Source organism: Muntiacus reevesi, chromosome 2, assembly GCF_963930625.1.
Source record: "Muntiacus reevesi chromosome 2, mMunRee1.1, whole genome shotgun sequence".
Classification (NCBI taxonomy): domain Eukaryota; kingdom Metazoa; phylum Chordata; class Mammalia; order Artiodactyla; family Cervidae; genus Muntiacus; species Muntiacus reevesi.
In genome coordinates, this window is record NC_089250.1 from 71758373 (window position 1) to 71886865 (window position 128493).

Here is a 128493-nt window from a genome sequence, read left to right on the forward strand (position 1 = left end):
GATTGATAGATGAAGCAAAAAGCAACCTCTGAGTTGCAAGGTCTGACCTGGCACCACAGTGGGGCTTCTGTTCTCTTGCTCAACATAAACATTACACAGAACTGAAAGATCAGACAAGTTCCTACTGTGTCTGTGAAAGGTCAAAACAAAAATAGGACATTTGGTAATTATGTCTGAACAGACACAAGAAGTTGCATTATACAAACCACCGAAATGGCCACATATCCCCCTATCTTGAGTGACTGCTACTTCCTGATCAATTACAGCTCTAACCTCTATCTAGTCTTCCCTTCTTAGAGTTAAGATTAAGATACCAATTCAGAGAACTACCCCACTTCGTAACACCAATCATCCTGAAACCCTCCCCCAAATCATTTAACACAACCCACATCCTAGATGTTCTTCCTAACATTCTCTTAATGAGACATCATACTGTTTTCCAAGGTGATTTCTTCCCCTTACTGAGGGGTGGAGGGTGAATCCATTATAAATGGCTAAAGATTTAATGAATCATGATTTGTGATGAAGCCTCCACAGGGCAAGAAACCTCAACAGGGCAAGTCATTCACGTTCTTCTAAAGAACTGCGATCTACCCAAGGACCAGAACAAGTACACACTCCATCAAGGCTCCCTGGACCACTGCCGCAGCCTGCCCAGGGGCCTCTGTCTCTGCTCTTCGCCCCCTAGAGGACACTTTCCACTCGGCAGCCTCAGGGATCCTCTTAAAACTTGAGTTTTATCAAAATGCTCGCATGATGAATCCCTCAGTGACTCCTCAGCTGTCTCAGAGTCTGCCTTTCCGCATCCTTTCTCAAACTCTTGGGCACTCTAGTGGCCCACATCACATGGGGTGAAACCAGTAACCAGGCCCAGGATAAGTCCCAACTCACGGCTCCTCTACAGACTGGAGAGGAAGGAGGTGAGTCTGTGGAATAGGCTGGGAAAAAGGGGTGTGTTGGACTCTTCTAGACCTCTCTGGATTTCTTTTGGAAAGTGAGCAATAGAACTCCAGGGACATTTCTTGACTCTCAAAAAAACTATGTGCTCAGATTTATTTTTTAAAAAAGATCCTACCTCACTTTACAGAATCAGGGACTTCATCTCTAAACTCTCTAATCCTGGTCTTGATTTTGTCCCTAAACCCCACTTTAGTATAACAAAAATATCCATATTTGATCCATGTCCTGGTTCATGCCCCAGGTCTTCTGAAACTCTTGGAATTTAATATCTTTCAATAAGTCATGAGATAAGTGAAGAATGAGATCTTAGATAGTGTCTATGTGGACCTGGACCCCAGAACATGCCATCGGATGATTAGAGGGTTAGAATGATCAGTTCCCAGTCCCTCTGGGGAGAGGAGATTGTACTGATACTTAGTTCCATTAGCAATGGCCAAAGATTCCATCAAATTGCCTCCATCCAACTCTCAATTAAAATACATGAATACTGGTTCAGAGAGCTTCAGCTGAGGTGATAACATTAAGGGATTGTGAAGAGGGTAGGGTCCTGAGAGGGCTTAGAGGTTCAGTATTTCCTACTCCCTCTTTGTCTTATGCTTCTCCTTCCTGTCCCTGAGTTTTGCTATCCCTGAGTTTTATTCTTTATAATAACTGGGGACAGTAAGTAAAGGGCTTTCCTGAGTTCAGTGAGTGGTTCAGATAACCTATTCAACATGGGAGATGGGCTCAGGGATCTCTGAATTTATAGCCAGTTGTTCACAAGTGTAAGTGACCCCAGGGCTCATGATCAACACTTGAAGTGTGAGCCATTCTCAGGGATGCAGTCCTCACCTTGTGGGGTCTGAGTCACCTCTGTGGATTTAGTGTCACAAGTGAATTTACTCCGGGATGTCCAGTGGATGTGGGGTAATTTGCTGCTATTGGCAGAGACCCCACATGTATGGAGTCAGGGACAAATCTCAGACTCACTCTTTCCTGCCATTTGTGTCTGGTGTGAGGCTCAAGGACAGGGGACCATATTATGTCGAGCAGAGCACTCAGAACCCCTCTCCACTTCTCAACACTTTCAGAATTCCTGGCAGAATCAGGTACTTGATTAAATGGATTGTCACAGACTGTGTCTTGTCCTCATCCTACTACCTACATGCTGTGTGTCATTTGGAAAGTTCCATCTGCAGTTTTTTTTTTGGTGAGAGCAGGGGAGCCATATTACTTGAGTTTTTTGAAAGGATTACCAGTCACGAGTACAAAGAATTTACACGTTTGTGACCAATATTGTCCATTTTTCACCAAAAGCTTTTAGTCTGAAAGACTTGATGACCTACCTGCATTTCTTCATGATACATCAAAAAAAAAAAAAAATACATATGTGTCAAATAATGATCATTTCTCTGTGATGAAATTAATGAGAGAGTTGAGTGGCAGCTGAGCATCTTTCCTCCAGAGGCCGCTGCAGGCAGATCAAGAAATGTAGTACTTTCTTGAGTTTGCTTGTGGGCCCAAGACTGCTTTTTCCAGGCTGGTATGATATTAGTCAAGACTCAATGTCCTTCCTCTTGCTCCCCTTTCAGACTATATTTTAATTTCCTATAATGATATAGATGAAAGTTACACTCATAATTATATAGACAGGCCTCATCATCATGGAGACTAATAAGAATTTTACTCTATCCAGTCTCTTCAATGATGGTGTACTTGGCATGAGTATGAAATAGGAGAGTCATTTACTGGAGAAATATTTATCAAAATTTATCCTTTTGGTTCAGAAAACAAACATGGTTCTTGGAGTTGGTAAACAGCTGGAAACAAAATATAGTAAAACAGTACCCTTATAGGAGAAAGACACAGAATAAAGACGGGAAAATCCTATGCCAGGTGGTGATTAGTGTCATGAAGAAAGAGAGTGATGGGGATAAAGGAGACTGTCCAGGGTCTGGTAAACCCTCTGTGATAATGAGGTGTTGAGCAGAGCCTGCCAAAGTCATGCCTGTTGTGTTTGAGCAGCAGACAGGAGCAGGATGGCTGGACCTGATGAGTTGAGGGGGCTGGAGTGGAAGGGGATGAGGCAGAGAGGCCATGGGGGCAGGTTTTAAAGAGCCTTGTAAAACTTTAAGAATCAGAATCTGACTCTCAGAAGCTGGGGAGTCAGAGAGGCACTGGACAAGGGAGCCATGGGATAGAATTCACTGTGAACCAGGATCCTTGTGGCTGCAGTGTGGAGAGTGACCTCTAGGGGGCGAAGGGCAGAGACTGAGGCCCCTGGGCGGGCGGCTGCGTTAGTCCAGGCGGCCCTGGAATGTGTATGCATATTGTTGGCCTGGATGGATCACAGTTCATTAGAATTACATGAAAACCTTGCTCTGTTGAGGTTTCTGTAGAGGCTTAATAAAAAATCATGATTCATTAAATCTTTAGCCATTTGTGATGGATTTACTTTCAAACTTTCTCCTTTCCTTGAGGTGTGGTGGCAGGGAAAAGCAGAGAGTGGAAATTAAAACTCCACCCCTTAATCAAGAGTTGGTTACCCAGGCAAGCAACCTCCATTCTAAGGTTAAATTTAGCCTTTACTAGTCACTTCCCTCACATGATAAAAGACTCCTGAGGTGCTCTTATCTCTTAGGAAATCCAGGGGTTTTAGGAGCTCTGTTTCAGGAATTGGAAGAAGACCAAATTAATTATTCTCATGTAAGTCATAGTATCAATATTTCCTCAATATTTCAATTGTTCGAGTGCCCATGATGTAACCAGAGTAAGCATATTAGTGGGCTTTCTTCCATGCCTTTGGCTTCACACTTTCTTTTTTTTTTTTTGGAGAGGCTTTCAACCACACACATGTACAGAAAATAGTATAAAGTCATGGGCCATTGTTCAGCTCCAATCATGATCAACATATGGAGAATATTCTTAATATATATCCTTTATTCTTGTTCTATTTACAGTTAATCAATGTATCATGCCAATTCATCTATAAATATTCAGTAACAACATGTAATTTTTTACAATATTACCCTGTCATTGTGAAACCTAAAATGCCCTAAAAGGTAGGATATCTAAGGCCTTTTCACATTCACACCTCTGCACTCCTTCCACTCTCTATTGCAAACATACTGACGAGTTCTGTTTTTTACCTTTTAGACCCAGCTGTGCTGACCATCATACTATTTCACAGAGATCCTCACATCCCTACAGCCCTGCAGCCTGACATCTGCCTGGAGCCTCCATACATGGGTCTCTGCAAGGCAAAAATAATCAGACACTTCTACAATGCCAAGTCCGGGTTCTGGGAGACCTTTGTATATGATAGCTAAAATGTTAAGAACAAAGACGGGTGGGTCTTTGTGGGTGAGTGGGACTGTGTTAAGACCCTTGATGGTGCTATCCTATCCTGGGTAAGACAGGGGGCAGGGCATGGATGGAAGGGCTGGGGTAAGAGGTGGAATTCAGGAGAGCACATACTCCTCAAAACCGCCCACAGTGACATTTGTTTCCTTGATGCCTCCCAGGGGAAGTGCCTGCAGGGTCCTTGAAATGATGGACTGAGCATGTTCTCCATGGACCAGCTTGGCAAAAGTCCAGCTATAGAAGCACCAGCTTGATAACCAGAGCTTACTACCATGTTCTCCTTTCTCAGAGTGGATCACTAAGTCAGCCACTCTACAGAGCAGGTCCGCAGTACTCCTCAGTGCTCCACTTGGCTTGGAAAATTCACTTCCTTTGAGTATTTTGGTGGTCATCGTGGTCCTGAGAGGACTGTGGTTGCTCATTTCTAGGATGGTCTAGGACCTGTCCAGGTATACGTTGTCCAGCTCTGGGACTTCAGCGATGTCAATCAACAAGTTCCTCTCCTTTTGCAGAGGCCATGAGCACTGGGCTCTGAGATGCTGAAGTCCAAGGAGCAGCCAGTCAGGGCTGAGCTCTGGCTGCCTGTGATAGTATTCAGCCTTTCCCTCTTGCTTCTCAACCCTACTTTCCTCAGCAGAAATCTGCTTCTTTCCTTCCCTCCATGGGTCTACTTGCTTTACTTCCGTCTCATCCAGTCAGCTCTAAGCACCCTGAGAGCAAGTCTTCTCTTTATCTTTGGAACTTTGCACATCTCCTGGCGCTAAGGATACAGTCCAAGAACATTGGAGGGAGGGAGGAAAGAATGCAAGAGAAAAGCTCCTTATGATTGGAGTGACTGTAGAGCCTGGGATTGAATCCAGGATCTTGTCCTAATCTTTTTCTTCACTATATTTTCATCCTCTACCACACCATCTCTTCGAGAGCCTTTGGAACCTGGACTGTGTGGATGTGGCGAGAATTGCTAGGATACAACTCTGATTCTTGTAAATATGATTTGACACTCATGAAGTCATGTCCAAAATCTTCAATGCATCATGTATGTTAATATCAAATAAATTTGCCTGGATGGTGTTTGTGTGCTTGTGAATTAGTGACACTGAAATAACTGAGGACACTTAACCAACAGGCACGTGTCTTCCTTCTGATTTCAGCTGTTTCTCTTCCAGCAAGTCACTTTTCCGTAGCTGAAGTTCAATATCTTCATTGCTGAAAAGCGAATAATAATACGTAACTGATGAATTGTTATAGAAGAGCAAGCTACCTTTTTTGAACACTTACTCTGAGCCCACCCTACAGGTCACAATTTTAAATGCCATCTTACCAGGTAAGTAATCCCTAAGGTTGGAAGTATGTGGGGGTAGGGATGGAGGCATGGGAACAATAAGGAATGATGGGGATTGTGGAAACTGGAGAGAATGCTCCCCTCCTGAGGAGAGAGCTGCACTCCGTAGCTTAGTTCACAGTTTTTGAAATGTGGTCCCTTGAGCTGCACCATCAGTGCCTCAGGAAACTTGTTGATGCAGACACTCAGATCCCACCTTTGCTACTGAATCAAAAACTCTGGACTGAAGTTCTCAAATCTGTGTTTGACCAAATGGCTAAGGGTTTCTGATGCTCATTCAAGTGTGAGTCTCGCTGCCCTTGTTGAATTGCAGGACTGTGATGCTAGTTTGCTTTCCTTTTCCAGCGTGGATAGAAATTTTTATATGAAATCTCCCACTGTGAAATCTTGTAAATGCTTTAAAATTGTAAAATGAGCTCTGTGGGCTAACAATACATATATTCTAGACAGGTTTGCAGCCTCTGGTTTATTCTCTTCCTTTTAATCCTGAAAATAATCTTTAAAATCGTACAATGTGGTCCAAAAATTGAGGTGCTGTTTTATTATGTAGCAAGAAAGTGGTCATCCTTTACTGGGATGTGAATGTACTTCTCAGAAGCTCCAATACTTTGGCTTCCTGATGCTTGGAGCCGACTCATTGGAAAAGACCCTGATGCTGGGAAAGGCTGAGGGCAAGAGGAGAAGTGGGCGATAGAGGATGAGATGGTTGGATGGCATTGCTCACTCAATGGACATGAGTTGAGCAAACTCCAGGAACTGGTGAAGGACAGGGAAGCCTGGCATGCTGCAATTCCTGGGGTCACAAAGAATCGGACACGACTGAGTGACTGAACAACAACTCAGGGGCATAGCATCTCAAACATCTAAACATCTGTCTGCCCTGGGTGCATTCCATCCATTTCAGGATACAGCCTTAGATAGCATGGAATCCAAGATCTCACTTTTCAGATGGGAAAGAATGTAGGATAGAAACAAAGATATGAACTGTGGTCCCAGGTTGTCATGGTTATTGGTCCTTATCCAGAATATGAACAATATGAGGTTCCTGCCCTGTAATTTCTCTGAAAAGGCCTGCAAGGGCCTGCAAGATTCCTAATTAGAGCCTGGACACAGTCAAGAGTAGGCATCGGGGAGGTGAGGGGAGGACTGTATTATGAGGGGGCCTCTCCTCTGGGGGCATCTAATCAGGATCAGAGTGAGGAGAACCAGGAAAGGAGGACATGAGGGAGAAAGACAGACAGATGAGAGAGGAGGGGGAGAAAAGAGGAGTCCCTGTTGTTAGGAGGAGGCTCTGCTGCTCCTGGTCTCAGATGGACAAACCGAGGCAGGAAGAGGTGCAGGGCCAGTGGGTTCCTCAACTGAAATCCTGGTTGTGCCGTCTATTACCTGTGGGTCCTGAGCAAGTGGTTTTACCTCTCTGAACCTGTACTTTCTCCTTGACACAATGGGATGAGAACCCAGATGCTGTAGGATGGATATGAAGCTAAATGAAATCATGCATGTGGGATGTCTCAGGAGAGAGCAGACCTTCCTGTCACAGTGGCTTGGGTTTGGTGAGTCACGGGCTCCCGAAGCCCTTCTGTCCTGGGGCAGCTCGGTATTGAGAGCTCCTGCCCTTCTCCAGGGAAATGGAGTCTGTGCAGGAAGGCAGCCCCCGTGTCCTCTCAGCTCATCACCCAGCTCTGTGCATGCTTGACGTTTGGCTGGACTTGCTCCTGGGGCTTCTGGGCACTGAGCCCGGCTCCTTCCTCCTTGACCCTGGAGTGGAGCACAGGGTGTGTGTGTGTGTGGTTGGGAAATGCTTGTCAATGTGTGAATGAGTGAATGGGTGGGAGTCTTGCACTACATGATTGTAGCTGAGAGTGGATAAATGGGTGTGAGTGAGGGGGTTGTGGGTGTATCACCCTCATGTGTGCACCATAGTTTACAGCCAACAATGCAAACAGTATGTGTGCACAGACTCAAACCAGATTCCTAGGGTCAAATCCTCTTTCTCCACTCTATGACTTTAGGAAAATTACTTTATTGCTTTTTACCTCTATTTCCTTCTTTGTAGCATGAGGAAATATCAATAATCCTTCATACCCTCTTTTAGGACTTTTGCGAATTAAATGAGTTAATAAATGTCAAGGCCATAACACATATAACACATAGAAGAGTCTATATATTATCATCTATAAATACTCAGTATTATTATTAATACTACAAAGGACTTTGACTTCTCAGGGAGAAGGAATATATTTTTGCTGAGTCCATTGCTTCCACAGCAACCCCGTGAGGTGGGCAGCATGGATCTCATCTGACACTCGAAGACACGGAGCTCTGGGAGGTTTACATCCTCAGGAAGAAAGTTAGGAAAAGGTAGAGCTGGTACCCAAACCAAGGTCCTGTGGCCCCATCACCACTGAGGGAGAGCAGGAGGAAGGGGCAGCTGCAGCCAGTCTTCAAGGCCCCCTGAGGTCCAGTCAAGGAAGGCACACTTCTGTTGGTGAAGCCAGGTGAGGGATGGCAGGTGGCCAGGTTGTAGATACGTGTATCAACTCCCCGCTTCCCCTCTGCCCGCTCCCCTTACCCCCTTTTCTACCCAGAAAACAGGCTTGCTCCTCCAGCAGGACATCACTTTCCTCATCACCATAGGTCCTGCCTGGACCAGTGGCAGTTGCCAGCAAGCGTCCATCCAGTGGAGAAGTGGTGACAATAGTTGCAGGAAATCATCCTGTGCCACACGTGTCTTCTGAGCTAGGTGAGGCGGGAAGGACATTGCTATCAGGATGCGATGATACCATGGGAGGCTGAAAAGGAGAACCTGAGCTAAACTCGGCTCTGCACTTCTCTGCCCATTGATTTGCTCTCATCTACTCACTCCGTGTCCATCACTTGTCATGCACTGCTCCAAGTGCTGGGATGCTCCGTGAGCATCAAACAAAAATTGCACCTGTGGAATCACAGACTATGTTTTCACACGATCCACAGGCAAAGTAAAGCTGGAGAAGCAGTGTTACCAGGCATCTGGCTCCAGCAGGCAAAAGCAGAAAGTCTGGCTCTGTGAGAGATTTCACACTGGACAAGCCTGACCCCCACTCCTCCCATTCCTTACTCCCCTCTTTGTCGCCTGTCCCACCATACAGCTGGGGTGTGAGAAGCTCAGTCACCCTCAGCTTTCCTCGGGAGCCCTCCTGCAAGGCCCTCTGCCTCTCTGCAGCCCTTCTCGTCCTCCTGGGCACTGTGATGGCCGGCATCCTGGTGGGTGAAATCAGCAACCAGGCCCAGGGTAAGTTTCAGCTCACCTCTCCTCTACAGGATGAGGTAGGATGAAGAGAGTCTATGGAAGGCGCTGGGGAGCAGGGGTGGGGTGGAGGCTGCCAAGTTTCTCTTGATTTCTTCTGGGATATTGGGCAGTTTTCACTGCAGGGACATTTCTTTATCTTTTTAAAATTTATTTTAATTGGAAGCTAATTACTATACAATATTGTGGTGGTTTTTGCTGTACATTCACATGAATCAGGCATGGGTGTACATGTGTTCCCCATCCTGACCCTTCATCCTACCTCCCTCCCCATCCCGTCCCTCAGGGTCATCCCAGTGCACCAGCCCCGAGCACCCTGTCTCATGCATCGAACCTGGACTGGCGATCTGTTTCACATATGATAATGTACATGTTTCAATGCTATTCTCTCAAATCATCCCACCCTTGCCTTCTCCCACAGAGTCCAAAAGTCTGTTCTTTACATCTGTGTCTCTTTTGCTGTCTTGAATATAGGGTCACTGTTACCATCTTTCTAAATTCCATATATATGTGTTAATATACTATATTGGTGTTTTTCTTTCTGACTTACTTCGCTCTGTATAATAGGCTCCAATTTCATCCACCTCATTAGAACCGATTCAAATGTATTATTTTTAATGGCTGAGTAATATTCCATTGTGTATATGTATCACAGCTTTCTTATCCATTCTTCTGCCAATGGACATCTAGTTTGCTTCCTTGATTCTCAAAAGGTAACACTATGTGTTTTTGGTCTCAGTCCCTCAGTTGCGTCCGACTCTTGGTGATCTCATGGACTGTAGCCCACCAGGCACCTCTGTCCATGAGGATTCTCCAGGCAAGAATACTGGCATTCTCCATGGCAAGAAGGGTTGCCATGCCCTTCTCCAGGGGATCTTCCCAACCCAGGGACCAAACCCAGGTCTCCTGCGTTGCAGGCAGATTCTTTGCCATCTGAGCCACTGAGGAAGTCCCCAATTATGTATTCACATTGTTTTTTTTTTTAAAGTATCCCAACTCACTCTACCAGAATAGGGACCCCATTACTGAGATCTCTCTTCCTGGTCACTGCTGCTGGTGCTGCTAAGTCACTTCAGTTGTGTTTGACTCTGTGCAACCCCATAGTCAGCAGCCCACCAGGCTCCTCTGTCCCCGGGATTCTCGAGGAAAGAATACTGGAGTGGGTTGCCATTTCCTTCTCCATTCCTGGTCACTATCTTGTCCCTAAAACTCAATGTAGTATAATAACAAAATCCTTATTTTGTTTGTTTGTTCCTTGTTCCCATTCCTGCCCAGGCTTCCTGAAACTTGGAATTTAGCGTCTTTCTGTAAGTCATGAGATGAGTGAAGGATGGGACCTGAGATAGCGTCTGGATGGAACTGGACTTCAGAACATTCCATCACGTGATTAGAGGGTTAGGAACTATCAACCCTAGTCCCTCTGGGGACAAGAGGGTACTGATACTGAGTTTAGTCACCAATAGCCGAAGATTCAATCAAATCGCCTACCTCCAACCCTCAATTAAAACCCATGCAGATTGGGTTCAGAGAGCTTCAGAGGAAGTGATAGCATCAAGGGTTTGTAAAGGGGAGAGTTTGTAAACCTGAGAGGTTTGTAAACCTGAGAGGGTTTGGAGGCTTGGCAGCCTTACCTCCCCATTTCCCCTATGCTTCTCCTCCATTTCGCTGTCCCTGAGTTTCATGCTTTATACTAACCGAAGACAGGAAGTAAAGGGCTTTCGTTAGTTCTGTGAGTGGTTCAAATAAGTTACTGAACTTGGAGGTGGGTCATGGAACCTCTAATTTTGTAGCCAGCAGGTCACACGTGTTAAGTGACCACAGGACTTGTGATCGACACTTGAAGTATGGACAGTCTTCAGGGGCCAAGCCCTCACCCTGTGGGGTTTGCCACCTCTGTGGATTTAGTGTGTCAGAAGTGAATTGACTCCTGGATGCCTGTGGGTGTTGGGGAACTGATTGCTGTTGGTAGAGAACCTGCATGTTCAGACTGGGACAACACCCGGACTCACTCTTCCCTATCATTTGTGTCTGGTATGAGGTTCAGGTCCCTGGAACTATGTTATCCAGGGAGACCACTCAGAACTCCTTCCCAGTTCTCTGCATTTTCAGAATTCCTGGCAGAATCACATACTTGACTAAATGGATTGTGACTTTTCCTGATCTTAAGACTCACAGGCTTTCTGTTCTGGGGCAAGTCATCTGCAGTTTCCTCTCCTGAATAGGGGTACCATGTTACATGGGTTTTTTGAAAGGATTACCAGTCATGAATATAAAGAATTTGCACATTCGTGGTCCATGATGGTTCACTTTCCACCAAAATATTTTACTCCAAAAGACTTGTCTACCTACATTTCCTCACCATCCCTCTAAAAATATTTCATCTGTCAAATCATGATCATTCTTCTGTTATGAAGTTAATCAAGATGTTGAGTGACAGCTGGGCTTCTTACCTTTGGAGACAACTGCAGGAAGAGATGGAAATGCAGTACTTCTGAGAGTTTGCTCAAAGTGAAAAGACTGTTATTTCCAGGCTGGTACAATGTAAGTCAAATCTCAATGCATCTCAGTTTGTTGTCCTGTCAGACTATTATGTCATTTTCATATCAGCATATACAATGTCACAGAGACACATTATTATACAGACAAGTGAAAGAAAGTGAAAGTGTTAATTGCTCAGTTGGATATGACTCTTTGTGACCCCACGAACTGTAGCCCCTCCAGGCTCTTCTATCCGTGGAATTTCCCAGACAAGAATACTGGAGTGGGTAGCCCTTCCCTTCTCTGGGGATCGTCCTATCCCAGCGATTCAAATTCAGGTCTCCTGCATTGAAGGCATTCTTTACCATTGAGACATGAGGGAAGCCATATCTATCTATCTATCTATCTATCTATCTATCTATCTATCTATCTATCTATCTATCTATCAATCAACATACACAGCCCTCATTATCAAATAGACTAACATGAACTTTAATGTATCCAGACTCTTCAATAACTGTACACTTGGCATGAGTGTGACATGGAGATTCATTTACTTGACAAATATTTATCAAATATTTATCCTTTTTGTCCCAGAAGGCATATTTCTTGGTGTAGAAAAACAGCTGTAAACAAAATATAGTAAAATAATATGCTATCTAAGAGGCCGACAGACAATGAAGATGGGGAAAAACTTATGCCAGGTCATGATGAATGTTGTGAGGAAAGAGAGTGATGGGGATTCAAGAGGCTGAAGAGGGTGAGGGAAACACTCTGGAATAAGGAGGCCTTGAGCAGAGGCCGCCAAAAATGAGCCTGGCGTGTTTGAGCAGCAGCCAGGACCAGGGTGGCTGGAGCTGAGCGGGTGAGGGGAGGGGAGAGGGAGGGGATGAGGCAGAGAGGCCGTGGGGGCAGGACGTGAGGAGCCTTGTAGGACTTTGTAAGAATCAGAATCTGGCTGTGAGAGAGCTGGGGAGTCACTGAGGGACTGGTCCTGGAAGCCATGCGATAGGACTCAAGTTGAAACAGGAACCCTGAGGGTGCAGAGTGGAGAGTGGTCTCTAGGAAACGAGGGCAGAGACCGAGGCCCCTGGGCAGGCTGCTGCAGTGGTCCAGGGGGCCATGGTGGAGTGTGTACCCGTGTTGTTCCTTGGGTAGATCTAAGTGCTTTAGAAGAACATGAATGAGTTGCTCTGTTGAGGTTTCTCTGGGGGCTTCCTCACATATCACGAATCCTTCAACCTTAAAACATTTGTGATGGGTTCACCCTCCACCCCTCTCCCCTCCCTGAGGTGTGGGGGCAGGAAAAGAAGAAAGATGGAAATGAAAATTCCCACTCCCCCAATCAAGTGTTGGTTACCCTGACAACACACTCCATCCTTGGTTTAGGCTGAGTGTTTTTTTTAATTAAAAAATTAATTAATTTATTTTAATTGGAGGCTAGTTACTTTACAATATGGTAGTGGTTTTTTAGGCTGAGTGTTTACTAGTCACCTCCCTCACATGATAAAAGACTCCTTGTTGCTGTCATCTCTCAGGAAACTTCAGCAGTGTTAGGAGCTCTCTGTCAGGAATAGGAAGAAGACCAAATTAATATTTCTTTAGAGTCATAGTATAAATATTCCCTCCATATTCCATGATTCCAGTGCTCGTGCTGTGACCAGAGTGAACACACTGGGTTACAGCCCAGGAGGACGTCAGCTTCCCCAGCCAAATTCCTGCCTGGACCAGTGTCTGGTAAAGAGCATGCATCCACCCAGTGGAGAGGCTGTGACAGTGGTTGCAGGAAGGTGACCTGTGTCACACCTGTCATCTGAGGTAGGTGAGGGGGATCAGGGCACTGAGGTCCAGGTGAGATGATACGTGCAGGAGGCTGAAAGGAGGATGTGCGCTAACACACTGCTGATCGCTTATCTGCCCGTTGACTGACTCGCATCCACTCAAGACCATTCATTACAGGCCATGTACTGCTCTAGGTGCTGGGACATTCCCTGAGTGACATATTGGAATCATGATCTGTGTTTACAGAGACCCAAAGGCATAGTCAAGTCTAAAAATTGCTATTAATAGAATTTAGGCCCCTGTAGAGAAAAGCAGGAGGCATGGTTAGGTAAGAAGATTGGGTAATAAAAAGGACTTACACAACTCCTCCCCTTCCCCACTCCCTTCCTCATCACCTGAGGTTACCCCCTAGCCAGGACGTTAAAAACTCGGTCCATCCCCAGCATCCTCAGGAGCCCTCCTGCAAGGCCACGAAGATGAGCTAGCTCTGCCTCTCTGCAGCCCTTCTGGTCCTCCTGGTCAGTCTGGTGGACAGCACCCCAGTGCTTAGAAACAATATTCAGGACCAAGGTATGTCTGGACTCACCTCTCCTCTACAGGCTCCAGGGAATGATGGGGGGAGGGGGGAAGGTGAGAGGTCATGCTGCCAGCCCTCTCTGATTTCTCCTGGCGTGTGGGGCAGGATTTTTGTTATTTTGGTGCTGGCTGCACTGGTCTTCCTCAGTAGATGAGGATGTTCTCTAGTTCCGGGCCCTGCTTTCTGGTTGTGGCGTGTGAGCTTCTCATTGGGGTGACTTCTCTAGTTGCAAAGCAGGGGCTCTAGGCATCTGGGCTCACTAGTTGCAGTTCACCTGCCTAGTTGTGCCGAGGCACGTGGATCTTCCCAAATCAGGGTTCAAACTCATGAACGCTGCAATTGCAGACAGATTCTTAACTGTTGCACCCCAAGGAAGTCTGAAGTTGCAAGGATTGAGCTCCACTGATATTATAAATGTTAAAAAGAATTCATTTGAATCAGTTCTAATGAGATGGATGAAACTGGAGCCCATTATACAGAGTGAAGTAAGCCAGAAAGATAAAGAACATTACAGCATACTAACACATATATATGGAATTTAGAAAGATGGTAACGATAACCCTATATGCAAAACAGAAAAAGAGACACAGAAGTACAGAACAGACTTTTGAACTCTGTGGGAGAAGGTGAGGGTGGGATGTTTCGAAAGAACAGCATGTATATTATCTATGGTGAAACAGATCACCAGCCCAGGTGAGATGCATGAGACAAGTGCTTGGGCCTGGTGGGCTGGGAGGACCCAGAGGAGTCGGGTGGAGAGGGAGGTAGGAGGGGGGATCGGGATGGGGAATACATATAACTCTATGGCTGATTCATGTCAATGTATGACAAAACCCACTGAAATGTTGTGAAGTAATTAGCCTCCAACAAATAAAAAAAAAATAAAAAAAAAAAGACAAGAACAATAAAATAAGTAAAAATAAATAAATAAATTACCAGTTCTTCTGTCACCCAGAGATAATCAGTCTTAAAAAAAAAATGTCTTGAGTAAATATATTACATATGTAGGGCTTCCCTGGTGGCTCAGCTGGTAAAGAACCTGCCTGCAATGCGGGAGACCTGAGTTTGATTCCTAGATTGAGAAGATCCCCTGGTGAAGGGAAAGGCTACCCACTCCGGTATTCTGGCCTGGAGAATTTCATGGACTGTATAGTCCATGGGCTCACAAAGAGTCAGACTTGACTGAATGACATTCACTTGTACTGTTGACTACTATTTTACGGTCCTGTATTTGATTGTTGTCTTGGCTCAGACCTCCTGAAACTCTTGGATTTGCTGTCTTTATAGGACTTGAGACAAGCCAGAGAAGGGGACCTGAGAAGCAGTCGGAACCCAATGTGTTTCCAGATATCATTAACGATGTGATTTTAGGTTTGAACTTTCTGCATCTCTGGGAAAGGAGAGGGCACTGAGACTGAGAACAGTCACCAGAGGGCAATGATTCAGCCAGTATGCCTGTTTAGGGAAATGATAATAAAAATCCAGAAATACGGGCATTCCAAGAGCTTTTGGGGTGCTAACACACGGCCGTGATGTGAGGGTCCTGTGTCCTCTAGGGGCTTGGGACTCCCCACACACCCACTTCCACTTTGCCCTGCACATCTCGCTCATTTCACTGTCTCTAGATTTACCCTTTATAATAACGTGAGGTCTGTATGTGAGTGGTCTTCCTGAGTTTGGTCATCAGATGTACTGAGTTATTGAACATGGAGTTGGGGTAATGGGACTTCCAAGTTTTAGCCACTTGGTCGAATCATACGCGACCGGAACACATGGCTGGCTTATGAACTGAGGAGAGTTTTGAGCCCTCAACATGCAGAATCTGTACTAACTCCCTTGATTTCTTATCAGAATTAAGTTGACTTGTCGAACACTTAATGGATGTTTGCGGAATTGGATGTTGTTGCTAGAGACACCACATATTTGGTGTCAGGGAAACCCAACACACTCTTCCTGTGCTTTGGGAGCTCAGGTGAGTCCTGGGGACACGGGAGTAGTGATAGTAGGAGACGGCACCCAGAAGCTCTCAGCAGTTATCAGTATTTTCAGAGTTCCTGGCAGAATCAGGTAGTGTATCAAATGGGTATCTTGTCCAGACCCTGCCACCCCACATGCTGTATGTCCAGGAACAAGTCATCTACACTCACCTCCTCTGAACAGTGGATACATGCTACATGGGTTCTTTGAACATAATACCGGTCATTAATATAGAGAGTTTATTCACATTTCATTGCAAATTTGGGACATTTTCCACCACAACAGGTTCATTTCAAATGGTTTCTCTACCTGCTTACTTGGGGCCAGAAGTATATTTTTGTGTCAAATATGATTATCCTTCTCTGATAAAAATTAACGAGAAAGACCTGTGATCACTGAGCAGAGCAACTGCCAGGAAAGCATGAAACACAGTCCTTGTGTGGTTGACTGGTAGGACCAGGGCTGATAGAAAATTAACAAAGTCTCCAGGTCTATTTCCTTGTTATGTTTGGCTATCATATAGTTATTTATATTTGAACTTTGTCCTGATTCATGGTTGGAGACCCCTGATAATTTGGAGTTTTTGTCTTTTATGGGTAGTTGGGTAATTGAATTAGGATCCAATATAATAAAAAGTGTGGCTGAAGTATTTGAACGTGGATATAAAGGTTTGAACTTTCTGCACCTATGGGGAAAGAGGAGGGCACTGAGATTGAGATCAGTCACCAGTGGCCAATGATTCAATCAATATGCCTATTTAGTGAAACCTCAATAAGAATTCATTAATACTGGCATTCAGAGAGCTTCTGGGATGGTGAGAAATGGAGGTTATGTGAGGGTGTTGTGCTAACCAGCGTGGGGAGACTTCACACACCTCCACTCTCTCTTAGTCCTACATGTCTCCTCCATTGCACTGTTTCTAACTTTCATCCTGTACATTAATCTGAGAACAATGAGTAAGAGTTTTCCTGAGTTCATTTGCCTGTGTGACTGAGTTATTGGGCATTGATGTGGGGTCATGGAAAATTCGACTTTTATTAGTCACTTGGTCAGAAGTATGAATGACGAGATCACATGGCTGGATTTGAAGTCAGGACAGTCTGGATCCCTCAGCCTATGTCATTGGCACTAACTCCACAGATTTGGTATGAGACGTCAATTGATAGTGGTTTGCCCACTGGGTGTTGGGGATTGGATGGTGTTTGGAATTGGATGGTGTTGGTGGAGAAGCCATGTGTTTCTTATCAGCAAAAAACCGAGACTCCCCCTCCCCTGTGATTTGGAGGCTCGGGTGAGGTTTGGGGAGAGGTGAATAGGATAGTAGGACCCTGGACCCAGGAACTCTGTATTTTCAAGTTCCTAGCAAATCAACAGTGTATCAAATGGGTTGTGACATGACAATATCTTGTCCTGACCATGCCATCCACATGCTTGTGTGCTGGGGCAAGTCATTTGCAGTTTCCTCATCAGATTAAGGGAAACATGTTACATGAGTTCTTTGTATAGACGACAAGCCAGAAATATAAACAATCTTATTCACATGTCACAGTCAGATTTGTCCATTTTCTACCACAATATATGAATCTGAAAAAAAATTTCTCTACTGGCTTGCTTTACCAAGTGAAAATATTTCTTTATCAAATAATGATTATTCATCTGTTATTAAAACTAATCAAAAGATGTGGAACCATGGAGAAGAGCAATTGCAGAGAGAGCGAGAAACACAGCCCTCTTGTGGTAGGCTGTGGGACGAAGATTGAGACAATGTTATGAAAGTCTCCAAGCCCTTTCCCTTGTCTTTTTTTGACAGTTATTTTCTTATCCATGTTTGATCCTTTTCCTGTTTCATGGACCAGACCTCCTGAAACTCTTGTAATTTACTCCCTTTCACAGATGAGAAGATGATTTTGGGAAGACAACATGAGAAACACATTGTACAGGAGTTCCTAACAGTAATACTCAAGCAGGCAGATAAAGGTTTGTGATTATTGCACCTCTGAGGAGAAGGAATGGCACTGAGATTGATATCAATCACCTATGGCCAGTGATTCAATCAATAAGCCTATTTCTTGAAACCTCAGATAAGTGCATGAGCATTTTGGCTCAGAGGGTTTTCCGGGTGAGGAACACAAGTACGTGATGTGAGGGTGCTGTGCTCACTAGTGCGTGGATGCTCCACACACCTCCACTCCCCTTTGTCCTACACATCTCCTCCATTGCACTCTCTGTCAGCTTCCTATGTGTGTTCATCTGAGAAGTGTAAGTATGGGCTTTCCTAAGTTTGGGTGTCAATTCCTTTCTGTTATTGAATGTAGAGGGGTGATCATGGAAGCTCCACATTTTGGCCACTTGGCCACAAGCATAAGTAACTCAGGATCAGGTGGCTGGCACTGAAGTGAGGGCACTTTTAGGCCCTCAGTGTGTAGGATCCGCACTAAATGCACTGGCTTCATATCAGATATCAACTGACCCCAGTAAGTCGTTGGGGAATTGATTGATGTTGGCAGAGACATCACATATTTGGTGTGACATCACTCACTCTGCTCTGTGATTCGGGGGCTCAGGTGAGGCTTGAGGCCAGGAAGTAATGAAAGTAGACACTGTATACAGAAACTGTTACAAATAAACTGTATTTTCAGAATTCCTGCTAGAACCATTTATTGTATTAGATAGGTTGTAGGCATCACCGACTTGATGGGCATGAGTTTGAGTAGACTCCGGGGGTTTGTGATGGACAGGGAGGCCTGGCATGCTGCAGTTCATGGGGTCGCAAAGAGTCGAACATGACTGGGCGACTGAACTGAACTGAATATCATAGAAACTAGTCTTGACACTACCACCACAACTTTTGTCCTGGGTCAAGTCATCTACAATTTCCTCATCTGAACAGGGGACACATGTTGCAAGCATTCTTTGAACAGATTACCAATCATGAGTGTAAATAATTTGTTCATATTTAATGGCTAATTTTTTCATTTTCCACCAACATGTTAATCTGAAGAAGTTTATCTTTTTACCTCCTTTGGGGAAGAAAACATATTGAGGTGTCAAATAATGATTATTCCTCTACTATTAAAATAAGCAGAAAGAACTGGGATCACTGAGCAGCAACCGCAGGAGCACAAGAAACACAGCCCTCGTGTGGTTTGGCACGTGGGATCAAGGCTGAGACAATATGAGTAGAGCCTCCTGACCTTCTCCCATGAATTAGAATTTTAAAATTTCACCACTTTCTTGCCAGCCCCTCTGGGAAGCGGGGCAGGGCCTGAGATTCAGATCAGTCAGCAAAGGCCGCTAACTCAGTAAATATGACTATTTATTGAAAATCTCCATAAAAATCCATAAATATTTGGGTTTGGAGAGGTTTCAGGGCTAATGATCACCTGTAAAGACTGTTTAAATACCCTGTCAGCAGACTGAACATTAGAGGGAGATTGACCATTATGTCGATGTGCCCCATCTTCAAGGTGATTGTGTACTACAAGGAAATCAATTATACCCTTTGTATTTAAGGACCTTACACTTGCTGAGAGAATGAAAATGGGAATTATTAAGCCTCTACAAAGCACGGTGCTTGGGGGTGGAGAAACACGGCACAATAACTTGCCTTCCAGAAGGGAGACATAAAATAGCAAAGGGGGAAATATTATGGTGGGTTATCAGCTTCTGGAAGGTAGAGAGTGAGGCAGAGAAAGGAGCTGTGCTTTTTGTCTAAAGGGTCAGGGAAACCCTTTGTGATAGGGAGGTGTTGAGCAGAGCCTGCAGAAGTCACATGCTTGCCGTGCTCTGAGCAGCAGCAGGGACCAGTGTTGCTGGAGATGAGTATATGTAGGTGAGGGGAAATGAGTGGAAGGGGATGAGGCATAGAGGCCTCTTTGAACAGACTGTCAATCATGAATATAATGATTTGTCAAGGGAGCAGGTCATGAGGAGCCTTGTAGGGCTTTATAAGAATCAGAATTTGACTGCCAGAGAAAAGGGAACTCACTGAAGAATTGGTCTCCCGGGAGCCATGGGATAAGACTGAATTAAGAGAATCCCCGAGGCTGCAGGGCAAAGTGGCCTCTAGGGAGTAAAGAGCAGAGACAGAGCCCCAGTGATTAGGCTAATGCAGTGGTTCACGTGGAGTGTGTATTTATACTGTTCCCTGGGTGGATCCCATGTCTTCTGAATAACATGAATGTCTTGCTCTGTTGAAGTTTCTAGGGAGGCTTCATTACCTAGTCATGATGCATTAAATCATTAGTCATTGGAGATTGCTCAATAGATGGTTCCATTACCCTCCCTGAGGTTGAGGCTTCCCTGTCCATCACCAACTCCTGGAGTTTACTCAAACTCATGTCCATTGAATCGGTTATGCCACCCAACCATCTCATCCTCTGTCGTCCCCTTCTTCTCCAGCCCTCAATCTTGCCCAACAAGAGGGTCTTTTCCAATGAATCAGCTCTCCACATCAGGCGGCCAAAATATTGGTGTTTCTGCTTCAGCATCAGTCCTTCCAATGAATATTCAGGACTGATTTTCTTTACGATGGACTGCTTTGATCTCTTTGCAGTCCAAGGGACTCTTAAGAGTCTTCTCCAACACCACGGTTCAAAAGCATCAATTCTTTCGCGTTCAGCTTTCTTTATAGTCCAACTCTCACATCCATACATGACCACTGGAAAAACCATAGATTTGACTAGACAGACGTTTGTTGGCACACCTGCTTTTTAATATGCTGTCTAGGTTGGTCATTGCTTTTCTCCCAAGGAGCAAGCATCTTGTAATTTCATGGCTGCAGTGACCATCTGCAGTGATTTTGGACGTCAAGAAAATAAAGTCACTGTTTCCATTGTTTCTGCATCTATTTGCCATGAAGTGATCAGACTGGATGCCATGATCTTAGTTTTCTGAATGCTGAGTTTTAAGCCAACTTTTTCACTCTCCTCTTTCACTTTGATCAAAAGGCTCTTTAGTTCCTCTGCTTTCTGCCATAAGGGTGGTGTCATCTGCCTATCTTAGGTTACTGATATTTCTTCTGGCAATTTTGATTCCAGCTTGTGCTTCCTCCAGGCTGGCATTTCGCATGATGTAGTTGGCATATAAGTTTATTAGCAGGGTGACAATATACAGCCCTGACGTACTCCTTTCCCCATTTGGAACCAGTCTGCTTTTCCATGTCCAGTTCTAACTGTTGCTTCTTGACCTGTGTACAGATTTTTCAGGAGGCATGTCAGGTGGTCTGGTATTCACATTTCTTGAAGAATTTTCCACAGTTTGTTGTGATCCACACAGTCAAAGGCTTTGTTGTAGTCAATAAAGCAGAAGTAGATGTTTCTCTGTAACTCTTTTACTTTTTTGATGACCCATTGGATGTTGGCAATTTGATCTCTGGTTCCTCTGCCTTTACTAAATCCAGCTTGCACAGCTGGAAGTTCTCTGTTCTTGTACTGTTGAAGCCTGTCTTAGATTTTGAGCTCTTAGATTTTTTGCTCTTGTGTGAGATGAATGCAATTGTGTGGTAGCTTGAACATTCTTTGGCATTGCCTTTCTTTAGGATTGGAATGAAAACTGACCTTTTGCAGTCCTGTGGCCAATGCTGAGTTTTCTCAATTTACTGGCATATTGAGTGCAGCACTTTCACAGCATCATATTTTAGGATTTGAAATACCTCAACTGGAATTCCATCACCTCCACTAGCTTTGTTCGTAGTGATGTTTCCTAAGGTCCACTTGTCTTTGCATTCCAGGATATCTGGCTCTAGTCCAGTGATCACTCAATCATTTTTATCTGGGCCTTGAAGATCTTTTTTGTGTAGTTCTTCTGTGTATTCTTTTTACCTCTTCTTAATATTTTTTGCTTCTGTTAGGTGCATACCATTTCTATTCTTTATTGTGCCTATCTTTGCATGAAATATTACCTCGATATCTCTAATTTTCTCAAAGAGATCTCTAGTTTTTCCCATTCTGTTGTTTTCCTCTATCTTTGTCTTGAACACAGGAAGGCTTTCTTATCCCTCCTTGCTATTCTTTGGAACTCTGCATTCATATGGTTATATCTTTCCTTTTCTTCTTTGCCTTTCAGTTCTCTTCTATTTTCAGCTGTTTGTAAGGCCTCCTCAAACAACCATTTTGCCTTTTTGTATTTCTTTTTCTTGTGGATGGTCTTGATCACTGCCTCCTGTACAATGTCACAAACCTCCATCCATAGTTCTTCAGGCACTCTATCAGATCTAATTCCTTGAATCTGTCACTTTCACTGTATAATCGTTAAGGATTTGAGTTATATCATACCTGAATGGTCTTGTGGTTTTCCCTACTTTCTTCTATTCAAGTCTTAATTTTGCAATAAGGAGTTCGTGATCTTAGCCCCAATCAGCTCTCAGTCTTGTTTTTGCTGACTGGATAGAGCTTCTCCACCTTCGGTTGCAAAGAATATAATCAATGTGATTTTGGTTTTGACAATCTGGTGATGTCCATGTGTACAGTCTTCTATTGTGTTGTTGGAAGAGGGTGTCTGGTATGAGAACATTACCTAGTCATGATGTATTAAATCATTAGCCACTGGAGATTGTTCAATAGATGGTTCCATTACCCTCCCTGAGGTTGAGGGAATGTGCGGGTTGGTGAATAAAACACCTTGGAAGAGGGTAGAAATGAAATTTCCCACCCTCCTATAGGCAGTCCTTTCCTGCGCAATCAGAGCCCATATGGCTTATGAGGGTATTAACAAACTCACTGACTTCACATACCAACAGACACTTTTATTGTTTTTATCACATGAGAAATACCAAGATTTTTAGGAATGGTGTCATGGAAAAGATGAAAAGACAATTATATGTATTTCCTCTTATAATCACAATATCAGTAGTATCATTACTCAGTTTATAGAATCCCATGAGGTAAACAAAGTAAACAGTGGTATGCTTTTTTTTAATGCCCTTTTCCGTTATAGCATGATTTCTTCACAATTTTTATGAGTAGTGAAATGTTTTCACCATACAGATCAGTGCAGAGAACATTAATAGTCTTATAAAACTCAGGTATCTATACCCAATAATTATTGACATATAAGGAATATTTTTTACCTGTGACCTCTTTTTGCTGTTATAGAGCTGTGGGGTTTTTTTTTTTTTTTTTTTTTTTTTTTAGCATTTACGCATTGATTTGGGTGAACTGGTGATTAGCTGTGGGTCTGAGGCTCAGTAATTATGGCCTGCTGACTCAGTGCCTACAGCATTTGGGAGTTTAGTTCCCTGACAAGGATTTGAACCCAGAATTCGTTTTTTGGAAGGAGAATTCTTAACTACTGGACCACCAGGGAATCCTATAGAAGTTTTAAGGCTAATCAAAGGCATTACATGAATTTTGCTTAAAATAACTCATGGGGAGATATACATTTGTACATGATACATTTGTATATCACATCATGCCACACAACATTCATAATTCTGTCTGAAAAAGGAGGTTTCAAATGGGCTTTTCAATTTGACCATCCTCCACAACCCTAATATTCTCTATTGCAAACAAACTGGTGGTTCTAGTTGTTATCCTTGTACGGAGCTGTGATGACCACCCTCATAACTGAGCCACTGCCCCTCTCCTTCCAGAAGCTTCTAAGCCTGCTTTCTGCATGGAGCCGCAATTAAAGGGTGACTGAAAGGCCACAATAATGAGATACTTCTACAATGCCAAAACGGCTTCTGTGAGCAGTTTAGGTATAGCAGGTGTGGAGGAAACAGAAACAACTTCCTAACAAAAGACGAATGTGTGAAGACCTGCTCTCCAGTGCCAGGTTCCCTGTGGTAAGACAGCGGACGGGGCACCGGAGGAGAGAAAGGGCTGGGGAAAGAGGTGGAGCTCAGGGGACCACACACCATTCACCCTGCAGTGTCCTCCCCCTCGCTGCTGCCAGGAGGAGAGTCTAGTTGACTGGTGTGCACCTGTTGGACTACAAAGATGTCGCTCAACAAGTTCCTTTCGTTTTGCAGAGGACGTGAGAGGAGTGGTCCCCGAAACTCTGAAGTCCGAGGAGGACCCCTGCAGGGCTCTGCTGCCTCTGCTTCTAAAGCAGTTCAATCTCCTTCCAGTTTTTTCTCCCCCTACATGCCTCAGCTGTACTTGCTGATTTCCTTTCCTCCTTTGTCTTCATGTCTTAACTCTGCCTCATCCAGTTGGCTCTCAACACCATGAGACCCCTAAGCTCAATTCTTGGCATGAAGGAGAGAGTTCATAATTATTTGAGGAAGGGAAGAAGGAATGTAGGAGCACATTCCTCATGACCAAAGTAACTATAGCCCTTTGGTTTGATGCCAGGATTTTTCTTTTAACCCCCCATCCTCATGGCATCCTGTCATCCCCCTCCCCACCATCACTGCTCTTCTCATGCGTGGCCAAGGTGTAATTTCCGGGATCCAGTTCTCAGCATCCATAATGAGAGAAGAGTTTGGGATAAAGAAGACCCTTGACCCTACAGTGATGTTCCAAGTTTCCTTTCTGTAGCTTCACACACTGTGGCTTATGTGTCTATAAATGCATTTTCAAAACTAAACTGCCTAGAGTAGAGTCTGTTATTTGCAACTACAAACCTTAACCACTAGGGTCCATGGAAATGGTGGTTCTTCTCTCTGTTCTGCAAACTGTGGGCTCCTCCCCTTGCCCTGGCCAGAGACTGTGCCCTACCAGGTATAGGAAGCAAGTTCATTGTAGCATCGCTGACCTTTTAATAGTTACACAACCCACACAAAACCATGGGAGACAGACTCTTCCACATGACAGCTTTTATTCCTTTCTTCTCAGTTCAGTCAAGTTTTGGGGTAGTTTGTCCTCATGGACTCTTAGAAGGAGAATGGGCATGAGGCTCTTTGTCCAGTTTTCTAAGGTATCTGATTCCCTGAAGTCACCTGTGGGGAGGGGCTGCTTAGTTCAGTTAAAGAAGGGCGATTATCTTTTAGTGCCCTGGCCTCTGTTTTAGCATTTTGCTTGCATTATTGTATTAACCATCCTGAGGCCTTCAAGAGAGGAAATGGAGGCATGGAGATGACACTTACTGGTCATTTCCTAACATGGCATTCCTGCTCTCCCCAGCAGAGGGCCTTTGATGATCTCCTGCTTCTGCCTCTGGGAAGATGTAGGATGGAGGCACCTTGGGAAAACAGACAGTATCCATTTCATGACAGATGAGTAAAGTAGGCATGGGGACCACAGAAAACACAGAACTGTAATAAACAAGAACACAGATGGTGCTGGTGCTGTTACTCACTTCCTTGGAGTCTTGGGCAAATTTCTCAACATCCCCAAGCTTTCTTTTCTTTAGTATAGAATAAGGATGATGATCTTTCTTCTTAGTATTTCTAGCTAGAGACCAGTAGAAATATCCCCGCTCCTAGTTGAATTTGTTGGGTTTATTACTCACTGCAGCAAGGAACAGGAATTATCCTGGAAAACAACATGCTGTCTTATAAAGACAATGTTTGAAAGAACTTATAGGACATAGGCTGGATTGGATAGGACTTGGTGGAGGGTTTCAGGAAGCTGTCTTTGCTCTGGATGAAGGCTCTGAAGAAGTGAGGTAATTCTCACTTGATAATGGTATCTTATCAAGTAATCTTATCAAGGTAATTTGATTTGGCATCTTAATGTTAACTCTAAGAAGTGAAGTGAAGTGAAAGTTGCTCAGTTGTGTGTGACTCTGAAATCCCCTGGACTATACAGTCCGTGGAATTCTCCAGGCCAAAATACTGGAGTGGGTACCCCTTCTCATCTGCAGGGGATCTTCCCAACCCAGGGGTCATACCCAGGCCTGTCACATTGCAGGTAAATTCTTTCCCAGCTGAGCCACAAGGGAAGACCTAACTCTAAGAAGGGGAGACTAGATAGAGGCTAGAGCTGTACTTGGTTAAGAACTGGGACATATGACTAACACTTTGGTAAGTGTCCTTTTCCTATTTTCAGGTGTTTTTCTTTCAGCAAGAGACTTTTCCTTAGGTGAACTTTGTTTCTTTATCTCTAAAATATCAATATGTGTGGGTGTGCTCAATGTGCCTGACTCTTGCCACCTCATGAACCGTAACCCACCAGGCTCCTCTTTCCTTGTGATTTTTCAGGCTGGAATACTTGAGTGGGTTTCCATTTCCTGCTCCAGGGGATCTTTTGGACAAAAGGATTGAAACTGAGTCTCACATGTCTCCTGCATTGTTTTACCCACTGAGCGACCTGGGACAGCTCAAAATAGTAATAATAATAATTAACTCATAAGACAGTTAAATAAAAACAAGCTACCTTTTCCTAAGGGCTGCCCTCTTGGTTAAGGGGTGAAGAATCCACCTGCCAATGCAGGACATATGGTACTGATTCCTGGGTGGAGAAGATCCCCTGGAGAAGAAATGCAGTCCACTCGAGTATTCAAGCCTGGAAAATCCCACAGGCAGATAAGCCTGGTGAACTACAGCCCATGGGGTCTCAAAAGAGTCAGACAGGACTTAGGGACTGAACAAGGACAGCAATGGGATAATGAGTTGTTATTAATGAAAAGATATTGGCTTAAGTAACTCACTATGCTGCTGTGCAGTCTTGGGCAAGTCACTTCATCTCCCCGAAACACAGAGTCTTTCTTTCTAAAAGAGAATAATAGTGTCTGCATAAAGAAATCCCCTGATTTGGTTACTTTTGAGAACCATGTTGATTATGCAGCTAATGTGCTTAGAACAGCACAGAACAAGGCAAACTGTTGAGAAGCACATAGACTTTTAGTTTCCTTGGCTCCTGATCGCTCTTTAACTGTGGTGTCAACTGTAGTAAAGAAAGGGAGAAATAGGACTGGATGTTGTAGTTTCACCTTATGATATAGAAATTCACCAGCAGAGCAAGTTCCCTCAGTGCCAGAGTGGAGTCACAGTCTCTCTTCCAAATAGGTATCCTTCTTCCTCAGAGGTAGTGGAAAACCCTCTTGCTTCAGTGATTGATGTCACCCAGGTCCAGGCCTTTTCCTACCTCGTGCTATTGGGTGTGTTCTAAAGTCGCTTCAGTCCTGTCCCACTATTTGTGACCCTCCAGGCTGTAGCCCACGAAGTTCCTCTATCCATGGGATTTCCCAGGCAAGAATACTGGAGTGGGTTGCCATTTCCTCCTCTAAGGGATCTCCCCAAATGGGAAGGAACCAAGGTCTCTTAACTCTCCTAAATCCGCAGGTGGTTTCTTTCCCACTAGCACCACTGGGGAAACCCTTTCCCACCTCACTTTGTCAGTATTTAAACCTCTAGTCAAAGGAGCTAAGTGTTACAGTAATAATTACTCAATAATATTATCATTTCAAAGGACTTTGAGTTTGCAGGAAGTAGGAATATATGTCTCTGGTCTCCACTGCTTCTGCAGCACCCTCAGGATGTGGGCAGTGCTGATCTCTTGTGACACCTGAAGCCAAGGGGCCCTGGGATAATTCTGGTCACAAAGTTAGAAAAGGCAGAATTGGGACTCAAACTGAGGTCCTCTGATCCCAAAATGTACACTGGGGAGACCAGTGTTAGGGGTCAGGAAGTGCAGGTGTACTTCTGAGAGTTGACCCCTGAGATCTACTCTAGCCCCTGAGGTCCACTCAGCAGACAGCTCTCCTGTTGATGAAACCAGGTGATGAGGCTAATTACTTTACAATATTGTAGTGTTTTTTGTGGTTTTCTTTCTGATTTACTTCACTCTGTGTATAGGCTCCAGTTTCATCCACATCATCAAAACTGATTCAAGTGCATTCTTTTTAGTAGCTGAGAATATGTACCACAGCTTTCTTATCCACTCGTCTGCCGATGGACATCTAGGTTGCCTCCAGGTCCTAGTTATTGTAAACAGTGCTGTGATGAACACTGGGGTACATGTGTCTCTTTCAATTCTGGTTTCCTCAGTGTGTATGTACAGCAGTGGGATCGCTGAGTTGTATGGCAGTTCTATTTCCAGTTTTTAAAAGAATCTCTGCACTGTTCTCCATAGTGGCTGTACTAGTTTGCATTCCCATTAACAGTGTAAGAGGGTTCCCTTTCCTCTGCACCCTCTTTAGCATTTCTTCCATTCTGACCAGCGTGAGATGGTACCTCATTGTGGTTTTGATTGGCATTTCTCTGATAATGAGTGATGTGGGGCATCTTTTCATGTGTTTGATAGCCATCTGTATGTCTTCTTTGGAGAAATGTCTGTTTAGTTCTTTGGCCCATTTTTTGATTGGGTTTATTTTTCTCGTATTGACCTGCATCAGCTTCTTGTTTAATATTTTTGAGATTAATTCTTTGTTTGTTGCTTCGTTTGCTATTATTTTCTCCTATTCTGAAGGCTGTCTTTTCACTTTGCTTATAGTTTCCTTCATTGTTCAAAAGCTTGTACGTTTAATTAGGTCCCATTTGTTTATTTTTGCTTTTATTTCCATTGTTCTGGAAGGTGGGTCATAGAGGATCCTGCTGTGATTTATGTCAGAGAGTGTTTTGCCTATGTTTTCCTTTAGGAATTTTATAGCTTATGGTCTTACATTTAGATCTTTAATCCATTTTGAGCTTATTTTTGTGTATGGTGTTAGAAAGTGTTCTAGTTTCAGTCTTTTACAGGTGATTGACCAATTTTCCAAGCACCACTTTTTAAAGAGATTGTCTTTTCTCCATTGAATATTCTTGCCTCCTTTGTCAAAGATAAGTTGTCCATAGCTGCGTGGATTAACCTCTGGGCTTTCTAATTTGTTCCATGGATCTCTATTTCTATCTTTGTGCCAGTACCATACTGTCTTGATGACTGTAGCTTTGTAGTATAGTCTGAAGTCAGGCAGGTTGATTCCTCCAGTTCCATTCTTCTTTCTCAAGATTGCTTTGGCTATTCGAGGTTTTTTTATATCCATACAAACTGTGAAATTATTTGTTCTAGTTCTGTGAAAAATACCATTGATAGCTTGATAGGGATTGCATTGACTGTATAGATTGCTTTGGGTAGGAAACACATTTTCACTATATTGATTCTTCTGACCCATGAACATGATATATTTCTCCATCTATTTGTATTATCTTTGATTTCTTTCATCAGTGTTTTATAGTTTTCTCTCTATAGGTCTTTTGTTTCTTTACGTAGATTTATTTCTAAGTATTTTATTCTTTTTGTCACATTGGTAAACAGAATTCCTTCCTTAACTTCTCTTTCTGTTTTCTCACTGTTAGTGTATAGTAATGCAAGGGATTTCTGTGTATTAATTTTGTATCCTGCAACTTTACTATATTCATTCATTAGCTCTAGTAATTTTCTGGTGGTGTCTTTAAGGTTTTCTATGTAGAGGATCATGTCGTCTGCAAACAGTGAGAATTTTACTTCTTCTTTTTCTATCTAGGTTTCTTTTATTTCTTTTCTCTTCTCTGATCGCTGTGGCTAAAACTTCCAAAGCTATGTCGAAAAGTAGTGGTGAGAGTGGGCATCCTTGTCTTATTCTTGACTTTAGGGGAAATGCTTTCAATTTTTCACCATTGAGGGTAATGTTTGCTGTGGGTTTATCATATATGGCTTTTGTTATGTTGAGGTATGTTCCTTCTATGCCTGCTTTCTGGAGGATTTTTATTATAAATGGATGTTGAATTTTGTCAAAAGCTTTCTCTGCATCTATTCAGATAATCATATGATTTTTATCTTTCAATTTGTTAATGCAGTGTATCATATTGACTGATTTGCAAATATTGAAGAATGATTGCATCCCTGGGATAAAGCCACTTCGTCATGATGTATGATCTTTTTAGTATGTTGTTGGATTCTGTTTGCTAGAATTTTGTTGAGGATTTTTGCATTTATGTTCATCAGTGATATTGGCCTATAGTTTTCTTTTCTTGTGGAATCTTTGTCTGGTTTGGGTACTAGGGTGATGGTGGCCTTATAGAATGAGTTTGGGACTTTACCTTACTCTGCAATTTTCTGGAAGAGTTTGAGTAGGATAGGTGTTAGCTCTTCTCTAAATTTTTCGTAGAATTCACTTGTGAAGTCATCTGGTCCTGGGTTTTTGTTTGTTGGAAGATCTTTGATTACAGTTTCAATTTCCATGCTTGCCATATATTTGTTAAGACTTTCTATTTCTTCCTGGTTCAATTTTGAAAGGTTATACTTTTCTAAGAATTCATCCATTTCTTCCAAGTTGTCCATTTTATTGTCATATAGTTCCTGATAGTAGTCTTTTATGATCCTTTGTATGTCTGTATTGTCTGTTGTGATTTCTCCATTTTAACTTCTAGTTTTGTTGATTTGATTCTTCTCCCGTTTTTTTTCTCAATGAGTCTGGCTAATGGTTTGTCTACTTTATTCATCTTCTCAAAGAACCAGCTTTTCAATTCAGTTCAGTTCAGTCACTCAGTCTTGTCCGACTCTTTGCAACCCCATGAACTGCAGCACACCAGGCCTCCCTGTCCATCACCAACTCCCAGAGTCTACCCAAACTCATGTCCATTGAGTCGGTGATGCCATCCAACCATCTCATCCTCTGTCATCTCCTTCTCCTCCTGCCCTCAATCTTTCCCAGCATCAGGGTCTTTTCACATGAATCAGCTCTTCACATCAGGTGGCCAAAGTATTGGTGTTTCAGCTTCAACATCAGTCCTACCAATGAACACCCAGGACTGATCTCCTTTAGGATGGACTGGTTGGATCTCCTTGCAGTCCAAGGGACTCTCAGGAATCTTCTCCAACACCACAGTTCAAAAGCATCAAATCTTCGGTGCTCAGCTTTCTTTATAGTCCAACTCTCACATCCATACATGACCACTGGAAAAACCATAGCCTTGACTAGATGGACATTTGTTGACAAAGTAATGTCTCTGCTTTTTAATATACTGTCTAGGTTGGTCATAACTTTCCTTCCAAGGAGTAAGCGTCTGTTAATTTCATGGCTGCAATCACCAACTGCAGTGATTTTGGAGCCCCCCAAAATAAAGTCTGACACTGTTTCCACTGTTTATCCACCTATTTGTCATGAAGTGATGGGACCAGATGCCATGATCTTAGTTTTCTGAATGTTGAACTTTAAATCAACATTTTCACTCTCCTCTTTCACTTTCATCAAGAGGCTCTTTAGTTCTTCACTTTCTGCCATAAGGGTAGTGTCATCTGCATATCTGAGGTTATTGACAGTTCTCCTGGCAATCTTGATTCCAGCTTGTGCTTCCTCCAGCCCAGCATTTCTCATGATGTACGCTACATATAAGCTAAATAAGCAAGGTGACAATATAGAACCTTGACATACTCCTTTTCCTATTTGGAACCAGTCTGTTGTTCCATGTCCAGTTCTAACTGTTGCTTCCTGCCCTGCAGAGTTTTGTTCATTTTTGCAATAGTCTCCTTTATTTCTTTTTCATTTATTTCTGACCTAGTTTTTATGATTTCTTTCCTTCTACTAACCCTGAGGTTCTTCATTTCTTCTTTTTCTAGTTTCTTTAGGCATAAAGTTAGGTTATTTATTTGATTTTTCTCTTGTTTCTTGAAGTAAGCTTGTATTGCTATGAACCGTCCCCTTAGCACTGCTTTTACTGAATCCCATAGGTTTTGGATTGTCGTGTTTTCATTTTCATTTGTTCCTATGCATATTTTGATTTCTTCTGTGATTTGTTGGTTATTTGGAAGCATGTTGTTTAGCCTCCATATGTGTGTATTTTAATAGTTTTTAGATGTAGTTGACATCTAATCTTACCGTATCATGATCAGAAAAGATACTTGAAATGATTTCAAATTTTTTGAATTTACCAAAGCTAGATTTATGGCCCAGGATGTGATCTATCCTGGAGAGTGTCCCATGTGCACTTGAGAAAAAGGTGAAATTCATTGTTTTAGTGTGAAATGTCCTATACATATCAATTAGGTCTAACTGGTCCACTATATAATTTAAAGTTTGTGTTTTCTGGCTACTTTTCTGTTTGACTGATCTATCCATAGGTGTGAATGGGGTATTAAAGTCTCCCATTATTATTGGATTACTGTTAATTTCCCCTTTCATATTTGTTAGCGTTTGCCTGACATAATGTGGTGCTCCTATGTTGGGGTCATGTATATTTATAATTTTTACATCTTCCTCTTGGATTGATCCTTTGATCATTATGTAGTGTCCTTCTTTGTCTCTTTTCATGGCCTTTATTTCAAAGTCTATTTTATCTGATATGAGTATTGCTACTCCTGCTTTCTTTTGATCTCCATTTGCATGAAATATCTTTTTCCAGCCCTTTACTTTCAGTCTATATTTCCCTTGTTTTGAAGTGGGTCTCTTGTAGACAGCATATATAGGGGTCTTGTTTTGTATCCATTAAGCTAGTCTTTGTCTTTTGGTTGGGGCATTCAACCCATTTACATTTAAGGTAATTATTGATAAGTATGATCCTGTTGCCATTTACTTGGTTGTTTTGCATTAGAATTTATAAACCTTTTCTGTTTCCTGTCTAAAGAAGCTCCTTTAGCATTTGTTTAAGAGCTGTTTTGGTGGTGCTGAATTCTCTCAACTTTTGCTTATCTGTAAAGCTTTTGATTTCTCCTTCATATTTGAATGAGATCCTTGCTAGGTGTAGTAATCTGGGTTGTAGATTTTTCTCTTTCATCACTTTAAGTATGTCCTGCCATTCCCTTCTGACCTGAAGAGTTTCTATTGAAAGATCAGCTGTTATCCTTATGGGGATCCCCTTGTATGTTATTTGCTGCTTTTCCCTTGTTGCTTTTAATATTTGCTCTTTGTGTTTAATCTTTGTTAATTTGATTAATATGTGTCTTGGGGTGTTTTGCCTTAGGTTTGCCCTGTTTGGGACTCTCTGGGTTTCTTGGACTTGGGTAGCTATTTCCTTCCCCATTTTAGGGAAATTTTGAACTATTATCTCCTCATGTATTTTTTCATGGGCTTTCTTTTTGTCTTCTTTATCTGGGACTCCTATAATTCAAATGTTGGAGTGTTTCACATTGTCCCAGAGGTCTCTGAGTTTGTCCTCATTTCTTTTAACACTTTTTTCTTTTTTCCTCTCTGCTTCAGTTATTTCCACCATTCTATCTTCTACCTCACTTGTCCTATCTTCTGCCTCAGTTATTCTACTGTTGGTTCTCTCCAGAGTGCTTTTGATCTCAGTTATTGAATTATTCATTATTGATGGACTCTTTTTTATTTCTTCTAGGTCCTTATTAAACATTTCTTTCATCTTCTCAATCCTTGTCTCTTGTCTACTTATCTGTAACTCTATTTTGTTTTCATGATTTAGTATCATCTTTACTTTCATTACTCTGAATACTTTTTCAGGTAGACTCCCTATCTCCTATTTTGTTTGGTTTTGTGGGCATTTATCATGTTCCTTTACTTGCTGAATATTTCTCTGCTTTTTCATTTTGTTTAGATTGCTGTGTTTCAGGTGACCTTTCTGTAGGCTGGAAGTTTGTGGTTCCTCTTTATTGTGGAGCTTGCTCCCTGTGGGTAGGGTTGGATGAGTGGCTTGTCAAGGTTTCCTGGTTAGGGGAGTTTGTGTCCATGTTCTGGTGGGTGGAGCTGGATCTCTTCTCTCTGGAGTGCAATGATGTGTTCTGTAGTGAGTTTTGGGGTGTCTATGGGTTTGGCATGGCTTTGGACAGCCTGTATTTTAATGCTCAGGGCTGTGTTCCTGCATTGCTGGAGAATTAGCATGGTATGTTTTTCTCTGTAACTTGTTGGCTCTTGGGTTGAGCTTGGTTTCAGTGAAGGTATGGAGGCTTTTGGATGATCTCTTGTCTATTAATGTTCCCTGGAATCAGGAGTTCTCTGGTGTTCTCAAGTTTTGGATTTAAGCCTCCTGCCTCTGGCTTTCAGTTTTATTCTTAGAGTAGCTTCAAAAATTCTCCATCCATGCAGCACAGATGATAAAACATCTAGGTTAATGGTGAAAAAATTCTTCACCATGAGGGACACCCAGAGAGGTTCACAGAGTTACATGGAGAAGAGAAGAGGAAGGAGGGAGATAGAGGTGACCAGGGGGAGAAGAGAGGGAGTAAAAAAGGGAGCAAGCAATCTAGCCAGTAATCAATTCCCTGTGTGTTCTCCACAGTCTGGAACACCCAGAGAGGTTCACGGAGTTACATAGAGAAGAGAAGAGGGAGGGAGGAGTTAGAGGTGACTTGGGGGAGAAAAGGGAGAGTCAAAAGGGGAGAGAGCAATGAAACTAGTAATTACACCTCTAAGTGAAAATGGATACTGAAGATTAGGTTCTTAAAGGTACAAAATTGATAACAAATGCCAAAAGTCAAGGATTAAAAATCTAGAGTAGAGGTTAGACTATCAAAAATACAGTATTAAAAATACAAAACAAAAATCAATCAAAAAATTATAATATATATATGTATATGAAATTTGCTTTAAAAATAGGATTTTTTTTGACAAGGTACTAGAACATTATAAAAGTGAGAAAGGAGTAATAAAGAACTTAAAAAATAAAAAAAAATTTTAAATGAGAATAGTAAAAATATATCTAGGAATTTTTCTGGGGATGTTGTGGGCAGTGTAGGGTCAGTTCAGTTTCAGATAGTTCTTTGTTTCAGGACAAAAGCTGACTCCAGATTCCTGTAAAGTGGACTGTATGACACTGGAAAGGCAACAGGGATATATTGAAGAACAGCAAAATGTCCTTGCCCTCAGGGTGCTTATGTTCTGCAAAAGTTCTGTGAAGAATTACCTGCAGGCATGATGAGATGGATACAAGATTGTGGAGTAGAAGGACGTGTGCTCATCTTCTCCTGAGAGAACTCCAAATTACAACTCGCTGCTGAACAACCATCGACAGAAAAATGTTGGATCCCACCAAAAAGATACACCACGTCCAAGGGCAAAGGAGAAGCCCCAGCAAGATGGTAGGAAGGGTGAAATTGCTTTTAGAATCAATTCCCATACCTGTCAGAGATGCTCGCAGGGCACAAAAAAACCTTGTGTGCACCAGGACCCAGGGACCCCACGGAAACTGAGCCAGAGCTATGTTTGAGTGTCTCCTGCAGAGGTACAAGTCAGCAGTGGCCCGCTGCAGGGCCAGGGGCTCTGGGTGCAGCAGACCTGTTTTTGGCATAAGGTCATCATTAACCTCACCATAGAGCCACCAGAACTTACACAGGGCTGGGGAAACAGACTCTTGGAGGGCACAAACAAAACCTTGTGCACACCAGGATCCAGGAGAAAGGAGCAGTGACCTCAGAAGAGACTGATTCAGACTTGCCTGTGGGTGTCCAGGAGTCTCCTGCAGAGGCATGGGTCAGCAGTGGCCTGCTGCAGGATCAGGGGCACTGAGTGCAGCAGTGGGTGCCCTGGACGTTTTGAAGGAGGTCGCCATTATCTTCATTACCTCCACCATAGTTTGCCCTTAGATCAAACAATGGGGAGGGAACACATCACTGCCCATCAACAGAAAATTGGATTAAAGATTTACTGAGCGTGGTCCCACCCATCAGAACGAGACCCAGCTTCCCCCTCAGTCGGTCTCTCCCATCAGGAAGCTTCCATAGCCTCTTGTCCTTATCCATCACAGGGCAGACAGAATGAAAGCCACAATCACAGAAAACTAAACAAACTGATCACATGGACCACAGCCTTGTCTAACCCAATGAAACAATGAGCCATGCCGTGTAGGACCACCCAAGTTGGATGGGTCATGGTGGAGAGTTCTGACAAAACATAGTCCACAGGAGAAGGGAATGGCAAGCAACTTCAGCATTCTTGCCTTGAGAATCCCATGAACAGTATGAAAAGGCAGAAAGACAGGACACTGAAAGATGAACTCCCCAGGTTTGTAGGTACCTAATATGCTGCTAGAGACCAGTGGAGAAATAACTCCAGAAAGAATGAAGAGATGGAGACAAAGCAAAAATAACACCCAGTTGTGGATAGGATTGGTGATGGAAGTAAAGTCTGATGCTGCAAACAGCAGTATTGCATAAGAATCTGGAATGTTAGGTCCATGAATCAAGGCAAATTCAGTTCAGTTCAGTTGCTCAGTTGTGTCCGACTCTTTGTGACCCCATGAATCACAGCACGCCAGACCTCCCTGTCCATCACCAACTACCAGAGTCCACTCAAACTCATGTCCATCGAGTCAGTGATGTCATCCAGCCATCTCATCCTCTGTCGTTCCCTACTCCTCCTGCCCCCAATCCCTCCCAGCATCAGAGTCTTTTCCAATGAGTCAACTCTTCGCATGAGGTGGCCAAAGTACTGGCGATTCAGCTTTAGCATCAATCCTTCCAGTGAACACCCAGGACTGATCTCCTCTAGGGTGGACTGGTAAGATCTCCTTGCAGTCCAAGGGACACTCAAGAGTCTTCTCCAACACCACTGTTCAAAAGCATCCATTTTTTTTTGCACTCAGCTTTTTTCACAGTCCAACTCTCACATCCATACATGACCACTGGAAAATCATAGCCTTGACTAGACAGACCTTTGTTGGCAAAGTAATGTCTCTGCTTTTTAATATACTATCTAGGTTGGTCATAACTTTCTTTCCAAGGAGTAAGCGTCTTTTACTTTCATGGTTGCAATCACCAACTGCAGTGATTTTGGAGACCCCCAAAATAAAGTCTGACACTGTTTCCACTGTTTCCCCATCTATTTGCCATGAAGTGATGGGACCAGATGCCATGATCTTAGTTTTCTGAATGTTGAGCTTTAAGCCAACTTTTTCATTCTCCTCTTCCACTTTAATCAAGAGGCTTTTTAGTTCCTCTTCACTTTCTTCCATAAGAGTGGTTTCATCTGCATATTTGAGGTTATTGATATTTCTCCTGGCAGTCTTGATTCCAGCTTGTGCTTCTTCCAGCCCATCGTTTCTCGTGATGTACTCTGCATATAAGTTAAATAAGCAGGGTGGCAATACAGAGCCTTGACATACTCCTTTTCCTATTTGGAACCAGTCTCTTGTTCCATGTCCGGTTCTAACTGTTGCTTCCTGACCTGCATACAGGTTTCTCAAGAGGCAGGTCAGGTGGTCTGGTATTCCCATCTCTTTCAGAATTTTCCACAATTTATTGTGATCTCCACAGTCAAAGGCTTCGACTCAGTCAATAAAGCAGAAATAGATGTTTTCGGGAACCCTTTTGCTTTTTCAATGATCCAGCGGATGTTGGCAATTTGATCTCTGGTTCCTCTGCCTTTTCTAAAACCAGCTTGAACATCTGGAAGTTCATGGTTCACGTATCGCTGAACCTGGCTTGGAGAATTTTGAGCAGTACTTTACTAGTGTGTGAGATGAGTGCAATTGTGTAGTAGTTTGAACATTCTTTGGGATTGCCTTTCTTTGGGATTGGAATGAATGACCTTTTGCAGTCCTGTGGCCACTGCTGAGTTTTCCCAATTTGCTGGCATACTGAATGCAGCACTTTCACAGCATCATCTTTCAGGATTTGAGATAACTCAACGGGAATTCCATCACCTCCACTAGCTTTGTTTGTAGTGATGCTTCCTAAGACCCACTTGAATTCACATTCCAGGATGTCTGACTCTAGCTGAGTGATCACACCATCGTGATTATCTGGGTCGTGAAAATCTTTTATGTACAGTTCTTCTGTGTATTCTTGCCACCTCTTCTTAATATCTTCTGCTTCTGTTAAGTCCATACCATTTCTGTCCTTTATTTGTCCATCTTTGCATGAAATGTTGCCTTGGTATCTTTAATTTTCTTGAAGAGATCTGTAGTCTTTCTCATTCTGTTGTTTTCCTCTATTTCTTTGCATTGATCACTGAGTAAGGCTTTCTTATCTCTCCTTGCTATTCTTTGGAACTCTGCATTCTAATGGGAATATATTTCCTTTTCTCCTTTGGTTTTCAAAGCTTCTCTTCTTTTCACAGCTATTTGTAAGGCCTCCTCAGACAACCATTTTGCCTTTTTGCATTTCTTTTCCGTGGGGATGGTCTTGATTCCTGTCTCCTGTACAATGTCACAAACCTCCGTTTATAGATCATCAGGCACTCTGTCTATCAGATCTAGTCCCTTATATTTATTTCTCACTTCCACTGTATAGTCATAAGGGATTTGATTTAGGTCATACCTGAATGATCTAGTGGTTTTCCCTACTTTTTGCAATTTAAGTCTCAATTTGACAATAATGAGTTCATGATCTGAGCCACAGTCAGCTCCCAGTCGTGTTTTTGTTGACTGTATAGAGCTTCTCTGTCTTTGACTGCAAAGAATATAATCAGTCTGATTTCGGTGTTGACCATCTGGTGATGTCCATGTGTAAAGCCTTCTCTTGTGTTGTTGAAAGAGGGTGTTTGCTATGACCAGTGAGTTCTTCTGGCAAAACTCTAGTAGCCTTTGCCCTGCTTCGTTCCGTACTCCAAGGTCAAATTTCCCTGTTATTCCAGGTGTTTCTTGACTTCCTACTTCTGCATTCCAGCCCCCCTACAATGAAAAGGACATCTTTTTTGGGTGTTAGTTGTAAAAGGTCTTGTAGGTCTTCATAGAACCATTCAACTTCAGCTTCTTCAGCGTTACTGGTTGGGGCATAGGCTTGGATTACCATGATATTGAATGGCTTGCCTTGGAAACGAACAGAGATCATTCTGTCACTTTTGAGATTGCATCCAAGTACTGCATTTTGGATTCTTTTGTTGATCATGATGGCTACTCCACTTCTTCTAAGGGATTCCTGCCCACAGTAGTAGATATAATGGTCATCTGAGTTAAGTTCACCCATTCCTGTCCATTTTAGTTCGCTGATTGAATGTCGATGTTCACTCTTGCCATCTCCTGTTTGCCCACTTCCAGTTTGCCTTGATTCATGGACCTAACATTCCAGGTTCCTATGTAGTATTGCTCTTTACAGCATCGGACCTTGCGTCTATCACCAGTCACATCCACAACTGGGTATTGTTTTTGCTTTGGCTCCATCCCTTCCTTCTTCCTTCCTTCTTTCTGGAGTTATTTCTCCACTAATCTCTGGTAGCATATTGGGCACCTACCAACCTGGGGATTTCCTCTTTCAGTATCCTATCATTTTGCCTTTTCATACTGTTCATGGGGTTCACAAGGCAAGAATACTGAAGTGGTTTGCCATTCCCTTCTCCAGTGGACCACATTTTGTCAGACCTCTCCACCGTGACCTGTCCATCTTGGGTGGCCCCACACGGCATGGCTTAGTTTCATTGAGTTAGACAAGGCTGTGGTCCTATGATCAGATTGGCTGGTTTTCTGTGATTATGGTTTCAGTGTGTCTGCCCTTTGATGCCCTCTTGCAGCACCTACAGTCCCACTTGGATTTCTCTTACCTTGGACGTTGGGTATCACTTTACGGCTGCTTCAGCAAAGCGCAGCAGCTTCTCCTTATCTTGGATGAGGGATATCTCCTCATGGCCACCCCTCATGACCTTGAACGTGGAGTAGCTCCTCTTGGCCCTCCTGCTCCAGCGCAGCCGCCACTCCTTGGATGTGGGGTTGCTAAGTGGTCAAACAGGAGATGGCAAGAGTGGACATCAACATTTTAGGAATCAGTGAACTAAAATGGACTGGAATGGGTGAATTTAACTCAGCTGAAAAGGGGATATGAGCTAACACACTACTGATCAACTGTGTGCTGTGCTTAGTCACTCAGTCTTTCCAACTCTTTGCAAGCTGAGCCCATGTATTGTAGCCCACCAGGCTCCTCTGTCCATGGAATTCTCCAGGCGAGAATACCAGAGTGGGTTGCTATTTCCTTCTCCTGGGGATCTTCCCAACCCAGGGTTCAAACCTGGGTCTCCTGCATTAGAGGCAGATTATTCACCCACTGAGGCAACAGCACTGATCAATGATCCATCTTTGATTTGCTCTCATCCACTCACTGACCATCCATCATGTGCCATGCAGTGCTCCAGGAGCTGCGATTCTCCCTGAGTGATCATATTGGACAAAATTCCCCCTTTGGAACCATAAGCTGTGTTTCCCATGAGACCCACAGGCATAAGCAACTTTGAGAATCAATGATACTGGGCATTTGGCCCCAAGAGGCAGAAGCAGAACTATGAGAGGTGAGGATCTTACACATTGTACAAGATGGATCCCAGATCAACCCTTTCCTCACTTGCCTCTTTGTTGGCTGTTCTGACTCCTCAGCTTGGGTACAAAAAGCTCAGTCAGCCCCCAGATTTCCCAAGAGGCTCTCCTGCAAGGCCACAAAGGTGAGCCAGCTCTGCCTCTCCTTAGCCCTTCTTGTCTTCCTGGGCACCTGGTGAAACCAGGAAGTGGTCCCAGGGAAAGCCCTGGCTCATTTCTCTTCTACAGGCTGGAGACAGGTGATGAGGGAGGTCCATGGAAGGCACTGAGGTACAGGTGTGGGGTGGGTGCAGCAAAATTTCTCTGCATTTCTTCTGGTAAATTTAGCAGTTTTCGTTTCAGGGACATTCCTTGACTCTCAAAATGTATCATAATGTGTTCAGCTTTGAAAAAAACAAAATCCCACCTGATTCTATCAGATCAGGGATCCCATAACTGAGACCTTATTCCTGGTCAGTGCCTGGACCCTGATCCTACTGTAGTGTCATAATAAAATCCAAAGTTGACCCCTGTCTCTGTCCATGCCCCAGGCCCCCTGAAACACTTGTATTTTCTGTATCAAAATCAGGAGATGAGTGAAGGATGGGGCCTGGGATAGTGTCTGGATGGGACTGGATTGCACTGACTACCACCAGGTGATTAGAGGGTTAGAACTATCAAGCCCAGTCCCTCTGGGGACAGGAAATGGCACTGATACTGAGTTCAGGCATCGTGGCCAAAGATTCAATCAAATTACCTGCATCTAACCCTCAATTAAAACTCATAAACACTGCATTGTGCTGATCTTACCACTGACAGGTTTTCTGTCCTGGAGCAAGACATCTGCAGTTTCATTTCCTGAACATGGGGACCAGGTTATATGAATTTTTTGAAAGAATTACCAGTCATGAGTGTAAAGAGTTTCCATATTCATGGACAATGATGTCCACTTGCTACCAAAATGTTTTAGTCCAAAAGACTTTTCTACCTACATTTCCTCACGATCCCTCTAAAAAATTTATCTGTCAAATCATGATCTTTTCTGTGTTATTAAATTAATCAGAATGTTGAGTGAAAACTGGGCTTCTTACCTTTAGAGACAAGTGTAGGAACAGCAGAAAATGCAGTACTTTTGAGAGTTTGCTCAAGGTGCAAAGACTATTCTTTCCAGGCTGGTATGATATAAATCAAAATTCAATGCACCTCATTTTGTTGTCCTATCAGACTACTATTTGATTTTCCTACCAGGATATGCATTTATAGAGGAGACTCATAATTGTATAGACAGGTGAAAAAAAATGAAAGTGTTAATGGCTAAGTTGTGTTTGATCTTTGTGACCTTATGAAATGTAGCCCACCAGCTCTTCTGTCCATGGAATTCTCCAGGCAAGAATAGTGGAGTGGTTAGCCATCCCTTTCTTGAGGGGATTTTCCTGACCCAGGGATTGAACCCAGGTCTCCTGCATTGCAGGAGAAGACATGGGGGAAGCTCTCACTCTCTCTCTCTCTGTATGTGCATATATATATATACACACACACATATGCACACCAAAAGATATACCTTCTGGGACATAAAGCCTATATATTTGATAAATATTTGTCAAGTAAATGAATCTCCCATGTCATACTCAAGCTAAGTACACAGTCATTGAAGAGTCTGGATATAATAAAATTCATGTTAGTTTATTTGGTGATGAAACCCCTCTCTCTCTCAACATCAATATCCCAGAAATATCCCAGAAGGTATATTTCTTGGTTTAAGAAAACAGCTGTAAACAAAATATAGTAAAATTATATGCCTTCTGAGACCAACAGACAATGAAGACATGGGACAATCCTATGGCAGGTGGTGATGAGTGATGTGAAGAAAGAGAGTGATGGGATTTCAGGAGGTTTAGAGGGTCAGGGAGACACTCTGTAGTAAGAAGGCCTTGAGCAGAGGCTGCCAAGAATGAGCCTGGTGTGTTTGCCCAGCAGTCCAGACCAGGGTGGCTGGAGCTGAGTGGGTGAGGGGAGGGGAGTGGAAGGGGATGAGGCAGAGAGGCTGTGGGGGAAGGTCGTGCGGAACCTTGTAGGACTTTATGAGAATCTGAATTTGACTCTGAGAGAGCTGGGGAGTTACTGAGAGACTGGTTATGGGAGCCATGTGATACAACTCAAATTTTAAGAGGATCCCTGAGGCTGCCAACAAAGGTCCGTCTAGTCAAAGCTTTGGTTTTTCCAGTAGTCATGTAGGGATGTGAGAGTTGGGCTGTAAGGAAAGCTGAGCACTGAAGAATTGATACTTTTGAACTGTGGTATTGGAGAAGACTCTTGAGAGTCTTTGGACAGCAAGGAGATCCAACCAGGCCATCCTAAAGGAGATCAATCTTGAGTATTCATTGGAAGGATTGATGCTGAACTCCAATACTTTGGCCACCTGATACGAAGAACTGACTCATTTGAAAAGACCATGATGCTGGGAGCTTCCCTCATAGCTCAGTAGGTAAAGAATCTGCCTGCAATGCAGGAGACTTGTGTTTGATTCCCGGGTCGGGAATATCCTCTGGAGAAGGAAATGGCAACCCACTCCAATATTCTTGCCTGGAGAATTCCATGGACAGAGGAGCCTGGCAGGCTACAGTCCATGGGGTTGCAAGGGTCAGACACGAGTGAGTGACTTTCACTACTCACTACTATGATGCTGGGAACGATTAAAGACGTGAGGAGAAGGGGAGGACAGAAGATGAGATTGTTGGATGGCATCATTCACTCAGTGGAAATGACTCATCACTGACTCAACGGAGTTTGAGTAGGCTCTGGGAGTTGATGATGGACAGGGAAGCCTGGTGTGCTGCAGTCCATGGGGTTGCAAAGAGTCTGCCACAACTGAACTGACCTACTGAGGCTGCAGAATGGAGGATGGCCTCTAGGGGGTGAAGGGCAGAGGCAGAGGCCCCTGGGCAGGCTGCTGCAGTGGTCCAGGGGGCCATGGTGCAGTGTGTACCTGTGTTGTTCCTTGAGTAGATCTTGTTTCCTCAGCAGAGCATATATGACTTGCTTTGTTAAGGTTTTTGTGAGATTTCATCTCAAATTACGATTTATTCAATCTTTAGGCACTTGTGATGGATTCACCCTCCACCCCTCACTCGTCCCTGAGGTGTGGGAACAGGGAAAGAGGAAAGGTGGAAATGAAAATTCCCACTCCCCCAGTCAAGTGTTGGTTACCCAGGCAACCAACTCTATTCTTGGTTTAGGCTGAGTGTTTACTAGTCATCTCCCTCACATGACAAAAGTCTCCTTGTTTCTCTCATCTCTCAGGAAACTTCAGGGGCATCAGGAGCTCTGTGTCAGGAATAGGAAGGAGACCGAATTAATATTTCTTACATAAGTCACAGTATCAACATTCCCTCAATATTCCATTATTTCTGCGCTCATTCTGTGACCAAAGTGAACACACTGGGTTACAGTCCAGGAGGACGTCAGCTTCCCCAGCTAAGTTCCTGCCTGACCAGTGTCTGGTAAAGAGTAAGTGTCCATCCAGTTGAGAAACTGTGACAATAGTTATAGAAAAGTGATCTGTGTCACACCTGTCTTCTGAGCTAGGTAAGGGGGTCAGGGCATTGAGGTCCAGGTGAGATGATACATGCAGGAGTCTGAAAAGGAGGACAAGGGCTCACACACTGCTATTCACTTACAGGTCCTGTGATTTGTCGCATCCACTCCCTGACTGTCCCTCATGTGCCATGTAGTGCTCTAGGTCCTGGGACGCTCCCTGAGTGAACATATTGAAATCATGATCTGTATTGACAGGAGACCCACAGGCATAGTCATGTCTAAGTTCTGCTCTTACTGGACTTTTGGCCCCTGCAGAAAGATGCAGGAGGCATGGTTAGGAGGGAGATTATGCAATAAACAGAACTGACCCTGCTCCTCTCCTCCCTCAGTTTCCTCCTCATCACCTGATCCCACCCCTCAGACAGGATATGAAAAGCTCAGTCCATCCCCAGCATCCTCAGGAGCCCTCCTGCAAGGCCACAAAGATGAACTGCCTCTGCCTCTCTGCAGCCCTTCTCTTCCTCCTGGTTATCCTGGAAGATGGCACTCCGGCGTATGAACACCATTCCCTGGACCAAGGTATGCCTGGACTCACCTCCCCTCTACAGGTTCTCATGAAATTAGGAGAGTCCATAGAAGGGTTGGGGGAGGGGATCAGTGGTGGAGTGGGTGCTGCCAACCCTCTCTGGATTTCTCCTGTCAAGTTGGGCAGGATTTTGTTGTTAGTTTGGTGTTGGCTGCCTTGGTGTTGCTCGATATGTGAGGATATTCTCTAGTCACGAGGGCTACTCTATAGTTGTTGTGTGAGGCCTTCTCATTGTGTGGCTTCTCTTGTTGCAGAGCAGGGACTCTAGGCATCTGGACTCAGTAGTTGCGCTTCACATGTTCCCTTGAGGCAACGTGGAATTTTCTCACACTGGGGATCGAATCCACGCCCCCTGAATTGGCAGATGGATTTTTAACTGCTGAACCACCAGGGAAGTCAAAAGTTGCAAGCTTTTAACTCCACTGACATTATGATGTGCATGAGGAGATATATTAAAATTCATATATATAAAGATAAATAATCCCACCTAACTGTACCAGATCAGGGACCCTATTTGTGAGACTCTCTATTCCTGGTCCTGCTTTGTCCATGAACCGCACTGTAGTGTAGTAATAAAAAGATCCATATTTGATCCTTCTCAAGATATGGCCCAGGCCTCCTAAGCTCTTGGAATTTACTGATTTTAGTGGTTATGAGATGAGTCACTAAAGGTGACTCAGGGTACCTTAAGAATGGGGCTGGTCTATAAGAAACCTCAAGTACTGCTTTAAAGGTTGCAGTTTTTACTACCTCTCATTCCAGCACTCTGAGCTAAGGGGAGGGAACAGAGAGTGAGAAAAATCAGCCATGGCTGATTATCCAGCCAATATGCTTGTTTAGCGAAACCTAGAAAGAAATACAGAAATGTTGGCATTCAGAGAGCCTGCAGGTGGGTGAATGCAGGAGGATGGTGTGACAGTGATGTGCCCACTAGTGCTTGGGGACTGGGCACACCTTCCCCCCCACCCCCCCACCCTACACATCTCCTGCCTTTGCTGTCTTGAGCTCTATTTTGTATATTTTTCTGAGAACAGTAAGTAACGGTTTTCCTAAGTTCAGCCTCCGGTTTTATTGAATTGTTGAATGTGAAGGTGGGGTCACGGATGCCCTGTTTTTAGCCATTTAATCACAAGCATGAGTGACTCTGGACCTCATGGCTGGCATCTAAACTAAGGACAGTCTTGAGCCCCCAACCTGCAGAATCTGCGGTAACTCCATGGATTGGAATCAGAAGTAAATGGACTTGTTGGACACCCAGTAGGTGTTTGGGGAACTGGTTGCTGTTGGTAGAGACACCACATATTTGATGTCAGGGAAACCTAGACAAACCTAGACTCACTGTCCCCTGTGATTTGGGGCTCAGGTGATGTTCCAGAAAAAGGGAGAAATGAAAGTACATATTGCAACCAGAAACTGTTCTCACTTATCTGTATTTTCAGAGTTCCTGGGAGAATCAGGGAGTGTATCAGATGAGTTGTAACATGCTAGTATCTTGTCCTGGCCCTACCACCCACATGCCTGGGGCGGGTCACCTGCAATTTTCTCATTGGAACAGGAGATAATGTTGCATGGGCTTTTGAACAGATTACCAGTCATATATATATATATAAGGGAGATGAATCAGATATCATGGTGAATTTAGTGCATTTTCCAACAAGGTGTGTTAATCTGAAAACAATTTCTCTACCTACTTGTTTTTGGCAAGAAAGAATATATAGGTATCAAATAATTTTTATTCTTCTATTGTAAAAAATAACCAGAAACACCTGGGATCAATGAGCAGAGCCACTGCAGGGAAAGAATGAATCACAGCCCTGTGTGGATTGGCTCCTTGGACCAAGGTTGATGCAATGTAAGTAAAGTCTCCAGGCCCTTCCCCTTGTCCCCTTTTGACTATTATTTTATTATTCATATGTGTCTCCTCCCTTGTCCACTGTTGACTACTATTTTATGATCCATATTTGATCCTTGTCTTAGTTCACATCCCACATCTCTGGAAACTCTTGGAATTTACTATCTTTCACAGGTCTGGAGACAAACCTTACAAGGGGACCTGAGAAGCTTGTAGTATCATCTGTGATTAAAGAAGTCGTTGACGATGTGATTATAGGTTTGAACTTTCTGAATCTCTTGGGAGAAAAGAGGGCACTGAGACTGAGAACAGCCACCACTGGACAATGATTCAATCAATATGTCTGTTTAGTGAAACTACAATAAAAATCCATAGACACAGGCATTCTAAGAGATTTTGGGGTGGTAACATATGATGGTGATATGAGGGTCTTGTGCTCTTTAGGGCTCAAAGACTCCCCATACCTCCATTTCCACTGTGCCCTGCACATCTCACTTACTCCACTGTCCTTAGATTTATCCTTAACAATAACAATGTGAGATCAGCATGTAAGTGGTTGTCCTGAGTTGGTCATCAGATCTATTGAGTTATTGAACATGGAGGTTCAATAACTAGAACTTCCCAGTTTTAGCCACTTTGTCAAATCATGAATGACTCAGAACAACATGGCTGGCATCTGAACTGAGGACAGATTTAGTCCTCAACATGCAGAGTCGGTACCAACTCCCTCAATTTCATGTCAGAAGTAAATTGACTTGTTGGACACTTGGTGGGTGTTTGGGGAATTGGATGTTGTTTCTAGAGACGCCACATATTTGGTGTCAGGGAAATGTAGACTCACTCTCCCTGTGCTTTGGGAGCTCAGGTGAGTCCTGGGGATAGGTGAGTAATGAACATGGGACACTGAACCCAGAAGCTCTCAGCAGTTATTGGTATTTTCAGAGTTACTGGCAGAACAGGATAGTGTAACGAATGGGTTGTAACAGGGAGGTATCTTGTCCTGACCCTGCCACCCACATGTCATGTGTCCTGAGGCAAGTCATCTATAGCTTCCTCTTCTGAACAGCAGATACATGCCACTTGATTTCTTTGAACATACTGCCAGCCACAGATATAAAGAGTTTATTCACACTTCATGGCCAATTTTGGTTAATTTCCACCAGGATATGTTCATTTGAAAAAATTTTTCTATCTACTTGCTTGGGATGAGAAAGAACCTTCGTGCATCGCAATGATTATCCTTTTTCAATAAAAATTAATTAGAAAGACCTGGGACCACTTAGTAGAGCAACTGCAAGGAATGCATGAAACATAGCCCTTGTGTGGCTGGCTCATGGAACCAAAGCTGATGCAATATTAGCAGTCTCCAGGCCTCTTCCCTTGTCCACTTTTGGCATCAATTTATTATCCATATTTGAACCTCATCCTGGTTTACGGTCCAAGACTCCTGCATATTTTGGAATTTTTTTCTTTCATAGGTACCAAAATTATCTGCAAGGCATGCAAGATGATAAGAAAAGCAGCTGAAACATTCAAAAAATGCCTTGATGGTTTGAACTTTCTGCACCTGTGGGGAGAGGGGATGGCACTGAAACTGAAATCAGTTACTACTGGTCGAGGATTCAATAAACATCCCTATTGAGTGAAACTTCAATAAAAGTCCATAAATATTGGCTCACAGAGCTTATGAGGTGGGAACAAATTGTGGTGAGGTGAGGGTGCTATACTCACCAAGGCACGGAGGCTCCTCTCATCTTCACTCCCACTTCACCCTAAACATCTCCTCCGTTTCACTTTTCCTCAGATTTAATCCTATATATTAATCTGAGAACAGTGAGTAGAAATTTTTCCGAGTTTGGTCACTGGTTCGATCAAGGTATTGTGCCTGGAAGTGGGGTCATAGAAACTCTCACTTTTAGTCAGTTGGTCAGAATCATAAGTGACTTGAGACCACGTGGCTGGCATCTGAAGTCAGGACAGTCTGGATCCCTCAACCTGCGGCCTTGGCACTAACTCCACAGACATGGGATCAAAAGTCAATGGACAGAGGGCTGCCTGGCTGGTGTTGGGAAATGGGTGGTGTTGGTGGAGAAACAACATATTTGGTGTCAGGGAAAAACCCAAACTCACTGTCCTCTGTGATTTGAGGGCTCAGGTGAGGCTTGGGGAGAAGTGAGTAGTGAAAGGAGGACACCGCACCCAGAAACTCTTACCAGTTATCTGTATTTTTGAGTTCCTAGCAGAATCAATAATGTATCAAATGGGTTGTGACATGACAGTATCTTGTCCTGACCAGGCCACTCACGTGCTTGTGTACTGGGGCAAGTCACCTGTAGTTTCCTCATCTAAACAGGGGGAAATATTCCATGAGTTATTTGAACAGAAGACGAGTCTTGAATAGAAAGTTTATTCATATGTCACGGCCAGATTGTCCATTTTCCACCACGATGTGTTAATCTGACAAAAATTTCTCTACCTTCTTGCTTTGGCCAAGTAAAAATATTTCTTTATCAAATAATGACTATTCCTCTATTATTAAAACTAATTGAAAGATGTTGAACTATGGAGGAGAGCAACTGCTGGAAAAGCAAGAAACAGCCCTGTGGGGTAGGCTGTGGGACCAAGGCTGATACAACATTACTAAAGTCTCAGGCCTTTTCCCTTGTCCTTTTTTGACCCTTATTTTCTTATCCATGGTTGATCCTTTTCCTGTTTCATGGACCAGGCCTCCTGAAACTCTCGAAATTTTCTCTTTTTCATAGGGGAGGAGATGTTTTCCTTAAGGCAACTTGAAATCCATACACTACAGGAGTTCCCAACACATATATTCAAAGAGGAGAATAAAGCTTTGTACTTTCTGGACCTCTACGTTTTAGATATTTGGTCATAAGACTAAGCTGGTTGGAACCCTGTGGCTGGGACTAAAGTGAGGGCAGTCATGATCCTTCAGTGGGTGGGATCTGCACTAACTGCATGGATTTCCTATCAGACATCAATTGACTGGGGGACGCCCAGTGGGTGTCTGGGGAACTGGTTAATGTTGGTGGAGACACCACATATTTGGTGATAGGGTAAACACGAGCTCACTTTCTCCTGTGATTTAGGCACTTAGACGAGACTTGGGGACAGGGAAGTAATGAGAGTAGAACACTGCATCCAGAAAATCTTACAGTGAAAGTGGAGTGTTAGTTGTACAGTTATGTCCGACTCTTTGCCACCCCGTGGACTGAAGGCCACAGGCTCCTCTGCCTGAATACTGCAGTGGGTTGCCATGCCCTTCGCCAAGGGATCTTTCCAACCCAGGACCAAACCTGGGTCTCCTGCATTGCAGGCAGGTTCTCTGCCATCTGAGCCACCTGGGAAGCTGGAAACTCTTACAAGTAAACTATATTTTTAGAATTCCTGGTAGAATCAGGTATTGTATCAGATGGGTTGTGACATCATAGTTACTTGTCCTGACCCTACCACCCACATGCTCTGTGTCCTGGGGTAAGTCATCTGCAGTTTCCTCATCTGAACAGAGGAAACATGTTACATGGGTTCTCTGAACAGATTCCTAGTCACGAATATAAAGAATTTTTTCATATTTCATGACCAGTTTTGTCCATTATCCACCAACATGTTAATCTGAAGAACTTTATCCTTTGACTTCCTCTGGACAAGAAAACATATTGAGGTGTCAAATAATGATTATTCCTTTATTATTAGAATAATCAGAAAGACCTGAGACCACTGAGCAGCAACTGCAGGAGCTCAAGAAACATGGTGCTTGCGTGGTTTGGCTCATGGGATCAAGGCTGAGACAATATGAATAGTCTCCAGACCCTTTCCTTTGTTCTCTTTTGACTATGAGTTTATTGTTCATATTTGATCCATATTTGACCCTTGTCCTGGTTCATTGCCCAGGTCTCTGAAACTCTTGGCATTTACTTTCTTTGCTAGGTCATGAGAGCACTCAGGGAAAGCAACCCAGGAACCCTCAGGTGTAGGCTGTAAACTTATGATTAATCAGCAATAGTGGCTAATTCAGTCAATATGGTTGTTTATTGAAAACTTCCATAAATATCCATAAGTATTTGGGTTCAGAGGTTTCGGGGTTAAAGATCACCAGGACACATTATTTTATTATCCTCTCAGCAGATTGAACGTTAGAGGGAGGTTGACCTTGTGTTGATGTGCCCCATCATCAAGGTGATTTTGTACTAAAAGAAATTCAACTATACCCATTCTATTTGATGACCTTGCACTTGTGGAGAGGATGAAAATAGGAGTTAGGAAGTCCCTACAAAGCAGTGTTCTTGGGGACACAGCTCTCAAAAACATATGGCAAAATAAATTGCCTTCTAGGAGGGAGACTTAAAAATAGCAAAGGGTGAAATCGTACGGTAGGCTATCAGTTTCTTGAAGGTAGAGAGTGGAGCAGAGAAAGGATGCTGCGTTTTTTCTCTAAAGGGTCAGGGAAACCCTCTGTGGTAAGGAGGTACGGAGCAGAACTGCAGAAGTAACGTGCCTGGTTACTCGTTTCTGCTGTGTTTGAGCAGGAGCCAGGACCAGGGCGGCTGGAGCTGAGCTGGTTTAGGTGAGGGGAAGGAAGTGGAAACGGATGAGGCATAGAGGCCATGGGAGCAGATCGCGAGGAGCCCTGCAGGACTCTTTAAGAACCAGAATTTCACTCTCAGAGAAAAGGGGACTCCCTGAGGAATTGGTCTCCAGGGAGCCGTGGGATAGGACTTAATGAATAATAGCAGAATCCCTGAGGCTGCAGTGCACAGAGTGTCCTCTAGGGGGCGAGGAGCAGAGACAGCGCCCCAGTGAGCAGGCTGCTGCAGCGGTCTACATGGGGTGTGTATTCATGTGTGTATCCCTATCCACGTTCCCTGGGTGGATCCCAGGTCTCTCGAATAACATGAATGTCTTGCTCTGTTGAGGTTTCTATGGAGGCTTCATTACCCAGTCATGATGCATTAAATCATTAGCCATTGGGGATTGTTCAACAGACAGTTTCATTAAACTCCTTGAGGTTGAGGGAAGGCAAGGAGATTGTGGAAGAAAGACCATGCGGAAGGGTGGGAATGAAAGTTTTCACCCTCCTGTAGGCAGTCCTTTCTGGTGCAATATCAGAGCCCATTATGGGCTTATGAGGGTATTTCCAAACTCACCAACTTCACATACCAAAAGACACCTTTACTGTTCTCATCATATAAGAAATACCAAGATTTTTAGAAACAGTGTCAGGAAAATGATGAAAAAAGAAATATGTATATTTCTTCATAGAATCACAGTATCATTAGTATCAATATTCATTTTATAGAATCCCTGTGAGGTAACCGAAATAAACACAGTGTTACGTTTTCTTCATGCCTTTCCCCATTATAGCATGATTCCTTCACCATTGCTATTAATGGTGAAAAGTTTTTACCACACACTTAAGTAAAGAGAATATTAATAATCTTATAAAACTCTGTTATCCAGGCCCATTAATTATTGACATATAGGGATTAATTTTTACCTATGTCCTCTTTTTGCTGTGGTTTTTTTTTTTTTTTTTTTTTTTTTTTTTTTTTAGCATTTATGTATTTGTCTGTGTGGGTTGGTTCTTATTTGTGGGTCCCAGACTCAGTAGTTATGGCCTGTCGACTCTGTGCCTACAGCATTTGGGACTTTAATTTCTTTATAAGGGATTGGAGATATGAATCCTTCGTTGGAAGGTGAATTCTTAACCACTGAACCACCTCGGAAGTCTTTCAAAAGTTTTAAGGCTATTCAAAGGCATTGTACCAATTTTTCTTAAAATACTTCATGAGGAAATATACATTTGTACATGATTACTATAACATATCACGCTTAGCCACCTTCATAATTCTGTCCCAGAAAGGAAAGGAGGTTTTCAAATGGGCATTTCAATTTGACCATCCCCCACAACCCTAACATTCTCCATTCCAAACAAACTGGAGGTTCTAGCTGTTGGCCTTCTACAGAGCAGTGATGACCATCCTTATAACCGAACCGTTGCCCCTCTCATTCCAGCAGATTCTCAGCCTGCCTTCTGCCTGGAGCCTAAGTTAGCTGGTTCCTGTAAGAACAAGACAGCCAGGTACTTCTACAACGCCAAGACCGGGTGCTGCGAGTCGTTCGTTTATAGTGGCTGTGAAGGGAGCAAAAACAACTTCAACGCGATAGAGGACTGCTTAAAGTCCTGCTGTCCCGACTGCATGAAGACCTTCTGCCCACTGGAGGAGACCCAGGGGTAAGACAGGGCGCAGGGAACAGGAGGAGGGGAAGGGCTGGGCAAAGAGGTGGGGCTCAGGGGGCCACACACCATTCACCCTGCACAGTGTCCTCCTCCTTGCTGCTGCCAGAAGGAGAGGCGGCAGTGTCCTGTGAAACCATACACTGAGCGAGTTCTCCAGGGAGAGAAGGGCAGATGGTCAACCCCTGATGCCTCTTTGTGGTCCTCTCAGCCTGATCACATGCTCCTCTTTCTCAGTTGGGAACAATGATTCAGTCACCCTCCAGGACAGGTCTGTGGTGCTCCTGAGTGCCCCACGTAGGCTTGGAAAACTCACTTCCTCCTTGTAGGTCATTTGGGTCATGGGCACTACAGTTCCATATTTTTTGGAAAGTCTAGGCTCTGTCAAGATGACCGGTGTCCAGGTCTGGGACCACAATGATGTCACTCAACAAGTTCCTTTCTTTTTGCAGAGGGCATGTGAAGAGTGGTCCCTGAAATTTTGAAGGCCAAGGATGACCCCTGCAGGGCTGGGCTGTGGCTGCTTCCGAAACAGTTCAGTCTTCTCACAGTACTTCTCTCTCCTACCCTCCTCAGCAGAACCTGCCTATTTCCTTTCCTCTATTGGTCAACACATCTATTTCCATCTCATCCAGCTGGCTCTCAGGACAATGAGAGGATGTCTCCTGTGTACCCCTAGCACTTCACACAGTTCCTGACACCAATGAGACAGTTTATAATTATTTGAGGAAAGAAGGAAGGAATGTAAGAGCGCATTCCTCATGACCAGATTAAGTACAAGGCTGTGGTGTAACACAGGAGTTTTGTTTTTACCTCCTTCCTCACGGCATCCTCACTTTCAACCTGTCCCCACAATCACTGCTCTCCTTCTGGGTGGCCAAGAGGAATTTCCAGCATTCAGTTCTCATTGTCAGTAATGAGAGAAGGGTTTTGGATAAAGAAGCTTTTTGACCCCACAATGATGCTGTGATTTTCCTTTCTGTAGCTTCAAACATTGTGGCTTATATTTCAATAAATGCATATTAAAAATTAAACTGACTGAAGTGGTGTCTGTTGTTTGCAACCACAAAACTTAACCAAAGTATACTAACACATATATATGGAATTTAGAAAGATGGTAACGATAACTGTATGTGCAAAACAGGAAAAGAGACACATATGTACAGAACAGACTTTTGGACTCTGTGGGAGAAGGTGAGAGTGGGATGTTTCAAGAGAACAGCATTGAAACAAGTATACTATCAAGGGTGAAACAGATCACCAGCCTACGTTGGATGCATGAGACAAGTGCTCGGGGCTGGTGCACTGGGAAGACCCAGAGGGATCGGGTGGAGAGGGAGGTGGGAGGGGGGATTGGGATGGGGAATACATGTAAATCCATGGCTGATTCATGTCAATGTATGGCAAAAACCACTACAATATTGTAAAGTAATTAACCTCCAACTAATAAAAATAAATGGAAAGAAAAAAACACCTTAACCAGCAGAGTCCCTGGAAATGGTGATCCTTCTCACTGTTCTGCAGAGGAGTGGGCACCTCCCTTTTTCCTGTCCAGAGACTGTGCCCTACCAGGTATAGGAAGCAAACCCGTTACAGCATCATCATCTCAGTAGTCACCCCAAGCTACACAGAATCCTGGGAGGCACACACCTGCACATGAAAACTTCATTTCTTACTTCTCAGTTCAGTTCAAATTCGAGGCCAGGTTGTTCTCCTGGACTCTCAGAAGGAGCAAGGGCTTGGGGCTCAGTTGTTCAATTTTTAAGGAATCCTGTTCTCTGATGTCACATTTGGGGAGGCGTTTTTAGTTCTGGTCAAGAAGGGCAAGTCTCATTTAGTGTCCCAGTCTGTGTGAGCATTTTGCTTGCATTATTCTGTTAATCATGCTAAGAATCCTTCAAGGGAGGAAATGCAGTCAGAGAGATGGCTCTTAGCTGCTGTATTCATTTCCTAACATGTAGGTCCCCACTTTCCCAAGCAGAAGGACTTTGATGATGCTTTCCTGTTCTGTTTCTGGGAAGATTTAGAATGGAGGCAACTTTGGAAACAGTATCTGTGTCACTACAAATAAGTAAAGTTTACCATGGGGACTGAAGCAAGTATATTACTTAAATAGATGAGAAAACATAGGGTGCTGGTGTTGTTTTTTATATCTTTCCAGTCTTAGGCAAATTCTCAACATCTCTGAACTTTGCGTTCTTTAGTTATAAAATAAGGATAAGGCTGGTACTTGTTCATGTTTCTAGCCAGTGACCACTAGAAATAGTCCTGTTTCTAGTTGAACTCATTGGATTTATTTACTACTCACAGCAGCAAAGAACAAGAATCATCTTGGAAAACAGTGTGCTATCATATTAAGACAATATTTGAAGGAACTTACAAGATGTGGGCTTCTGTGATTTGAATTCGGGGAAGGTATCAGGAAGATGGCTTTGCTCTGGAAGGATGATGTTTAGGAAGTGGGGTAGTTCTCTGATTGGTATCTTGTTTTTTTTTTTGAGCAAAATATGTAAAACATTAATTTATTTATTTTGATTTTATATTTTATTTTATTTATTTTAAAAAAATTATTCATTTTAATTGGAGGCTAATTACTTTACAATATTGTAGAGGTTTTTGCCATACATTGACATGAATCAACCACGGATTTACGTGTGTTCCCCATCCTGACCCCCTCTCCCACCTCCTTCCCTATCCCATCCCTCTGGGTCATCCCAGTGCACCAGCCCCAAGCACCCTGTCCCATGCATTGAGCCTCGACTGGTGATCCATTTCTCATATGATAATATACATGTTTCAATGCCATTCTCCCAAGTCATCCCACCCTCGCCTTCTCCCATGGAGTCCAAAAGACTGTTCTATACATCTTTATCTCTTTTGCTGTCTTGCATATAGGGTTATATGATTGGTATCTTAATTTTAACTCTAAGAAGGGAAGACTAGGTAAAGTTTAGATCTGTACCTGTTCAAGAAAAGCTGTCACTCAAGATAGGAAGGTATTAGGTCATATAGGTAGTTTGTGTAATGTAGCTCTTTTGTTCAGGGCTAAGACATGGTTATCCAATGTCCTATTTTTGTCTAGATCTTTCACCAAACCAGAATGAAGCTTTGTAAAATGTTTATCTTGAGCAGAAGAACATAAGGGCCATTGTGGTACCAGATCAGGTCTTAGAACTCAGAGGTTGATTTTCTTTCTCTATCAATCTCATAGAGTATTGATGAGAATGAAAGAGATGTATTTGTTAAATTCTTTGTCCAAGACTGCCTGAGAAACCATTAATGAAGGTCAGATGTGGCAATAGTGATAGTAGTAGTATGTGAAGTGAAGTCACTCAGTCGTGTCTGACTTTCTGTGAGTCCATGGACTGTAGTTCACCAGGCTTTTCCCATCCATGGGGTTTTCCAGGCAAGAATACTGGAGTGGGTTGCCATTTCCTTCTCCAGGGGATCTTCCCCACTTAGGGATCGAACCCAGGTCTCCTGCACTGAAGGCAGATGCTTTACCCTCTGAGCCACCAGGGAAGTCCCAGTAGTAGTATAAATATATGTTATCTAATTTTTAATAATTTTTGGTTGATAACAGTGCAATGAAAATGACTTGATATTAATGAGAAAGGTTAGCTTCAGTAACTCACTATATTTTCTGGTCTTTGATAAATCATTTCATCTCCCCGAGACACAGATTTTACTTATGGTTTTAATGAAAGAAGATGGTGATATCTATATGAAGAAATTCCCAGATTTGTATACTTTTAAAAAAATCTTTTTGACCTTTTTTTTCCCATTTATTTTTATTAGTTGGAGGCTAATTACTTTATAATATTGTAGTGATTTTTGTCATACATTGACATAAATCAGCCATGGATTTACATGTATTCCCCATCCCGATCCCCCTTCCCACCTCCCTCTCTACTAGATTTACATACTTTTAAAAACCATGTTGATTACCCTACCAATGGCATTGAACACCAAAACAAATTGTCTAGAAGCACGTCAGGTATTAGATTCCTCCACTACTGACTGCTCTTTAAATGTGCTATGGACTGTAGTAAGAAAGGAACAAATAATCTCGACTGTAGTTATGTCATCTTCTAGAAGTTCCCCCTCAAGTAACTGGCGCAGTGCCAGAGCGGAGTCATAGTCCCAATTCCAATTAGGTGTCCTTCCTCAGAGCTAACTGAAAGCCCTCTTGCTTCAGTGATTGACCTCACCCAGGTCAATTGTCTTTGTGTGACTCTTTGGTCAATGCCATTAAGTGTTAATCACAATAATTACTCATTATTATTAGTATTTCAAAGGACTTTGACTTTGCAGGGAGAAGAATATATGTCTATGGTCTCCAATGATTCAGAACAGCCTCATGACGTGAGCAACATGATATCATGCTACAAGTGAAGAAGAGCGTAAATTTCTGCCCCTGATCACATAGCTAGGAAATGGCAGAACTGAAACTCAAACTGAGTTCCTCTGTTCCAAAAACCACTAGTGAAGAGTCCAGAGTTGTGGTGGGGGTAGATGGGTGGTAGGTAATCTTCCAAAGTCCCTGAGATCCACTCTAGGCCCCGAGGTCCACTCTGGCAGGTAGATCTCCTGTTGGTGAAACCAGGTGAGGGGCAGTGGGTGGTCTTGCTCTAGAGATGTGTTTTTGTCTCTACTTCCCTTTTGCTCACTTTCTTTACTTTTTTTCTATCCAGAATATCAGGCCGCAGATGGAGATGTTCTTCCCCGGCTCAACATCTCTTTGGACCACCGCCAGGTCAAGAGCTTACGTGTTCCAGTAGAGATGCTGCTACAATGGTTGTAGGAAATTACCTGTGTCACACCTGTCTTCTGAAGTAGGTGGGGTTAATGTGAGAGGGGGAGTGCTGACATGTAGGTGTGAAGACCCCTGAATGAGGCTGTAAAGGAGGACCTGGGCTAACACACTGCTAATCACCCAGCAGTCTTTGATCTGCTCTCATCCACTCATGGACCATCCTTCAGGTGCCATTCAGTGCTCTAGGTGCTGGGATGCTTCTTGAGGAGCACACTGGACAAGATTCCACTTGTAGAATCACATTCTGTGTTTTCATGACCACAGAGTCAAGTTTGAGGACGGAAGCCACTGGTTATTTGCCCTGAGCAGACACGAGCAAGACAGAGGAGCCTGGTGGGCTACAGTCCATGGAACCTCAAAGAGTCAGAACAGACTGAGTGACTGAGCAGACAGACACACACAGGCAGAAGCAGGACAATGGAAGGTGGAGAGATTGCACATTGTACATGACTGACCCCAAATCCTCCATCTCCACACTCCACTCCTTCTGGCCTGTCCTTACCCATCTGCTGGGGTGTACACAGATCTGTCAGCATCCGTCTTTCCATAGATGCCCTTTTCAAGGCAAAAAACATGAGCAGAATTGACCTTTCTGCAGTCCTGCTCATACTCCAGGGTACCCTAGTGGCTGGAATCTCAGGGAGTGAAACCAGCAACCAGGTCCAGAGTAAGTCCTAGCTCACTTCTCTGCAGACTGGAGGGAAAGAGGGTGAGTGCATGGAAGGCGTGGGAAGAGGGGTGTGGTGGATGCTGCAAGCCCTCTCTGGATTTCTTCTGGGAAGTGAGCTGTTGAACTCCAGGGACACTTCTTGATTCTCAAGTGAATCAAGATTTACTTGATTCTCAAAGAGTGAGATTGATTCTCAAAAAGCATGTGGTCTGCTTTTTTTTTTTTTTTTTTTTTTTTTTTACTGGAGAAATCTGGTTTTTTTTTTTTTTTTTTTAATTTTATTTTATTAGTTGGAGGCCAATTACTTCACAACATTTCAGTGGGTTTTGTCATACATTGACACGAATCAGCCATTGAGTTACACGTATTCCCCATCCCGATCCCCCCTCCCACCTCCCTCTCCACCCGACTCCTCTGGGTCCTCCCAGTGCACCAGGCCCGAGCACTCGTCTCATGCATCCCACCTGGGCTAGTGATCTGATTCACCATAGATAATATACATGCTGTTCTTTTGAAACATCCCACCCTCACCTTCTCCCACGGAGTTCAAAAGTCTGTTCTGTACTTCTGTGTTTCTTTTTCTGTTTTGCATATAGGGTTATCATTACCATCTTTCTAAATTCCGTATATATGTGTTAGTATGCTGTAATGTTCTTTATCTTTCTGGCTTACTTCACTCTGTATAATGGGCTCCAGTTTCATCCATCTCATTAGAACTGATTCAAATGAATTCTTTTTAACAGCTGAGTAATATTCCATGGTGTATATGTACCACAGCTTCCTTATCCATTCATCTGCGGATGGGCATCTAGGCTGCTTCCATGTCCTGGCTATTATAAACAGTGCTGCGATGAACATTGGGGTGCACGTGTCTCTTTCAGATCTGGTTTCCTCGGTGTGTATGCCCAGAAGTGGTATTGCTGGGTCATATGGCAGTTCTATTTCCAGTTTTTTAAGAAATCTCCACACTGTTTTCCATAGTGGCTGTACTAGTTTGCATTCCCACCAACAGTGTAAGAGGGTTCCCTTTTCTCCACACCCTCTCCAGCATTTATTGCTTGTAGACTTTTGGATAGCAGCCATCCTGACTGGCGTGTAATGGTATCTCATTGTGGTTTTGATTTGCATTTCTCTAATAATGAGTGATGTTGAGCATCTTTTCATGTGTTTGTTAGTCATCTGTATGTCTTCTTTGGAGAAATGTCTGTTTAGTTCTTTGGCCCATTTTTTGATTGGGTCATTTATTTTTCTGGAATTGAGCTTCAGGAGTTGCTTGTATATTTTTGAGATTAGTCCTTTGTCTGTTTCTTCATTTGCTATTATTTTCTCCCAATCTGAGGGCTGTCTTTTCACCTTACTTATAGTTTCCTTTGTAGTGCAAAAGCTTTTAAGTTTCATTAGGTCCCATTTGTTTAGTTTTGCTTTTATTTCCAATATTCTGGGAGGTGGGTCATAGAGGATCCTGCTGAGATTTATGTCAGAGAGTGTTTTGCCTATGTTCTCCTCTAGGAGTTTTATAGTTTCTGGTCTTACATTTAGATCTTTAATCCATTTTGAGTTTATTTTTGTGTATGGTGTTAGAAAGTGTTCTAGTTTCATTCTTTTACAAGTGGTTAACCAGTTTTCCCAGCACCACTTGTTAAAGAGGTTGTCTTTTTTCCATTGTATATCCTTGCCTCCTTTGTCAAAGATAAGGTGTCCATAGGTTCGTGGATTTATCTCTGGGCTTTCTATTCTGTTCCATTGATCTATATTTCTGTCTTTGTGCCAGTACCATACTGTCTTGATGACTGTGGCTTTGTAGTAGAGTCTGAAGTCAGGGAGGGTGATTCCTCCAGTTCCATTCTTCTTTCTCAAGATTACTTTGGCTATTCGTGGTTTTCTGTATTTCCATACAAATTGTGAAATTATTTGTTCTAGTTCTGTGAAAAATACCGTTGGTAGCTTGATAGGGATTGCATTGAATCTATAGATTGCTTTGGGTAGAATAGCCATTTTGACAATATTGATTCTTCCAATCCATGAACACGGTATGTTTCTCCATCTGTTTGTGTCCTCTTTGATTTCTTTTATCAGTGTTTTATAGTTTTCTATGTACAGGTCTTTTGTTTCTTTAGGTAGATATACTCCTAAGTATTTTATTCTTTTTGTTGCAATGGTGAATGGTATTGTTTCCTTAATTTCTCTTTCTGTTTTCTCATTGTTAGTGTATAGAAATGCAAGGGATTTCTGTGTATTAATTTTATATCCTGCAACTTTACTATATTCGTTGATTAGCTCTAGTAATTTTCTGGTAGAATCTTTAGGGTTTGCTATGTAGAGGATCATGTCATCTGCAAACAGCGAGAGTTTCACTTCTTCTTTTCCTATCTGGGTTCCTTTTACTTCTTTTTCTGCTCTGATTGCTGTGGCCAAAACTTCATGTGGTCTGCTTTTAATAAAATTATCCCACCTCATTTTACAAAATCATGAGCTTCATCTCTGAGACTGTCAATTTCTAGTCTCTACCTTGTTCCTAAATGCCACTTTAGAATAGTAAAAAGACCCATATTTGATCCTTGTCCTGGTTCATGCCCCAGGACTCCAGAAACTCTTGGAATTTATTGTCTTTCTCTAAGTGCTGAAATCTGTGAAGGATGAGACCTTAGATAGTATCTGAGTGCACCTGGACTCCAGGATATGCCATCATATGATTAGAGGGTTAGAATTATCAGCCCCTAGACCCTCTGGGGAAGAGAGAATGGATACTGAGTTCCATCAACAATGGCCAACTATTCAATAAAATTGCCTACCTCAAACCCTTAATTAAAATCCATGTACACTGCATTCAGAGAGCTTCAGAGAGGTGATAACATAAATGGTTTGTAAGGCAGAAGTGTCCTGAAATGGCATGGATGCTCAGAATTTCCTACTCCCTCTTTGCCTTATGCTTCTCCTCCCTTTTGCTGTCTCGGAGTTTTATTTTTTATAATAAGAGGGGACCATATGTAAATGTTCTCCAGTTCTGTGAGTGGTTGTGATAACTTCTTGAACATGGGAGTTGGGTCAAAGAATATCTGAATTAACAGTCAGTTGGTCACGGGTGTAAGTGACCCCAGCCAGGGCTCATGATCAACACTGGAAGCGTGAGCTGACCTCAAGGATGGAGCCGTCATCCTGTGGGGTCGGGGTCATCTCTGCAGATTTAGTGTCAAAAGTGAATAGACTGCTGGATGCCCAGTGGGTGTGGGGGAACTAGTTGCTTTTGGCAGAGACCCCACATGTTTGTTGTCAGGGACAAAACCCAGACTCACTGTTTTCTTCCATTTGTGTCTGGGGTGAGATTCAGGGACAGGGGACTATAATATGTTGAACAGACACTCAGATCCCTCAGCAGTTCTCTACATTTTCAGAATTCCTGACAGAATCAGGGACTTGATTAAACGGGTTGTAACAGAATGTGTCTTGTCCTCATCCTACCACCTACATGCTGTGTATCCTGGGACATTGCCATCTGCAACTTTTACATGAGAGCAGTGGCACCAAGTTTCTAGAGATTTTTGAAAGGGTTACTAGTTATGAGTACAAAGATTTCACACCTTTGTGGTCAGTGGTGTCCATTTTCCATCAAAATATTTTCGTCTGAAAGACTTGTTGACCTGCTTACATTTTCCCATGACATATCCAAAAAAACATGTGAAAAAATTTCTCTGTGATGAAATTAATCAGAGAGTTGAGTAACACCTGAGGGTCTTCTCTTCAGAGGCAATGGCAGGCAGAGCAAGAAATGCAGTACTTTGTTGAGTTTGCTCTTGGGGCCAGAATTGCTTTCTCCAGGCTGGTACGACCTTAGTCAAGAATCAATGCCCTTCCCCTTGTGCCCCTATCAGACTACATTTTATTTTCCTATAATGATACAGATGACAGTTACACGCATAATTATATAGACAGGCCTCATCATCATAGAGACTAGTAGGAATTTTACTCTATCCACTCTCTTCAATGATGGTGCACTTGGCATGAGTCTGAACCAGGAGAGTCATTTACTAGAGAAACACTTATCAAAATGCATCTTTTTGATTCTGAGAGCATAGTCTTTAAGTAGGAAACAGCTATAAACAAATATAGTAAAATAATATACACACAATAAATGAGGGGAACACACAATAAAGTTGGGGAGAATCCTATGCCAGGTTATGATGAGCGTTGTGAAGAAAGAGAGAGATGGGGATAAAGGAGGCTGGCAAGGGTCAGGGAAATGCTCTGTGATAAGGAGGTTTTGAGCAGATGCTTCCAAAAAAGTGCCTGAGTGTTTGAGCAGCACCCATGACCAGAGTGGCTGAGGCTGAGAGGGTTGAGGGGCAGGGGAGTGGAAGGGATGAGACAGAGAGGACCTGGGGACAAGTCATGAAGACAGGTATAGAACTGTAAGAATCAGAATTTGACTCTTAGAAAGCTAGGGGGTCACTGAGGGATGGGTCATGGGAGCTATGGGGTAGGATTCCCTTTGAAACAGGATCCTTGTGGCTGTAGCATGGAGGGTGGCCTCTAGTGGGTGAAGGGCAGAGACAGAGGCCCCTGGGTGGGCTGCTGAATTGTCCGGGTGAGCCATGATGAAGTGTGTGTCCATATTGTTGCCTGGATTGAACTCGGTACATTAGAATAACATGAATCACTTACTCTGTTGAGATTTCTGTGGCAGCTTCATCACAAATCAGGATTCATTAAATCTTTAGCCATTTATAATGTAGTCACCCTTCAAAGCCTAGCCTCTCCTTAAGTTTTGGAGACAGAGAAAAGCAGAAGGTGAGAATTAAAACCTATACCTATGGCTGATTCATGTTGATGTTTGACAGAAAACAGCAAAAATCCATAAAGCAATTATTCTTCAAGCAAAAAAATATATAAATTAAAAGAAAATAAACTCAACCACCAACGGAGAAGGCAATGGCAACCCACTCCAGTACACTTGCCTGGAAAATCTCATGGACGGAGAAGTCTGGTAGGCTGCAGTGCATGGGGTTGTGAAGAAATGGACACGACTGAGCGACTTCACTTTCAATTTTCACTTGCATGCATTGGAGGAGGAAATGGCAACCCACTCCAGTGTTCTTGCCTGGAGAATCCCAGGGACGGGGGATCCTGGTGGGCTGTATGGGGTCATACAGAGTCGGACACGACTGAAGTGACTTAGCAGCAGCAGCAGCAACCACCAAATCAGGTGTTAGTTACCCATGCAACCAAACTCCATTCTAAGGTTAGATTGAGGCTGTGCTGTTCACCTTTCTCACATCATAAAAGACCCTTAGTGCTGTCATTGCTAAGGAAATTCAATCGTTTTAGGAGCATAGTTCCAGGATCAATGGTTCCTTAATTCCAGTGCCCATTATGTAAGCAAAGTAGACATTTTGGGGGGTTTTCTTCCATGCCTGCCTCCATTAAATTATGATGCCTTCACACTTCTTTTTTATACCAAAAGCTTTTAACTATATACATCTATAAATCAGAGTATTATAAACTGGTGGGCCATTGTACAGCTTCAGTCATGATCAACATATGGAGAATATTCTTACTGTGTATCTTTTATTCTTGTTCTAGTTACAGCTGATCAGTGGAAACATGCCAATTCAGTAATGATATGCAATATTTACAATATTACCCTGTCAATCTGAAGCCTAACAACATGAATAATAATATCCTACAGAGCAGGATATGAAATGGCCTATTCACATTCATACCCATACCACTCTCTATTGCAAATAAACTGGTATTTTCTGTATTTTACCTTTTAGACCCAGCTGTGATGACCATCTTTGTATTTCACTGAGATCCTCCCACCCCTATAGCCCTGTGGCCTGACGTCTGCCTGGAGCCTCCATTCATGAGTCCCTGTGAGGCCAAACTAAGCAGACACAGCTACAATGCCACACCCAGTTTCTGGTAGATTTTTGTATATGGTAGCTAAAATGTTAAGAACAGATGGGATGGGGAGGGAGGCGAGAGAGGGGATCGGGATGGGAAACACATGTAAATCAATGGCTGATTCATGTCAATGTATGACAAAAACCACTACAATATTGTAAAGTAATTAGCCTCCAACTAATAAAAATAAATGGAAAAAAAAAAGTAGAATAAGATGTTAAGAACAAAGACTGCAATGGGGGCCAAGCTATGTTAAGACCCCTGCTGGTGCTATCCTATCCTGGGTAAGACAGCAGGCAGGGCGTAAGGAGAGGGAAAGGGCTGGGGAAAGAGGTGGAGCTCAGGAGGGTACACACTCCTCAAAACCACCCACAGTGTCTGTTTTCCTCACTGCCTCCAGGGAGAGGTGGCTGCCATATCCTTAGAAATTATTGGTTGAGCATGTCCTCTAGGGGCCAACTTGGGAAAAGTTCAGCCCTAGAAGCACCATCTTGATAATTTGAGCTTACTCTCGTGCTCCCCTTTCTTAGATGCAAAGAGTAAGTCAGGACCCCCACAGAGCAGGTCTGTAGTGCTACTGAGTCCCCCAGCTCGGTTTCAAAAATTTACTTCCTTCTGCTGATTATTGTGATCCTGAGAGGATAGTGGTTACTCATTTCTAGGATGGTCTAGGTCTTGTCCAGATACACAATGTCCAGATGTGTGGCTTGAGAAATTCAATCAGAAAGCTCCTCTACTTTGCAGAGGCCATGGGAACTGGGCTCCCCTGAGATGCTGAAGTTCAAGGAACACCGAGTCAGGGCTGAGCTCTGGCTGCTTGTCATAATATTCAGGCCTTTCCCTCTTGCTTCTTAACCCTACCTTCCTCAGCAGAAATCTGCCTCTTTCTTCTCTCCCACAGGACTACTTCCTTTATCCTGTCTCATCCGTTGGCTCTAGGCACCATGAAAGCAAGTCTTCTCTTTATCCTTAGAACATTGCACAGCTCCAGAAAGAAAGGATACAGTCCATGCATATTGAAGCAAGGATAGAAGCAATGCAGGAGAAAAGCTCTTCATGAATGCAATGAAAATAGTGCCTGGAATGTGAATTCCTGACCCTTGCTGTAATCATCCTTGTCACTACATCCTCACCTTCAACCTCCACCCCACCAGCACTTTGAAAGCCTTAGATATGTGGTTGAATGCTGCCAGAGAGGCTGGGACCCCCTCATATTATTGTAAATATGATTGACACTCATGAAGTCATGTCCAAAATCTTTGATGCATGGTCTGTGTTAATATCAAGTAGATTTGCCCAGGTAGTGTTTGTATGTCTGTGTATTAATGAAATCAAATTATCTGGGGATACTTGAAAAACAGGCAAGTGTCTTCCTCCTGATTTTCAGCTGTTTGTCTTGCAGCAAGTCACTTTTCTGTAGCTGTACTTTGGTATCTTCATCTCTAATATAGGAATAATGATAGTTGATTGATAAGATTGTTAAGGAAGACTAAGCTATCTTTTTACCAACACTTCCTGAGAGCCCGCATGACAGGTCACAATTTTAAATGCCCTCCAGGACAAGTGAGTAATGTGAATGGAAGTATTTTATGTGAGGTCGAGGCAGGCGGACCATGCGAAATGGTGGGACTTGTGGAAGTTTGAGAGAATGCTCCCCCCTTGAGAGGAGAGCCCCACGAGGATACGTCATTCATTTGCTCCCTTTCTTTAAGGGCTTTTAGGATTAGATGAATTATATGTTTCATGTGTCTAGGATAAGTCCTGCTACAGTGAAGAATTTAAGTTTTACCTGGAGTAATTACTCATTATTGTTATTATTACTGCTGCAAAGGACTTTGCCTTCTAGGGAGAAGGAATATATGCCTGTTGCATCCATTGCTGCTACAGAAACCACATGATGTGGGCAGCACGGGTCTCATGGAATATCTGAAGATGCAGGATTCTGACAGTTTTAAATCCTCAGGCTCAAAATTAGGAAAATGCAGAGCTGGTACCCAAACCGAGGTCCTATGGTCCCATCACAGAGAGCAGGAGGAACGAAGTGCTACTGGTGTTCCTCCAAGGTCCTCTGATATCCACTAAGGCAGAAAGCTCTCCTGTTGTGAAGCCAGATGAGGGATGACTGCGGGTCAGCTGTGGATACAGGTTCAGCTCCCTGTTTCCCCTCTGCCCCCTCCCCTTACTTGTTTTTTGGTGCATAAACAGAGTTATAGCCCAGGATGACATCACCTTCATCAGCTACCTTCCTATCTGGACCAACACCAGGGCCAGAGTTCCTCGCTTTCAAAAACCACTAGTGTAGAGTCCCGAGTTGTGGTTGGGGTAGTTGGGTGGTAAGTAATCTTACAAGGTCCCTGAGATCCACTCTAGCCCCTGAGGTCTATTTTGGCATGTAGCTCTCCTGTTGGTGAAACCAGATGAGGGACAGTGGGTGGTCATGCTCTGGAGATGTGTTTATATCTCTACTTTCCTTCTGCTCACTCCCTTTGTTTTATTTCTACCCAGAATATCAGGGTTTGTGCCCCAGATGCAGATGCTTTTCCCCGGTTCAACATCTCTTTGGACCAATTCCAAGTAAAGAGTGTGTGTTCCAGCAGAGATGCTGCCACAACAGTTGCAGGAAGCTTCCCTGTGTCATTCCTGTCTTCTGAAGTAAGTAGGGTTAATGTGAGAGCACCGAGGCTGTAAAGGAGGACCTGGCCTAACACACTGCTGATCACCTGGCAGTCCTTTGATCTGCTCTCATCCACTCACAGACTATGCTTCACGTGCCATGCACTGCTGTAGCTGCTGGGATGCTTCTTGAGGACCATATTGGACAAAATTCCACTTGTAGAATCATGTTCTGTGTTTTCATGAGAACACAGACAGAGTCAAGTTTGAGAACTGAAGTCACTGTCCATTTGCCATGAGCAGATACAAGCAGGACAGAGGAGCCTGGCGAGCTGCAGTCCATGGGGTGTCAAAGAGTCAGACAATATGAGGTGACTCGGTAGACATGCCTGCACAGGCAATGGAAGGTGGGGAGATTACCTGTTGTACATGACTGACCCCAAATCCTTCATTTTCACACTCCACTCCTTCTGGCCTGTCCTTACCATCTGCTGGTATGTAAACAGATCTGTCATCATCCTTCTTTCCATAGATGCCCTTTTGCAAGGCCACAAACATGAGCAGACTCTGCCTTTCTGCAACCTCACATATTTTCCTGGACACCATTCTGGCCAGCATTCTGGGGGGATGAAACCAGCAACCAGGTCCAGAGTAAAGTTTCACTTTGAAAGAGGATCCTCAGAACAAACTTTTGGACTCTATGGGAGAAGGCGAGGGTGGGATGATCTGAGAGAATAGCATCAAAACATGTATATTATCAAGTGTGAAACAGATCGCCAGTCCAGGTTGGATGAATGAGACAAGTGCTCAGGGCTGGTGCACTGGGAAGACCCAGAGGGATCGGATAGGGAGGGAGGTGGGAGGTGGGGGGTCAGGATGGGGAACACATGTAAATCCATGACTGATTCATGTCAATGTATTGCGAAAACAACTACAGTATTGCAAAAACAACTACAGTATTGCAAAAACAACTACAATATTGTAAAGTAATTAGCCTCCAACTAATAAAAATAAATGAAAGAAAAAAAAAAAGAGAGAGAGAGAGAGGATCCTTGTGGCTGTAGTGTGGAGAGTGGCCTCTAGGGGGCTAAGGGCAGAGATGGAGGACTCTGGCAGGCTGCCGAATTGTCCAGGTGAGCCATGTTGAAGTGTGTATCCATACTGTTGCTTGGATTGATCTCAGTTCATTAGAATAACGTGAACAACTTGCTCTGTTGAGACTTCATCACAAATCAGGATTCACTAAATCTTTAGGCATTTGTGATGTATTCACGCTTCTAACCCTTGCCTCTCCTTGAGGTTTGGAAACAGGGAAAAGCAGAAGGTGAGAATTAAAACATACCTATGGCTGCTTCATATTGATGACTGACAAAAACAACAAAATTCTGTAAAGTAATTATCCTACCTACGATGAAAAAATATATAAATTAAGAAAAAGATAAAAAACTCAACCTCCCAATCAGGTGTTCATTACCCAGGCAAATAACCTCCTTTCTAAGATTAGACTGCAGCTTTGCTGGTCACCTCCTGCACGTCATAGAAGACTCCCTTGATGCTGTCATCTCAGGAAATTCAATCATTTTAGGAGATCGGTAATGGGACTGGTTAGAAGACCAAATTAATACTTCTTGTATAAGTCAGAGTGTCTGTATTCCTTTAATATTCCTTTATTCCAGTGCCCATGGTGTAAACAAAGTAGACATAGCAGGAGGTTTTCTTCCATGCCCTTCTCCATTAAACCATGACAGCTTCACACTGTGTTTTTCATAGTGGAGACTTTCAACTATACACTTGTACAGATCATAGTATTATAAACTGGTGGACCATTGTCCAGCTCCAGTTATGATCAAAATATGGAGAATATTCTTAATGTGTGTCTTTTATTCTTGTTCCATTTGCGGCTAATCAGTGGAAACATGCCAATTCATGTATAAATATCAGTAATATATGCAATTATTTACAATATTATCCTGTTGATCTGAAACTAACAACATGAATAATAATGTCCTGCAAAACAGTATATGAAATGGCCTTTTCACATTCATACCCATACCACACTCTATCACAAAGGAACTGGTATTTTCTGTGTTTTACATTTTAGACCCAGCTGTGATGACCATCTTTGTACTTCACTGAGATCCTCCCACCCCTATAGCCCTGTGGCCTGACATCTGCCTGGAGCCTCCATTCATGGGTCCCTGTGAGGCCAAACTAAGCAGACACAAATACAGTGCCACATCTAGTTTCTGGCAGATTTTTGTACATGGTAGCTAAAATGTTAAGAACGAAGACTACAGTGGCGGCCTTGCTGTATTAAGACCCCTGCTGGTACTATCCTATCCTGGGTAAGACAGCAGGCAGAGCATGGAATAGGGGAAGGGCTGGGGAAAGAGGTGGAGCATAGGAGGGCACATACACACTTCTCTAGACCACCCACAGTGACTATTTTCCTTGCTGTCTCCTGGAAGAAGGGGTTGCAGTATCCTTAGAAATCATGGGCTGAGCATGTCCTCCAGGGGCCAGCTTGGGCAATGGTCAGCCCTAGAAGCACCATCCTGATAATCTGAGCTTACTCTCATGCTCCCCTTTCTTAGATGGGAAGAGAAAGCAAGCCAGCCAGAGAGCAGGTCTGCCGTGCTACTGTGGCACTTCCTTCTTGTTGGTCATTGTGATCCTGAGAGCGCTGTGGTTGCTCATTTCTAGGATGAGGTCCTAGAAATGTACCCTTGGTCCTGTCCAGATACAAAGTGTCCAGGTCTGGGGCTTCAGAGGTTCAATCAGCAAGTTCCTCTACTTTTGCAGAGGCCATGGGAACTGAGCTCCCCTGAGATGATGAAGTCCAAGGAGCACCCAGTCAGGGCTGAGCTCTGGCTCCTTCTGAGAATATTCAGCCTTTCCCTCTTGCTTCTCAACACTACCTTCCTCAGCAGAAATCTGCCTCTTTCCTCTCCCATAGGACTACTTATTTACTCCTGCCTCATCCAGTTGGCTCTAAGCACCATGAGAACAAATCTTCCCTTGGTCCCTAGAACTTTGCACAGCTCCCCATCCATAGGATACAGTTCGTAAATATTGAAGTTAGGATGGAAACAATGCGGGGGAAAAGCTCCTCATGACTGCAGGAAAAGTAGAGCCTGGGATGTGAATTCCTGACTCTTGCTGTAATCTTCTTCATCACTACATCCTCACCTTCATCCTCCACCCCACCAGCACCTTGAGAGCCTTGGGAACGTGGCAGCCTGGATGCTGTCACAGAGGCTGGGAACGCCTCATTTCCTTGTAAATGTGATTGCCAGTCATGAAATCACATCCAAAAACTTGATGCATCATCTGTGTTTGTATCAAGAAGATTCGCCTGGGTGGTGGTTGCTTGTTTGTGTGTTAGTGAAATTGAAATATCTCGGAATACTTGAAAAAAAGGCAAGTGTCTTCCTCCTGATTTTCAGCTGTTTGTCTTGCAGCAAGTCACTTTTCTGTAGCTGTACTTTGGTATCTTCATCTCTAATACAGGGATAATGAGAGTTGATTGATAAGATTGTTAAGGAAGACCAAGCTATCTTTTTATCAACACTTCCTGAGAGCCCACATGACAGGTCACAATTTTAAATGCCCTCCAGGACAAGTGAGTAATGTGAATGGAAGTATTTTGTGTGAGGCGGAGGCAGGCGGACCATGCGAAATGGTGGGACTTGTGGAAGTTTGAGAGAATGCTCCCCTCCTGAGAAGAGAGCCCTACGAGGATATGTCACTCATTTGTTCCCTTTCTTTAAGGGCTTTTAGGATTAGATGAATTATATGTTTCATGTGTCTAGGATAATGCCTGCTACAGTGAAAAGTTTAAGTTTTACCTAGAGTAATGCTACTACAAAGGACTTTGCCTTCTAGGGAGAAGGAATGCCTGTTGGATCCCTTGCTTCCACAGCAACCACATCATGTGGGCATCACCCGTCTCATGTGCCACCTGAAGGCACAGGGTTCTGAGATTTTAAATCCTCAGGCACAAAGTTAGAAAAATGCAGAGCTGGTACCCAAACCGAGGTCCTGTGGCCCCGTCACCAGTGAGGGAGAGAGCAGGAGGAACGGGGAGGCTACCAGTGTTCTTCCAAAGTCCCCTGATGTCCACCCAGGCAGACAGCTCTCCTTTTGCTGAAACCAGATGAGAGATGACTGTTGGTCTTGCTGTGGATGCAGGTTTATCTCCCTTCTTTCCCTCTGCTCCTTCCCCTTACTTGCTTTTTGATGCATAAACAGAGTTATAGCCCAGAACGACATCACCTTCATCAGCTAAGTTCCTTCTTGGACGAATGTCAGGGCCAGGGCCCCTTGGTACAAAAACCACTAGTGTGGAGTCCTGAGCTGTGGTTTGGTAGATTGGTGGTAGGTAATCTTCCAAGGTCCCTGAGATCCACTCTAGCCCCTGAGGCCCACTCTGGCAGGCAGCTCTCCTGTTTTGTGAAACCAAGGGTTAGGGTTAGGGTTAGTGGGTGTTCATGCTCTGGAGACATGTTTATGTCTTTATTTCCATTCTGCCCACTCCCTTTACTTAATTTCTACCCAGAATATCAGGGTTTGTGCCCCAATGGAGATTCTTTTCCCTGGCTCAACATCTCTTTAGACCAGTTCCAAGTAACTAGCTTCTGTGTTCCATTAGAGATGCTGTCACAATGGTTGCAGGAAACTCACCTGTGTCATACCGGTCCTCTGAAATAAATGGGGTTAATGTGAGAGCACTGACATGTAGATATGAAGACAGCTGCATGAGGCTGTGAAGGAGGACCTGGCCTAACACACTGTTGATCACCTAGCAGTCCTTTGATCTGCTCTTGTCCACCCACAGGCCATCTGTCACATGCCATGCAGTGCTGTAGCTGCTGGGATGCTTCTTGAGGACCATATTGGACAAAATTCCACCCCTAGAATCACATTCTATGTTTTCATGAGACCACAGACAGAGTCAAGTTTGAAGACTGAAGTCACTGTTCATTTGCCCTGAGCAGACACAAGCAGGACAGAGGAGCCTGGTGAGTTGCATTCTATGGGGTGTCAAAGAGTCAGACAATATGAAGTGACTCAGCAGACACAAAAACACAGGGAGAAGCAGGACAGTGGAAGGCAGGGAGATTACACATTGCACGTGACTGACCCCAAATCCTCTATTTCCTCACTCCCCTTCTTCCGGCCTGTTCTTACCCATCTGCTGGGGTGTAAGCAGTTCTGTGAATATTCGTTTTTCCATAGATGCCCTTCTGCAAGACCGCAAACATGAGCAGACTCTGCTTCTTTGCAGCCCTGCTCATTTTCCTGGACACCATTCTGGCCAGCATTCTGGGGGATGAAACCAGCAACCAGCTCCGGGGTACATCCCAGCTCACCTCTCGTCTACAGACTGGAGGGAAATGTGGTGAGTGCATGGAAGGGGTGGGAAGAGGGGTGTGGAGGATGCTGCTGCCCTCTCTGGATTTCTTCTGGGAAGTGAGCAGTTGAACTCCAGCACATTTCTTGACTCTCAGAAAGTATCAATATGTGTTCTGCTTTTAATAAAATTATCCCACCTCATTTTACAAAATCATGAATTTCATCTCTGAGACTGTCTATTCCTAGTCTCTACCTTGTCCCTAAATGTCATTTAGGATACTTAAAATATCCATATTTGATCCTTGTCCTGGTTCATGCCCCAGGAATCCAGAAACTCTTGGAATTTATTGTCTTTCTCTAAGTACTGAAATCTGTGAAGGATGAGACCTTAGATAGTATCTGCGTACACCTGGACTCCAGAATATGCCATCATATGATTAGAAGGTTAGAATTTTCAATCCCCAGTCTCTCTGGGGAAGAGAGAATGGATACTGAGTTCCACCAAGAATGGCCAAAGATTCAGTCAAACTGACCACTTCAAACTGTCGATTAATATTCATGAACACTACATTCAGAGAATTTCAAAGGGGTACCATCATCAAGGTTTTGTAAGGGTGGATTGTGCTGAGATGGTGTGGAGGGTTGGCATTTCCTACTATCTCTTTCCTTATGCTTCTCCTCCCTTTCGCTGTCTAGGAGTTTTATATTTTATAATAGGGGACCATAATTAAAAGTTGGGAGGAACTACCCCACATCCAAGGTAAGGAGCAGTGGCTGCGCTTTGCTGGAGCAGCCGTGAAGAGATACTCCAAATCCAAGGTAAGAGAAAACCAAGTAAGATGGTAGGCACTGAGAGAGGGCATCAGAGGGCAGATAGACTGAAACCACAGTCACAGACAACTTAGCCAATCTGATCACATGAACCACAGCCTTGTCTAATTCAGTGAAACTAAGCCATGCTCTGTGGGGCCACCCAAGATGGATGGGTCATGGTGGAGAGGTCTGAGAGAATGTGGTCCACCAGAGAAGGGAATAGCAAACCACTTCAGTATTCTTGCCTTGAGAACCCCATGAACAATATGAAAAGGCAAAAAGATAGGACACTGAAAAATGAACTCCCCAGGTCGGTAGGTGCCCAGTATGCTACTGGACATCAGTGGAGAAATAACTCCAGAAAAAATGAAAGGATGTAGCCAAAACAAAAACAACACCCAGTTGTGGATGGGACTGGTGATAGAAGCAAGGTTCAATACTGTAAAGAGCAATATTGCATAGGAACCTGGAATGTTAGGTCCATGAAGCAAGGCAAATTGGAAGTGGTCAAACAGGAGATGATAAAAGTGAACATCGACATTCTAGGAATCCGTGAACTAAGATGGACTGGAATGGGTGAATTTAACTCAGATGACCATTATATCTACTACTGTGGGCAGGAATCCCTGAGAAGAAATGGAGTAGCCATCATGGTCAACAAAAGAGTCCGAAATGCAGTTCTTGGATGCAGTCTCAAAAACAACAGAATGATCTCTGTTCGTTTCCAAGGGAAACCATTCAATATCACGGTAATTCAAGTCTATATCCTGACCAGTAACACTAAAGAAGCTGAAGTTGAACAGTTCTATGAAGACCTACAAGACCTTCTAGAACTAACATCCCCCAAAAATGTCCTTTTTATTATAGGGGACTGGAATGCAAAAGTAGGAAGTCAAGAAACACCTGGGGTAACAGACAAATTTGGCCTTGGAGTACAGAATGAAGCAGGGCAAAGGCTAATAGTGTTCTGCCAAGAGAACGCACTGGTCATAGCAAACACTCTCTTCCAACAACACAAGAGAAGACTCTACACATGGACATCACCAGATGGTCGACACTGAAATCAGACTGATTATATTCTTTGCAGCCAAAGACGGAGAAGCTCTATACAGTCAGCAAAAACAAGACCGGGAGCTGACTGTGGCTCAGATCATGAACTCCTTATTGCCAAATTCTGACTGAAATTGAAGAATGTGGAGAAAACCACTGGACCATTCAGGTATGACCTAAATAAAATCCCCTATGACTACACAGTGAAAGTGAGAAATAGATTTATGGGACTAGATCTGATAGACAGAGTGCCTGATGAACTATGGATGGAGGTTTGTGACATTGTACAGGAGACAGGAATCAAGACCATCCCCAAGAAAAAGAAATGCAAAAAAGCAAAATGGCTGTCTGAGGAGGACTTACAAATAGCTGTGAAAAGAAGGGAAGCAAAAAGCAAAAGCGAAAAGGAAAGATATACCCATTTGGATGCAGAGTTCCAAAGAATAGCAAGGAGAGATAAGAAAGCCTTCCTCAGTGATCAATGCAAAGAAATAGTGGAAAACAATAGAATGAGAAAGACTACAGGTCTCTTCAAGAAAATTAAAGATACCAAGGGAACATTCATGCAAAGATGGGCTCAATAAAGGACAGAAATAGTAGGGACCTAACAGAAGCAGAAGATATTAAGAAGAGTTGACAAGAATACACAGAAGAACAGTACAAAAAATATCTTCATGACCCAGATAATCATGATGGTGTGATCCATCGTGAGCCAAACATCCTGGAGTGTGAAGTCAAGTGGGCCTTAGGAAGCATCACTACAAACAAAGCTAGTGGAGGTGGTGGAATTCCCGTTGAACTATTTCAAATCCTGAAAGATGATGCTGTGAAAGTGCTGCACTCAATATGCCAGCAAATTGGGAAAATTCAGCAGTGGCCACAGGACTGGAAAAAGTCACTTTTCATTCCAATCCCCAAAAAGGCAATGCCAAAGAATGCTCAAACTACTACACAATTGCACTCATCTCACACGCTAGTAAAGTATTGCTTAAAATTCTCCAAGCCAGGTTCAGCAATACATGAACCGTGAACTTCCAGATGTTCAAGCTGATTTTTAGAAAAGGCAGAGGAACCAGAGATCAAATTGCTAACATCCTCTGGATCATTGAAAAAGCAAGAAAGTTCCTGAAAGACATATATTTCTGCTTTATTGACTATGCCAAAGCCTTTGACTGTGTGGATCACAATAAATTGTGAAAAATTCTGAAAGAGATGGGAATACCAGACCACCTGACCTGCCTCTTGAGACATCTGTATGCAGGTCAGGAAGCAACAGTTAGAACTGGACATGGAACGACAGACTGGTTCCTAATAGGAAAAGGAGTACATTATGGCTGTATATTGTCACCCTGCTTATTTAACTTATATGCAGAGTACATCATGAGAAACGTTGGGCTGGAAGAAGCACAAGCTGGAATCAAGATTGCCGGGAGAAATATCAATAACCTCAGATATGCAGACAAAACCACCCTTATGGCAAAAAGTGAAGAGGAACTAAAAACCCTCTTGATGAAAGTGAAAGAGGAGAGTGAAAAAGTTGGCTTAAAGCTCAACGTTCAGAAAACTAAGATCATGGCATCTGGTCCCATCACTTCATGGCAAATAGATGGGGAAACAGTGGAAACAGTGTCAGACTTTATTTTGGGGGGCTCCAAAATCACTGCAGATGGTGATTGCAGCCATGAAATTAAAAGACACTTACTCCTTGGAAGGTAAGTTATGACCAAATTAGACAGCATATTAAAAAGCAGAGACATTCCTTTGTCAACAAAGTTCCATATAATCACGGCTATGGTTTTTCCAGCGGTCATGTATGGATGTGAGAGTTGGACTATAAAGAAATCTGAGCTCAGAAGAATTGATGCTTTTGAACCATTGTGTTGGAGAAGACTCCTGAGAGTCCCTTGGACTGCAAGGAGATCCAACCAGTCCATCCTAAAGGAGATCAATCCTGGGTGTTCATTGGTAGGACTGATGTTGAAGCTGAAATTCCAATACTTTGGCCACCTGATGCGAAGAGCTGACTCATTGGAAAAGACCCTGATGCTGGGAAAGATTGAGGGCTGGAGGAGAGGGGATGACAGAGGATGAGATGGTTTGATGGCATCACTGACTCAATGGACATGGGTTTGGGTGGACTCTGGATGTTGGTGATGGACAGGGAGGCCTGGTGTGCTCCTGTTCATGGTATCGCAGAGTTGAACATGACTGAGTGATTGAACTGAACTGATAAGTAAAGGGTCCCAATTTCTGTGAGCAATTTTGATAACTTGTTCAACATGGGAGTTCAGTCAAAGAATATCTGAATTAACAGTCAGTTGATCACACGTGTAAGTGACCCCAAGATTGTGATAAACACTTGAAATGTGGACCAACCTCAAGGATGGAGTCATCACCATTGGGGTCTGGGTTACCTCTGCGGATTTAGTGTCAAAAGTGAATTGACTCCTGTATGCCCAGTGTGTGTGAGGGAATAGGTTGCTGTTGGCAGAGACCCTACATGTTTGTTGTCAGGGACAAAACCCAGACTCACTGTTTTCTTCCATTTGTGTCTGGGGTAAGATTCAGGGACAGGGGACTATAATATGTTGAACAGAGCAAATAGAACCCCTCAGTAGTTCTCTGCCTTTTTAGATTTCCTGACAGAAACAAGAACTTGATTAAATGGGTTGTGACAGATTGTATCTTTTCCTCATCCTACCACCTAGATGCTGTTTGTCCTGGGATAGTCCAATCTGCAACTTTTTCATGAGAGCAGGGGCAGCAAGTTTCCAGAGATTTTTGAAAGGATTATTAGTTATGCCTTTGTGGTCAGCAGTGTCCATTTTCCACCAAAAATTTTCATCTGAAAGACTTGTCAACCTACCTACACATCTTCATGACATATCTGAAAAAACATATGCATCAAATAATGATTATATCCCAGTGATGAAATTACCGGGTTGAGTGACAGCTGAGGGTCTTCTCTTCAGAGGCAATGGCTGGCAGAGCAAGAAATGCAGTATGTTGTTGAGTTTGCTCTTGGGGCCAGAATTGCTTTCTCCAGGCTGGTACGACCTTAGTCAAGAATCAATGCCCTTCCCCTTGTGCCCCTATCAGACTACATTTTATTTTCCTATAATGATACAGATGACAGTTACACGCATAATTATATAGACAGGCCTCATCATCATAGAGACTAGTAGGAATTTTACTCTATCCACTCTCTTCAATGATGGTGCACTTGGCATGAGTCTGAACCAGGAGAGTCATTTACTAGAGAAATACTTATCAAAATGCATCTTTTTGATTCTGAGAGCATAGTCTTTAAGTAGGAAACAGCTATAAACAAAATATAGTAAAATAATATACACACAATAAAGGAGGGGAACACACAATAAAGTTGGGGAGAATCCTATGCCAGGTTATGATGAGCGTTGTGAAGAAAGAGAGAGATGGGGATAAAGGAGGCTGGCAAGGGTCAGGGAAATGCTCTGTGATAAGGAGGTTTTGAGCAGATGCTTCCAAAAAAGTGTCTGAATGTTAGAGCAGCACCCATGACCAGAGTGGCTGAGGCTGAGAGGGTTGAGGGGCAGGGGAGTGGAAGGGATGAGACAGAGAGGACCTGGGGACAAGTCATGAAGACAGGTATAGAACTGTAAGAGTCAGAATTTGACTCTCAGAAAGCTAGGGGGTCACTGAGGGATGGGTCATGGGAGCCATGGGATAGGATTCACTTTGTTTTTTTTGAAACAGAATCCTTGTGATTATAGCATGGAGAGTGGCCTCTAGGGGGTGAAGGGCAGAGACAGAGGCCCCTGGGTGGGCTGCTGCATTTTCCAGGTGAGTCATGATGAAGTGTATATCCATATTGTTGCCTGGATTGAACTCGGTACATTAGAATAACATGAATCACTTGCTCTGTTGAGATTTCTGTGGCGGCTTCATCACAAATCAGGATTCATTAAATCTTCAGCCATTTGTGATGTAGTCACCCTTCTAACCCTTGCCTCCCTTTGAGTTTTGGGGGAAGGAAAAGCAGAAGCTGGAATTAAAATCTATATCTATGGCTGATTCATGTTGATGTTTGACAGAAAGCAACAAAATTCTGTAAAGCAATTTTCCTTGAATTAAAAAATATATAAAAATAAAAACAAATCAACCACCAAATCAGGTGTTAGTTACCCAGGCAAAAACCTCCTTTCCAAGGTTAGATTGAGGCTTTGCTGATGACCTCTCTCACATCGTAAAAGACTCCCTTGGTGCTGTCACCTCTATGGAAATCCAGTAGTTTTTGGTGCTCAGTTACAGAACCAGTTAGAAGATCAAATTAATACCTCTTACATAAATCAGAGTATCAGTATTCCTAGAATATTCCTTAATCCCAGTGCCCATAATGTAAACAAAGTGAACACAGTGGGGGGTTTTCTTCCATTCATTCCTCCATTAAATCATGATTCCTTCTCAGTCTCTTTTTTATACTGAAATCTTACAACTATATACATCTACAGATCAGAGTATTATATGGAGAATATTCTTAAGATACCTTTTTTTCTTGTTCTATTTATAGCTAACCAGTAGAAAAATGCTAATTCATGTATACATGTCAGTAATGATATGTGATTATTTACAATATTACCCAGTCGATCTGAAGTCTAACAATATTAGTAATAATGTCACACAAAGCAGGGTATGAAATGGCCTTTTCACACTCACACTCACATCACTCTCTATTGCAGACAAACTGGTATTTTCTGTATTTTGCCTTTTAGACCCAGCTGTGATGACCATCTTCCTATTTCACTGAGATCCTCCCATCCCTACAGCCTTGTGGCCTGACGCCTGTCTGGAGCCTCCATTCATGGGTCCCTGCAAGGCCAAACTAAGCAGACACAGCTACAATGCCACATTCAGTTTCTGGCAGATTTTTGCATATGGTAGCTAAAATATTAAGAACAAAGACTACAGTGGTGGCCTTGCTGTGTTACGACTCCTGCTGGTGCTATCCTATCCTGGGTAAGACAGCAGGCAGAGTATGGGATAGGGGAAGGGCTGGGGAAAGAAGTGGACTCAGGAGGGTACACACTTCTCTAGACCACCCACAGTGACTATTTTCCTCACTGATTCCTGGGAGAAAGGGCTGCAGTATCCTTAGAAATCATGGGCTGAGCATGTCCTCCAGGGGTCAGCTTGGCAAAAAGTCAGTCCTAGAAGCACCATCCTGATAATCTGAGCTTACTCTCATGCTCCCCTTTCTTAGATGGGGAAGAGTAATTCAGCCAGGCCACAGAACAGGTTGGTAGTGCTACTGGGTCCCCCACATCGGCTTCAGAAATTCACTTATTTCTGGAGGCCACTGTGATCTTGGGAGGACTGTTGTTGCTAATTTTTAGGATGGCCTAGGTACTGACCAGGTACACAGTGTCCAGCTCTGGGGCTTCAGAGATCCAATCAGCAAATTCCTCTACTTTTGCAAAGGCCGTGGGAACTGGGCTCCCCTGAGATGCTGAAGTCTAAGGAGCACCCAGTCATGGCTGAACTCTGGCTGCTTGTGAGAATGTTCAACCTTTCCCTCTTGCTTCTCAACACTACCTTCCTCAGCAGAAATCTACCTCTTTCCTCTCTCCCATAGGACTACTTGCTTTACTCCTGTCTCATCCAGTTGACTCTAAGCACCATGAGAGAAAGTCTTCTCTTTATCCCTAGAACTTTGCACAGTTCCATGCACATAGGATACAGTCCATGAATATTGAAGTTAGGATGGAAACAATGCGGGGGGAAAAGCTCCTCATGACTGCAGTGAAAGTAGAGCCTGGGATGTGAATTCCTGACTCTTACTGTAATCTTCTCCATCACTACATCCTCACCTTCATCCTCCACCCCACCAGCACCTTGAGAGCCTTGGGAACGTGGTAGCCTGGATGCTGCCACAGAGGCTGGGACCACCTCATTTCCTTGTAAATGTGATTGCCAGTCATGAAATCACATCCAAAATCTTTGATGCATCATCTGTGTTAGTATCAAGAAGATTTGCCTGGGTGGTGGTTGTTTGTTTGTGTGTTAGTGAAATTGAAATATCTTGGAATACTTGAAAAACAGGCAAGTGTCTTCCTCCTGATTTTCAGCTGTTTGTCTTGCAGCAAGTCACTTTTCTGTAGCTGTACTTTGGTATCTTCATCTCTAATACAGGAATAATGATAGTTGATTGCTAAGATTAAGGAAGACCAAGCTATCTTCTTTTTTTTTTATGAAGCAAACAGCTATGTTTATTTTTTTTCCATTTATTTTTATTAGTTGGAGGCTAATTATACAGAGTGAAGCAAGCTATCTTTTTATCAACACTTCCTGAGAGCCCGCGTGACAGGTTACAATTTTAAATGCCCTCCAGGACAAGTGAGTAATGTGAATGGAAGTATTTTGTGTGAAGTGGAGGCAGGAGGACCATACAAAATGGTGGGGCTTATGGAAATTGAAGAGAATGCTCCCCTCCTGAGAGCCACACGAGGATATGTCAACAGTTTCCCCCACTCTTTAAGGATTTTTAGGGTTGGATGAACTATATGTTTCATGTGTCTAGGATAAGTCCTGCTACAATGAAAAATTTAAGTTTTACCTAGAGTGATGCTACTACAAAGGACTTTGCCTTCTAGGGAGAAGGAATGCCTGTTGGATCCCTTGCTTCCACAGCAACCACATCATGTGGGCATCACCCGTCTCATGTGCCACCTGAAGACACAAGGTTCTGAGATTTTAAATCCTCAGGCACAAAGTTAGAAAAATGCAGAGCTGGTACCCAAACCAAGATCCTATGGCCCCATCGTCAGTGACAGAGAGAACAAGAGGTATGGGGTGGCTCCCAGTGTTTTTCCAAGGTCCCCTGATGTCCACTTGGGCAGACAGCTCTCCTGTTGCTGAAACCAGATGAGAGATGAATGTTCATGCTGTGGATGCAGGTTCAGCTCCCTTCTTCCCCTCTGCTCCTTCCCCTTACTTGCTTTTTGATGCATAAACAGAGTTATAGCCCAGGATGACATCACCTTCACCAGCTAAGCTCCTGCCTGGACCAATGTCAGGGCCAGGGTTCCTCGGTTCCAAAAACTACAGTGTAGAGTCCTGAGTTGTGGTTGAGGTAGATTGGTGGTAGGCAGTCTTCCAAGACCCGGAGATCTACTCTAGTCTCTGAGGTCCACTCTGGCACATAGCTCTCCTGTTATGTGAAACCAGGCAAGGGGCAGTTGGTGTCATGCTCTGGAGACATATTATTCTTCTATTTCTATTCTGGCCATGCCCTTTACTTTATTTCTATCCAGAATGTCAGGGTTTGTGGCCCTGTTAGAGATGCTTTTCCCTGGCTGAACATCTCTTTGGACCAGTTCCAAGTAACTAGCTTCTGTGTTCCAGTAGAGGTGCTACCACAATGGTTGCAGGAAACTCACCTGTGTCATACCGGTCCTCTGAAATAAATGGGGTTAATGTGAGGGCACTGACATGCAGATATGAAGACAGCTGCATGAGGCTGTAAAGGAGGACCTGGCCTAACACACTGCTGATCACCTAGCAGTCCTTTGATCTGCTCTCATCCACCCACAGGCCATCTGTCACATGCCATGCAGTGCTCGAGGTGCTGGGATGCTTCTTGAGGACCATATTGGACAAATTTCCACCCGTAGAATCACATTCTATGTTTTCACGAGACCACAGACAGAGTCAAGTTTGAAGACTGAAGTCACTGTTCATTTGCCCTGAGCAGACACAAGCAGGACAGAGGAACCTGGCGAGCTGGAGTCCATGGGGTGTCAGAGTCAGACAATATGAAGCGACTCAGCAGACACACAAGCATAGGGAGAAGCAGGACAATGGAAGGCAGGGAGATTACACATTGTACGTGACTGGCCCCAAATCCGCTATTTCCTCACTCCCCTCCTTCTCACCTGTTCTTGCCCATCTGCTGGGGTGTAAACAGATCTGTGAACACCTGTCTTTCCATAGATGCCCTTCTGCAAGGTCACAAACATGAGAAGACTGTGCTTCTCTGCAGCCCTGCTCATTTTCCTGGACACCGTTCTGGCCAGCATTCTGGGGGATGAAACCAGCAACCAGTTCCGGGGTACATCCCAGCTCAATTCTCCCCTACAGACAGGAGGGAAAGGTGGTGAGTGCATGGAAGGGGTGGGAAGAGGGGTGTGGAGGATGCTGCCAGCCCTCTCTGGATTTCTTCTCGAAGTGAGCAGTTGAACTCCAGTATATTTCTTGACTCTCAGAAAGTATCAATATGTGTTCTGCTTTTAATAAAATTATCCCACCTCATTTTACAAAATCATGAATTTCATCTCTGAGACTGTCTATTCCTAGTCTCTACCTTGTCCCTAAATGTCATTTAGGATACTTAAAATATCCATATTTGATCCTTGTCCTGGTTCATGCCCCAGGAATCCAGAAACTCTTGGAATTTATTGTCTTTCTCTAAGTACTGAAATCTGTGAAGGATGAGACCTTAGATAGTATCTGCGTACACCTGGACTCCAGAATATGCCATCATATGATTAGAAGGTTAGTATTTTCAATCCCCAGTCTCTCTGGGGAAGAGAGAATGGATACTGAGTTCCACCAAGAATGGCCAAAGATTCAGTCAAACTGATCACTTCAAACTGTCAATTAAAACCCTCTAAGACTGCATTCAGAGACTTTCAGAGGGGTGATAACATAAATGGTTTAAGGGAGGAGTGTCCTGAGATGGCATGGACACTCAGAATTTCCTTCTCCCTCTTTGCCTTATGCTTCTCCTCCCTTTTGTTGTCTTGGAGTTTTATTTTATTCAGTGGGGAGTTTATTTGAGAGGGGACCATAAGTAAAGGGTCCCCATTTCTGTGAGTGATCCTGATAACTCGTTCAGCATGGGAGTTGGGTCAAACAATATCTGAATTAACAGTCAGTTGGTCACGGTTGTAAGTGACCCCAAGGCTCGTGATCAACACTTGGAAGTGTGGGCTGTCCTCAAGGATGGAGCTCTCACCATGTGGGGTCTGGGTCACCTCTGCGGATTTAGTGTCAAAAGTGAATAGACTGCTGGGTGCCCAGTGGATGTAGGGGAACTGGATGCTTTTGGCAGAGACCCCACATGTTTGTTGTCAGGGACAAAACCCAGACTCATTGTTTTCTTCCATTTGTGTCTTGGGTGAGATCCAGGGTAAGGGGACTATATGTTAAACAGAGTGTTTAGAACCCCTCAGTAGTTCTCTGCATTTTCAGGATTCCCAACAGAATCAGGGACTTGATTAAATGGATTTTGCAGATTGTGTCTTGTTCTCATCCTACTACCTACATGCTGTGTGTCCTAGAATATTCCCATCTGCAACTTTTTCATGAGAGCAGTATCATCATGTTTTTACAGATTTTTAAAAGGAATACCAGTCATGAGTACAAAGAATTTACACCTTTGTTGTCAGTTGTGTCCATTTTCCAGCAAAAATTTTCATCTGAAAGATTTGTCGACCTACCTGTTTTTCTCTAATGATCATATCCCTGTGATGAAATTAGCCAGAGACTTGTAGGACAGCTGAGGATCTTCTCTTCAGAGGCAACTGCAGGCAGAGCAAGAAATACAATTCTTTGTTGAGTTTACTCCTGGGGCCAAAATTGCTTTCCCCAGGCTGATATGATATTAATCAAGACTCAATGCCCTTCCCCTTGCTCTTCTATCAGAGTATATTTTAATTTTCTATAATGATATACATTACAGTTGCACTCATATTTATATATATAGGCCTCATTATCATAGAGACTAATAGGATTTTTACTTTATCCACTCTCTTCAATGATGATACACTTGGCATGAGTCCAAAAAAGAGAGTCATTTACTTGAGAAATACTTATCAAAATGTATCTTTTTGATTCTGAGAGCATAGTTTTTTTGAGTAAGGAAACAACTATAAACAAAATATAGGAAAATAACATACACACAATAATGGAGGGAAACACACAATAAAGAATGGGGAAAATCCTATGCCAGGTTATGATGAGTGTTGTGAAGAAAGAGAGTGATGGGGGTAAAGGTGGATGGCAAGCATCAGAGAAATGCTCTGTGATAAGGAGGTTTTGATCAGCTCCTTCCAAAAAAGTGCCTGAAAGTTTGAGCAGCAGCCAGGACCAGAGTGGCTGAGGCTGAGAGGGTTGAGGGGAAGGGGAGTGGAGGAGATGAGACAGAGAGGGTCTGGGGACAAGTCATGAGGAGGCTTGTAGAATTTAAAGAACCAGAATTTGACTCTTAGAACGCTAGGGGGTCACTGAGGGACTGGTCATTGGAGCCATGGAATATGATTCACTTTGAAATAGGGTGCTTGTGACTGTAGTGTGGAGAGTGACCAGTAAACTCATGAATGGTTATAAACTCCTGGACCATTGTCTAGCTCCAGTCTTGATCAACATATGGAGAATATCCTTAATATGTATCCTTTATTCTTGTTCTATCTGCAGCTAATCATTGGCAACATGCCAATTCATATATAAATATTCAGTAATGATATGTAAATATTTACAATATTATCCCATTGATCTGAATCCTAACAACATTAGTAATAATGCCCTACAAAGCAGGATATGAAAGGGCCTTTTCACATTCACACCCCTGCACCCCTACCACTCTCTATTGCAAGCAAACTGGTATTTTCTTTAATTTTAAAAATTAATTTATTTGAATTGGAAGCTAATTAACTTTACAATATTGTGGTGACTTTTGCCATACATTTAAAAGAATCAGCCATGAGTTTACATGTGTCCCCCCCATCCTGAACCCCCTCCCACCTCCCTCCTCAATCCATCCCTCTGGGTTTTCACACCCCTGCACCCCTAACACTCTCAGTGTAAACAAACTGATATTTTCTGTTGTTTGCCTTTTAGACCCAGCTATAATGAACATTGTCCTATTTCATGGAGATCCCCCATCCCTATAGCCCTGTGGCTTGACGTCTGTCTGTCCCTACGAAGCCAAAATAAGCAGACACTTCTACATTGCCAAGTCCAGGTTCTAGGAGACCTTTGTATATGGTAGCTAAACTGTTAAAATCAAAGACTACAATGGGGGCCGGGCTGTGTTAACACCCCGGAAGGTGATATTCTACCCTGAGTAAGGTAGCAGGCAGGGCATGGGGAGAGGGCAAGGGCTAGGGAAAAAGCTGGAGCTCAGGAGGTACACACTCCTCACAAACGCCCACAGTGACTATTCTCTTTGCTACCTCCCAGGAGAAGTGGATGCAGTGTCTTCAGAATTTATGGGCTGAGCAAGTCCTCCAGGGGACCAGCTTGGCAAAAGGTTAGCCCTAGAAGCACTGTCATGGTAATCTGAGCTTACTCTCATGCTCCCCTTTCTTAGATGGGAAGAGTAAGTCAGCTACCTCCAGAGCAGGTCAGTAGTGCTACTGAGGCCCCCACCTTGGCCTCAAAAATTCACTTCCTTCTTGGTGGTCATTGTGATCCTTAGAGGACTGTTGTTGCTCATTTTTAGGAAGGCCTAGGTCATATCCAGGTACACAGGGTCCAGGTTCGGAGCTTCAGAGATTCAATCTGCAAGTTCCTCTCTTTTGCAGAGGTCATGGAAACTGGTCTACCTTGAGAAGCTGAAGTCCAAGGAGTACCCAGTCAGGGCTAAGCTCTGACTGCTTGTGACAATATTTAACCTTTCCCTCTTGCTTCTCAACTAAGCCCCTTCTCAGCTGAAATCTGTCTCTTTCCTCTCTCCCATAGGAGTACTTGCTTTACTTCTGTCTCAATTAGTTGGCTCTAAGCACCATGAGAGCAAGTCTTCCCTTTATCCCCAGAACATTGTACAGCTCCAGGCACAAAGGATACAGTCCATGAATATTTTAGTGCAGATGGAAACAATGCAGGAGAAAATCTCCTCCAGTCTGGAGTGAAAGTGGAGCCTGAAATCTGAATTTCTGATTCTTGCTGTAATCTTCTTCGTCACTGCATCCTCACCTTCATCCTCCACCCCACCAGCACTTCGAGAGCGTTTGGAATGTGGCTGCCTGGATGCTGCCAGAGAGACTGGGACCACCTCATATTCTTCCGAATATGATGTGACATTCATGAAGTCATGCCTAAAATCTTTGATGCATCATCTGTGTTAATACCAAATAGATTTGCTTGGGTGGTGTTCGTATGTTTGTTTGTTAGTGATTTTGAAATACCTGGTGACACTTGACAAACAGCCAAATGTCTTCCTCCTGATTCTCAGCTGTTTGTCTTCCAGGAAGTTACTTTTCTGTAGCTGTAATTCGGTATCTTCATCTCTGAAAAAGGAATAATAGTTGATTGATAAGATTGTTAAAGAAGAGCAAGCTATCTTTTTATCAACACTTCCTCTGAGGCCACATGACAGGTAACAATTTTAAATGCCCTCCAAGACAAGTGAGTAATATGAATGGAAGTATGTTGTGTGAGGTGGAGGCAGGCGGACCATATGAAACGGTGGGGCTTATGGAAATTGAAGAGAATGCTCACCTCCCGAGAAGAGAGCCGCTCTTGTTAGCTTAGTTCAGGGTTTTGAAAGTGTGGTCCCTTGAGCAGCACCTCCAGTGCCTTGGAAACCTTGTTGATGCAGCTACTCAGGTCCTACCATGTGCTACTGAATCCAAAATCTGGGGATGAAGATCTCAAATCTGTGTTTGGCCAAATGGTTAAGGGATTCTGATGCTCACTCACACTGAGACCCACGGTCCTTATTAAATACCAGGACTGTGATGCCAGTTGGGTTACTTGTCCTGCATTGATAGAAATTTTTAAAATTAAATCTCCCATTTTATTGGCATAGAGCTGCTGGTAGTCGTCTCTTATGATCCTTTGTATTTCAGTGTTGTCTGTTGTGATCTCTCCATTGTGGAGATTTCTTAAAAAACTGGAAATAGAACTGCCATATGACCCAGCAATCCCACTTCTGGACATACACACCGAGGAAACCAGATCTGAAAGAGACACGTGCACCCCAATGTTCATCACAGCACTGTTTATAATAGCCAGGACATGGAAGCAACCTAGATGTCCATCAGCAGATGAATGAATAAGGAAGCTGTGGTACATATACACCATGGAATATTACTCAGCCATTAAAAAGAATTCATTTGAATCAGTTCTAATGAGATGGATGAAACTGGAGCCCATTATACAGAGTGAAGTAAGCCAGAAAGATAAAGACCAATACAGTATACTAATACATATATATGGAATTTATAAAGATGGTAACGATAACCCTATATGCAAAACAGAAAAAGAGACACAGATGTACAGAATAGACTTTTGGACTCTGTGGGAGAAGGCGAGGGTGGTATGTTTAGAGAGAACAGCATTGAAACATGTATACTATCAAGGGTGAAACAGATCACCAGCCCAGGTTGGATGCATGAGACAAGTGCTCAGGGCTGGTGCACTGGGAAGACCCAGAAGGATGGGATGGGGAGGGAGGTGGGAGGAGGGATCAGGATGGGGAAACACATGTAAATCCATGGCTGATTCATGTCAATGTATGGCAAAAACCACTACAATATTGTAAAGTAATTAGCCTCCAACTAATAAAAACAAATGGGAAAAAAATAAATTAAATCTCCCACTGTGAAGTCTTATAAATGCCTAAAACTGTAAAATCACCTCTGTGAACTTATATTACATATAGTCTAGCCAGACGTGCAACCTCTAGTTTATGCTCCCTTTTAATCTTGGACATAATTAAAAAAAATATACCATGGGGCTCAAAAGTCAGGTGCTCTGTATCATGTAGCAAGGAAGCAATCACCCATTACTTGGATGTGAAAGTACCTCTCCCATGGCACAGCATCTGAAATATCTAAAATCTTATCTCTGCCCCAGGTGCATTCCATCCATTTGAAGGTGTGGCCTTAGATAGCATGGAGTTGAAGACTGCCATTATTCAGATGGAGATACTGAAAAACAGAAGCAGAGATATGACCTGGGGTCCCAGAGGGTTGGCATCGCTTGTCTTCCTCCAGTATACATCCACCGTTTGTTCCTGTCCTGCAATTTCTCTAAAGAGGCCTGCCTGCAGGGGTCAGCGAGGTTTCTAATTAGAGACCACACTTACATAAGCAGGGAGCATGGAGGTGGAGTCAGAACTGGCCCCTCAGGGGGCTTGCAGAACTGGGGGCCTCTAATTTTGACCAGAGTAAGGAGGACCGGGAGAGGAGAACACTGGGAGAAAAAGACAAACCGATGAGAGAGGGGAGGGGAGAGAAGAGGAGTTTCTTTTGGAGAGAGTCTCAGCTCCTCTGTGGTCTCAGATGCAGACATTGAGGCAGGAAGAGAGAGGCAGGGTCAGAGCGCCTTCTGAACGTGAATCCTTGTTGTACCATCTGCAGATTGTGTGTCCTGAGCAAGTGGCATTACCTTTCTGAGCCTCTCCTTTCTGCTTGACACTGTAGTATGAGAATCCCAGATATTGTAGAACTGACATGAGGCTAAATGAAATCATGCATGTGGAATGTCTCAGGAGACAGGGACCCTCCACTCACAGTGGCTTCTTTTGTGAGTCACCCACTCCTGATGCACATGTGTACTAAGCCAGCTTGGTACTGAGAGCTCCCGCCATTCTCACCGGTGCTCTAGTTTGTAACTACAAGTATTAAACACAAGTGAGTAACGGGATGGTGGATGTGGCTTGTGTGCACTCTAATTTACAGCTTGCAATGCAGCAGAATGCATGTGCATAGACTCTAAGTCAGATCGCTGGGCCCAAATCCTCTCTCAACAAGCTATGATCTAAGCAAATTACTTTATTTCTTGTTATCTCAGGTACCTCTTCAGTAACACGCAGATATGTCAGCAGTTTCTCCCCCTTTCTTTCAAGATTTCTTAGGATTAGATGAATTTTATGTCTCATGTGTCTAGGATAATGCCTGCTACAATGAAGGATTTAAATTTTAATTAGAGTAATTACTCATTACTGTTATTGTTACTACTACAAAGACTAACTTCTAAGGAGAAGGAATATATGCCTGTTGCATCCATTGCTTCCATGGCAACCACATGAGTGTGCAGCATGGATCTCAGGTAACACCTGAAGACACGTAATTCTGAGAGGCTTAAACCCTCAGGCACAAAGTTAGGAAAATGCAGAGCTGGTACCCAAACCGAGGTCCTATGTCCCCATTGCCATTGAGGGAGAGAGCAGGAGGAACGGGGTAGCTATTCGTGGTCTTCCGAGGCCCCCTGATATACACGCAGGCAGACAGCTCTTTCCTGTTGGTGAAACCAGATGAGGGATGACTGTTGGTAGAAGTTCAGCTCCCTGCTTCCCCTCGTCCACAGAAATTAAAAGATGTGGGCTTCTATGAATTGAGTTTGGGGAGGGTTTCAGAAAGCTGGCTTTGTCTGGATGGATGATGTTTAGGAAGTGGAGTAGTTCTCTGAGGAAGTGGAGTAGTTCTCTAAGTGGAGTAGTTCTCTGAGTATCTTAATCTTACCTTTAAGAAGGAAAGACTAGATAGAGGTTTGAGCTGTACTTGGCCAAGAAATAACACTCACACAAGATAAGTGTTTGATCATATCAGTGTTGTGTAATGTAGCTCCTTTGTTCAGTGCTCAAGCATGATTATCCAATATCCTATTTTTGTCTAGAACTTTCACCAACCCAGTATGGTCTCATCTGATGTTGAAGCATTGTAAAATGTTTATGTTGAGCAGGAGAACAGAAGGGCTGTTGGTGGTACCAGCTCAGGTCTTGGAACTCAGAGGTTGCTTTTCTCTTTATCAATCTCAAAGATCGTGATGAGAGTGAAAGAGATGTATTTGTTAAATGCTTTGTTCAAATGTTAGCAGAGTAACCATTTGATGAATGCCAGATAAGATAATAGTGATAGTAATACCATATTCTGCTCTTGTTCAGACACCCAGGCATGTCCCACTCCTTGCAACTCCATGGAGAGCAGCATGCCAGGTCTCCCTGTCTCTCACCATCACCCGAGTTTGCCCAAGTTTATATCCATTGCATTGGTGATGCCATCCAGTCATCTCTTCCCCTGACACCTCTTCTCCTTCTGCCCTCAATCTTTTTCAGCATCAGGGAATTTTCCAGTGAGTTGGCTGTTCACATCAGATGATCGAAATACTGGAGCTTCAGCTTCAGCATCAGACCTTCCAATGAGTATTCAGGGTTCATTTCCCTTAAGGTTGACTAGTTTGATCTTTTTGCTGTCCAAGGGACTTCAGGAGTGTTCTCCAGCACCACAGTTCCAAAGCATCAATTCTTCGGCACTCTGCCTTCTTTCTGGTCCAGATCTCACAAGCATACATGACCAATGAGACCATAGACTTGACTATATGGAACTTTTTTGCAAAGTGATGTCTCTACTTTTCAACACACTATCTAGGTTTGTCATAACTTTGCTAAAAAGAAGTAGTCTTCTGATTTCACACCTGCAGTCACCAACCACAGTGATTTTAGAGCCTAATTAGGGGAAACCTGTCACTATTTAACACCTTTTACCCTTCTATTTGCCACGAAGTAATGGGGCCAGATTCCATGGTCTTAGCTTTTTAACTATCTAGTTGATGAAACCAGATGAGGGACGACTGTGGGTCATGCTGTGGATACATGTTCAGCTCCCTGCTTCCCCTCAGCCTCTTCCTTTATTCATTTTTTGATGCATAAACAGGGTTAGAGCCCAGGACGACGTCACCTTCACCAGCTAAGTTCCTGCCTGGACAAATGCCTGGTAAAGTGCAAGTGTTCATCCATGGGAGAAGTTGTGGCAATGGTTTTAGTAAGGTGACCTGTGTCACACCTGTCATCTGAGGTAGGTGAGGGGGGTCAGGGCATTGAGGTCCAGGTGAGATGACTCATGCAGAAGGCTGAAATGGAGAACCTGGGCTAACACATTGCTAGTCACTTATCTGTCTTCTGATCTACTCTCATCCATTTACTTATCATCCATCACATGCCAGGCACTGCTCTAGGGGCTGGGATGCTCCCTCCATCTGTCTGATCACAATCTGTGTTTACATGAGACCCAAAGGCATCATCAAGTCTGAGAAGTGTGCTTACTGAATATTTGAGCCCTGCAGACAGAAGCAGGAGGCATGGTTAGGAAGGGAGATTACGCAATAGACAGGACAGACCCAGCTCCTCCCCTTGCCCACTCCCCTCCTCATCACCTGATCCCACCCCTCAGCCAGGATACTAAAGCTCAGTGCATCCCCAGCATCCTCAGGAGCCCTCCTGCAAGGCCACCAAGATGAGATGGCTCTGCCTCTCCGCAGCCCTTCTTGTCCTCCTGGTTATCCTGGTGGACAGCATCCCGGTGAATATACACCATATCCAGGATGAAGGTAGGTCCAGCCTCACCTCTCTTCTACAGCTTCTGGGAAAATGATGGAAGTCCATGAAAGTGGGCGGGGCATGTGTGGATTGGGTGTTGCCAACCCTCTCTGGATTTCTCCTGACATGCTGGCCAGGAATTTTGTTTGTTTCTTTGGTTTTGGCAGCACTGGTCTTCCTCCCTATTGAAGGATATTCTCTAGTTCCGGAGTCTACTCTCTGGTTGCAGAATGTGGAATCTTGTTGGGGTGGTTTCTTTTGTTGTAGATCAGGGGCTCTAGGCATCTGGGCTCAGTAGTTGCAGTTCATCTTCTTAGTTGCCACAAGGCAAGTGGAATCTTCACAACCAGGGATAGAACCCAAGTCCTGTGCATTAGCATGTGGATTCTTTTCTATTGGACTACCAGGCAAGTCTTTAGTTGCAGACTTTTAACTCCACTGACATCATGACTCTCATGAGCATATTTATTAAAAAAAAAAAAATATATATATATATATATATGTCTCAAAATTCTGCCAGATCAGGAACCCCATTTCTGAGAATTTCTATTTTTGTTCCCGGCCATGTCCCTGAATCTCACTGTAGTTCAGTAATGACAGTAAGTAAAGTGAAAGTCGTTCAGTCGTGTCCAACTCTTTTCGACCCCATGAACTCTATCATCCATGGAATTTTCCAGGCCAGAATACTGGAATGGGATCCCTTTGCCTTCTATAGGGGATCTTTCAAACACAGGGATTGAACCCAGGTCTCCCACATTTCTGGTGGATTCTTTACCAGCTGAGCCACCAGGGAAGCCCTGTATAGTAATAAAAAGCTTAAAATTTGAACCATCTCTTAGCTAATGGCCCAGGTCTCCTAAAACTCTTGCAGTTTCCTTACTTTAGATGTCATGAGATGAGTAACAAAAGACAACTCAAGGTAACCTTGAGGTGTGGTTTGTGTCCAAGAAACCACAAGAACCCATTTAACGTTTACAGGTTTCAACAACTGTCATTCCAGCACCTCCGAGGAGAAGGGAGGGAACTGGAAGTGAGATCAGTCACCAATGGCTTATCCAACCAATGTGCCTATTTAGTGACCCTCGGAAGAAAGACATAAAAACTGGGCTCAGAGAGCTTGTGGGTTGGTGAATAGAGGAAGTTGAAGTGAGGGTGCTACGCTCACTAGGGCACAGAGGCTGGGGACACCTCCCACTCCCTTTGTCCTACACATCTCTTCCATTTTGCTGCCTCGAGTTATATTTTGTACATTAATCTGGGAATAGTAAGCAATGGTTTCCTGAAGTTCAGCCACCGGTTCTACTGAGTTGTTGAATTTTGAAGTTGGGGTCATAGACCTGCCTGCCCCCCATTTTAGTTATTTGGTCTCAGCATGATTGACTCATGACCTCATGGCTGCCCTCTGAACTGAGGAGAATCTTGAGCCCTCAACCTTCAGAACCTGCAGTAACTCCATTGATTCCCATCAGAAGTAAATGGATTTGTTGAACACCCAGTGGGTGTTTGGGTAATTGGTTGCTGTTGGTAGAGACACCACATATTTGGTGTGAGGGAAAAACCCAGAATCACTCTCCCCTGTGATTGGCGGTTCAGGTGATGCTTCAAAGAGGGGGAGTAATGGAAGTACATATTGCACCCATAAATCGTTTCCATTTATCCTCATTTTCAGAGTTCTTGGGATAATCAAGGACTGTATCAAATAGATTGTAACATGCCAGAATCTTGTCCTGGCCCTGAAACACACATGCCATGTCCTGGGGCAAGTCATCTGCAATTTTCTCTTCAGAACAGGGGATACATGTTACATGGCTTTTTGAAAAGATCACTAGTGATGAATATAAAAATTGAATCACATTTCATGGTGAATTTTGTGCATGTTCAGCTAAGATGTGTTACTCTAAAAAAATTTCTTTCACTACCTAGTTTAGGAAACAAAGAATATTTATGTGTCAAATAATGAGTATTCCTCTATCTGAAAAATAATCAGAAAAACCTGGGATGAATGTTCTGCAGGAAATGTAAGAAACAACCTGTTGTAGGTCGACTCCTGATACCAAAGCTGAGATATTATTAGGAAAGTCTCCAGGCCCTTTCCCATGTTCCCTTTTGAATATTGTTCATTATCCATATGTTTTCCCTCCTTTTTACATTGTTGACTACTATTTTATTATCCATATTTGATACTTGTTTTGGTTCATAGACCAGGCATCCTAAAACTCTTGGAATTTACTGTCTTTCATAGGTCTGGAGACAAGTCATACATGGGAACTTGAGAAGTGTTCAGTAGTAAATGTGGTTAAAAGTATCCTCGGCGGTGTGATTACAGGTTTGATCTTTCTGCACCTCTGGGAAAAGGACGGGGCACTGAGATTGGGAACAGTCCCCACTGGCCAATGATTCAAGCAAAATACCTGTTTGGTGAAACCTCAAGAAGAATCCAGACATGTGGGGCATTAGAGAGCTTCTGGGCTGTTAAAAGAGGGAGGGTGGTGATGTGAGGGTCCTGTGTTCTCTAGGACATGGAGCTCCCCACAACTCCACTTCCACGTTGCCTTGCACATCTACTCATTTTGGTGTTCCTAGAATTATCCTTAATAACAAGGTGCAATCCCTATGTGAGTGGTCTTCCTGAGTTTGGTCATCAGATTAACTGAGTTATTGAACATGGAGGTGGGGTAATGGAACTTCCCAGTTTTAGACACTTTGTCAAATCATGAGGGATGGGCGCACATGGCTGGCATCTGAAGTGAGGACAGTTCTGAGACCTCAACATGCAGAATGTATATTCACTCCCCCGACTTCCTATCCGAAATAAATTGCGTTGCTGCACACCCAGTGGGCGTTTGAGGAACTGGATGTTGTTTCTAGAGACACCACGTATTTGGTGTCAAGGAAACCCAGCTCACTCTCCCTTGTGCTTTGGGAGCTCAGGTGAGTGCTGGGCCCATGGAGTAATGAAAGTGGGACACTGTACCCAGAAGCTGTAACCAATTATTGTGATTTTCAGAGTTCCCTTCAGAATAGGAGAGTGTATCAGTTGGGTTGTGACAGCGTGTATCTTGTTCAGACCCTGTCACCCTCATGCCATGTGTCCCTCAGGAGGTCTTCTGTAGTCCTCATCTGAACAGCAGATAAGTGCTGCATGACTTCTTGGAACATTTTACGAGTCATAAATATAAACAGCATATTCAAATACCATGGCCATGTTTGGTCATTTTATACCAAGATATGTTCATAAACGATTTCTCTACCTGTTTACTAGGAGTTGAAAGAAAGAATACTTATGGGTCAAGTAAGGATTATCCCTCTATTTAAAATTTAATCACACAGACCTGGACCACTGAGAAGAGGAAATGCTGGGAAAACATGAAACCTACTCTTTGTGTGGTTGGCTCATGGGACCAAGGCTTGTATAATATTAGCAAATTCTCCAGGCCTTTTTCTTTGTCCCATTTGAATATCATTTTATTTTTCATATTTGAACGTTGTTCTGGCTCATAGTCCAATATTCCTGAAAATTTTAAAATCTCTGTCTTTCACAGGTACTAAGATTGTCGGAAATGGAGCCAGTATACTAACAGGATTGGCTGAAATAATCAACAAAGCACTTAAAGGTTAGGACTCTGCACCTCTGGGGAGAGAAAAGGGCACTGAGACTGAAATCAGTCACCGCTGGCTGATGATTCAACACATATGACTATTGACTGAAACTTCATATAAATCCATAAATATTGGCTCAGAGAGCTTATGAGGTGGGAGGAAATGGTTGTGAGGTGATGGTGCTCTACTCAGGAGGGTGTGGACATGACACTCTGTCCAACTCCATTCCTCCCGTGCCATAAAGATCTCCATTTCACTGTTTCTGAGATTTTTCCTGGACATTAACCTGAGAACAGTGATTAAGAGTTTTCCTGATTATGGGGGCTGGTTCGATTGAGTTTTTGCGCACAGAGGTGGAGTCGTGGAAATTTCAGATTTAAGTCACTTGGTCAGGAAGATGATAATTTGAGAAGACGTGGTGGGCATCTGAAGTGAAGGCAGTCTTGCTATCCCAAAGTGTGTCATTGGCAGTAACTCCACAGATATGGTATCAGAAATCAATTGAGAGTGGGCGGCCACTGGGTGTTAGGAATCGGATGGTTGGTGGAAAACCCACGTATTTCGTGTCAGGAAAAAACCCAGACTCACCCTCTCCTATGATGTGAGGGCTCAGGTGAGGCTTGGGGAGAGGTGAGTAGTGAAAGTAAGACCCAGGATCTGGAACCTCTCCCCAGTTCTCTGTATTGTCGAGTTCCTGGCCAATTTATAGTGTATCAAATGGGTTGTGACATGATATATCTTGTCCTGATCAGGCAACCCACATACTTTTGTCCTGGTACAAGTCATCAGCAGTTTCCTCATCTGAACAGGGGAAACATGTTACATGAGTTCCTAGAACAGATGACGAGTTATGAATAGAAAGACTTTATTCACGTGTCATGACCAGATTTGTCCATTTCCTACCACAATGTGTTAACCTGAAAAAAAATTTCTCTACCTACTTGCTGTGGCCAAATAATAATATACCTTTGGCAAATAATGTTTATTACTGTATTATTCTTAAGAATAATCAGAAGATGTTGAGCCATGGAGGAGGGCAACTGAAGGGAAAGGAAGAAACACAGCCCTTGTGGGGTAGCATGTGGGAGCAAGGCTGATACAAAATACCGAACCTTTCCAGGCCCTTTCCCTTGTTATCTTTTGACTGATATTATCTTATCTGTTTGTTCCTTTTCTTGTTTCATGGACCAGGTCTCCTGAAACTCTTGAAATTTACTCTCTTTCATAGGTCAGGTGATGATTTCAGGAATACAATTTGATAACCATACACAAGAGGAACTGGCAACACTTGAGATTGAATACTCAACACTCAGTGAGGAGATTAAAGGTTTGTAGTGTCTGAACCTCCGGGAAGAGGGAAGGGCACTGAGATTTGGATCAATGATCAAAGACCAATGATTCAATCAATAAGTATCTTTTTTGAAACTTCAACAATCCATAAACATTTCATGGTGAATTTTGCGCATGTTCTGACAAGATGTATTAATCTAAAAAATTTCTTTATCTACTTACTTTGGGTCACAAAGAATCTTTGGGTGTCAAATAATGACTATTTTTCTATCATGAAAAATAATTAGAGCCAGCTGGGATGAATGTTCTGCAGGGAATATAAGAAAGAGCCCTGTGTAGGTTGACTCCTGATACCAAAACTGAGGCATTATTAGGAAAGTCTGCAGGCCCATTCCCACATTCTCTTTTGACTACTGCGTATTATCCATTTTGTTCCCTCATTTGTCCACTGTTGATGACTATACTTTTATCCATGTGTGATTGTTGTTTTAGTCCATGGACCAGGCCTCCTGGAACTCTTTGAATTTACTGTCTTTCCTAGGTATGGACACAAGCCATAAACAGGGCCTTGAGAAGCGCTCAGTACTACCTGTGGTTAAAGGCATCCTTGGTGGTGTGCTTAAAGGTTTGTTCTTCCTGCACCTCTGGGGAGAGGAGAGGGCCCTGAGACTGGGAACAGTGCCCACTGACCTGTGATTCAATCAAAGCACCTGTTTAGTGAAACCTCAAGAAGAATCCACAAATGTGGACTTTCAGAGAGCTTCTGGGCTGTTAAAACAGGGAGGGTGGGGATGTGAGGGTCCTGTGTTCTCTAGGACATGGAGCTCCCCACAACTCTACTTCCACGTTGCCTTGCACATCTACTCATTTTGGTGTTCCTAGAATTATCCTTAATAACAGGGTGCGATCCCTATGTGAGTGGTCTTCCTGAGTTTGGTCATCAGATTAACTGAGTTATTGAACATGAAGGTGGGGTAATGGAACTTCCCAGTTTTAGACACTTTGTCAAATCATGAGGAATGGTCTCATTGGCTGGCTCCTGAACTCGATACAATTCTGAGACTTAACATGCAGAACATATGTTAACTCCCCCGATTTCCACTCCGAATTAAATTGTGTTGTTGCACACCCTATGGGTGTTTGGTAACGGGATGTTGTTTCTAGAGACACCACATATTTGGTGTCAAGGAAACCCAACTCACTCTCCCTTGTGCTTTGGGAGCTCAGGTGAGTGCTGGGCCCATGGAGTAATGAAAGTGGGACACTGCACCCAGAAGCTGTTACCAGTTATCGGTATTTTCAGAGCTCCAGACAGAATAGGATAGTACATCATGTGGGTTGTGACAGGGTGTATCTTGCTTGGACCCTGTCACCTCATGCCGTGTGCCCTCCGGCAAGTCATGTATGGTCCTCATCTGAGCAGCAGATAAGTACTCCATGAGTTCTTTGAACATATTACGTGTCATAAATATAAACATTTATTCACATTTCATGGCCATGTCTTGTCATTTTACACCAGTAAATGTTCGTGAAGCATTTCTGTACCTACTTACTTGGGACCAGAAAGAATGAATATTTTTTGGGACAAGCAATGATTATCCCTCTGTTTAAAAATGAATCACACAGACCTGGAGCACTGAGAAGAGCAACTGCCGGGAAAGCATAAAACCCAGGCCTTGTGTGGTTGTTTCATGGGACCAAGGCTTGTCCAATATTAGAAAATTCTCCATGCCTTTCCTCTGTCTTACCTTTTCCTATCGTTTTATTTTTCATATGTGAACATTGTCCTGGTTCATGATACAACATTCCTGAAATGTTTGTCTTTCATAGGTGTCAAAATTTTCGGAAAGGGAGCCAGTATACTAACAGGATTGGCTGAAATAGTCAAGAAAGCACTTAAAGGTTAGGACTTTCTGCACCTCTGGGGTGAGAGGGGGGCACTGAGACTGAGTTTAGTCACCACTGGCTGATGATTCAATACATACGACTCTTGGGTGAAACCTCAATAAAAATCCATAAACATTGGCTCAGAGAGCTTATAAGGTGGAGCTAAATGGCCATGAGTTGAGGGTGCTGTGCTCAGGAAGTCATGGAACCTGCATCCAACTCCACTACAGCTGTGCCCTAAAGTACTCCTCCATTTCACTGTTTCTGAATTTTTTCCTGTGTGTTACTCTGAGAACAGTGATTAAGAGTTCTCCTGAGTTTGTTCACTGGTTTGAGTGAGTTTTTGAGCATGGAGGTAGAGTGGAAATTTCAAGTTTTAATCACTTGTTCAAAAACATGATACCTGAGAACACGTGGCTGGCATCTGAAGTCTGGGGAGTCTCGATACCCCAACCTGTGGCATCAGCACTAACTCCACAGATATGGTCTCAGAGATCAATAGACACTGGGCGCCCTGTTGGGCCATTGGGAATTGGATGGTTGTTGGAAAAACCACATATTTGGTGTCAGGAAAAAACCCAGACTCACCCTCCCCTGTGATTTGGTGGCTCAGATGAGGCTCAGGAGAGCTGAGTAGTGAAAGTTAGCCCCTGTACCTGGAAACTCTACCCAGTTTTCTGTATTGTCGAGTTCCTAGCCAATGAATAGTGTATCAAATGGGTTGTGACATTATCGTATGTTGTCTTGACCAGGCAACCCACTTGCATATTCCTGGCCAAGTCATCAGCAGTTTCCTCATCTGAACAGGGGAAACCTGTTACAGGAGTTCTTAGAACAGATGACCAGTTATGAAAGGAAAGAGTTTATTCATGTGTCACAACCTGATTTGTCCATTTTACAACACAATGCCTTAAGCTGAAAGAAAAAAAATTCTCTACCTACTTTCTGTGGCCAAGTATAAATATTTCTTTATCAAATAATGTTTATTCTTGTATTATTAAGAGTAATCAAGAAATCTGAGCCATGAGGGGAGCAGCTGCAGGGAAAGCAAGAAACACAGCCCTGGTGGGGTAGCCTGTGTGATCAAGGCTGATACAATATCAGGAAAGCCTCCAGGCCATTACTCTTGTTGTCTTTTGACTGGTATTATCTTATCCATGTTTGTTTCTTTTCTTGTTTCACGGACCAGGTCTCCTAAAACTCTAAATTTACTCTCTTTCATAGGTCAAGTAATGATTTCCGGGATACAATTCGATAACCACACACAAGACGAATTGCCAACACTCCAGATTGAATACTCAACACTCGGTGAGGAGAATAAAGGTTTGTATTTTTGGCACCTCGGGGAAGAGGGAAGGCCCCTGAGATTCAGATCAATGACCAATGATCAATGATTCTATCAATAAGCCTGTTTGTTGAAACCTCAACCGTGCATAAATATTTCATGGTGAATTTAGTGCATGTTCCGCCAATATGTTTTCAACTAAAAATTTTCTTTACGTAGTTACACTGGGGCACAAGGAATATTTAGGTGTCAAATAATGAGTATTCCTCTATCACGAAAAATAATTGGAAGAAGCTGGGATGAATGTTCTGCAGGGAATGTAAGAAACAGCCCTGTGTAGCTTGCCTCCTGATATCAAAGCTGTGACACTATTAGGGAAGTCTCTGAGCCATTTCCCACATTCCCTTTTCACTATTGTGTATTATCCATTGTTGTTCCTTCATTTGTCCACTGTTGACGAAGATTTTATTATCCATATTTGATTGTTGTTTTAGTTCACGGCCAGGCCTCCTGAACTCTTGGAACTTACTTTCTTTCCTAGATGTGGAGACAAGCCATAAACCAGGCCTTGAGAAGCGTTCAGTAAAAAAAGTGATTAAAAGTGTCCTCGGCGGTGTGATTAAAGGTTTGTTCTTCCTGCACCTCTGGGGAGAGGACAGGGCACTGAGGCTGGGAACAGTGCCCACTGGCCCGTGATTCAATCAAAACACGTGTTTAGTGAAAGCTCAGGAAGATTCCACAAATGTGGGCTTTCAGAGAGCTTCTGGGCTGTTAAAACAGGGAGGGTGGGGATGTGAGGGTTGTGTGTTTTCTAGGACATAGGGCTCCCCACAACTCCACTTCCATGTTGCCTTGCACATCCACTCATTTGGGTGTGCCTAGAATTATCCTTAATAACAAGTCGTGATCCCTATGTGAGTGGTCTTCCTGAGGTTGGTCATCAGATTAACTGAGTTAATGAACATGGAGATGGGGTAATGGAACTTCCCAGTTTTAGACACTTTGTCAAATCATGAGGGATGGGCGCACATGGCTGGCTTCTGAAGTGAGGACAGTTCTGAGACCTCAACATGCAGAATGTATACTCACTCCCCTGATTTCCTCTCTGAATTAAATTGCCTTGTGGCACACCCAGGGGGTATTTGGGGAATTGGATGTTGTTCTAGAGACACCATATATTTGGGGTCAAGGAAACCCAAGTCACTCTCCCCTGTGCTTTGGGAGCTCGGGTGAGTGCTGGGCCAGGGAATAATGAAAGTGAGACACTGCACCCAGAAGCCGTTACCAGTTATCGGTATTTTCAGAGTTCCCTTCAGAATAGGAGAGTGTATCAAGTGAGTTCTGACAGCGTGTATCTTGTTCAGACCCTGTCACCCTCATGCCATATGTCCTCTAGCAAGTCATCCACCGTCCTCACCTGAACAGCAGATAAGTGCTGCCTGAGTTCTTGGAACATAATGCCAGTCATAAATATAAACAGCTTATTCACATTTCATGGCCATGTTTGGTCATTTTACACCAGGAAATGTTCATGAACGATTTCTGTAGCTAGTTACTTGGGGCCAGAGAAAAAGAATATTTATGGCTCAAATGATGGTTATCCCTCTGTTTAAAAATTAATCACAGAGACCTAGAACACTGAGAGGAGCAGCTGCCGGGCCTTGTGTGGTTGGTTCATGGGACCAAGGATTTTACAATATTAGACAATTCCGCTGGCCTTTCCTTTTCTCACTTTTCCCTATCATTTAATTTTTCATATGTGAACGTTGTCCTGGTTCATGTTCCAATATTCCTGAAATTTTTGTCTTTCATAGGTTCCAAGATTGTCGGAAATGGAGCTACTCTACTAGGAGGGCTGGCTAAAATACTCAACAAAACACTTAAAGGTTAGGACTTTCTGCACCCCTGGAGAGAGAGGAGGGCACTGAGGCTGAGATCAGGCACCAGTGGCTGGCGATTGAGTACATATTGAATTCTTAGTGAAACCTCAATAAAACTCGATATATATTGGCAAACTTATGAGGGGGGAAGACATGGTCGTGAGTTGAAGGTGCTCTGCTCAGAAAGGCATGGAGGCTCCGTCCATCTCCATTCCTCCCACGCACTAAAGATCTCCTCGTATTCACTGTTTCTGAGGTTTTTCCTGTAATGCACACTGACAGCAGTGATTAAGAGTTTTCCTGAGTTTGGTCGCTGGTTCGATTGAGCTTTTGAGCATGGAGGTGGAGTTGTGGAAGTTTCAAGTTTCAGTCACTTGGTCAGAAACATGATAACTCAAGAGGACATGGCTAGCATCTGAAGTCAGGGATGTCTCCTACCTCAACCTGTGGCATTGGCCCGAACTCCACAGATGGTATCAGAAGTCAGTGGACTTTGGGCAGCATGTTGGGAGTTGGGACTTGGATGGTTGTTGGTAAAACCACATATTTGGTGTTACGAAAAATCCCAGGGTCACCCACCACTGTAACGTGATGGCTCAGGTGAGGCTTGAGGACAGGTGAGTTAGGAAAGTTAGACTCTGGACCTGGAAACTCTCACCAGTTCTCAGAATTGTCAAGTTCCTAACCAAGCAATAGTGTATCAAATGCGGTGTGACATGACAGTATCATATCCTGACCAAGCCACCCAAATGTGTGTGCTGGTGCAAGTCATCTGCAGTTTTCTCCTCTGAACAGGGAAACATGTTGCATGAGTTCTTAGAACAGATGAGGTGTTATGTAGAAACAGTTTATCCACGTGTCATGACCAGATTTGTCCACTTCCCACCACAATGTGTTAATCTGAAAAAATATTCTCTACCTACTTGCTGTGGCCAAGTAAAAATATTTCTTGTTGGAAAAGGTTATTTATGTATTATTAAAAGTAATGAAAAGATGTGGAGCCATGGAAGAGGGCAGTTGCAGAGAAAGAAAGAAACACAGCCCTCGTAGGGTAGCCTGTGAGAGCAAGGCTTTACAACATAACAAAAGTCTCCAGGCCCTTTCCCGTGTTGTCTTTTGACTGGTATTATCCTATCCATGGATGATCCTTTTCCTGTTTCATATACCAGGTTTCCTGAAACTCTTGAAATTTACTCTGTTTCACAGATGAGGTGATGATTTCGAGCATACAATTCAATAACTATACAGAAGAGGAATTGCCAACACTCGAGATTGAATACTCACCACTGACTGAGGAGACTAAAGGTTTGTAGTTTCTGCACCTTGGGGAAGAGGGACGGGTACTGAGATTCAGATCAATGACCAATGATTCAATCAGTACGCCTGTTTCTTGAAACCCCAACAGTGCAGAAATATTTCATGCTGAATTTTGTGCATATTCCGCCAAGATGTATTCATCTCAAAAGATTTCTTTCTTTCTTTTTTTTTTTTTAAAGATTTCTTTACCTACTTACTTTGGGCCACAAAGAATCTTTGGGTGTTAAATAATGAGTATTCCTCTATCATGAAAAATAATTAGAACAAGCTGGGATGAATGTTCTGCAGGGAATATAAGAAAGAGCCCTGTGTAGGTTGACTGCTGATACCAAAACTGAGGCATTATTAGGAAAGTCTTCAGGCCCATTCCCACATTCTCTTTTGACTACTGCGTATTATCCATTATGTTCTCTCATTTGTCCACTGTTGATGACTATATTTTTATCCATATGTGATCATTGTTTTAGTCCATGGACCAGGCCTCCTGGAGCTCTTGGATTTACTGTCTTTCCTAGGTGTGGAGACAAGCCACAAACATGGCCTTGAAAAGCGCTCAGTACTACCTGTGGTTAAAGGCATCCTCGGCGGTGTGCTTAAAGGTTTGTTCTTCCTGCACCTCTGGGGAGAGGACAGGGCACTGAGACTGGGAACAGTGCCCACTGGCCCGTGATGCAATCAAAACGCCTGTTTAGTGAAACCTCAAGAAGAATCCAGAAATGTGGGCTTTCAGAGAGCTTCTGGGCTGTTAAAACAGGGAGGGTGGGGATGTGAGGGTCCTGTGTTCTCTAGGACATGGAGCTCCCCACAACTCTACTTCCACGTTGCCTTGCACATCTACTCATTTTTGTGTGCCTAGAATTATCCTTAATAACAGGGTGCGATCCCTATGTGAGTGGTCTTCCTGAGTTTGGACATCAGATTAACTGAGTTATTGAACATGGAGGTGGGGTAATGGAACTTCCCAGTTTTAGATACTTTGCCAAATCATTAGGAATGGGTGCATTTGGCTGGCTCCTGAACTCGGGACAATTTTGAGACTTAACATGCAGAATGTATGTTAACTCCCCTGATTTCTGCTCCAAATTAAATTGCCTTGTTGCATACCCCGTGGGTGTTTGGGTAATGGGATGTTGTTTCTAGAAACACCATATATTTGGTGTCAAGAAAACCCAACTCTCTTTCCCTTGTGCTTTGGGAGCTCAGGTGAGTGCTGGGCCAGGGGAGTTAAAAAAGTAGGACACTGCACCCAGAAGCTGATACCAGTTATCGGTATCTTCAGAGTTCCAGACAGAATAGGATAGTACATCACGTGGGTTGTGACAGGGTGTATCTTGTTCGGACCCTGCCACCCTCATGCCATGTGTCCTCCGGCAAGTCATGTAGAGTCCTCATCTGAACAGCAGATAAGTGCTTCATGAGTTCTTTGAACATATTACAAGTCATAAATATAAACATTTATTCACATTTCAGGGCCATGTTTTGTCATTTTACACCAGTAAATGTTTGTGAAGCATTTCTGTACCTACTTACTTGGGGCCAGAAAGAACAAATATTTTTGGGACAAGTAATGATTATCCCTCTGTTTAAAAGTGAATCACACAGACCTGGAGCACTGAGAAAAGCAACTGCCGGGAAAGCATAAAACCCAGGCCTTGTGTGGTTGGTTCATGGGACCAAGGCTTGTCCAATATTAGAAAATTCTCCATGCCTTTCCTCTGTCTTACCTTTTCCTATCGTTTTATTTTTCATATGTGAACATTGTCCTGGTTCATGGTACAAGATTCCTAAACTGTTTGTCTTTCACAGGTGTCAAGATTTTCGGAAAGGGAGCCAGCATACTAACAGGATTGGCTGAAATAGTCAAGAAAGCACTTAAAGGTTAGGACTTTCTGCACCTCTGGGGCGAGAGGAGGGCGCTGAGACTGAGGTCAGTCACCACTGACTGATGATTCAATACATATCACTCTTGAGTGAAACCTCAATAAAAATCCATAAACATTGGCTCTGACAGCTTATGAGGTGACACTAAAGGGTCATGAGTTGAGGGTGCTGTGCTCAGGAAGTCATGGAACCTGCATCCAACTCCACTACAGCTGTGCCCTAAAGATCTCCTCCATTTCACTGTTTCTGAGTGTTTTCCTGTATGTTACTCTGAGAACAGTGATTAAGAGTTCTCCTGAGTTTGTTCACTGGTGTGACTGAGTTTTTGAGCATGGAGGTAGAGTGGAAATTTCAAGTTTTAATCACTTGTTCAGAAACATGATAACCCAAGAACACGTGGCTGGCATCTGAAGTCTGGGGAGTCTCGATACCTCAACCTGTGGCATCAATACTAACTCCACAGATATGGTCTCAGAGGTCAATGGACACGGGGTGCTCCATTGGGTGTTGGGAATTGGATTGTCGTTGAAAAAACCACATATTTGGTGTCAGGAAAAAACCCAGACTCACCCTCCCCTGTGATTAGATGGCTCAGATGAGGCTCAGGAGAGGTGAGTAGTGAAAGTTAGCCTCTGGACCTGGAAAATCTACCCAGTTTTCTGTATTGTCGAGTTCCTAGCCAATGAATAGTGTATCAAATGGGTTGTGACATCATGGTATATTCTCTTGACCAGGCAACCCAGATTCTTATTCCTGGCCAAGTCATCAGCAGTTTCCTCATATGAAGAGGGGAAACATGTTACATGAGCTCTTAGTACAGATGACCAGTTACGAAAGGAAAGTGTTTATTCATGTGTCACAACCTGATTTGTTCATTTTACAACACAATGGCTTCAGGTGAAAAAAAAATTCTGTACCTATTACTGTGGCCAAGTATAAATATTTCTTTATCAAATAATGTTTATTCCTGTATTATTAAGAGTAATCAAAAGATACGACCCATGAGGGTAGCAACTGCAGGGAAAGCAAGAAACACAGCCCTTGTGGGGTAGCCTGTGTGATCAAGGCTGATACAATATCAGGAAAGTCTCCAGGCTCTTTCCCTGGCTGTCTTTTGACTGGTATTATCTTGTCCATGTTTGTTCCTTTTCTTGTTTCACAGACCAGGTCTCCTGAAACTCTTGAAATTTACTCTCTTTCACAGGTCAGGTGATGATTTCCGGGATACAATTCGATAACCACACACAAGATGAATTGCCAACACTCCAGATTGAATACTCAACACTCGGTGAGGAGAATAAAGGTTTGTATTTTCGGCACCTGAGGGAAGAGGGAAGGGCACTGAGATTCAGATCAATGACCAATGATCAGTGATTCAATCAATAAGCCTGTTTGTTGAAACCTCAACAGTGCATAAATATTTCATGGTGAATTTAGTGCATGTTCTGCCAGTATGTGTTCATCTAAAAAATTTCTTTACCTACTTACTTTGGACCACAAAGAATATTTAGGTGTCAAATAATGAGTATTCCTCTATCATGAAAAATAATTAGAACAAGCTGGGATGAATGTTCTGCAGGGAATGTAAGAAACAGCCCTGTGTAGGTTGCCTCCTGATACCAAAGCTGAGAATTCATAGGGAAGTCTCCAGGTCCTTTCCCGTGTTCTCTTTTGACTATTGTATATTATCCATATATTTTCCCTCATTTGTCCATTTTTGACGAATACTTTGTTATCCATATGTGATTGTTGTTTTAGTTCATGCACCAGGCCTCCTGGAACTCTTTGGATTTACTGTCTTTCCTAGGTGTGGAGACAAGCCATAAATATGGCCTTGAGAAGCGCTCAGTACTACCTGTGGTTAAAGGCATCCTCGGCGGTGTGCTTAAAGGTTTGTTCTTCCTGCACCTCTGGGGAGAGGACAGGGCACTGAGACTGGAAACAGTGCCCACTGGCCCGTGATTCAATCAAAATTCCTGTTCAGTGAAACCTCAAGAAGAATCCAGATATGTGGGCATTCAGAGAGCTTCTGGGCTGTTAAAACAGGGAAGGTGGTGATGTGAGGGTCCTGTGTTCTTTAGGACATGGAGGCTTCCCAAAACTGCACTTCCACGTTGCCTTGCACATCTCCTCGTTTTGGCATGCCTAGAATTATTCTATATAACAAGTCGTGATGCCTATGTGAGTGGACTTCCTGAGCTTGGTCCTCAGATTAACTGAGTTATTGAACATGGAGGTGGGGTAATGGAACTTCCCAGTTTTAGATACTTTGTCAAATCATGAGGGATGGACGCACATGACTGGCATCTGAAGTGAGGACAGTTCTGAGACCTGAACATGCAGAAGGGATATTCACTCCCCCAATTTCCTCTCTGAATTAAATTGCCTTGCTGCACATCCAGTGGGTGTTTGGGGAATTGGATGTTGTTTCTAGAGACACCACATATTTGTGTCAAGGAAACCCAAGTCACTCTCCCTTGTGCTTTGGGAGCTTGGGTGCATGCTGGGCCCGTGGAGTAATGAAAGTGGGACACTGCACCCAAAGCTATTATCTGTTCTCAGTATTTTCAATGTTCCTGGCAGAGTAGGATAGTATATCAAGTGGGTTGTGACACGGAAGTATCTTGTTCCAACCCTGTCTCCTTCATGCCATGTATCCTCTCCCAAGTCATCTATAATCCTCATCTGAACAGCAGATAAGTGTTGCATGAGTTCTTTGAACATATTACGAGTCATACATATAAAGAGCATGTTCACATTTCATGGCCATTCTTAGTCATTTTTACACCAGGAAATGTTCATGAAAGATTTCTGTACCTACCTACTTGAGGCCAGAAAAAAAGAATATTTGTTGTCAAATAATGATTATCCCTCTATTTAAAAATTAGTCACAGAGACCTGTACCACTGAGAAAGGCAACTGCCGGGAAAGCATGAAACCCAGGCCTTGTGTGGTTGGTTCATGGGACCAAGGCTTGCACAATATTAGAAAATTCCACAGTCCTTTCCTTTGTCTTACTTTGCCTATCATTTTATTTTTCATATTTGAACATTGTCTTGGTTCATGGTCCAATATTCCTGACATTTTTGAAATATTTGTCTTTCATAGGTACCAAGATTTTCGCAAAGGGAGCCAGCATACTAACAGGATTGGCTGAAATAGTCAAGAAAGCACTTAAAGGTTAGGACTTTCTGCACCCCTGGGGAGAGAGGAGGGCGCTGAGGCTGAGATCAGTCACCACTGGCTGACGATTGAATACATATGACTCCTGAGTGAAACCTCAGTAAAAATCCTTATATAAATATTGGCTCAGAGACTTTATGAGGTGGGCAGAAACGGTGATGTGGTGAGGGTGTCTGCTCAGGAGGGCATGGAGGCTCCGTCCATCTCCATTCCTCCCATGCGCTAAAGATCTCCATTTCACTGTTTCTGAGTTTTTCCTGTACATTAATCTGAGAACAGTGATTAAGAGTTTCCTGAATTTGGTCACTGGTTCGATTGAGTTTTTGAGCATGGAGGTGGAATCATGGAAATTTCAAGTTTGAGTCACTTGGTTAGAAGCATGATACCTCGAGAACACATGGCTAGCATCTATAGTCAGGGCAGCCTTGATACCTCAACCTGTGGTATCGGCCCTGACTCCACAGATATGGTATCAAAAATCACTGGACGGGGGCACCTGTTCGGTGTTTCAAATTTGATGCTTAGTGGAAAAACCATGTATTTGGTGTCAGGAGAAATAGACTCACCCAGATTCACCCTCCCCTGTGATTTGAGGCCTCAGGTGAGTCTTGGGGCGAGATGTGTAGTGATAGTAAGACCCTGGACCTGGAAACTCTCACCAGTACTCTGTATTGTTGAGTTCCTAACCAATCTATCATGTATCAAATTAGTTGTGATGTGACAGTGTGTTGTCCTGACTTGGCCACCCACATGCTTCTGTCCTGACCAAGTCATCTGCCGTTTCCTCATCTGATCAAGGGAAATATTAGTTTTGGAACAGGATTCCAAAAGAATGGAACAGTGTTACATTAGTTCTTAGAACAAATGACGAGTTACGAATATAAAGACTTTATTTATGTATCAAGAACAGATTTGTCCATTTTCCAACACAATGTGTTATTGTGAAAAAAGATTCTGTACCTGCATGTTTTGGCCAGGGTAAATATTTCTTTGTGAAGTAATGTTCATTCCTGTATTGTTAAGAGTAATCAAGATATGTTGAGCCACATAGGAGGGCAACTGCAGGGAAAGCAAGAAGCTCAGCCCTCGTGGGGTAGACTGTGGGAGCAAGGCTGATACAACATAATGAAAGTGACCAGGCCCTTTCCCTTGTTGTCTTTTGACTGTTATTATCTCATCCATGTTTGATCCTTTTCTTATTTCCATCACCAAGACCTCCTGAAACTCTTGCAATTTACCCTCTTTCATAGGTCAGGTGATGATTTCCGGGATTCATTTCGATAACCATACACGAGAGGAATTGCCAACACTCCAGATTGAATACTTAACCCTCAGTGAGGACAATAAAGGTTTGTATTTTCTGCACTCTGGGAAGAGGGACGGGCGCTGAGATTCAGATCAATGATCAATGACCAATGATTCAATCAATACGCCTGTTTATTGAAACCTCAATTGTGCATGAATATTTCGTGGTGAATTTAGTGCTAGTTCCTCCAAGATGTACTCACGTCAAAAGATTTCTTTACCCCCATACTTTCAACCACAAAGAATATTTGGGTGTCAAATAATGACTATTTCTCTATCATGAAAAATAATTAGAGCCAACTGGGATGAATATTCTGCAGGGAATGTAAGAAACAGCCCTGTGTAGGATGCCTCCTGATACCAAAGCGGAGATGTTATTAGGAAAATCTCCAGGCCGTTTCTCACATCCCCTTTGACTATTGCATATTATCCATATTTTTTCCCTCATTTGTCCATTTTTGCGACTATTTTGTTATCCATATGTGATCGTTGTTTTAGTTCATGAACCAGGCCTCCTGGAACTCTTGGATTTACTGTCTTTCCTAGGCATGGAGACAAGCCATAAACCGGGCCTTGAGAAGCGCTCAGTACTACCTGTGGTTAAAGGCATCCTCGGCGGTGTCCTTAAAGGTTTGTTCTTCTTGTACCTCTGGGAGAGGAAGGGCCCTGAGACTGGGAACAGTGCCCACTGGCCCATCATTTAATCAAAATTCCAGTTTAGTGAAACTTCAAGAAGAATCCACAAATGTGGGCATTCAGAGAGCTTCTGGGCTGTTAAAACAGGGAGGGTGATGATGTGAGGTTTCTCTGTTCTCTAGGATATGGAGGTTCCCCACAACTCCACTTCCACATTACCTTGCACATCTATTCATTTTGGTGTGCCTAGAATTATCCTTAATAACAAGGCATGATCCCTATGTGAGTGGTCTTTCTGAGTTTGGTCATCAGATTAACTGAGTTATTGAACATGGAGTTGGGGTAATGTAACTTCCCAGTTTTAGACAGTTTGCCAAGTCATGAGGAATAGGCACACACAGCTGGCTTCTGAACTCAGGACAATTCTGAGACTCAAAATGCAGAATGTATGTTAACTCCACCAGTTTCAGCTCCTAATTAAATTGCCGTGTGGCACACCCTGTGGGTGTTTGGGTAACGGGATGTTGTTTCTAGAGATGTCACATATTTGGTGTCAAGGAAACCCAAGTCACTCTCCCTTGTGCTTTGGGGGCTCAGGTGAGTGCTGGGCCCATGGAGTAATGAAAGTGGGACACTGCACCCAGAAGCTGTTACCAGTTACCGGTATTTTCAGAGTTCCAGGGAGAATAGGATAGTATATCAAGTGGGTAGTGAGTTTTTTGGACCCTGTCACTCTTATGCCATATGCCCTCCAACAAGTCAAGTATAGTCCTCATCTGAACAGCAGATAAATGTTGCATGAGTTTTTGAATATACTATGAGTCATCAATATAAATAGCTTATTCACATTTCATTGCCATGTTTGATCATTTTAAAGCAGTAAATGTTCATGAAATATTTCTGTAGCTACTTACTTGGGGCCATAAAGAACAAATATTTATGGGACAAGTAATGATTATCCCTCTGTTTAAAAATGAATCACCCAGACCTGGAGCACTGAGAAGAGCAACTGCCGGGAAAGCATGAAACCCAGGCCTGTGTAGTTGGTTCATGGGACCAAGGCTTGTACAATATTAGAAAATTCTCCATGCCTTTCCTCTGTCTTACCTTTTCCTATCATTTTATTTTTCATACCTGAACATTTTCCTGGTTCATGGTACAATATTCCTGAAATGTTTGTCTTTCATAGGTGCCAAGATTTTTGGAAAGGGAGCCAGTATACTAACAGGATTGGCTGAAATAGTCAAGAAAGCACTTAAAGGTTAGGACTTTCTGCACCTCTGGGGTGAGAGGAGGGCACTGAGACTGAGGTCAGTCACCACTGGCTGATGATTCAATATGTACGACTCTTGAGTGAAACCGCAATAAAAGTCCATAAACATTGGCTCAGAGAATTTATAAGGTGGCACTAAATGGTCGTGAGTTGAGGGTGCTGTGCTCAGGAGGGCATGGAGTCTGCATCCAACTCCACTACAGCCGTGCCCTAAAAATCTCCATTTCACTGTTTCTGCGTTTTTTCCTGTACGCTACTCTGAGAACAGTGATTAAGAGTTCTCCTGAATTTGTTCACTGGTTTGAGTGAGTTTTTGGGCAAGGAGGTAGAGTCAAAATTTCAAGTTTTAGTCACTTATTCAGAAACATGATAACCCGAGAACACGTGACTGGCATCTGAAGTCTGGGAGATCTCGATACCTCAAACTGTGGCATCAGCACTAGCTCCAGTTAGAGTCTCAGAGATCAACGGACATGGGGTACCCTGTTGGGTGTAGGGAATTGGATTGTTGTTGGAAAAACCACATACTTGGTGTCAGGAAAAAACCCAGACTCACCCTCCCCTGTGATTAGATGGCTCAGATGAGGCTTGGGAGAGGTGAGTAGTGAAAGTTAGCCCCGGGACCTGGAAACTCTCACCAGTTTTCTGTATGTTGAGTTCCTAGCCAATGAATAGTGTATCAAATGGGTTGTGACATCATGGTATATTGTCTTGACTAGGTATCTCACTTGCTTACTCCTGGCCAAGTCATCAGCAGTTTCCTCACCTGAACAGGGGAAATATGTTACATGAGCTCTTAGTACAGATGACCAGTTACGAAAGGAAAGTGTTTATTCATGTGTCACAACCTGATTTGTTCATTTTACAACACAATTCCTTTAACTGAAAGAAAAAAATTTCTCTACCTACTTTCTGTGGCCAAGTATAAATATTTCTTTATCAAATAATGTTTATTCCTGTATTATTAAGAGTAATCAAAAGATCTGAGCCACGAGGGGAGCAGCTGCAGGGAAAGCAAGAAACGCAACCCTTGTGGGGTAGCCTGTGTGATCAAGGCTGATACAATATCAGGAAAGTCTCCAGGCCCTTTCCCTGGCTGTCTTTTGACTGGTATTATCTTGTCCATGTTTGTTCCTTTCTTGTTTCAGAGACCAGGTTTTCTGAAACCTTTGAAATATACTCTCCTTCATAGGTCAGGTGATGATTTCCGGGATACAATTCGATAACCACACACAAGATGAATTGCCAACACTCCAGATTGAATACTCAACACTCAGTGAGGAGAATAAAGGTTTGTATTTTCGGCACCTGAGGGAAGAGGGAAGGGCACTGAGACTTAGTTCATGACCAATGATCAGTGATTCAATCAATAAGCCTGTTTGTTGAAACCTTAACAGTGCATAAATATTTCATGGTGAATTTAGTGCATGTTCTGCCAGTATGTATTCATCTAAAAAATTTCTTTACCTACTTATTTTGGGCCACAAAGAATATTTAAGTGTCAAATAATGAGTATTCCTCTATCATGAAAAGTGATTAGAACATACTGGGATGAATGCTCTGCAGGGAATGTAAGAAACAGCCCTGTGTAGGTTGCCTCCTGATACCAAAGCTGAGGCATTATTAGGAAAGTCTCCAGGCCCTTTTCTACATTCTCTTCTGACTATTCCATGTTAGCCACATTTTTTCCCCTTGTTTGTCCATTTTTGACGACTATTTTGTTATCCATGTGTGATCGCTATTTTAGTCCATGGACCAGGCCTCCTGGAATTCTTGGAATTTACTGTCTTTCCTAGGTGTGGAGACAAACCATAAACATGGCCTTGAGAAGCGCTCAGTACTACCTGTGGTTAAAGGCATCCTCGGAGGTGTGCTTAAAGGTTTGTTCTTCCTGCACCTCTGGGCAGAGGCCAGGGCACTGAGACTGGGAACAGTGCCCACTGGCCCGTGATTCAATCAAAATTCCTGTTCAGTGAAACCTCAAGAAGAATCCAGAAATGTGGGCATTCAGAGAGCTTCTGGGCTGTTAAAACAAGGAGGGTGGTGATGTGAGGGTCATGTATCTCTAGGACATGGCGGCTCCCCACAGCTCCACTTCCATATTGCCTTGCACATCTACTCATTTTGGTGTTCCTAGAATTATCCTTAGTAACAAGGTGTGATCCCTATGTGAGTGATCTTCCTGAGTTTGGTCCTCAGATTAACTGAGTTATTGAACATGGAGGTGGGGTAATGGAACTTCCCAGTTTTAGACACTTTGTCAAATCATGAGGGATGGACGCACATGGCTGGCATCTGAAGTGAGGACAGTTCTGAGACCTCAACAAGCAGAATGTATATTCACTCCCCTGATTTCCTCTCTGAATTAAATTGCCTTGCTGCACACCCAGTGGGTGTTTGGGGAATTGGATGTTGTTTCTAGAGACACCACATATTTGTGTCAAGGAAACCCAAGTCACTCTCCCTTGTGCTTTGGGAGCTTGGGTGCATGCTGGGCCAGGGAGTAATGAAAGTGGACACTGCACCCAAAGCTATTATCTGTTCTCAATATTTTCAGTGTTCCTGGCAGAGTAGGATAGTATATCAAGTGGGTAGTGACACGGAAATATCTTGTTCCAACCCTGTCTCCTTCATGCCATGTATCCTCTCCCAAGTCATCTATAATCCTCATCTGAACAGCAGATAAGTGTTGCATGAGTTCTTTGAACATATTACGAGTCATACATACAAACAGTATGTTCACATTTCATGGCCATTCTTAGTCATTTTTACACCAGGAAATGTTCATGAAAGATTTCTGTACCTACCTACTTGGGGCCAAAAAAAAAAAAGAATATTTGTTGTCAAATAATGATTATCCCTCTATTTAAAAATTAGTCACAGAGACCTGTACCACTGAGAGAGGCAACTGCTGGGAAAGCATGAAACCCAGGCCTTGTGTGGTTGGTTCATGGGACCAAGGCTTGCACAATATTAGAAAATTCCACAGTCCTTTCCTTTGTCTTACTTTGCCTATCATTTTATTTTTCATATTTGAACATTGTCTTGGTTCATGGTCCAATATTCCTGACATTTTTGAAATATTTGTCTTTCATAGGTACCAAGATTTTTGCAAAGGGAGCCAGCATACTAACAGGATTGGCTGAAATAGTCAAGAAAGCACTTAAAGGTTAGGACTTTCTGCACCCCTGGGGAGAGAGGAGGGCGCTGAGGCTGAGATCAGTCACCACTGGCTGACGATTGAATACATATAACTCTTGAGTGAAACCTCAGTAAAAATCCTTATATAAATATTGGCTCAGAGACTTTATGAGGTGGGCAGAAACGGTGATGAGGTGAGGGTGTCTGCTCAGGAGGGCATGGAGGCTCCGTCCATCTCCACTCTCCCATGCCCTAAAGATCTCTCCATTTCACTGTTTCTGATTTATTTCCTATACATTAATCTGAGAACAGTTTAATAAGGGTTTCCTGAGTTTGGGCACTGGTTCGATTGAGTTTTTGAGCATGGAGGTGGAATCATGGAAATTTCAAGTTTGAGTCACTTGGTTAGAAGCATGATACCTCGAGAACACATGGCTAGCATCTATAGTCAGGGCAGCCTTGATACCTCAACCTGTGGCATCGGCCCTGACTCCACAGATACGGTAATAAAAATCAATGGACAGGGAGTGGACCATTGGGTGTTTCAGATTGGATGCTTGGTGGAGAAACCACATATTTGGTGTCAGGAGAAATAGACTCACCCAGACTCATCCTCCGCTGTGATTTGAGGCCTCAGGTGAGTCTTGGGACGACGTGTGTAGTGATAGTAAGACCCTGGACCTGGAAACTCTCACCAGTTCTCTGTATTGTCAAGTTCCTAGTCAACCTATCATGTATCAAATTAGTTGTGATGTGACAGTATGTGGTCCTAACCTGGCCACTTACATGCTTCTGTCCTGACCAAGTCATCTGCCGTTTCCTCACCTGAACAAGGGAAATATTAGTTTTGGAACAGGGTTCCAAAAGGGTGGAACAGGGTTACATTAGTTCTTAGAATAGGTGACGAGTTATGAATAGAAAGACTGTATTCACGTGTCAAGAACAGATTTGTCTATTTTCCAACACAATGTGTAATTGTGAAAAAAGATTCTGTACCTGCATGCTTTGGCCACAGGAAAATATTTCTTTATCAAATAATGTTCATTCCTGTATTATTAAGAGTAATCAAAAGACGTTGAGCCACGTAGGAGGGCAATTTCAGGGAAAGCAAGAAGCTCATCCTTTTTGGGGTAGACTGTGGGAGCAAGGCTGATACAACATAATGAAAGTGAACAGGCCCTTTTCCTTGTTGTCTTTTGACTGTTATTATCTCATCCATGTTTGATCCTTTTCTTATTTCCATCACCAAGTCCTCCTGAAACTCTTGCAATTTATCCTCTTTCATAGGTCAGGTGATGATTTCCGGGATTCAATTCGATAACCATACACAGGAGGAATTGCCAACACTCCAGATTGAATACTCAATACTCAGTGAGGAGAATAAAGGTTTGTATTTTCTGCACCTTGGGAAAGAGCGAAGGGCAGTGAGATTGAGATCAATGACTAGTGACTAATGATTCAATCAATAAATCTATATCTTGAGACCTCAACATTGCATAAATGTTTCATGGTGAGTTTTGTGCATGTTCCCCCAGGATGTATAAATCTCAAAAAACTTCACCTTCTTAGTTTGGGCAAGGATAAATATTTAGGTGTCAAATAGGAAGTATCCTGCTATCATGAAAAGAAATTAGAAAAACTTGGTATGAGTGTTCTGCAGGGAATTTGTGAAACAGTCCTCTGTAGGTTGACTCTTGATACCAAAGCTGAGAAATTATTAGGAAAGTCTCCTGTCCCTTTCCCATGTCCTGTTTTGAATATTGTTTATTATCCATATTTGTTCCCTCCTTTGTCCACTCTTCACTACCATTTTATTGGGCATATTCAATCCTTGTTTTAGTTCATGGACCAGGCCTCCTGAAATCTGGAATTTTCTGTTTTTCATAGGTGTGGAGACAAGCCATAAACGGGTGCTTGAGAAGCGTTCAGTAGTACATGTGGTCAAAAGTATCCTCGGCGGTGTGATTACAGGTTTGATCTTCTTGTATTTCTGGGGAGAGGAGAGGGCCCTGATTTTTGGAACCAGTAACCACTGGCCAATGATTCAATCAAAATACCTGTTTAATGAAACCATAAGAGGAATCCATAGAAGTTGGCATTAAGAAAGCTTTTGGGCTGTTAAATTAGTGAGGTTGGTGATGTGAGGGTCCTGTGTTCTCTAGGACATGGAGGCTTCCCACAACTCCACTTCCACTTTGCCTTGCACATCTGTTCATTTTGGTGTGTCTAGATTTATCCTTAATATTATTGTGAGATCCGCATTTGAGTTGTCTTCTTGAGTTTGGTCATCAGTTTAACTGAGTTATTGAACATGGAGATGGGGTAATGGAACTTCCCAGTTTTAGACACTTTGTCAAATCATGAGGAATGTGCCCACATGGCTGGTATCTGAAGTGAGGACAGTTCTGAGACCTCAACATGCAGAATGTATATTCACTCCCCCGATTTCCTCTCCGAATTAAATTGTCTTGCTGCACACCCAGTGGGTGTTTGGGGAATTGGATGTTGTTTCTAGAGACACCACATATTTGGTGTCAAGGAAACCCAAGTCACTCTCCCTTGTGCTTTGGGAGCTCAGGTGAGTGCTGGGCCAGGGAGTAATGAAAGTGGGACACTGTACCCAGAAGCCGTTACCAATTATCGATATTTTCAGAGTTCTATGCAGAATAGGATAGTATATAAAGTGGGTTGTGACAGGGTGTATCTTGCTCAGACCTTTTCACCCTCATGCCGTGTGTCCTCTGGCAAGTCATCTATAGTCCTCATCTGAACAGCAGACAAGCGCTACATGAGTCCTTTGAACATGAAGTGAAGTGAAGTTTCTTCAGTTGTGTCCGACTCTTTGAGACCCATGAACTATAGCCTGCCAGGTTCCTCTGTCCATGGCATTTTCCAGGCAAGAATCCTGGAGTGGGTTGCCATTTCCTTCTCCACTGAACATATTATCAGTCATAAATATAAGCAGTTTATTCACATTTCATGACCATGTTTGGTCATTTTCCACAGGATATGTTCATGAAATATTTCTCTACCTACTTACTTGGGGCCAGAAAAAAAAAATATTTATGGGTCAAATAATGATTATCCCTTTATTTAAAAATTAACCACACAGACCCTGACCATTCAGAAATGGAACTGCTGGGAAAGGATGCAAACCAGCCCTTGGCCCATGGGACCAAGCCTTGAACAATATTAGCAAATTGTCCAGGCCTTTTCCTTTGTCCACTTTTTCCTATCATTTTATTTTTCATATTTGAATGTTGTCCTGGTTCATGGTCCAACAGTCGTGAAAATTTTGAAATGTTTGTTTTTCTTAGGTACCAAGATTTTCGGAAAGGGAACCAGTATACTAACAGGATTGGCCGAAATAGTCAACAAAGCCCTTAAAGGTTAGAACTTTCTGCACCTCTGGGGAGAGAGGAGGGCACTGAGACTGAGATCAGTCACTACTGGCTGACAATTCAATACATATGCCTATTGAGTGAAGCCTCAATAAAATCCATAAATATTGGCTCAGAGAGCTCATGAGGTGGGAAGAATCAGTCATGAGGCGAGGGTGCTCTGCTCAGGAAGGCATGGAGGCTCTGTCCATCTCCACTTCTCCCATGTGTGAAAGATCTCCTCCATTTCATGGTTTCTGAGTTTTCTCCTGTATGTTAATCTGAGAACAATGATTAAGAGTTTTCTGAATTTGGTCGCTGGTTCGATCGAGTTTTTGAGCATGGAGGTGGAGTCATGGAAATTCCAAGTTTCAGTCACTTGGTCAGAAACATGATAACTCGAGAACACAAGGCTGGCATCTGAGGTCAGAGCAGTCTTGATACCTCAACCTATGCCATCGGCCCTGACTCCACAGATATGATATCAGAAGTCAATGGACAGTGGGAGGCCTGTTGGGTGCTGGGAATTGGATGGTTGGTGGAAAAACCACGTATTTTTTGTCAGGAAAGACAGACTCAGCCAGGCTCACCCTCCCCTGTGATGTGAGGGCTCTGGTGAGGCTTGGGGAGAAGTGAGTAGTCAAAGTAAGCCCCTGGACCTGGAAACGCTCACCCGTTATTTATGTTGTCGAGTTCCTAGCCAATCAATAGTATATCAAATGTGATGTGACATGACAGTATCTTGTCCTGACCAGGCCGCCACATGCTTGTGTCCTGGGCAAGTCATCAGCAGTTTCCTCATCTGAACAGGGGGAGACAGGTTACATTAGTTCTTAGAATAGATGACGAGTTATGAATAGAAACAGTTTATCCATGTGTCATGGCCAGATTTGTCCACTTCCCACCACAATGTGTTAATCTGAAAAAATATTCTCTACCTACTTGCTGTGGCCAAGTAAAAATATTTCTCTATTAAATAATGTTTATTCCTGTGTTGTTAAGAGTAATCAGAAGATGTCAAACCATGGAGGAGGGCAACTGCAGGGAAAGCAAGAAACACAGTCCTTGTGGGGTAGCATGTGGGAGCAAGGCTGATAAAATATAATGAAAGTCTCCAGGCCCTTTCCCTTGTTGTTTTTTGACTGTTATTATCTTACCCATGTTTGATCCTTTTCCTGTTTCACGGACCAGGCCTCCTGAAACTCTTGAAATTTACACTCCTTCACAGGTCAGGTGATGATATCCGGAATACAGTTTGATAACCATACACAAGAGGAATTTCCTACACTCAATATGGAATACTCAACACTCACTGAGGAGATGAAAGGTTTGTAATGTCTGTGCCTTGGGGAAGAGGGAAGGGCACTGAGATTCAGATCAATGACCAATGACCAATGATTCAATCAGTAAGACTATTTATTGAAACCTGAACAATGCATAAATATTTGGGTTCAGAGTTTTCTGGGTGGTCAATACCATTGTGAGGGTGCTGTGTTCCCTGGGAATGGAGGCTCCACACACCTTCACTGCCCCTTTTCCCTACTCCTCTCCTCCATTTCACTGTGAATGTTTCATGTATATTCATCTGGGAACAGTAAGTAAGTGTTGTCCAAAGTTTGGTCATCATTAACACTCAGTTATTGAACATGGAGTTGGGATCATGGACCTCTCCATTTTAACCATTTGGTCATAAGCAAAACTGAGTGGGGACCACGTTGCTTGCACTAAAGTGCAAGGACAGTCTTGGGTGCTCAGCCTGTGGGATCTGCAGTGACTGCATAGATTTCATACCAGACATCAGTTGACCGGGGGACACCCAGTGGGTGTTTGGAGAATGGCTTAATGTTGGTAGAGACACCATATATTTGTGATAAGACAAACCCAGGCTCAGTCTGCCCTTTGATTTGGGGGCTTAGGTTACCTTATATACAAGGAAGTAATGAAAGTAGGTCACCAGCTCCAGAAACTCTTACAAGTAAACAGTGTTTCCTGAATTCCTGGTAGAATCATATATTATATCAGATGAGTTGTGTGACACCAGAGCAACTTGTCCTGGCTCTACCATCCACATGCTCTGTTTCATGGGAAAAGTTATCTGCAACTTCCTCACCTGAAGAGGGGAAATATGTTACATACATCCTTTGAACAGAGTTCCAGTCATGAGTATAAAGAATTTATGCCCTGCCGCCTTAGTGTCTACAGCATTTGAAAGTTTAGTTTCCTGACCAGGAATTGAAAGTAGGACTACTTAATTGGAATACAGATTCCTAACCACTGGACCACCTCAGAAGTCTTATAGATGTTCTTCAGCTTATCAGAGGCATTATACCTATCTTTCTTAAAAGACTTAATGAAGAGATATACATTTATGCATGATTACTATATCATGCCATCCCTAGCAACGTTCATATTCTGTCCCAGAAGGGGTGTTTTCACATGGGCATTTCAATCTGACCATACTCCACAACCCTAACATTCTCTCTTGCAAACAAACCGGTGGTTCTAGTTGTTGTCCTTGTACGGAGCAGTGGTGACCATCCTCATGACTGTGCCATTGTCCCTCTAGTTTCACCAACTACTATGCCTGCTTTCTGCGTGGAGCCTAAATTTGTGGGTGTCTGCAAGGCCACGATGGTCAGGTACTTCTTCAATGCCCAGACCGGGTACTGTGAGCTGTTTTTATATGGCGGTTGTGGAGGAAACAGAAACAACTTCCTAACATTGGAGGACTGCAGGCAGACCTGCCATCCAAAGGCACAGTCCCTGTGGTAAGACAGGGGGCAGGGCACGTAGGAGGGGAAGGGCTGGGGAAGGAAGTGGGGAGCTCAGGGGGCCACACACCACTCACCCTGCAGAGTCCTCCCCCTCGCTGCTGCCAGGAGGAGAGGCTGCAGTGTCCTGTGAAACCCACACTGAGCGAGTTCTCCAGGGAGAGAATGGCAGAAGGTCAACCCCTGATGCCTCTTTGTGGGCATCTGAGCCTGATCACATGCTCCTCTTTCTTAGATGGGAACACTGATTCAGCCATCCTCCAGGGCAGGTCTGCAGTGCTCCTGAGCACCCCACCTAGGCTTAGAAAACTCACTTCCTTCTTGTTTGTGATTCGGGAATGTGGTTCCATATTTTTCTGAAAATACAGGATCTATTAAGTTGACCATTGTCCAGGTCTGGGACTACACTGATGCATTCAACAAGTTCCTTTCTTTTTGCAGAGGACACGCGAAGAGTAGTCCCTGAAACTCTGATGTCCGAGGAGGACTCCTGCAGGGCTGGGCTGTGTCTACATCTGAACGTCTTCAGTCTCCTCACAGTCCTTCTCTCCCTGCCTTCCTCAGCAGAGTGTGCCTATTTCCTTTCCTCTATTGGTCAACACGTCTAATTCTCTTCTATCCAGGTGGCTTTCATCACCGTGAGAGCATGTCTTCCGTTTACCCCTAGCACTTCACACAGTTCCTGACACCAATGAGGCTGTTTATAATTATTTGAGTAAGGAAGGACTAAGGTAGGAGCACATTCCTCATGACCACATTAACTCAGAGCCTGCAGTGTAACACAGGATTTTTGTTTTCATCCCCATCCTCATGGCATCCTCACTTTCATCCTTGTCCCCACCATCACTGCTCTCCTTGTGGGTGTCCAAGGTGGTACTTCCAGCATCCAGTTCTGAGTATCAGTCATGAGAGAAGAGTTTCATTTAAAAATGTTTCTTGACTGTACAATGATTTGCAGTTTTCATTTCTGTAGCCTCAAGCACTATGGGTTATATTTCAATAAATGCACATTCAAAATTAAACTGACTAGAGTGGAGTCTGTTGTTTGTAATTACAAACCTCAACCAATAGGGTCCATGGAAATGGTGGTCCTTCTCACTGTTCTGCAGACTGTGAGCACCTAACCTTTACCTTTCCACAGACTGTGCCTTACTGAGTATAGGAAGCAAACTCATTATGTCATCAATGACTTCTTAATAGCTGCACCAGTTACACAGAATCCTGGGAGATACACATGTCAACATGACAGCTTTTCTTCCTTACCTCTAAGTTCAGTCAAACTGGGGGGCAGGCTGTCCTCCTGACTCTCAGAAGGAGAATAGGCGTGAGGTTCAGTTGTCCACTTCTCTAAGAAATCCGATTCCTTGAGGTCACATGTGGGGAGGTCACATGTGAGGTTCAGTTGTCCACTTTTCTAAGAAATCCGATTCCTTGAGGTCACATGTGGGGAGGGGGCTTCTAACTTCAGATAAAGAAAGGGCAACTACTGTTTAGTATCCTTGGCTCTGTGTTAGCATTTTGCCTGCATTTTTCTATTCATCATGCTAAGAATCCTTCACGGGAGGAAATGGAGACAAAGAGATGGCACTTAGGTGCTGTATTCATTTGCAAATATGGCGGGTCCCCACTCTCCCAGGAAGGGGGTCTTTGATGATGCTTTCTTGCTCAGCATCTTGGAAGATTTAGAATGAAGGCGACTTTGGAAACAGATAGTATCTGTTTCACCATGTCACGGAGACCAGAGCAAGTATTAGTATTTGAATAAAGGAGTGTACTCTTTTTCATATCTTTCCAGTCCTGGGAAAACTGTCAACATCTCTGAGCTTTGCTTTCTTTATAAAAATAAGGAGAAGGCTTGTACTTGTCAATGTTTCTAACCAGAGAACACTAAAACACTCCCGTTTCTAGTTAAACTCATTGAGTTTATTACTCACTGCAGCAAGGAAGTGGTATTATCTTGGCTAATAATATGCAGTCCTCTTAAGACAATGTTAGAAAGAACTTATAAGATGTGGGCTTCTGAGCTGAATTTGGGGATGATTTCAGATAGCTGGCTTTGTCTGGATGAATGATATTTAGGAAGTGTAATAGTTCTCTGAGTATCTTAATCTTAACTCTAAGAGGCAAAGACTAGATAGGGGTTAGAGTTGTACTTGGCCAAGAACTGACAGTCACTCAAGATAGGAAGGTGTATGGTCATACTGATGGTTTGTGTAATGTTTCCTTTGCTCTGTGCTCAAACATGATTATCCAATGTCCTATTTTTGTGTAGATCTTTCACCAACCCAGAATGGTCTCCTCTGGTGTGGAAGCATTGTACAATATGTTTATGTTGAGCAGGAGAACAGAAGGGCCATTGTGGTACCAGCTCAGGTCTTGGAACTCAGAGGTTGCTTTTCTCTTTCTCAATCTCAAAGGGTCGTGATGAGAGTGAAAGAGACATATTTGTTAAATGCTTTGTTCAAGTGTTATCAGAGTAACCATTTGAAGGATGTCAGACACGATAATAGTGATAGTAATACTATGTTGTTGCTGTTATTGTTGTTCAGTCACCCAGATGTGTCCCACTCTTTGCGACCCCAAGGACTGTAGCACGCTGGGCCTCCCTGTCCCTCTCCCAAAGTTTGCCCAAGTTCATGTCAATTGCATCAGTTTTGCCATCCAGCCATCTCATCCTCTGACACCTTTTTCTCTTTCTTCCCTCAATCTGTCCTAGTATCAGGGATTTTTCCAACGAGTTGGCTGTTCGCATCAGATGATCAATATAATTATAATCACATCCAGATAATTCTGGAACTTCAGCTTCAGCTTTTCCCTTCTAATGAGCATTCAGGGATGATTTCCCTTAAGATTAGCTAGTTCGATCTCTCTGCTGTCCAAGGGACCTACAGGAGTGTTCTCCAGCATCACAGTTTGTAAGGATCAATTCTTCGGGCTCCGCCTTCTTTCTGGTCTAGGTCTCAGAACCATACATGACCATTGAGAAAACCTTAGACTTGAGTATATGGACCTTTTTAGGCAGAGTAATGTCTCTGCTTTTCAACACACTGTCTAGGTTTATCATAGTTTTCCTAACAAGAAGCAATCATCTTCTGATCTCATAGCTGCAGTCAACATCAACAGTGGTTTTAGAGGAAATCTGTCACTACTTCCACATTTTCCCCTTCTATTTGCCATGAAGTAATGGGGCCAGATGCCATGATCTTAGTTCTCTAAATATTTAGTTTAAGTCAGCTCTTTCACTCTTCTCCTTCACCCTCATCAAGCAGCTCTTTAGTTGCTCTTCTCTTTCTACCATTAGGCTGGTATCATTCACATATCTGAGGTTGATGATGTTTCTCTCATCTCTTGATTCCAGCTTGTAACTCATCCAGCCTGGCATTTCTCATGATGTGCTCAGTGTACAGGTTAAGCAAACAGGGTCACACCAGACATAGTTGATGAAACAGAGGTAGATATTTTAATGAAATTCCCTTGCATTCTCTGTTATCTAGTGAATGTTGGCAATTTGGTCTCTGGTTCCTCTGCCTTTTCTAAACCCAGCTTGGACATCTGGAAGTTATTGGTTCACATAACACTGAAGCCCAGCATGCAAGATTTCAAGGCATGACTTTATTAGAATGGGAGGTAGGTGCAATTGTCCAACAGTTAGCACATTCTTTAGTGCTATCTTTTTTGGGAATTGGGATGAGGATCAACCTTTTCCTATCCGTGACCACTGCTGAGTGTTCCAGATCTGCTGACATATTGAATGCAACACCTTGATTGCATCATCCTTTAGGGTTTTGCATAATTACTGGAATTCCATTGCATCCACTAGCTTCATTAACAGCAGTGCTTCCTAAGGCCCACTTGACTTGGCAGTCCAGAATGTCTGTCTCTGGGTGTCTGACCACACCATCATATTAATCCGGTTCATTAAGATCTTTTTTGTACAGTTCTTCCATGTAGTCTTTCCATCTTTTCTTGATCTCTTCAGTGTCTACTAGGTCTCCACCTTTCTGTCTTTTATTGTGCCCATCTTTGGGTTAAATATTCCCTTGATATTTCCAATTTTACTGCAGAGATCTCTGGTCTTTCTCCTTTTCTTCTAGTTTTATGCACTGTTCATTGAAGAAGGCCTTCTTTTCTCTCTGTGCTGTTCTTTGGAACTGTGTATTTAGTTGGATATAGTTTTCTGTTTCTCCCTTGTTTTTTGCTTCTCTTCTTTCTTCAGCTACTTGTAAAACCTCCTCAGATAACCACTTTGCCTTCTTGTTTTTCTTTTTTTTTTTTTTGAATAGTTTTGTTTGCTTCCTCCTATAAAATAATATGAACCTCTGTTCGTAGTTCTTCAGGCACACTGTTCACAAGTTCTAATCCCTTGAATCTATTTGTTACCTCTACTACATATTCATAATGGATTTGATTTAGTCATACCTGGTTGGCCTAGTAGTTTCCCCTGCTTTCTTTAGTTTAAGCCTGAATCTTTCTATGAGAACCTGATGATCTGAGCCACAATCAGCTCCAGGTCTTGTTTTTGCTGACTCTACACAGCTTCTCCATCTTCAGCTACAAGCAATGCAACCGATTTGATTTTAGTACTGACCATTTGGTGATGTTCATGTGTAAAGTTGTCTCTTGTGCTGTTAAAAGAGGGTATTTGCTATGACCAGTGTATTCTCTTGGCAGAATTCAGTTAGACTTTGCCTTGCTTCATTTTGTTCTCCAAGGCCAAAGTTGCCCGTTACTCCAGGTATCTTTTGACTTCTTATATTTGCATTCTAATACCCAGTGATGAATCAAACATTTTATTTTGTGTGTGTATTAGCTCTAGGAGGTCTGTGATTGTAGTTTTCATTCTGTCTGCCCTTTGATGGATAAGGATAAGAGGCTTCTGGAAGCTTCCTGATGGGAGAGACTGACTGTGGGGTAAACTGGGTCTTGTTCTGATGGGCAGGGCCATTCTCAGTAAATCTTTAGCTCAATTTTCTGTTGATGGAAGGGGCTGTGTTCCCTCTCTCTTTTCGACCTGAGACTAAAGTATAGTAGGGGTAATAAAGATAATGGCGACCTCCCTCAAAAGGTTGTGCACTCACTGTTGTATTCAGTGCTCCTGACCCTGCAGCAGGTCCCTGTCAACCCATACCTCCACCTTTGGCTCCTGGACACTCCCAGGCAAGTCTGGGTCAGTCTCTTGTGGAGTCACTGCTCCTTTATCCTGGGTCCTGGTGCACACAAGGTTCTGTCTGTGCCCTCCAAGAGTCTATTTCCCCAGTCCTGTGTGAGTTCTATAATCAAATCCCACGGGCCTCCGAAGTCAAATTCCCTGGGGATTCTCAGTCCATCTGTCAGATTCCCAGATTGGGAATTCTGTTGTGGGTCCTAGAACTTTCTTAATAGTACGAGAGTTTATTTGGTATAATTGTTTTGCAGTGTGTGGGTCGTCTGCTCGGAAGCTATAAGGTGGGCTTAGTGGTGACCTCCTCCAGGAGGGCTTATGCCACATGCCGTGTGACCCAGGTCTGCTGCACCCAGAGCGCTTGCGCCTGCAGCAGGCCACTGTTGACCCGTGCCACCTCAGGAGACACTCAAACACTCAGGGGCAGGCCTGGCACATTCTCCGTGGAGTCTCTGGGTTCTGGTGCACACAAGCTTTTGTCTGAACCCTCCGAATATCTCTGGTGGGTATGAAAGTTGATTCTAAATGTGATTTTGCCCCTCCTACCATCTTGCTGGGACTTCTCCTTTGCACTTGAACTTGGGGTATCTTTTTTTGGTGGGATCCAACATTTTCCTGAATCACAGAAAACCACAATCACAGAAAACAATCAAACTGACCACATGGACCACAGCCTTGTTTAACTCAATGAAACTATGAGTCATGCTGTGTAGGGTCACCCAAGACAGACAGGTCATAGTGGAGAGTTCTGACAAAACATGGTCCACTGGAGAAGGGAATGGCAAGCCACTTCAGTATTCTTGCCTTGAAAACCCCATGAACAGTATGAAAAGGCAAAAAGATATGACACTGAAAGATGAACTCCCCAGGTTGTTAGGTGCCCAATATGCTACTGAAGAGTGGAGAAATATTTCCAGAAAGAATGAAGAGACAGAACCAAAGCAAAAACAACGCTCAGCTGTGGATGTGACTGGTGATGGAAGTAATGTCCGATGATGTAAAGAACAATATTGCGTTGGAACCTGGAATGTTAGGTCCATGAATCAAGGTAAATTGGAAGTGGTCAAACAGGAGATGTCAAGAGTGAGCATAGATATTTTAGGAATCAGTGAACTAAACATGGTAAATTGGAAGTGGTCAAACAGGAGATGGCAAGAGTGAACACTGACATTTTAGGAATCAGTGAAATAAAGTGGACTGGAAAGGATGAATTTAATTCAGATAACCATTATATCTACTACTGTGGGCAAGAATCCCTAGAAGAAATGAAATAGTCCTCATAGTCAACAAAAGAGTGTGAAATTCACTACTTGGGTGCAATCTCAAAAATGACAGAATGATCTCTGTTTGTTTCCATGACAAATCATTCAATAACACAGTAATCTAAGTCTATGCCCTAAGCACTGATGCCAATGAAGCTGAAGTTGAAAGGTTATGTGAAGACCTTTAAAACATTCTGGAACTAACACCAAAAAGACGTCCTTTTCATCATAGGGGACTGGAATGCAAAAGTAGAAAGTCAAGAGATACCTGGAGTAACAGGCAAGTTCGTCCTTGGAGTACAAAATGAAGCAGGGCAAAGGCTAACAGAGTTTTGCCAAGAGAACACACTGGTCATAGCAAACACCCTCTTCCAACAACATAAGAGAAGACTCTACACAGGGACATCACCAGATGGTCAATACCAAAATCAGATTGATTGTATTCCTTGCAACCGAAGATGGAGAAGCTATTTACAGTCAGCAAAAACAAGACTGAGAATTGACTGTGGCTCAGATCATGAACTCCTTATTGCCAAATTCAGATTTACATCAAAGAAAGTGGGGAGAACTGCTAGACCATTCACTTATGACCTAAATCAAATCACTTATGATTATACAGCGGAAGTGACAAATATATTCAAGGGATTAGATATGATAGAGTGTCTCAAGAACTATGGATGGAAGTTTGTGACATTGTACAGGAGGCAGTGATCAAGACCACCCCCAAGAAAAAGAAATGCAAAGGGGCAAAATGATTTTCTAAGGAGGCTTTACACATAGCTGAAAAAAAGAAGAGAAGCTAAAAGTGAAGGAGAAAAAGAAAGATACATCCATGCAGAATTCCAAAGAATATCAAGGAGATATATGAAAGCCTTCCTCAGTGATCAATGCAAACAAATAGGGGAAAATAATAGAATGGGAAAGACCTGAGATCTCTTCAAGGAAATCAGAGTTACCAAGGGAACATTTCATGGAAAGATAGGCACAGTAAAGGGAAGAAATGGTAGTGACCTAATGGAAGTAGAAGATATTAGGAAGAGGTGGCAAGAAAATACAGAAGAACTATAGGAAAAATCTCTTAATGAACTAGATAACCATGATGCTGTGATCACTCACCTAAAGCCAGACATCCTGTAATGCGAAGTCAAGTGGGCCTTAGGAGGCATCACTACGAACAAAGCTAGAGGAGGTGATGGAATTCCAGTTGAGCTATTTCAGATCCTAAAAGATGATGCTGTGAAAGTGCTGCACTCAATATGCCAGCAAATTTGCAAAATTCAGCAGTGGCCACAGGACCAGAACAGGTCACTTTTTCTTCCAATTCCAAAGAAGGGCAATGGTAAAGATGTTCAAACTACCGCACGATTGCACTCATTTCACAAGTTACTAAAGTAATGCTCAAAATTCTCCAAGCCAGGATTCAGCAATACATGAACCAAGAACTTCCAGATGTTCAAGATGGATTTAGAAAAGGCAGAGGTACCAGATATCAAATTGCCAACGTCCACTGGATCACTGAAAAAGAAAGAGAGTTCCAGGAAAAAACATCTACTTCTGCTTTATTGATTACCCTAAAGCCTTTAACTGTGTGGATCACAACGAACTTTTTCATAGTGGAAAACTATGAAAGAAATGGGAATACCAGACCATCTGAGCTGCATCCTGAGAAATCTGTATGCAGGTCAAAAAGCAACAGTTAGAACCAGACATGAAGTAACAGACTGGTTCCAAACTGGGAAAGGAGTATGTCAAGGCTGTATATTGTTGCCTTGTTTATTTAGCTTATATGCAGAGTACATGATGCAAAATGCTAGGCTGGATGAAGCACAGGCTGGAATCAAGATTGCCAGGAGAATTATCAATAACTTCAGATATGCAGATGACATCACCCTATGGCAGAAAGTAAAGAACTAAAGAGCCTATTGATGAAAGTGAAAGAGGAGAGTAACAAAGTTGGCTTACACTCAACATTCAGAAAACTAAGATCATGGCATCCAATCCCATCATTCATGGCAAATAGATGGGGAAACAATGGAAGCAGTGACAGATTTTATTTTTGGGTGCTCCAAAATCACTGCAGATGGTGAAATTAAAAGCCATGAAATTAAAAGATGCTTGCTTCTTGAAAGAAAATCTATAACCAACATAGACAGCATATTAAAAGGTAGAGACATTGCTTTGCCGACAAAAGTCCATCTAGTGATAGCTATGGTTTTTCCAGTAGTCATGTATGGATGTGATAGTTGGACTATAAAAAAAAACTGAGCACTGAAATATTGATGCTTTGAACTGTGGTGTTGGAGGAGACTCTTTAGAGTCCCTTGGACTGCAAGGGAATCAAACCAGTCAATCCTAAAGGAAATCAGTCCTAATATTCATTGAAAGGACTGATGCTGAAACTGAAACTCCAAATTTGGTCACTTGATGTGATGAACCTTAGAAAAGACCCTTATGCTGGAAAGATTGAAGGCAGGAAGAGAGGGAGGCGACAGAAGATGAGATGGTTGGATGGTATTACCAACTAGATGGACATGAGTTTGGGCAAGCTCTGGGAGTTGATGATGGACAGGGAAACCTGGCATGTGGAAGTCCATAGGGTTGCAAAGAAACAGACATGACTGAGCAACTGAACTGAACTAAGTGGTCTTCTAGGTCTTCATAGAAGTGATCAATTTCAGCTTCATCAGCATTGATGGAAGGGGCATAGACTGGAATTACTGTGACATTAACTGCCTTGGTAACAAGCTAAGAACATGCTGTCATTTTTGAGGTTGCACCCAATTACTGCATTTCAGACTCCTT

The 128493-nt window shown here is 43.2% G+C and overlaps 1 protein-coding gene across 1 annotated transcript; it reads left to right on the plus strand.

Annotated features, from left to right (window-relative positions):
* Positions 1–7150: 7150 nt before the first annotated feature.
* On the plus strand, positions 7151–119269 carry LOC136157194 (uncharacterized). Its single transcript, XM_065919189.1, is given in 27 exon segments — positions 7151–7197; positions 8773–8915; positions 51700–51919; positions 68517–68580; positions 71161–71394; positions 81109–81271; positions 90382–90450; positions 93982–94053; positions 95268–95366; positions 95871–95954; positions 97160–97231; positions 98441–98539; positions 99043–99126; positions 100316–100387; positions 104784–104882; positions 105387–105439; positions 105441–105470; positions 109893–109923; positions 109926–109964; positions 111169–111267; positions 111773–111856; positions 113074–113145; positions 114405–114503; positions 115005–115088; positions 116435–116506; positions 117726–117824; positions 119064–119269. Coding segments are annotated over 27 exon segments (2589 nt in total).
* The last annotated feature ends 9224 nt before the right edge of the window (positions 119270–128493 follow it).